Genomic DNA, 144,179 nt, shown 5'->3' with positions numbered 1-144,179 from the left:
TACCAGATCAGAGTATTTTCATTTTTTTATTTAACGTTTTTTTAACTAGGCAAGTTAATTAAGAACAATTCTTATTTACAATGACGGCCTACCGGGGAACAGTGGGTTAACTGCCTTGTTCAGGGGCAGATTTTTTTCTTGTCAGCAACCTTTTCCAGCAACCTTTCGGTTACTGGCCCAACACAATGACGGTCTACCCCGGCCAAATCTAACCCAGACAACGCTGGGACAATTGTGCGCCGCCCTATGGGACTCCGAATCACGGCCGGTTGTGATACAGCCCAATATCGAACCAGGGTCTGTAGTGACGCCTCTAGCACTGAGATGCAGTGCCTTAGACCACTGCGCCACTCGGGAGCAACGGTAGTCCTTGCTACTAAAGTTAGCAAGGCAAATTTAAATAAATTGCACTAACTCCACACAAAAATAAAGTTCTAAAACCAAGAAAACAACATATAATCTACCTCCTCTATCTCCTGTAGTTTGAAAAAACTAATTTGAATGGAATAATATCCTAAAAATGCTCAACTATTACTCTTCACTGTCAATCTCTATCCAATATGTCACCAACTCACCAAGATTCTCAACACATAGAACCCCCGTAATGCTCTGTGGCACAACCCCAATACAACACATTAGGTTCGTTCTCTGATCCTAATCCTATGATTTGATGGACAACATGTCTGTTCATATTGCAAAAGCTTTGATTGGTTGGAGGATGTCCTCCGGAAGTGGTCATAATTACCATGTAGGTCTATGGAAGGGGGTGAGGCCTTCGAGCCTCCTAGGTTTTGTATTGAAGTCAATGTTGCCAGAGGAGGATGGGGAATAGCTGTCCTCTGGCTACACCATAGTTGTCACGCCCTGACCTTAGTATTCTTTGTTTTCTTTATTATTGTTGGTTAGGTCAGGGTGTGACAAGGGTGATATATGTTTTTTGTCCTGTCTATGGTTAGTTGCCTGTGTCAGCACTATTATTTTATAGCTTCACGTTCGTTTTGTTGTTTTTGTATAGTTCGTTCTGTGTTCTTTCTTCATTAAAGAAGATGTATTCAAATCACGCTGCGCTTTGGTCTCATCGCTATAACGAACGTGACAATAGTAATAGCCTAAAGTGTGTTGCTGAGAACACTGTAGCCCTTCATTGCAAAACAGTGTGTTTTAATCAGGTATTTGGTGACGTGAATATATTTAGTATAGTTTTGTCTAAAAGGATACCTTTTTTAATGTTTCATTATTTTTTTTAAATTCTGAAATTCACTGAGTAAGATGGTCTTCCCCTTCCTCCTCTGAGGAGCCTACACTGGTACACACATACATACACACACGGACACGCATACTCACTTGTCATTAGTTTATCTTAAACGCTGCTTGTAGACCTTTATAACAACAGAAGTGCAACGAGCTGACATGAGGTGAGTGAGATTGTGAGAGTATTGCTGAGGGAGGGAGAGTGTGGCTTTCTGCCCTGTCCCCTCCCCTGCCCCCCACACTGACCACGGAAGACGAACTAGGAGCTTTGAACTCCTGTCAATACAAAGGAGCACATGGCCATGGAGCAGTATCCTTGGACTATCTGAGTAACCCTGAAGCTCACTCCCTCTTACATTACATCTGTTATACTCCCTTTAGTTACCAGTACTCAGCTCTGGAATCTACATAACGACAAATGAGGAAGCTGAGTTGTTTTGTTTTGCTGGTGGCAGACATTGCAAGTCGCAGTGCAACTAACTGAGATGTGTCTTAGGTTGCTGATCATGCAATCTACATCTCCAGTAGGCTACAACCCATCTGAAGTTCAGTCGATCTCATCTTTAGAATGTTGCAAGTCACACACCGCGGTGGTGGATAGATCTGCATTGACTGGAGAGATTTGGGAGGATGACAAATGGCATAATGAGGCAGATTCACTTAAAAGGGTTTCACTTTATCCTTTCTACAGTGAGCCAGGAGTCACATAGTTAGCTGTGGAAAAGAGAGGGTCATGGTGTGTGTGTGTGCGTGCGTGCGCGCCAGTGTTTGTGCCCCAGTGTGTATGTGGGAAGATGGGATTTAAAACTGTGAAGTGGTTCTGAGCATAATTAATTACTGGTGTGTTCTCTGTTTGGCTTGAGGGTGTCTGCTGTTGCTGATCAATGGCAGAAATGAACCATGTCTCTGAGCCTCGCCTGCCCAGGCTGACAGAGGTGAACAGCAATAATGAGTTGATCTGGAGAGCTGTTCATAAAAGCTTACGTAGGCTCTTCTATATTTTATGATGAATTTCTGGTATTACTAAAAAACCACCACACCTCATTTCAGTTTGACATGAAATGTCACAGGTTTGTCGCTAGTCCGCTACACAGTGGACTTTGAATAATCTTTAATGTAAATATGCTTTTGTTTTCCAGCTAGAAAGCGTACTGTTTGGGGCCAGAAACAGCGACTGTGGCCCAACGCTTCGAGGCCATGAATTGCTTCAAAGGGCGTTTTGGACAGGATGTGGAGAAACAGGACCAAAAGCTGTCAAAACCAAGATGGGATACCCCCAAAAACAAGGTGACGGAAGTTTTGATGGAAGTGATCAATTTAGCAATAACTTACTTTGTTAAATCACACAGTCATTAACCCTCTTCTTTCTTTATTTATTTCTTTCTTTCTCTCACACAAACAACACACAGGTGCCCACAGACCGGACCATGGTGGTGGGCGGCAGGCAAGGTGGGGGCGGTAAAAGTTCCAAACGTTCAGGAGGTACCCTGAGAAAACGGCGCCAGCGCTACGTGGAGAAGGACGGCAAGTGCAACGTGCATCACGGCAATGTGCGCGAGAAATACCGCTACATGACAGACATCTTCACTACCCTGGTGGACCTGAAGTGGCGCTTTAACCTGCTGGTGTTCACCCTGGTCTACACAACCACCTGGGTGTTCTTCGGTCTCATCTGGTGGCTCATCGCCTACATCCGCGGAGACCTGGACCACACCGATGACGGAGACTGGATCCCCTGCGTCAACAACCTCAACGGCTTCGTCTCCGCCTTTCTCTTCTCCATCGAGACAGAGACCACCATTGGCTACGGCTACCGGGTCATCACTGATAAATGCCCAGAGGGGATTCTCCTGCTTTTAGTCCAGGCCATCCTGGGCTCCATCGTCAATGCCTTCATGGTGGGATGCATGTTCGTCAAGATCTCCCAGCCCAAGAAGCGAGCCGAGACGCTCATGTTCTCCCACAAGGCGGTGATCTCTGTGAGGGACAGCAAGCTGTGTTTGATGTTCAGGGTAGGAGACCTGAGGAACTCACACATCGTGGAGGCCTCCATCCGGGCCAAGCTGATCCACTCCAAGCAGACCAAGGAAGGGGAGTTTATCCCTCTCAATCAGACGGATATCAATGTGGGCTTCGATACGGGGGACGACAGGCTCTTCCTGGTGTCGCCACTCATCATCTGTCACGAGTTCAACGAGTGCAGTCCCTTCTGGGAGATCTCACAGGAACAGCTGGAGAGAGAGGAGTTTGAGGTAGTGGTCATCCTGGAGGGCATGGTGGAAGCCACAGGTGGGTTCTTCTAATTTAAGGTCAGATTTGCATTTCCTGCCTAATGATGAAGATTCATTCTGGTGGAGGGTAAGCTGATCCTAGATCTGTGCCAACAAACTTCTACCTGGAGAGATTTTTTATGTAATCATAATGATGTAGAAAAGTATTATTAAAATAACACTATAATTACAGGTAATTTAACGTATAATATGAGAATCAAATGCAAGTTTGTGTGACCCTGTTTATAAGCATTCATTCACTTGGTGGGATAAAGAGGATGCAGTCGACAGGAATCACTTGAGACTTGCAAGGTATCACCAATTAACGTTGGCTGTGAATGCACTTGACAATGACTGCAATTATACTGTCGTAAATGGCCACAGCATTGTCCTGTATGCTAATATCCTTTATTAGGGTCCTCTGGCTCCTGTGAGAAGCAGGAGGGACTCCAGGGAAGCCCTTCTGTGTGTTTGTGAGAGAATCCCAGACCTGTCAATAGCACAGCCTCTGGGAAATTAAACGAGCAGAAGACGTTGAGGGAATTCTGGTCGGAATGGTGATTGAATTGGGTCGTTATACAAATTTGGTGCCCTTTGTGAAGTGTAACTTGGTCAAAAGAAATGTTTGATTTCACCTAATTCGGTCATAAAGAGCACATGTTCAATTTAATAAAAAACTTGTTTTTCCATCTCAAGAGGATAAAAAAATATATATATACACACTATAGTAAGTGCCTATTAAGTGCCAAATAAAGTAACAGAGTTGAACGTAGCAGGGTTGTGTCACGGATCCCTCGAACTTTCATTGCGCACACCTGGCCCCTATTCCCACTATTTGTATATATGTGCCCTTTGTTCACCATGGTGGGGTCGATTATTGTTACAATGTCCGTTGGTGCGTGTGAGTATCTGTGCTGTGTGTTTTGGGCTTTCGTGCCCTTGTGGATTGCACAGATGATTACAGGTCTCGTCCCGTGTGTTAAATCATTGTTCGAGTGTGCTATTTATTCGAGGTACTCCTCGCTCTTTTGTTTTGGGTTTCTACCCTGTGTTTTGTTACGTGTTTGTTTGGTCTTCGTCCCGGTGCCTTTACACGGCACGCCGTAATTTGGGTACAATAAAACAAACTATTACGCATTCCTGCGTCTGTCTCCTGAATCTCTTTATACCAACGTGACAGGTTGACGATTTCTTCTTAAATCAGCCATAAATCCCCCTGTGACAGGGGGAATTAAGCTTGTGTGCAACAGGGAGTGGCAATTGAATGCAAGCTTCACAAAAAAAAAATTGTTAAAACATTTCTAGCCTGTCTATCTATTTCTAGCCTGTCTATCTATGGGTAACACGGTTGACGTGTTATGTTCGATCCTTTCAGTTTTCCACCACAAAACACCAGAAAATGGCCAAGAAGATTAGAACCAGCTCACCTGCTTTTACTCTAGGATTTGACAATTAGATGTTCAATGTTTCTGTTTAAAAAGGAATAGTTTCACCATATTAAAATGAGAGTTCAGTTCAGGTAACAGGGTTGACCTTAAAATGCAGGACAGACGTAAATTAATCACTAATCATATGAAATAAATAATAATCTTTGTCAAATCAAAAATAACTAGGGCTTTATAATGATGGTGAAACTTGGAGACATTTTGGGGTTAAGTGGGTTAAAATCTTCCTAGAAGTGACAGGGTTGACAGATTTTGGATTTTGGCACTTTAGCAAGCCTTTAGTCATATTAAAATGTGGATTTATGTAATTATCCATATAGTCTATTTAAAGGGCACTTCATTTTTTTATTTTATTTTATTTAACCAGGTAGGCAAGTTGAGAACAAGTTCTCATTTACAATTGTGACCTGGCCAAGATAAAGCAAAGCAGTTTGACACGTACAACAGCACAAAGTTACACATGGAGTAAAACAAACATACAGTCAATAATACAGTAGAAAAATAAGTCTATATACAATGTAAGCAAATGAGGTAAGATAAGGGAGGTAAAGGCAAAAAAGACCATGGTGGCGAAGTAAATACAATATAGCAAGTAAAACACTGGAATGGTAGATTTGCAGTGGAAGAATGTGCAAAGTAGAAATAGAAATAATGGGGTGCAAAGGAGCAAAATAAATAAATAAATACAGTAGGGGAAGAGGTAGTTGTTTGGGCTAAATTAGATGGGCTATGTACAGGTGCAGTAATCGGTGAGCTGCTCTGACAGCTGGTGCTTAAAGCTAGTGAGGGTGATAAGTGTTTCCAGTTTCAGAGATTTTTGTAGTTCGTTCCAGTCATTGGCAGCAGAGAACTGGAAGGAGAGGCGGCCAAAGGAGGAATTGGTTTTGGGGGTGACCAGAGAAATATACCTGCTGGAGCGTGTGCTACAGGTGGGTGCTATGGTGACCAGCGAGCTGAGATAAGGGGGGACTTTACCTAGCAGGGTCTTGTAGATGACCTGGAGCCAGTGGGTTTGGCGACAAGAATGAAGCGAGGGCCAGCCAACGAGAGCGTACAGGTCGCAGTGGTGGGCAGTATATGGGGCTTTGGTGACAAAACGGATGGCACTGTGATAGACTGCATCCAATTTATTGAGTAGGGTATTGGAGGCTATTTTGTAAATGACATCGCCGAAGTCGAGGATCGGTAGGATGGTCAGTTTTACGAGGGTATGTTTGGCAGCATGAGTGAAGGATGCTTTGTTGCGAAATAGGAAGCCAATTCTAGATTTAACTTTGGATTGGAGATGTTTGATGTGAGTCTGGAAGAGAGTTTACAGTCTAACCAGACACCTAGGTATTTGTAGTTGTCCACATATTCTAAGTCAGAACCACCCAGAGTAGTGATGCTGGACGGGCGGGCAGGTGCAGGCAGCGATCGGTTGAAGAGCATGCATTTAGTTTTACTTGTATTTAAGAGCAGTTGGAGGCCACGGAAGGAGAGTTGTATGGCATTGAAGCTCATCTGGAGGGTTGTTAACACAATGTCCAAAGAAGGGCCAGAAGTATAGAGAATGGTGTCGTCTGCGTAGAGGTGGATCAGAGACTCACCAGCAGCAAGAGCGACATCATTGATGTATACAGAGAAGAGGGTCGGCCCAAGAATTGAACCCTGTGGCACCCCCATAGAGACTGCCAGAGGCCCCGACAACAGGCCCTCCGATTTGACACACTGAACTCTATCAGAGAAGTAGTTGGTGAACCAGGCGAGGCAATCATTTGAGAAACCAAGGCTATCGAGTCTGCCGATGAGGATGTGGTGATTGACAGAGTCGAAAGCCTTGGCCAGGTCAATGAATACGGCTGCACAGTATTGTTTCTTATCGATGGCGGTTAAGATATTGTTTAGGACCTTGAGCATGGCTGAGGTGCACCCATGACCAGCTCTGAAACCAGATTGCATAGCGGAGAAGGTGTGGTGGGATTCGAAATGGTCGGTAATCTGTTTGTTGACGTGGCTTTCGAAGACCTTAGAAAGGCAGGATAGGATAGATATAGGTCTGTAGCAGTTTGGGTCAAGAGTGTCCCCCCCTTTGAAGAGGGGGATGACCGCAGCTGCTTTCCAATTTAATATAACATGCTTTTAAAATTCAATATTGGTGCACAATTTCTACTTAAAATATCAAAGGGACCCAAAAGGCACTCTTCATGGAATGACCCAATTCCCTTTTCCCATCCCACCCACTGTCAATGATTCTCGGTCCAGGAGTGGGCGGTGGCAGTGAACTGAACTACTGCTCAAAGGCATACTGCAGGCAATTTAGCTTCGATTTTGTTTATGAGGATGCAGACCGTGTGGGTGTTATTGCTTCAGATTTGTTTTTGATATTCTACTCAATATATAGACTTTGGTTTAACAGAGGGATAATGTTTGATCCATCGCACAGCAAGGGCTGTTTTTTTACTCAGTATCCCATGTCAATATTGACGGTTTAGTCAAGGGACAAACTAAAAGCTGATGCTTTATTGAATTTTTTTAATCTATCGACAACAGTTTGTTGTTTTGCTCTTTTCCCTCGGGGATCAAACCCAATCAGGCCTTGAAGTGGGATTTGCCTGAAGTAGGAACGAGTTTGCTGTTAATCTCTCAGGTGCTTAAAGAATGGGAGCTTCTGCAACACAGATGCAGGGAGTCAGGAAGCAAGTGCAGTTGGTGAGTTTAATAAGGAAGAACATGACGATATACAAAACAAGAGCAGCGTACTGGGCATGAAAACCAAGACTGCCTGAAGACTGAGGGCTAAATAAAAGGGAAGTAATCAAAGTACTGAAGTCCAGGTGTACATAACGATGGGGAGCAGGTGTGCGTAATGATGGTTGTCAGGTGTGCATAATGTGGGTTGCCAGGACCGGTGGTTCGTAGACCGGCGATGTCGAGCGCCGGAGCGGCAGAAGGGGTGACAGTTGCTTTTATCTCTTATTCATACGCTGCTCAAAGGCTTTGTTTCGTTTTTCTAAATGCTTCATGAAAATACGTAGGCTAATTGGTATGTTGATTGTATATTAAAAATCATCATCAGGCACAGTATGTAGGTATCCCACTGTATACATGATACCATTGAATTGCCAGTATTTTTTTATTAATTCAGCGTGCTGTTTACATTCAAAGAATTACAGCTATATCATTATAATTTAATACATTTGCTGCAGGTGAAATGCAAATTAAGGTATATATATTTACATTATGGCTGCTGAAAAAAAGAACTGTTGATACATCACAAGGCTGTGAATCATCCAACCCGCAACCCCTAACTTCTCTTAATATCTGTGTGTGTGTGTGTGTGTGTGTGTGTGTGTGTGTGTGTGTGTGTGTGTGTGTGTGTGTGTGTGTGTGTGTGTGTGTACATTGGTCTGTCTGCTTTGATATACCCCTGGTGCTGGCTGTGCATGGTCAGTCGGTTTGTTTCAGCATTCCTGTGGATAATATGTACTGTAATTGATGTGGCTCTTCAAGGTTCATTTGAGCATCGGATGAAAATGCTCACAAGCTATTTATAGGCAATCCACGTATAAATATTCAGAAAGGTGTGTGTGTGTTTATCTGTGTGTGTTTCTGCATCTGTGTGTTTGATGTGTGTACATGTGTGTGATTGAAAGAGAAGATGCACATCTCTGTATTAGAACCACTCTTCAGCCTATTTCCAAAAATGTTTGTTCAATGAAAGTAGTACAGCTCATTTAAAGTCAAGAAGACAAAGCATAGTGAATCTTAATTAGATCCACAAATCACAACGACGCAGCTTGAGTCCAGGTCTTAGTATAGTTCCATGACAAGGGCTTTAAAAAACAAAACATTTGGATTATACCCAATCACACAGTCGTTTCAAGTTCCTATCCTCTATTTCATGTCAGTAATGTCTGTCTCCCTCCCCCCTCTCTCACCCACCAGGAATGACATGCCAGGCGCGCAGCTCCTACCTAGACTCAGAGGTCATGTGGGGGGAGCGCTTCACCCCTGTGCTCTCCCTAGAGGAGGGCTTCTACGAGGTGGACTATGAATCCTTCCACCACACCTACCCTACCCCGACCCCCACCTCCTCTGCCCGAGAGCTGGCTGAGCTGGCCAAGAAGGGAGAGGCTATCCCCCTACCTCCCCAGTCCCCACCTCCAGTCCTGGAGCCACCCCCACCACACCCAGAGAAGGAGGAAGACAGAGGGGAGGAAGAGGTGGGGGTGGAGGCGATAGGGGATGGAGAGGGGGATAACGTTAGCAATGGAGATGCTAACAGGATGGATGATGGGCATGAATGAGTGTGCATTGGTGAAAACACAGACCATGTCATCAGATGATGCTGCTCACTGGTTTAAAACAAGTTCATACATGGAACAGAGGCTACCAGAGGCAAGATTTCAAAACCTCAACATCATGAAGATAGGCAAGAAGTACTTGTGCAAGTGACTCAATGTCTCAAATTGCTTTGATATCAAACTTCATCAACTGATGAATGATATCCTTTAGTTTTTGACTGCTATTAGAGGGACCAAAAGTATGTCTTCATTCGGACTCATAATTTTTTATTACAGCATTTAGTGCCAATATTCTGATCTAAAACAACTTGGATAACTTGGTCAATCAATCAAGTTTATTTTATATAGCCCTTCGTACATCAGCTAATATCTCGAAGTGCTGTACAGAAACCCAGCCTAAAACCCCAAACAGCAAGCAATGCAGGTGTAGAAGCACGGTGGCTGGGAAAAACTCCCTAGAAAGGCCAAAACCTAGGAAGAAACCTAGAGAGGAACCAGGCTATGAGGGGTGGTCACTTGGTGAATATGATTTTAAAAGTTTCAAGTAATGGGATGTAAATTATTGAATAATTTGTACTAGACTAGATGTGTGTAAGAATGACTGTGAAAGAGGATGAATTAAAGGAGGCCTGGCCAAATGCCCTTCCATTTCAAGTATTTTGATACACACGTTTTTCTTACATGTGTTAATTTTCGTGAATGAATATTTACCTTGTATTCAAATCTTAAATGACTAAGTTTGAAAGGCCTTTGTCTTTGAATTAATTGTTTAAAGTTATGGTTTGGATTTCTTGCACCATTTTGTTGGCTTCACAAATAATCCTGTTCAAGGCATTTTGGAAGGGTTTGCTATTAGTGGGCGTTGCCAACAACCTAAAAAATAATTGAGTGCTTATCATGGAAATTGAAATGATTGAAGCCTTATTTGTTTATTTTTTCATTTTACATCGACACAGATAGGTTGATAGGTTTTTAGAGTCAGTTGTGCCATATTGAGTCTTACCTTGGTGAAGATTTCCCTCTACTGGCTGTAGAACGTCATGACAAGCACAACCTGGTCCTCTCGGGTCTCTCCAACTTCTTCCAAGCCTGATCAAGTAAGAAAAAGATGAAGGGAATGAATAATCAGTCCAATTTTGTTATGCAATCATATATAAGTCAGTCATTAATCATCAGACAAGGCGTAAAACCCCCAAACACAAGCAAATTGTGATATTGGCAAGTATGGTGAAAGGTGTGTTTATCATAATGAAGCAGCAGGGGCCCCTTAAAACTGCACCCATTCTAATTGTAAACAAGGAATACTGCACTGCCACTGAAAGCAAAACTCAAAATGACATAATACCATCAAATCGCATAGAAATCAAATTATACTTAAATCAAATCATACACAATCAAAGTCCTACATGTGATCGCTAAGGTGACAGGCATACTACATGTTATACACATTGTTGTCATGTAGTCCAGGACAGAGGTAGCTCTAGAAAACCCAAGGGACCATACCCAGCCCTCTTGGGTTCTCATTTGAACCATTGACCACATTGCGGGCAATGTGTACGAGGCGAAGCCGAGTGGCGTAGACCACCACAGCCATGATAATGCCATTTATTTGGATACATCCATAACAATGAGCTAATGATGTGCGATTTCACCTGACATAGAAAATGTGCTCTCTCATCAGGACACTGTTGTTCAGGTGAGCTAGCCAACAACACAGCTAACACAATCTCTTCAAACTGAAGCTGGACAGACTGCAAACGAGCTGCACTTAGTTTCGTTTGACCTGTTTTCTATTGATATTTATTTGTATACATCCATAAAACATTATGCTGATTCATGATTTCGACTGGCTAAGAAAAGCTGCCTGCCTGTCTGTCTCATCCCAACACGTTCATTACTGTGCATGCGACATCGAATGGAAATATTGAATTTTATTTGCAAATGTCAGACAGCAAGGTTAATACAAATCTCTGCTGTTGAAAACTAAATGTTAGTCTAAAGGAAATGTGAGATAATGTCTAGATGCTTTTTATAGTGGAGAGTTTATAAATTGCCTGGCTGGGTTGAGACAGTGGATTGCGCAGTTAGAGAGAGGAACAGAGTAAATAGCCATTTTAACGTCATAGATTTAGCTGGTGGTATTTGTGGAATAGACACCGGCTGGAATGAGGTTTTAACCAATCAGCATTCAGGATTAGACCCACCTGTTGTATAACCTTTATTATAAACTGAGTGATTCGAACCCTGAGTGATTCGATCCCCGTGGTATACCACGGTCTGACAGTGTCACGACTTCCGCCGAAGTCGGTCCCTCTCCTTGTTCACAGGCGGAGACGGAGACTATGGAAACATATGTCTCCGAATCCCTGCGTCAGGGGTACATTCGGTCCTCCACTTCACCCGCCTCCTCGAGTTTATTTTTTTGTGAAGAAGAAGGAGGGGGGGGGGGGGGGGGTCTGCACCCGTGTATTGACTATCGGGGTCTGAATCAGATCACTGTGAGGTATAGTTACCCGCTACCGCTCATAGCCACAGCAATAGAGTCAATGCACGGGGTGCGCTTCTTCACCAAACTAGATCTCAGGAGCGCTTACAACCTGGTGCGTATCCGAGAGGGAGACGAGTGGAAGACGGCTTTCAGTACCACCTCTGGGCACTATGAGTACCTCGTCATGCCGTACGGGTTGATGAATGCGCCATCAGTCTTCCAAGCCTTTGTAGATGAGATTTTCAGGGACCTGCACTGGCAGGGTGTAGTGGTGTATATTGATGACATTTTGATATACTCCGCTACACGCGCTGAGCATGTGTCCCTGGTGCGCAGAGTGCTTGGTCGCCTGTTGGAGCATGACCTGTACGTCAAGGCTGAGAAATGCCTGTTCTTCCAACAGTCCCTTCCTAGGGTATCGCATTTCCACTTCAGGGGTGGAGATGGAGAGTGACCGCATTGCAGCCGTGTGTAATTGGCCGACTCCCACTACGGTAAAGGAGGTGCAGCGGTTCTTAAGGTTTGCCAACTACTACCGGAGGTTTAACCGGGGTTTTGGTCAGGTGGCGGCTCCCATTACCTCACTGCTGAAGGGGGGCCCGGTGCGCTTGCAGTGGTCAGCTGAGGCGGACAGGGCTTTTAGTCACCTGAGGGCTCTGTTTACCTCGGCTCCCGTGTTGGCCCATCTGGATCCCTCTTTGGCGTTCATAGTGGAGGTGGACGCGTCCGAGGCTGGGATAGGAGCTGTGCTCTCTCAGCGCTTGGGTACGCCACCGAAGCTCCGCCCCTGTGCCTTTTTCTCGAAGAAGCTCAGCCCGGCGGAGCGAAACTATGATGTGGGGGACCGGGAGCTGTTGGCTGTCGTCAAGGCTTTGAAGGCGTGGAGACATTGGCTTGAGGGGGCTAAACACCCTTTTCTCATCTGGACTGACCACCGCAATCTGGAGTACATCTGGGCGGTGAGGAGACTGAACCCTCGCCAGGCAAAGTGGGCCTTGTTTTTCACCCGTTTTATATTTACTCTTTCCTACAGACCAGGCTCTCAGAACGTTAAGGCAGATGCATTGTCCCGGCTGTATGACACAGAGGAGCGGCCCATGGATCCCACTCCCATACTCCCGACCTCTTGCCTGGTGGCACCAGTAGTGTGGGAGCTGGACGCGGACATTGAGCAGGCGTTGCGTGCAGAGCCCGCTCCCCTTCAGTGTCCGGCTGGGCATCAGTACGTTCCGTCTGCTGTCCGTGACCGGCTAATCTATTGGGCCCATACGTCACCCTCCTCTGGTCATCCTGGTATCGGTCGGACGGTGCGCTGTCTTAGTGGGAAGTACTGGTGGCCCACTTTAGCTAAGGACGTGAGGGTTTATGTTTCCTCCTGCTCGGTGTGCGCCCAGTGCAAGGCTCCTAGACACCTGCCCAGAGGTAAGTTACAACCCTTACCCGTTCCACAACGGCCATGGTCGCACCTGTCGGTGGATTTCCTGACTGATCTTTTTCCTTCACAGGGTAACAGGGTCCCTACGGCCCTACAGACTGCGGAGGCTCTATTTACACACGTCTTCCGGCACTACGGGGTGCCTGAGGATATAGTGTCTGATCGGGGTCCCCAGTTCACGTCGAGGGTCTGGAGGGCGTTCATGGAACGTCTGGGGGTCTCGGTCAGCCTTACCTCGGGTTTTCACCCCGAGAGTAACGGGCAGATGGAGAGAGTTAACCAGGATGTGGGTAGGTTTCTGAGGTCTTATTGCCAGGACCGGCCGAGGGAGTGGGCAGCGTTCGTGCCCTGGGCAGAGATGGCCCAGAACTCGCTCCGCCACTGCTCCACTAACCTTTCTCCCTTCCAGTGTGTATTGGGGTATCAGCCAGTTCTGGCTCCTTGGCATCAGAGTCAGACCGAGGCTCCTGCGGTGGACGACTGGTTCCGGTGCACGGAAGAAACATGGGACGCTGCCCATGTCCATCTTCAGCGCGCCAGAAAGTTGGCGCAGACCGTCACCGCAGTGAGGCCCCGGTGTTCGCACCAGGGGACTGGGTCTGGCTCTTGACCCGAAACCTGCCCCTCCGCCTGCCCTGTCGGAAGCTGGGTCCGCGGTTTGTGGGGCCATTTAAAGTCCTGAGGAGAGTGAACGAGGTATGTTACAGCTACAGGTTACAGCTTCCCCCCAATTACCTCATTAACCCCTCGTTCCATGTGTCTCTCCTCAGGCCGGTGGTGGCTGGCCCGCTCCAGGAGTCTGAGGTGCGGGAGGTTCCTCCGCCCCCTCTGGACATTGAGGGGGCCCCGGCGTACTCCATTCGTTCCATACTGGATTCGAGACGTCGGGCGAGGGACATTCAGTACCTCGTGGACTGGGAGGGGTATGGTCCGGATGAGAGATGCTGGGTTCCGGTGGAGGACGTGTTGGATCCTTCTATGCAGCGAGTTTTCCACCGTCTCCATCCGGATCGCCCTGCGCCTCGCCCTCCGGGTCTTCCCCGAGCTCGGTTCCGACAGGGGGGGTACTGTCACGACTTCCACCGAAGTCGGTCCCTCTCATCCATTTTTCATTTTCCATTGGTTTTGTCTTGTCTTCCTTCACACCTGGTTCCAATCCCATCAATTACATGTTGTGTATTTAACCCTCTGTTTCCCCTCACATCCTTGTCAGAGATTGTTTTATTGTATGTTATGTGCAAGTCATGTGTCGGTGTGCGACGGGTTTTGTACCCACTTATATGATTCTTTGTATATTTTGGTTTTTGGAGTTTTACGAGCACTTATTAAACGACTCTGTTTATACCAAGTTCGTTTTCCTGCGCCTGACTTCCCTACCACCGACATGCACCCATTAAAGACAGCTGTGGTATACCACGGGTATGACAAAATATTTATTTTTACTGCTCTAATTACATTGGTAACCAGTTTATAATAGCAATAACGCACCTCTGGGGTTTGTGGTGTTTTACCAAAGGGCTGTATCCAGGCACGCCGTGTTGTGTCATGCGTAAGAACAGCCCTTAGCCATGGTATATTGGCCATATACCACACGCCCTCGTAATCCTTGCATGCAATATGCATTTGGAAACCTCCGAAATTATACTTTCATAGCACACCAAAATAGTTTTCAGGTGTCACATTAGTGCAGAATTCTGCCTTTTTTCAGCAAGAAATATCTTGCTAAAATGCTTATTGTAATTTCTGCTTGGCATCAGACAAATACTGTGATTGACTTGCATTTCTCCAGTCGGATGAGAATTCACTAACGTGTACCTCTGGTATATTTCCTCGGTGTAGCCTACTTTTCTCTGGTGAAATGCAAGATTAACTTCAAACAAAACATTAGGAAATGTATCTGGCTACATTCTTTCTATGATTAACATTAGAAATATAATGGCTATGCATAGTTTTTGCAACAAAAAAAACCTTGCCTTTTAATTGTAAGTTCATTTACTTGTCGCTGCTAGCCAAATAGCATTTCACTTCTGTTGTCATCTGATGAAAATTAAGCTATTTTCTGCTGAATGTGATGCACTAATGCATTTTCTGTGGAGGAGAACTATAGTTGCACACCCCTGATCACTCTATGATCAGGTGGGGGAAAAATGCAGATTTATTGATGGTCTGCGTTTTGAAAATGCAGATTTCTGACCTCTAATGTGACTCCTGGGAGCCAGGAAGCAGATGGTGAGTTTAATGATGATGATGTGTTACAAAATCAAGAGACGCGTCTAAACATGAAACCAGAACCAATGCTGCCTGATGACTGAGGTTGGTAAGGGTTATATGAAGGGAGCGTAATCAGGGTGGTGATGAAGTCCAGGTGTGCTTAACGATGGGGAGCAGGTGTGTGCAATGATGATTGCCAGGTGTGCACAATGTGGGTTGCCAGGACCAGTGGTTAGTAGACAGGCGACGTTGAGAGCCAGAGGGAGGGAGCAGGAGTAGGAGTAGGAGTGACAGATACACTTACTGTCTGCTGTTTTAACACAGAATCCCACAGAGGTATTTTGCCTTGGCTTGAAGCTGTGCTACACAAAAAACCTTGGAAATCTGTGGTAAAACATCGAACAGTAGCCAGTGTATCTTTTCCAGTCCATTTGTAAAGTTTTTTGGAGGTGATAATTAAGTTGAGTGTTCAAGGTTTCCAAAACTGTATCAGAATCAAGGATCAGTTGTTTAAGGTAGAGCGTTTCACACTTTGATCAGTTCCCCTCAGCTAAATCAAAAGAAAGATTCAATAACTCTAATGCATTGTAGTCAAAAGGGCAAAGCCTAGGATAGGCTCCTTCACACAGAGCTAAATCAGAAGCCAGTGGCCTACGTGTAGTCTAAAAATGCATATAATCTTAAAGAAAAAATTCAGTTGGATCACTAGAATTGACACTAAATGCAATTGAATATCCATGGAGAACAACTTTTCGATATCTTGTATGTCGTCACCATAGTCCCTATGGCAGGGGTCACCAACTACATTCAGCCGCGGGATGATTTGAGTGGATGGTCGGGGGGCTGGAACATTATTATAAATCATTTGTACACAGCAAATTGACCGCAAGAAGCTCAAACAATTATAGTATTTGACAAAAACATTTAAAATCTTGATTACTTATTCTTATTCTTTGGTATCATGGAGTTTGCACATTTTGTTTGTGCATGCTGCCGCCTACTGTGCAGTAGTGTGTGTTCAATCCAGTTACATTTTGTGATAGAAAAATGTAAAAGGAGGGGGAAAGGGAAAGAATTGCAACCAACTAACCCTCGACCTACAGCATATACCACTATTTCATAAATATATACAAATCACCACCCCATTCCACTACTTTGACCCTAACTGATCCTACACCAGGCCGATGGCTTGAAAGGACGGGACTCTTTCATTCAAAACACCTTGTAACTATAACATTGTATAACATTGTATAACATGTATAACATTGTACACCCAAGTACTTCTCCGCAACTGCCACCACAAAATAATGTTTCTGTGATTTACGTTCCATTTCTGAGGTACAATTGATAACCATGGCAATGAATGCTAAGAAGTTAACTTTACTGAAGCACAAATTCGTATCACTCTGTACTGGCCTAGGCCTACTACTCACCCTTAACCCATCATCCTCTACTCTCTTCACTGCCTCAGCATATGACACCTTCTGTTCTACCCTAACCCTGGCAATCTCAACCTGTCTCTCTCACACCGGTCACTTCTGAACCCCAGCAACATGGGCACCCCCATAATTGACACAGTTTTTTCCACCGATACTACACATTACTTTGTCCCATGCCCTTCTTCACACTTCTCACATCTCTGAATCTCCCTCCTACACACTGCTACAATATGACCATAAGCTTGGCATCTGAAACACCTTAGTGGATTTGGCACAAAAGCTCTCACTGGGTAACTGATATATCCTAACATGACTTTGTCAGGTGAAGACTCTGCTTCAAAACTCAAAAGGACAGACAGTGTCTTCTCAGTTTCACCACGCTTGCCACCGGGTCTGCGTCACACAAAACGGCAGGCGTCACAGCCACAGGGAATTTTCCATTTCAGTTGCTCCACCTCAACACTTTACATCACCCCAGTAATTACTTCTTTCAAAGGGGCACTGCTCCGGAGAGCAAAGCAAGTCACAGATCTTGTCCCTAATCACGTGACGCTCCCTCTGGATAGAAGAAATACAGAAAATAATCACAAATCCACTTCGAGCTACCTTCACCAATTTAACAGTACCCAACCTATTTTCTACCCAGCCTGAGACTACATATGGATCAGCCAAAAGGCAGGGATCCATTTTCTCCAAAAATGTCTCTCCCACTGGGTCCGAATCATCATTTGGATGACCATTGGGGCGAGACTCTGAGGTCTTCATCACACCTGCCACCACAGGTAATTCATCCTCACGCTCCTCACGTTCAATTTCTGAGCCATCAGAGTCAGTAGAATAGGGTTTGTACTTGGCCTAATTCTTAATAAACACACATCTTCCCACTACATTCGGCTCTTCTCCTTCTTCCTCGCTGTACATAACCCCGTCTATCTGTTCACCACGCACGCTCTTGCCACGCTTTCATTGCTTGCAGAGCATGCACTGATGGCATTTCTCCAAAGCCCAACTTCTGTTCCTTAGCCCAAATTACTAGTCTGGCTATCTCTGGCCTCTCCGTGATTCCATTTCCAAACCTTGATTACATTGGGATAAAATCAGTAGCGGGGTGTGGGTAAAATCACTGGGGAAGCCCCACAAAAAAGGCATATTACAACTTATGTGTTGTAATAATTGCATTGTTTGCTCTATAACCAGCTAATTCCTATGCCTTGCGACCTCCGATATATAGGCCTAAAGGCAGAGAAAATAAGAAGACACAGTGGCAGAATAAATTAAACCACACATTTGTTTTATTACAAAACCGGAGAGCAACCTCTGCCCGGTGAAGTCCACAAAGCACTTAACAGACAGTTACATGACCTACAGTATGGTCAAGCAAGTTAATGTTTACAACATTTTTGGACCACTAAACAACTATTGATTCAGAACCAAAGAGGGTTACTGCAAGTCGCAAAGAAAACAGGAGCTGCCTCCACTATACCAGCACCATTTAAACTTAAACATTTCAAAATCATCAAATCACCTCTGCTTAGTCTAATAAAGTGACAACTAAAAGATACCAAAAACAATTTAATCCAATCAGCACAAGCTACATATGAATTGGCTGTCAATGGTTCTGATTTCTGTGTGCGTGTGTAGGTATATGTTCATGCGCGTTAGTGCAAGTAGAAAAATCATGTTGACCCTACTTGTAGAGAAACGCCAATGCCATCCTCCTCTCTTTCATGTTGACCAAACGGTCTATCACTGTCATACAGTACACGCGTTCATTTTTTGTTGTCCTAAGCTACCTAGCTAAAATGTTTCATCGCTAGCCTAACTTTCATTCATGGGCAACGTTAGCTAGTTAACATTAGCCTTTTACATCTAGCTACATATTGAACTTCCATCCTCTCAGGCCAGGGGCACAACAATGTATGTATTAATGGTTGAATCAGAAACGCTGTTATAATCATTGGCCAGTAGGGACAATTAAGTAAAACCACAAGTCCAAATCCCTATCTCTATCCATGGCTAATTTAGGAAAGGGACAATTTTAGGCAGCTAGCTAGCCACCAAAGGACAGCAATACAATCAGCTGCAACAATTCAAGTTCTTTCTGTACAGTGCATTCGGACAGTATTTAGACACTTTGACTTTTTCCACATTATGTTGCAGCCTTATTCTAAAATGGATTAAATAGTTTTCCCCCCTCATCAGTCTACACACAATACCATATAATGACAACGCAAAAACAGCTTTTTAGAAATTTTTGCAAATGTATCAAAATAATGGAAAAATCACATTTACATAAGTTTTCAGACCCTTTACTCAGTACTTTGTGAAGTACCTTTTTGCAGCGACTACAGCCTCATGTCTTCTTGGGTATGACACTACAAGCTTAGTACCTCTGTATTTGGGGAGTTTCTCCCATTCTTCTCTGCAGTTCCTCTCAAGCTCTGTCAGGTTGGATGGGGAGCGTTGCTGCACAGCTATTTTCAGGTCTCTCCACAGATGTTAAATCAGGTTCAAGTCCGGGCTCTGACTGGGCACTCAAGGACATTCAGAGACTTGTCCCGAAGCCACACCTGCGTTGTCTTGGCTGTGTGCTTAGGCTCGTTGTCCTGTTGAAAGGTGAACCTCCCCAGTCTGAGGTCCTGAGCGCTCTGGAGCAGGTTTTCATCAAGGATCTCTCTGTACGTTGCTCCGTTGATCTTTCCCTCAATCCTGACTAGTCTCCCAGTCCCTGAAGAACTTTCCTACAGCATGGTGCTGCCACCACCATTCTTCACTGTAGCAATGGTGCCAGGTTTCCTCCAGAAGTGACGCTTGGCATTCAGGCCAAAGAGTTCAATCTTGGTTTCATCAGATCAGAGAATCTTGTTTCTCATGGTCTGAGAGTCCTTTAGGTGCCTTTTGGCAAACTCCAAGCAGGCTGTCATGTGCCTTTCTCTTAGGAGTGGCTTCCGTCTGGCCACTCTACCATAAAGGCCTGATTGGTGGAGCGCTGCAGAGATGGTTGTCCTTCTGGAAGGTTCTCCCATCTCCACAGAGGAACTCTGGGGCTCTATCAGAGTGACCAACGGGTTCTTGGTCACCTCCCTGACCAAGGCCCTTCTCCCCCGATTGCTCAGTTTGGCCGGGCGGCCAGCTCTAGGAAGAGTCTTGGTGGTTCCAAACTTCTTCTATTTAAGAATGATGGAGGCCGCTGTGTTCTTGGGGACCTTCAATGCTGCAGAAAGTTTTTGGTACCCTTCCCCAGATCTGTGCCTCGACACAAGCCTCTAAGGACAATTCCATCAACCTCATGACTTGGTTTTTGCTCTGACATGCACTGTCAACTGTGGGACCCACACAGGTGTGTGCCTTTCCAAATCAATTAAATTTACCACAGGTGGACTCCAATCAAGTTGTGGAAACATCTCAAGGATGATCAATGGAAACAGGATGCACCTGAGCTCAATTTCGAGTCTCATAGCAAAGGGTCTGAATACTTATGTAAATAAGGTATCTGTTTTTTTTTGTTTTTTTTATAAATTAGCAAAAAATTCTAAAAACCTGTTTCGTTTTGTCATTATGGGGTATGTAGATTGATGAGGAACATTTTTATGTAATCCATTTTAAAACAAGGTTGTGACGTAACAAAATTCAGGAAAGGTGAAGGGGTCTGAATACTTTCCGAATGCAATATGTGAACTTGCGGGGATAAGAGGCCACAATCCTGTCCTTCATACACCAACCTATCATTAACTAATACAATACAGTGTATTCCACAAGTGGCAAGTCATCCACAGCAGCAATGCATTCCAAGTTAACCTTCAAAGTAAATAAGTTGTGGCTCAATTCAATCAAATCTGCAATAGTGTATTTAGCCTACACATGAGCTTTTTGTAGACACATTAGCTTTTTTTGTAGATGGGAATTTCCACGGTAACGGAATTACGCTTTGACTCAGATTTTTCACTTTAAAATGTATGCCAAACAAAAACCATACAACTAAGAACTACTTTGAAGAAATAAAATACAATTTCACAAAAACACATTTAATGGAAGAACTGTGCAGATGCAAAGTTTGGTAACAGAATTTAAAAAAAATATATATTTTTTATGCGACCATGTTTTCCATAAACGCAGAATTAAGATTCAAAGATGTCTGCATTAAGAATGGGGTGTCAGCTATGACATCACACCAAAGAGTTAAACAAATATATATATTGGTTTTTGAACTACAGTAGATGAAGTGGATTTCCATCATGAGTTCCTTACCTGTAATATTCAGAAAATATGGATATGAATATCATTTTATTCATGGCAGGGGTCACGTTATAGTTCAGAAATCTGCATTTTCAAAACGCAAACCATAAAAAAAATCTGCGTTTTAAACCATTTCACCTACGTTTTATATTGAAAGTCAGTGTTTTTTTTGCTTCAATAGAGAGATCAGGGGCATGCAGCTATCGTTTTCCTTTACAGAAAATACATCAGTGCAACACATTCTGCAGAAAATAGCTTAATTTTCATCAGATGACAACAGAAGCGCAACTCTACTTGGCTAACATTAGCTTAGAATGAAAAAGCAAATTTTTTTGTTGCAAAAACTATGCATGGCCATAATATTTCTAATGCTTATCATAGAAAGAATGTAGCCAGCTACATTTCCTAATGTTTTGTTTGTAGTTAATCTAGCATTTTACTGTAGAAAAGTAGGCTACACCGAGAAAAGTACTGGGAAAAAGTTGCTACACACCAGTTAGAGCTAATAGAATGCCCTTTCCTAAATTCTCATCCAAGTGGAGAAGTGCAACTGAAGCAACAAATTAGTCTGATGCTGAGCAAAAATTACAATAAAAGCATATTAGATTTGCATTTACAAAACGCAGAAAGATATTTCTTATGCGTTTTGTATTTTTTTCAGCGTTAACGCGACCCCTGCATGGGGATGTATCCTGAATAGGTACACAAAGGTAGAAATAAGCAATATCCTACTTTTGCATATTATAGTAATGAGCTCCGCCCCTAAACAAGGCCACATATGTTTTGTCCGGACCAGACCAAATCTGAAACAATCATAGACGTCTATGCTTTGCAAGTTTGGACATTACAGTACAGCAAAGTAGAGCACACTAGAGTACAGTAGAGTACAGCACAGTATAGTTTATAGAAGTGTGCTTTACTGTACTCTACTGTATTTCTAAAAACATGTTTTTGCTTTGTCATTATGGGGTATTGTGTGTAGATTGATGAGGGAAATAATTATTTTGTCAATTTTAGAATAAGGCTGTAATGTAACCAAATGTGGAAAAAGTCAAAAGGTCTGAATACTTTCCGAATGCACTGTATGCATTTCTGTACACATCTGGCCCTTCTTTGGACACTGTGTTAACTAACCTCCAAACGAGCTTCAATGCCATACAACACTCCTTCTGTGTCCTCCAATTGCTATAAAATGCTAGTAAAACTAAATGCATGCTCTTCAACCGATTGCTGCCCGCACCCGCACCCGCACACGCCCGACTAGCATCACTACTCTGGGTGGTTCTGACTTGGAATATGTGGACAACTACAAATACGTAGGTGTCTGGTTAGACTGTAAACTCTCCTTCCAAACTCACATTAAGCATCTCCAATCCAAAATTAAATCTAGAATCGACTTCCTATTTCGCAACAAAGCCTCCTTCACTCATGCTGCCAAACATACCCTCGTAAAACTGATCATCCTACCGATCCTTGACTTTGGCGATGTCATTTACAAAATATCCTCCAACACTCTACTCAGCAAACTGTATGTAATCTTTCACAGTGCCATCCGTTTTGTCACCAAAGCCCCATATACTACCCACCACTGCGACCTGTACGCTCTCGTTGGCTGGCCCTCGCTTCATATTCGTCGCCAAACCCACTGGATCCAGGTCATCTATAAGTCTTTGCTAGGTAAAGCCCCGCCTTATCTCAGATCACTGGTCACCATAGCAACACCCGCCCGTAGCACACGCTCCAGCAGGTATCTCTCACGGGTCATCCCCAAAGCCAACATCTCCTTTGGCCGCCTTTCCTTCCAGTTCTCTGCTGTCAATGACTGGAACAAATTGCAAAAATCACTGAAGCTGGAGACCTATATCTCCCTCTCTAACTTTAAGCATCAGCTGTCAGAGCAGCAAACCGAGAATTGCACCTGTACACAGCCAATCTGTAAATAGCACACCCAACTACCTCATCCCCATATTGTTATTTATCTTTTTGCTCTTTTGCACCCCAGTATCTCTACTTGCACATCATCATCTGCACATCTATCACTCCAGTGTTAATGCTAAATTGTAATTATTTCGCCTCTATGCCTTACCTCCCTAATCTTCTATATTTGCACACACTATAAATAGATTTTTCTATTGTGTTATTGACTGTACGTTTGTTGATCCCATGTGTAACTCTGTGTTGTTTTTGTTGCACTGCTTTGCTTTATCTTGGCCAGGTTGCAGTTGTAAATGAGAACTTGCTCTCAACTAGCCTACCTGGTTAAAAAAAAAAAAAAAAATGTGATTTGATAGGTGACACCAAAATCCAAGCTGGCTTCCCTTGACACTTTTTTTTAGGTGCACCAGGACCATTCACAGTTTAGCTCAACACTGATTAGCTAATTTGTTCAACTTTATTTATCAAGGGAGGCCAAATGCTTGCTGGCTTCCCTTGCATTTAATGCTACATTCGGCAACAATGTCATACTCGTTTGGACCAGACAGCATCAGATAGGTGGGCTACACGTAGAGAGACAGAGGGGCGCTGTTTCGCTCACTCAGATGCTTTCTCCGATGAGATACATTCAGCCAGCCTCTTGCGAATTGAAGGAAAATTATGAAACACAGAGAGACGAAAGATACATTATTTTATGTGTTCTTGTTTTTTTTCTTGGTCAAAGTTATATAGAGGGGTTCGAATTTGTATATATTCATTTTTTAAATTTATTAAACAGTAACATGCAAAACACAAAAAAACAGAAGAGCCAGAGGGATTACACAAAGAAATAAGGAAAAAATATTAATAATAATAATACAAATCCACATTATACCAAATTAAATACAGACATGTAGCGAATACATTTATTTCGACATTTTGTTTTGCATTCGTTTTAATGATTCCAGATAGTTTTGCAAATCAGATTTTTTTAAATTAAAAAGACAATTTTTCTTAATACATTTTGATTCGCGCATGAAAAATGTTTCTAGTAAAATAAAGAGATTTATGACATACTGACGTTCAATTCTGGAGTCTGTGTAGTAAAATAATGTCAAACTTAGATATTTCAATGGTTGTATGCATTTTGTTCCCAAGATATAGTTTCACATCAGTCCAGAACACCTCACTATGTAAACAATTACAAAATAAGTGTTCAATAGATTCAGTTTCTAGTTCACAAAAACTGCATTCATTGGTAAAATCAGGTATATATTTAGAAATCAAGCTATTACACAGGCAGAATCTATGGACAATCTTAAAGAAGATTTTCCCCCATTCTGCCTGCTGTTCTGTACCTTGTCACACCACTCTGGATTATTGACCTCTGCCTGCCCTGACCCCGAGACTGCCTACCGTTCTGTACCTCGTGGACTCTGATCTGGATTACTGACCTCTGCCTCCCCTTGACCTGTCATTTTGCCTGTAACATGATATTAAGATCATTCACAGCCTTAAGATTTTTGGTGATCTTTACACTGAGGTAGGTTATAGTTTATTTTTCAGAGATGTTAATCTGATGGATTGACAGCTCCTTTCAGAACAAACATCTCACATTTGGAAAGATATAATACCAAACAACCTCTCTCTCTGTGAGCAAGACAAAGGAGCTGATTGTGGACGATAGGAAAAGGAGGGCCGAACAGGCTGCCATTAATATCGACGGGACTGAAGTGGAGCGGGTCGAGAGTTTCAAGTTCCTTGGCGTCCACATCACCAACAAACTATCATGCTCCAAACACACCAAGACAGTTGTGAAGAGGGCACGGCAATACCTTTTCCACCTCAGGAGACTGAAAAGATTTGGCATGGGTCCCCAGATCCACAAAAGGTTTTACAGCTGCACCATCGAGAGCATCCTGACCGGTTGCATCCCCACCTGGTATGGCAACTGCTCGGCATCTGACCATAAGGCGCTACAGAGGGTAGTATGTACGGCCCAGTACATCACTGGGGACAAGCTTCCCGACATCCACCTATATACTAGGTGGTGTCAGAGGAAGGCCCAAAAAATTGTCAGACTCCAGTCACCCAAGTCATAGACTGTTCTCTCTGCTACCGCACGGCAAGCGGAACCAGAGCACCAAGTCTAGAAAAAAAGGCTCCGTAACAGCTTCTTCCCCCAAGCCACAAAACTGCTGAACAACTAATCAAATGGCCAACCGGACTATTTACATTTTGGAGAACTGCTTCACAATATCCAGTGCTAATCTAGTTTGTGACACATTTTTCCCAAAAAAGTGAGGTGTCATGTGCCAGTTGGGAATATCTTGATCTCTGGCCTAGAATGTCATGCCTTCAAATTGACTTTGATAAACTAAAGAGCATAATGTTTGAGACACTAATGTGAGCGGACCAAGTAATTGGGCGTCACTCTAAAGCGGAAAGGTGGAACAAACGAGTCAGGAGTAGGTTTTCTTGATTGAACACAGTTCTCTATTGAGGGCATTTGGTCACCACAAACACTCCAACATAATCAAAGAAAATCTCCCAAGGAAAAAACATACATCTTCTTCTCCAGATCAAACAGGAACACAATACGATTATCTTTAAACTACAACAACAATCACGGGATTGTCACCATCTTAGTGGTTATTCATGGATAGCTCCTCTGTCTCGGTGGCCATCTTCCAGAGATAGTATTTTTCCCTTCTCTGCTGGTTCCATACTCTCTCTTATAGGGGAAGGAGAATATCTCATTACTACCATCAGCTGTGCTTGATTGCCTCTGGTTACCTTGTCTCCCATGCCTTGTTGGGCTACTATCCGTGAGCCCAGCCTGCCCTCTGGTGGTCCTTCCACACTAATGAAAAAGGTGATTGGACAACTTTGTTGTATTCCTTTGTAAATGTTAAAACCTTAAGGATCTGCCCTTTTTTTCCTTCAATTTTCACCTAAAATGACATGCACAAATCTAGCTGCCTGTAGCTCAGGCTCTGAAGCAAGGGTATGCATATTCTTGGTACCATTTGAAAGGAAACACTTTGAAGTTTGTGTAAATGTGAAAGGAATGTAGGAGAATATAAGACATTAGATCTGGTAAAAGATAATACAAAGAAAGAAACAATTTTTTTTGTACCATCTTTGAAATGCAAGAGAAAGGCCATAATGTATTATTCCAGCCCAGGTTAAATTTAGATTTTGGCCACTAGATGGCAGCAGTGTATGTGCAACGTTTCAGACTGATCCAATGAACCATTGCCATTCTGTTCACAATTTTGTATCAAGACTGCCCAAATGTCAAGGTTTTACTGCCAAACTACAAAGCATTATATGGGCTTGCTCCTACCTATCTTTCCGATTTGCTCCTGCCGTACATACCTATACGTACGCTACGGTCACAAGACGCAGGCCTCCTAATTGTCCATAAAATTTCTAAGCAAACATCTGGAGGCAGGGCTTTCTCCTATAGATCTCCATTTTTATGGAATGGTCTGCCTACCCATGTGAGAGACGCAGACTCTGTCTCAACTTTTAAGTATTTACTGAAGACTCATCTCTTCAGTGGGTCATATGATTGAGTGTAGTCTGGCCCAGGAGTGTGAAGGTGAACGGAAAGGCTCTGGAGCAACGAACCGCCCTTGCTGTCTCTGCCTGGCCGGTTCCCCTCTCTCCACTGGGATTCTCGGCCTCTAACCCTATTACAGGGGCTGAGTCACTGGCTTACTGGTGCTCTTTCATGCCGTCCCTAGGAGGGGTGCGTCACTTGAGTGGGTTGAGTCACTGACGTGATCTTCCTGTCTGGGTTGGCGCCCCCCCTTGGGTTGTGCCGTGGCGGAGATCTTTGTGGGCTATACTCGGCCTTGTCTCAGGATGGTAAGTTGGTGGTTGAAGATATCCCTCTAGTGGTGTGGGGGCTGTGCTTTGGCAAAGTGGGTGGGGTTATATCCTTCCTGTTTGGCCCTGTCCGGGGGTATCATTGGATGGGGCCACAGTGTCTCCTGACCCCTCCTGTCTCAGCCTCCAGTATTTATGCTGCAGTAGTTTGTGTCGGGGGGCTAGGGTCAGTTTGTTATATCTGGAGTGCTTCTCCTGTCTTATCCGGTGTCCTGTGTGAATTTAAGTATGCTCTCTCTAATTCTCTTTCTCTCTTTCTTTCTCTCTCTCGGAGGACCTGAGCCCTAGGACCATGCCTCAGGACTACCTGGCATGATGACTCCTTGCTGTCCCCAGTCCACTTGGCCGTGCTGCTGCTCCATTTTCAACTGTTCTGCCTGCGGCTATGGAACCCTGACCTGTTCACCGAACGTGCTACCTGTCCCAGACCTGCTGTTTTCAACTCTCTAGAGACCGCAGGAGCGGTAGAGATGCTCTTAATGATCGGCTATGAAAAGCCAACTGACATTTACTCCTGAGGTGCTGACTTGCTGCACCCTCGACAACTACTGTGATTATTATTATTTGACCATGCTGGTCATTTATGAACATTTGAACATCTTGGCCATGTTCTGTTACAATCTCCACCCGGCACAGCCAGAAGAGGACTGGCCACCCCTCATAGCCTGGTTCCTCTAGGTTTCTTCCTAGGTTTTGGCCTTTCTAGGGAGTTTTTCCTAGCCACCGTGCTTCTACACCTGCATTGCTTGCTGTTTGGGGTTTTAGGCTGGGTTTCTGTATAGCACTTTGAGATATCAGCTGATGTACGAAGGGCTATATAAATAAATTTGATTTGATGTGCATAATTTGTTTATTAATAACTTCATGTTCAAAACTGTGCACTCTCCTCAAACAATAGCATGGTATTCTTTCACTGTAATAGCTAGTTCATCATCAAATTGGACAGTGCAGTTAGATTAACAAGAATTTAAGCTTTCTGCCAATATCAGATATGTCTGTCCTGGGAAATGTTCTTGTTACTTACAACCTCATGCTTATCGCATTAGCCTACGTTAGCTCAACCGTCCCGCAGGGGACCCACCAATCCTGAAGGTTTACCTTGAGGATGTTCCATGACAGTTTGATACAGCTATTGCCACCATTATAAAGTTATAATAGCATCAACAACTAAAAAATTACCAAACTTAATGCTTAAGATAATCAAAGATAAAATTGTGACTTACAGTATCAAATGCTTTCTGACAATCCAACAGGGAAGTCATCCACTAGATCACAGTACTCAAGCAAATGTAACACCAGCCTCAGATTATTAGATATATGGTGCCCTTTCATAAACCCTGATTGACATTCAGCAATCAGATCATTCAAGCACAATTTGAACCTTTTCGCAAAGATTGAGGCTATAATTTTGTATTCGTTCTAGGAGTGTGATTGGACACGAATAATTAAGAGATCCTTGTGTGGTTTAGTTATAAGAGTAATAACCCCTTGCTTCAGAGAGGCAGGTGGTTCTCCCTTTATAACCTCAGTGTTCAAGTAAAAATTGTGCTATTTTGTCCGAGAAAGTTTTGTAAAATTCAGAGGTTAATCCATCTCAACCTGTAGATTTTTTAATTGGGCAACCCCATATTGGATGTCCATAATGGATAAATCTTGACATCAAGACCGATTGGATTCTTCACTGAGTTAACATTCTCTATAAAATCAAGGAAATCCTTAGTCACTCAAACTGTTATCGAAGGAGTAAAGATTCTCTTAACTTGGTGGTAAAGTCTGATAACTCTATCCCCATTAATCGTACATTTCCGGAGTGTGTTGAGTTCCCTCTCCTCTTTTCCAAAAGAAAGTATCTGCTGTCCTTTTCGTCTTTTCAAGCCATTGTTTTCTGGATCTTATAGAGGCTCCTCTAGCTTTTTCGATATAAAATATATCTAGTTGATTCTGTAAATCATTAAATTTAGCTTTCTAATTAAGATCAAGCTTCTTAGAGAGCTCAGCTACCTCACATCTTCTTAAACCAAGCCGTTTCCCTTAAGTAGTACAGGCTGAGCAGATTTTAAATTTCAGCAGTTCCCAATAGAGTATTTCGTATCATCATTACTGCACATTCTTAGTCAGCCATATGACTTTATGGTCCGTCAGGATGCAGGCAGTATTTTTTAACTCTACGGTCTTGGGCTCAAGACTAGAAACTCCGAAATTATTGACACCCTTGATAAAGATGAGCATTCAGACCGTGGTGCATCATGGGAAGGAGGAGTCTGATGACGCATGGCCACATTGGTAGGTAGTGTGTGCTGCGTGTGCAGAAGAAGAAGATAGAGAAGACCGAGCAAAACAAATTCGAGTTGTTTTAGATTGAGAGCACAGCAATTGACCAAATATGACACCAGGTAAGTTTATTTCACCAATTGAGTAGACGGGGATACATCATTTAAATGCCCGTAAAAGTCTTACTATTATAAAGGCCAAATATTATTGTGAAGTTTAATCTTCCGGGCTGGTTTTGCGAGCAGTAACGTTAGCCATGATTTCTCTCACACAACTTGGACAACAAGTAAATAGTGCATGTAACGTTAGCTAACTATACAGTTACACGTACGACGTGTTCAATTTCATTATTGATCATTAATATTAAAGTATTTGCACTCTGCTTCTTCTGTGATTTAAGGCACATTTTCGCAATGGTACGGCCCGCATGGCACAAACTAAACACGTGTTCATACGCACTAACGTTAGCTAATTAGCTTTCAAGCAACCTAGGTAGTTATTATTCGCACACAACACACCTATTCTTGTTATTTTGCCTGAACGTGTTTTTGATTTGAGTGCCTAGCCAAATATCGGTCTAATGTTATTGGCACATGTGCTCGCAACATGCTAGCATTGGTAACCAGGTCACTAGCTAGCTAATTGCATTAGCTATATTCATTGCCGGCCATGTCATGCTGTTTACCCATTATCTTTGGTTTACCACTAAGTCTTCTAGTTTGCTGGCAAACTTAACACCGAGACACATGGAATATCCTATTCCATTTCCAAGTTCTTTGTAGCCCTTTGAACCGCTATTAGGGTATCAATTCCATCACCGGTGGTGAAATTAACGTGTATTTAGCTTGCAGCTATCATGGCTTTAAGACAAATAAGCATGCATTAGTAGTTGGGATCTATGATTCTAGAAGTAATCTATACTATAACATGTATGATCAATCTGAAGCATCTCATTCATTTGTTTGCACCAGGCCCTGGCACCATGTCATGTGCCATACACATTTGAATGTTGATGTCCATTTTTCACCCCATAATCTTTCTTTCTTTTAGGATTCAGCCCCAGGGGTGGTGATCGAGGAGGCTTCCGGGGAAGAGGAAGCTTTGGAGACAGAGGTGGTGGACGGGGGGGTTTTGGAGATAGAGGCGGACGAGGAGGATTCAGAGGCAGAGGTGGTGGTAAGTCAAACATAGCTAGATTTTATTTGACATGTTTTTTAGGTTATAGGTACATGTCTGTTCCGTCTTGTATAAGTTTACCTGACTGACGAGCATTATCACATATTTGAAGTCACAAGACAACCTAATGTGACTTAACATGTCAAGTTTCTTGCAATTGCCATTGATGAAAGTTGTTTACTGCACGTGGTTAATTTGGGCAAGAACTGGACATTATGTGTTATTTCCCTGTTACAGGAGGTGGATTTAGGTCTCCAAGCGGCGAGGGTGGCTTCAGAGGCCGTGGAGGTGGTCGTGGCACCCCCAGGGGTAGAGGTGGACGTGGCGCCTTCGGGGCAGGCAGGAAAGTCACTGTGGAGCCTCATAGACATGAAGGTGAGTGGAAAAGTTGGAGCTGTGCAATACAAGCTGTCTCCAGCAGAGGCTTGTAGTTGCACTATTGTTTGTGTTGTTCAGCAGCACCCACTCTATGCAAAATGTTTCTTCTGAACTGTAAACGTTCCAATATATTGGAGTGTTGTAATTTCATACTTACTCCATTTTCCTGCCCACAGGAGTGTTCATCTGCCGTGGTAAGGAAGATGCCCTGGTGACAAAGAACATGGTGATTGGAGAGTCTGTGTATGGAGAAAAAAGGATGAATGTCGAGGAAGGGGAAACGAAGATTGAGTACAGAGCGTGGAACCCTTTCCGGTCAAAGCTGGCAGCAGCCATCTTGGGAGGAGTTGATCAGATCCACATCAAACCTGGCTCGAAGGTCATGTACCTGGGTGCCGCATCAGGGACGACAGTGTCCCACGTGTCAGACATCGTTGGACCTGTGAGTATATTTTTTCCCACATAATCAGAACTGTCATTGGTTTAGTTGGGCTACTCGATAATGGTCTTGTTTAGAACAATTAACTTCTATCACAATGAAGTGTGGTCCTTCATTCCTTTGACCCCTGTACATGTAATGAGACTTTTCCTCTCTGTTTTGCAGGAGGGTCTTGTGTATGCTGTAGAGTTCTCTCACAGGTCAGGACGTGATCTGCTCAATGTTGCCAAAAAGAGAACCAACATCATTCCCATCATTGAGGATGCCCGGCATCCACACAAATACCGCATGCTTGTTGGTAAGTCATCAAAATCATACACTGATGCCAAAATACTGTGGTGGTTTATGTATATTTTACAAACTCTGGCTGTACCCTCTTTGTGCAGGCATGGTAGATGTCATCTTCGCTGATGTGGCCCAGCCTGATCAGACCAGAATTGTTGCACTCAACGCTCACAATTTCCTTAAGAACGGAGGTCACTTTGTCATCTCAATCAAGGTAAAACATTGACTGTTCAAAAGGCTGCGTTATTCAGAGTATGTGGTGCCATCTTCTGGAATAGTATTCTTACTTAAGCAGGCAAACTAACATATTAGACGTTGAACATTTTGCATTTGAACTGCAAAGCTTTTGATTTTAGGAGCAACCTAGATTGCTGTTACTGGGGGCCAGTGCCTCAGTTGCAGTGGGATTAAAGTACGTTTGTCTTGTCTCCCTCCAGGCAAACTGCATTGATTCAACGGCAGCACCGGAGGCTGTGTTTGCTGCGGAGGTGAAGAAGATGGGCTCGGAAAACATGAAGCCCCAGGAGCAGCTGACGTTGGAGCCTTATGAGAGAGATCACGCCATCGTAGTAGGAATCTACAGGTGAGGAAATGCTTGTTTCTAAATATACACAGGTCATGTTAATGAAAGAATAACGCGTAACAAGTATCTTGCTGCGTTTTGTGAACATTGATCTAAAATACTGCTTATTGCAATTTTCTGCTCAGACTAATTTTGTTTCAGTTGCACTTTTCCGCTTGGATGACAAACGGGACATATTCAGACAGCGTTCTGGCTGATGTGTATCTACTTTTTTCTGGTACTTTCCTCGGCGTAACCTACCTTTCGCTGGTAAAATGCAAGATAAACGTCAAGCAAAACATTAGGAAATGTAGCTGGCTACATTATTTCTATGATAAACATTGCTAAAAATACGTCGCTTTTTCATTGAAAGCACATTTACTTGTGTGGCTGCTAGCCAAATAGCATTGCACTGCTTTTGTCTAATGAATTAAGCCGTGATGGAAAACTATAGTTACATTCCCCTGGTCACTTGAAGCAACAAACAAAACTCAATTTAAATATAAAATGCAGATGAAATGGTTTAAATGCAGATTTTTGTTTATGGTCTGCATTTTGAAAATTCTGAATTCTAACATGACCACCCTGTAGAATGTATTTTGTCTTTATAATATGAATTCATCAAATATTCCTTCCTACAGACCTGCTCCCAAGAATAAGAAGTGAACTGGCCTGTAGCAGCTGTGGCATAGTGACTTTTTCTGTGGACCCACCTCTGCCATGGGGGGTGCTCAGCACTGGGATTTAGCAAGGCACTGATTAGAGACCCCCACATTACACCCATATCCAAACTGACCATTTTAGTATTCCTGTCTCCAGAGCTTGGACGGTTTAGAAGTACGTACGTTGTTTTGTCTGGGGAGAGGGTGTCGGGGTGGAATTAACTTTGCTAATTAACTCTGCAGTGCCATGTAAAGTACTGTACAGAGGGAAAGCCTGATATATTGATTTAATTTAGTTATTTGTTTAATATTCACATTCATTTAATCTAATGCTTTTAAAGAACTGTTTCACTTTATCATTGAAGTCAAATAATTATTTTCTCCTTGATGTTAAAACAAGACTATGGCTTACACCTATGTATGTTTCACTTTGACTTAAATGTGATATTGTACCTTGACCTTTTTTATTAAAACAGTATGTGATTGTATATTTTATTTAGTCCTGCGCTTTAAGACCTGGTCATGGAAACAATATGTTGTCATGACATAAGTAATGGTCACTCAGAACTATAAGAGCAAGTTGAGGGGGAGCGTGCAATTGGCATGCTGACTGCAGGAATGTCCACCAGAGCTGTTGCCAGGGTATTGAATGGTCATTTCTCTACCATAAGCTGCCTCAATGTTTTAGAGAATTTAGAGGTATGTCCAGCCTCACAACTACAGACCACGTGTACCCAGGACCTCTACACCTGGCTTCATCTGCGGGGATCAGCTGAGGAGCATATCTGTCTGTAATAAAGCCCCTTTGTTGGGAAACATGTTCTGATTAGCTGGGCCTGGCTCCCTAATGGGTGGGCCTAAACCCACCCATGGCTGTGCCCCTGCTCAATCCTGTGAAATCCATCAATTAGGGCTGAATTAATTTCAGTTAATTTATCAACTAATTAAATTGTGATGTAGCGTTTATTTTTCTTGTAGTTTGATATGGGTAAACTGCATGTGAACGCGCTTCTGAGTAATAACGAAATTGTATTCACCGTTACCAAATGATGACGGTTTCTAACCGTGCTGGTGACTAACTGCTATAGTAGTACTAAAACAGAACCTACACGCCACGACAGTTTTCATCCCAGTGGTGACCGCCGCCATTTTAAGTGAGTGAATGACCATACAGATTGGTCAGTGGTTTTCGTCAAAACGCGCGAAAGAGGCGGGTAATTTGAACATGATTGATGGTTAGCTGATGCTATGAACTGATGTTAACTAGTTAGGTGCCGATAGTTCTTCAGAAAATTAGGGAACGTTATACAGTCATGCGAGTTAATCACATAATGTTTGAATTGGGTGCTATTTCTAATTTACCAATATTAAGAACATATGTAACAGTATGTCCGTGAATCTAAATACTCATTTAGCTAGTTTGTTCGCTAAGGTGCTAACAGTATTGGTGATAACGTCAAGGCTTACTACTGTTGAGGCAACATGCACGAGCTTGCTAGCTATGTTGGCTTGGTAACTACCTTACCCTAAAATCACATTTAAAACCCGTTTAAATGCCGAGTCAGTTTGTATAAAAATGTATTACCGCTGCGTTAGATTATGAACAGGCGTTCCATGTGATGTTTAATTTCACACCAATGGTAGTAGCTAGTTTGACTGTCGCAGGTTTGTTTTGGCGGCCATTTTGTAGGGGGAATGCAACTCAAACACGCGGGAACGAGCTTCGTGTAGAGGGCGCGCTTTTCGTGAAGACCCTCGTCTAAGCGATAGCTAGTGGTGTGATCGAGATTAACGGGCAGAGAGGGGGGGTCCCTTGCGAATGCACATCGCTAGTTATAGCGGTGCAACGGAAATACCCCACTTTTATTTTAATCGTATTTTTTTTATTTAAACACTCATCCCCTCCACCTTTCCGTTCACCACAACATGCAACACGTAGTTGGCTATTAGTAGTAACTGTTACAGTGAAAGCTAGCTAGTTAGTTAGCCTGCTAACGTTAGCTAGCCTCCCAGACTCAGCAGCTACGATAAACCCCAACGTTGCCAGTTTGCTACATGGTTTCCTGAGGGAAAACAGGCCACGAAAGAATCAACCATCAACGGCGAGATACGGTCTATTTTGGATGCCAACCTAGCCATTGCCATGCTACCCCAAGCGGTACCACATCTGTTACCTGTGAACTGCTCAATTAGCTAGCTTGCACTGCGCCGGGCGGACCGTGCCGAACCTCCGAGTTCATCCTGCGCTCTTGCTGGACTGCGCTTTGGAGACTAACCTCACTGAAGACCCGAGTTTTGACGGGGATTTATTGCAAAAACGACACTACCCTTGTTATTAGGATATCTCACCCATCAGAGGGGTGACAGTTTGGGGGTGGGGGGGATTGGTTTGCCGGTTCTTATTTTGCCCGGTACCTGTGGTGGAGGCTAGGACGGAGGGAGAGAGGGAATGCTGATAATGGCTGCTCCGGGAAGCTGGAAACGAACCTCCGCCTGAGGTAAGAGATAAGCTTGGTTTATTCACTCACTGGGTTTTAACTCATTTGTTGTGAAGATGCCGTTTTTGTCATCAGTCGTTATGTGTTTGAAGAAGACCATGATGATAAACTGACATCCATACAAACAGCACCTTCCGTACCCTCCCATGTCCTCCAACCTCAGCATCAATATGCCAATTTCAATCACATGGGTGCTAGTTAATTGTACAGGACATTCACTTGGCTTGTAACATTATTTATCGATTCGTACACGTTGTGGACAATTTAGCTAGTAGCTACATTTTCCCGGTAGTGATGCCTTGCAATGTAGATCATCAACGTTGGTTGTGATTCGCCATGATGGAAAACTGCGATAGACAGCTACAATGTATCCGAGGCTAGTTCAGACTATCCTTTAACATCTTTTAGAAATCACATTCTCAGCTGCAATGTACGAATGAAGTAGGATAATCAAAAGTCATCCTGCCCAGTAGTCTCAATATTTAGTATGGGCAGTGTTGGCCATGTAATCTGTCGATGAGCATGCCTCATCATGGACTTATTACGATTTGATGTATGACTGGGATATCCTCCCTTTTCAATGCATCACACAGCCACTGTTTCTACTTGGGGTAAAATTGAGAAATGACGGATGTCATATTCTAAATCACTCCGGCCTAATTTTATCTGCAGTGTTTCCTTTAACTAGCTAATGCAAATATTTTGAAGAGAATGCCCAAAAGCCACCGCATCGCTGCATTTTAGAATTCACAGCAAGACAGTGAGGAAGGGAATTGTAAACTCTGATGAAGGCTGTGGATGGTGATTCAAGAAAAACGATACGTTAAATAATGTCATAATTATATATGTTTTGATTTCGGTATGAAGAATGACATTACAACCCTTGGATCTTCATACGTTAACACGTGTGTCAATTGGGAGTGACATGCAGTTTCTGATGAAATTGCCACCTAAGACTATGAAAAGCAGTCTGTTATTGTTTATTTGTTGGAGTATATTTTCCATTTTGAATAACCTTTGTCGCAAAGTCATACCCTGGATAAATCTCGGTGCCTACACCCTTGATTTCCATGTAGCATTATGAGCAAGCCCTTGCTGTGGTGCTGAAGTAGAAATGCCGGTTCAAAATGGATTCACTTTCCTCTGTCCTTACCATGTTGGCTTCATTCTCTTACTGTTACCACTGCATCGAAGTGAAACCGTTATTACACGTTAATGCATATATCGTTAAGATTGCCATCAGAATTTGTGGTATTTTGATCTCAATGAATGTATCCCTCATCCACGTCCATCATGTTTGTTAACCCTAACCAGAAAAATCATTCCCTCGTTAGTTTTTAGGTGAAAGGTTGGGTGCAGTTTGACATTGTCTCTAAGTTACTGAGTCATGATTCTTTCTTGTAGTGTTGCATGTCCTCATACATTTGGAGCATTAAAATAGATGATTCTCAGTAAATGCTGTATTTCCAAGTTGCATGGATGATTTCCATTTAGCATTCTGAACCACATTATGAGCATTTGACTGCATGTCACAATGACACATTTATTTGGTCAGAAGCTTTGCTGAATACACAGTTGTGATACATTCTCTTGCCAAGATATTGAAAGACCAACTTGAGTGTGTATTACATCCCTCCATACCATAGCTTCATGTTGTAGGCCTGTACAACCTCCTCTCTAGTTCTCTTTCCCTCTCAATTTGGGGTGAGAGAAAAGCTCTGTTCGAGATTTATTTTGGTACTGGTAGCGGAGTGACACGCTGTTGTGAATGGACTGACTGACTGACTAACTTCATTGTATTGAACCTTGACATAACTGTGAAGTGCAGCAAGTTGGTGTTGACTGGTCACCAAAATACTGACTGTGTGAAGAGGTGCTGTTTTATGTGTCAGTCAAGCTGGGTGTGGGAGTGTGATTCCAGGATGATGAGATGCTCAACTGCAAGGATGACTTTCCGGTCATGTTGCAAATATGTATTAGAGCTCATGAGCACTTGGTCCAGTCAAAGGGCATGCCACTGTTTTACCGGTGAGCATGTGTGAAAAGTTTGTGCTGGCGTTTGCAGGTGAAAGTCGGCGAGTGTGTGTGCGTGTCATGAAGCCTAGTAGCGATCATGATGATGGTGGGGGTGGCTGTCTGTAATTTGGACTCTTACTTGAATCTAGTAACTTTAACCCAGGTAGCAGCTTGGACCCCCACTCCCTTCCCATGCTCTTTTTCTGGTGAAACTGGCACTGGTGAGGTAACCTATCGCTTGTTTGTCTTTGGAGAGACCACTTGAGGGGGCCTTCCCCATTCATCTATTGATTTACACCTGAGTTTGATAGCTTAGGGAGGGGAAGCAGGGGACACCCACTCGCACACAAGTTCATAGTCCCCCACCTCCCGTGCCTAGCGTTTACACGGTGGAAAACTTGATTTACAGCGTAAGCAGTGTCTTGCCTGTTACAGAGAAGGCACAGTCCATAGCCCACGGTTTTCGAGGCAGTCCCCTTTGAGCACAAGCCCTTAAAGTGTGTTAGAGAGGGACTGGAAGGAAACCGGTTCAGTGAGTTTACTCTAGAGTGAAAGTTTGCACTTGGGCTTTAGTAGGGCCTGGAACGCTACTCGGACCAATGTTGATTGAACTGCAGCCTGTCAGTTCCTTATTAAACCTGCCCAACACGCCTTTTCCCCTCCCTATTCTATTCCTGTCCAGCAGTCCCAATGTGACTTTGCCCTCAGTGTCTCCATCTCTCTCTGAGAGGACAACCCCACCCCACTTCTCAGCCCTTTAAAAGTACATTTGATTTTGATCTGGCTCTGAATGAACCCATTTCCTGATGCACAGCAACCTCACTACCTCATCAGTACTCAAGTTGCCCACGTGCAGTGTTTCCCCTAATATCACCCTCATCTCAGCCTAGAAATGCTGCCCTGTATCTTATCTTTGATTCGTTTCTATCGAAAATTTTGTTTTTAGGTGCCACTGGATACTGATTTTGGGGCCTTCAGTGTCCATCTGAAGATACAATCTGGGGGACGCACTGGTGAGTGTACCAGTACGTTCAATGATGCTCTCTTGGTTACAGACTATATGCTTGCAACCTTTGGTTCATTACCACCCCACCTTGACTGGCACGTGTCTCAGTGAAGCTTGAGTTTCAAGACTGGGCTACCTGCACAATGTAACCACGTAGTTGGCTACTAAACCTCTCCTTCAGCCAATTCAACATCTGATCAGCTTTGTGTTCTTAGAATTGTGTTTATAACTCTCAGAACCTCTAAGGTAATGTTATGGAAACTGGAAAATGTTGAATGTGAGAGAAGGCAAAGGACATTCCATATGCTAGGTCAGTCAGTAAAATCTGCATCAAGTGAATGGCTAGATCAATTTGCAATGGAGGAATGCTTGGAATGGATTCGATCAATGGCATCGTATGTACATTTGTCATCAGTCATTTAAGCGAGCGAGCATAGCGATCATAATTACATATAATGATTCAAAGAGGAATCAACTTATGTATTAAAAACTACAGTGATTAGCATACAAAAAAAAAAAAATCATCTTGTTTTGAACGATAACTATTGGGGAAAGCCCAGCATCTAAAAAACCGAAGGACACAACTGTAATCCCACAGTTCCAATTTCTCCCCTTGCTGTTGCCAGGAGCAACCAGGCAAGCTTCAAGAAACCGACAACCTTTCCTCTCTCCCCCCCTTCTCTCTTTCCATTTAACCCATATCCTCCTTTTCAGGATACCTTTTTTCTTGAACAGATGTGAATCAAAGTATATTTCATGAACTGAGGTGAGGGTTGTCATCTATAAATCAATCATGATACCCACCAAGTCAGAATTAAAGCCCAGCCTTGTGGTACAGACCAGTAACTGAAGTGGAAATGCTCAGTCTGTTTGAAAACTAGTGCGTCTCTTCTAGGTTAATTGACAGCTGCAGACAAGGCCACTGAGTAGTTGATAGGTGGTTACTATACAGTACCAGTCAAAAGTTTGGGACACATCTACCCATTCTATTTTTTACGATTTTCTACGTTGTAGAATGATAGTGAAGACATCAAAACTATGAATTAACACATATTAACACACCCTCTCTCTGTCAACTGCGTTTATTCTCAGCAAACTTAACATGTAAATATTTGTATGAACATAAGATTCAACAACTGAGACATAAACTGAACAAGTTTCACAGACATGTGACTAACAGAAATGGAATAATGTGTCCCTGAACAAAGGGGGGGTCAAAATCAAAAGTAACAGTCCGTATCTGGTGTGGCCACCAGCTGCATTAAGTAATGCAGTGCATCTCCTCATGGACTGCACCAGATTTGCCAGTTCTTTCGGTGAGATGTTACCCCACTCTTCCACCAAGGCACCTGCAAGTTCCCAGACATTTCTGGGGGGAATGGCCCTAGCCCTCACCCTGCGATCCAACAGGTCCCAGACGTGCTCAATGGGATTGAGATCCGGGCTCTTCGCTGGCCATGGCAGAACCCTGACATTCCTGTCTTGCAGGAAATCACGCACAGAACGAGCAGTATGGCTGGTGGCATTGTCACGCTGGAGGGTCATGTCAGGATGAGCCTGCAGGAAGGGTACCACATGAGGGAGGAGGATGTCTTCCCTGTAACACACAGCGTTGAGATTGCCTGCAATGACAACAAGCTCAGTCCGATGAAGCTGTGACACACCGCCCCAGACCATGATGGACTCCACCTCCAAATCGATCCCGCTCCAGAGTACAGGCCTCGGTGTAACGCTCATTCCTTCGACAATAAACGCGAATCCGACCATCACCCCTGGTGAGACAAAACCGCAAATCGTCAGTGAAGAGCACTTTTTGCCAGTCCTGACTGGTCCAGCGACGGTGGGTTTGTGCCCATAGGCGACGTTGTTGCCGGTGACGTCTGGTGAGGACCTGCCTTACAACAGGCCTACAAGCCCTCAGTCCAGCCTCTCTCAGCTTATTGTGGACAGTCTGAGCACTGATGGAGGGATTGTGCATTCCTGGTGTATCCTCTACCTGTCCCGCAAGTGTGCTGTTCGGATGTTCCGATCCTGTGCAGGTGTTGTTACACGTGGTCTGCCACTGCGAGGACGATCGGCTGTCCGTCCTGTCTCCCTGTAGCGCTGTCTTAGGCGTCTCACAGTACGGACATTGCAATTTATTGCCTTGGCCACATCTGCAGTCCTCATGCCTCCTTGCAGCATGCCTAAGGCACATTCACACAGATGGGCAGGGACCCTGGGCATCTTTCTTTTGGTGTTTTTCAGAGTCCGTAGAAAGGCCTCTTCGGTGTCCTAAGTTTTCATAACTGTGACCTTAATTGCCTACCGTCTAAGCTGTTTAGTGTCTTAATCTTATGGCTGCAATCCCATTAACGGGATGATATGACAACAGCCAGTGAAAGTGCAGGGCGCCAAATTCAAACAACAGAAATCTCATAATTAAAATTCCTCAAACATACATGTATTTTATACCATTTTAAAGGTAATCTTGTTGTTAATCCCACCAAAAGTGTCCGATTTCAAATAGGCTTTTCAGCGAAAGCACCACAAACGATTATGTTAGGTCACCACCAACTCACAGAAAAATTCAGCCATTTTTCCAGCCAAAGAGAGGAGTCACAAAAAGCACAAATAGAGATAAAATGAATCACTAACCTTTGATGATCTTCATCAGATGACACTCATAGGACTTCATGTTACAAAATACATATGTCTTGTTCGATTAAATTCATATTTATATCCAAAAACCTCAGTTTAGATTGGCGCCATGTTCAGAAATGCCTCCAAAATATCCGGAGAAATTGCAGAGCGCCACGTCAAATAACAGAAAAATACTCATCATAAACTTTGATGAAAGATACATGTTTTACATAGAATTAAAGATACACTTGTTCTTAATGTAACCGCTGTGTCAGATTTCAAAAAGCTTTACGGCAAAACACAATATTCAATAATCTGAACACAGCGTTCAGCCACAAAGCAAGCCATACAGTTACCCGCCAAATTGTGCAGTCAACAAAACTTATAAAAAGCATTATAAATCTTCACTTACCTTTGCTGATCTTCGTCGGAATGCACTCCCAGGACTCCCACTTCCACAAGAAATGTTCGTTTTGTTCGGTAATGTCCATCATTTATGTCCAAATAGCTATTTTTGTAGCGTGTTTGGTAAACAAATCCAACGTCAGGAAGCGCGTTTACTAAAAGCTGACGAAATGTCCAAAAGTTCCGTAACAGTCAGTAGAAACATGTCAAACGATGTATTGAATCAATCTTTAGAATGTTTTTAACATAAATCTTGAATAACGTTCCAACCGGAGAATTACATTGACTTCAGATGAGCGATGGAACAGAGCTCCCTCTCATGTGAACGCGCATGGTCAAAGAATGGTCAGGTCATGGCAGACCTGACTAATTCCCCTCTCATTTGGCCCCCCTTCACAGTAGAGGCATCAGACAAGGTTCTACAGACTGTTGACATCTAGTGGAAGCCGTAGGAAGTGCAAACTCACCCATATCTCGCTGTGATTTCATTTGGATCTTGGTTGAAAATCGACCAGCCTCAGAATTTCCACTTCCTGTTTAGATTTTTTCTCAGGTTTTTGCCTGCCATATGAGTTCTGTTATACTCACAGACATAATTCAAACAGTTTTAGAAACTTCAGAGTGTTTACTATCCAATACTAATAATAATATGCATATATTAGCAACTATGACTGAGGAGCAGGCCGTTTACTCTGGGCACCTCTGTGCACCTTTCATCCAAGCTACTCAATACTGCCCCTGCAGCCATAGGAAGTTAAGACCGTTCCACAGGTGCATGTTCATTAATTGTTTATGATTCGTTGAACAAGCATGGGAAACAGTGTTTAAACCCTTTACAATGAAGATCTGTGAAGTTATTTGGATTTTTACGAATTATCTTTGAAAGACAGGGTCCTGAAAAAGGTGCATTTCTTTTTTTGCTGAGTTTAGTAACCAAAATAGTGTTAAACAAATCTAAATATATTTTATTTTTGAGATTCTTCAAAGTAGCCACTCTTTGCCTTGATGACAGCTTTGCACACTCTGGTAAAATAGTTTACCATGGTCCCCAGCCATCAATCTGTACGTCTCTGCTCTCTTTGCTTTGTGATTATGTTTTAGCTGTGTTGTTCTAGCTTGCCGGCCATAACCGTGGTGGTTGGCTAGGCTAATAGCTAGCTAGCCAGCCAGCCAGCTAATGTTTAGCTAAGATTACTCCATATATCTAACCCTCTTTGATAAGAATTAGATGGTGTTATGTAGTGGTTAGATGGTGTTATGTATTTCCAAAACTTTGGTTTACTTTAATGTAGCTGTAAGCTAGGTGTTAATATCAACTGGCAGACTCATGTAGTGCTAACGTAACATTCGCAGGCATGTAGGGCTAACGTTATCAGGCTAGTAGAGCTAACGTTAGCAGGCTAGTTGGCTAGCAACCTTGCAAGTTGATTTGTAACAAATTCCTAAAGTATTTGGTTGTAAATTGGCTGAAAATGTAATTGAAACTAAAAGTCATGAGTGCAAATGATTGGTTTCATTTGAAATTACTGTATTTCTTTTGGAGTTTAAATTCTAGGGAATAGGCTGGCTTGCCGGGTCCTCCATATTACATCACCCCCCGGAAAAATCTTTTCCCGACATGACTTGGGCATTTCTTCGGAATTCTGATTGGTTTTATAGAATAAATAACTAATGCAAATCCATATGTTACATGTGGTTGCGTTTGTTACTTACACTTTTTAAAACGGAATTCAACAATATTAAAACATTTATTGAACTTAGTAGGGAATCAACTAAATGTATTAATTAGCCCAAGTTTATCAGAAGACATAAACAGAATGCAATAGTGATTCGTATTTCCTGCAACTTTCTGAGGAGGCAACAAGAATTCCCCGTTTGTGTATGTGCGGTACGCTCCACTTTGTGTAGCCATTAGCGATGATGCTAATGAAAAGTCTTCTGGTAGATAAAGGTTTTCCCAAAAACATTCTCAATTAAATGTTAACTACAAAGTAGCCTATGCTTACCTGGCAGAATAAGATCATGATTATTTGCATCAATCGAGTGGATATTTGTTTTTGCAAACTTCACCATCACGTGTGCTACAAAACACACTAAACAGCCTCATTCTAGGTGTGCACTGGAATTAAATAAACATTTCTCAAACTTTTCCTGGTGTGATTTAAGCATTTTTGTGTACATAGAAAATCCAATTTAGTAGTTTTTCTATTAAAAAAAGGTGATTTTGATAGTAAAAACCTGAAAATATTGGGGGAAATGGAAACCTGGAAAAACAAAACGGAGAAAGGGGATTTTGGGGAGAGAACCAAAATGTAATCAGGCAAAATATATAACAGATTTTATAAGGCCCTACTTTAGGCGCAGATCTAGGATCAGTTTACCCTGCCCAAGCTTAACCTTAAAATGCAGAGCTGCTTTTGTACTTCATTCATTCACTCATTTACAGATCTCCCTTCCTGTCTGTCTGCCATCCTCTTTCATTCATCTGTACCGAAGGAAAGCCACCTGTTTACTGATCAGTTTGGTAGCATCGTACCAGAGGTGTTTGTGCAGTTCGAGGAATAGGACACCTGACCCCAGATCAGTGTTTTTGATTAGTAACTTCCAGAAAGGTCCACGCCAGGCTAATTCTCACTTTCTCTTGCCCTGCCCCTGTTAGTTTCCTGTCCCCTTTAATGCACTTTTCTCTGCTCTTCGAATGGCTCATAAATTACTAATGAAAGGCAACACACTACACTGGCTCCTTCACCACTGGCTGGCAGGTAGAGGAGTGCTCAGCCCTGGCTCCTGACTAGGGGATGGAGAGGGGAGCCTTTAACCATCATCATACAGGTGACCTGCCAGCCAGGGATATAAGGTGAAATGGTTAGTGGTTGTTATCCTAAACTTGTCCCGTAATGAACAGTTTTGATTTATATTATAGCTCCTTGAGAACTGTATGTAGGCCTACTACTGTGGATTGTTGCAGATCTGTTGATTGTCTTCATGAATTCTGAATAAATTCCAAAAAGCTTACCACCCTGCCACAGGTCACTGCTTCCCTCCACAATTTCAGAAAGTTGTCTCTTGAGGAGGCGCTGGGTCATTTCCAGTATGTAGGTGTATTTACACTATATATGGGTGTACATGGGGTCATTGGGGTGGTTGATTTAGTGTTTGTGTTTTATTTATGAGTGGTTTATTAAGCATGACGCCATGTTCCCCTGCCCTTGTTTGTGTAGTGGTAGGCACAGTGGCCTTTCTGAACAGTGCTGGGCCTGTTGGAGAGCTGACGGTGTGGTGGACAGGGCCCTGGGTGTGTGCCCTCCCTGAGGTGAGTCACTGCTGGGCTAAGCCTGGCTGGTCTGGGGCTCCAGTCTGTCCATTTGCCTTTACTGGAGGTAGTGGACTGGAGAAATTAAATGTTGTTCAACCCTGGGTCTGAATACTCACAGAATGTGAAGGGCAGGCTTTTGCTTAAGCCCAGCACTAACACAACTGACTCAACTAATCAATATATCACCAAAACCTTTTTTTATTTTAATGTGTTAGTACTCATCTGGAACAAAAGCCTGCACACCTTTGGTTCCTACTAACCAGGATGGAAGAACTCTGGACTTGAGGGAGCAAATCCACTCATCACAGTCAACATCTCACTGTCACTCTGAGAGGGCCAGACTTTTATGTTGTTGCCAGAGCAGTCCATAATCACTCTAAGTGTAAGGTGGACTCTGTAATCATTGGATCTTGTGGACAACCACAGATGCTAGTTGTTCTGTAGCACAGCTCCCTCCCAACTAAACAGGTAAATTATGGCTGGTTAGTTTTTAGGTTAGTATTCACTTTGAATGTTGATCAGATTTATGGTTAGAAAACGTTTAACATCACTATGACTAGGGCCAGTACATGTGTCCGCCTGGCTAGGAAAAATGAACGTGACCTCCTGGCTAGGGCCCTAATCATGACACTTTTCAGTCCGTAACGGGTGCTTGTTTACTTATGTTATAACCAACTTTGTCAGAGGCTCTGTGGTCTACTTCCATGTTGCTGAAAAACCATCCCGTGGAAAAAGCCACGGGATTGTTTTTCAATACCGTTAACTATTTATTTATTTATACGTTTTTTAAGTAAATACCTGCAGTCAACTTGTGCAATACATTAGAGAAAGAACATTGCGTTCTTCATTTCACCTGTCATGTTATTATGAAGATTATGGTAGTCCCCAGTCACGTGTCACGTGGTGTTTGTTTACAAGCACACAATAACTAGAGACTGAAGCCTTGTGAGTCACTCACTGTTGTGCAGCATGCGCCAGGTGATCTAATTACAGTATGGAATTCACAACTAAATGTTTGCTAGCCAGATATCTTTTAACTATTAAGCTAACTGTCTAAAATGTGCTAAATGCTCTGCAGTTGTGCATTTGGTTTGCTATTTAGTAGCTAGTTAATGTCTTCCAAAATCAAGCATTCGCTTGGTAACAGCAGAGAATCCCCTTCTGGTTTAAGAGCCTTGCTGGCAAAAATTTGATTTGTGCTTTCAGCAAACGGTGACTATCATTTTTTAGTTACTTGTATAGTTTAGGTCAGAAACTGTACAAAATGTTCGCAATGCGCTCGATAGCATTCTCTATGGGATTTTACATGTTAGTCTGTAATCCGAAGGTTAGCAATGCTATCAGTGTGGTTTGAAAACAGCGGCCTTTGTGTTCAGTGCCGATATTACCGAATTACATGGCACAAGGTCAGTGTGAAGGTACACTATATATACAAAAGTATGTGGACAAACCTTCAAATTAGTGGATTTGGGCTATTTCAGCCACACCCATTACTGACAGGTCTATAAAATAGAGCACACAGCCATGCAATCTCCATAGACAAACAGTAGTAGAATGGCCAGTACTGAAGAGCTCAGTGACTTTCAATGTGGTACCGTCAAAGGATACCACATTTCCAACAAGTCAGTTGGTCAAATTTCTGCCCTGCTAAAGCTGCCCCGGTCAACTGTAAGTGCTGTTATTGTGAAGTGGAAACGTCTAGGAGCAACACCGGCTCAGCCGCGAAGTGGTAGTCCACAAAAAAACACAGAACGGGACCGCCAAGTGCTGAAGCGCATAGCTCGTAAAAATCGTCTGTCCTTGGTTGCAACACTCACTACCGAGTTCCAAACTGCCTCTGGAAGCAACGTCAGCATAATAACTGTTCGTCGGGAGCTTCAAGAAATGGTTTTCTATGGCTGTGCAGCCGCAGAGAAGCCTAAAACCACAATGTGCAATGCCAAGCGTCGGCTGGAGTGGTGTAAAGCTCGCCGCCATTGGACTCTGGAGCAGTGGAAATGTGTTCTCTGGAGGGATGAATCGCGCTTCACCATCTGGCGATTCTGGGTTTGGGGGATGCCAGGAGAACGCTACCTGCCACAATGCATAGTGCCAACTGTAAAGTTTGGTGGGTCTGAGATTTGAACCAGCAACCTTTCAGTTACAGGCCCAAAGCTCTAACCACTAGGCTAACTGCCACCCTGGGATGATTTGGAACGCCAACTGCGAGCCAGGCCTAATCGCCCAACATCTGTGCCCCACCTCACTAATACTCTTGTGGCTGAATGGAAGCAAGTCCCCGCAGCAATGTTCCAACATCTAGTGGAAAGGCTTCCCAGAAAAGTGGAGGCTGTTATAGCAGCAACTCCATATTAATGCCCATGATTTTGGAATAAGGTGTTGAACAAGCAGGTGTCCACATACTTTTGGTCATGTAGTGTATGACAATCTGGATACCGCCCAAGCCTAGTGAACATGTTATTGATGCACCAGGAAGATGCAGAACGGTGTGAGAGAGGTGGGTGGGTGTGTGAGAAATGCATGTTTCTGTGTGTGTGTTTGCAGTGAGCGGCTGCTCTCCTTGGTGCTGCTTTTTGCTCGGCAGCCTGCTGACCTGCTTAACTCAGCTGAGAGGGAGCTGATGGAGAAGGAGACAGAGAGACACTGAAAAGCAAGGTAACAGAGGAAGAAAATAAATAAGGAGATGAATCAAGTTAAGTGGAAAGGTGTTTTCAAGGAGAAAGACGACAACATTATAGCATGTCAAGATAAGAAAGTGTAGGTAGCTACTGTATGTCAGTGTGGGTGAGGGGAGGGAAGAGGGACAGCAGCTCTTAAAATAGACCTTACTACTTCATCACTTAAGCAAGCCTTGATCCGTGCCTGTACTGTACTAGATTATCCTCCTATGAATAAAAACATCTCTTCATTATGCATATTTTATATATGATGAGCTTTATAGATTTGTCTTATGACGGGGAGGGGAGAGCGTACAGAGACACAAAACTTGACTGATGGATTGGTTAATGACTGTTCTGCTGTAACTTTTGTACATTTCCATGTGACCCAAGGCTTGGAATTCAATCAAACCCACCAAAGCAATGTTTACATTGTTTGTTTACAAACTACTATCCCTGTAAAACTGAAAGCATATGGTCATTTCCATATAAAAGGACCCGTGAGCATTAACATGTGAAGTTCATAGGAGCATTTCAAATGAAAGCTGAGTCTACTTTTTAGAAAGTAAGGCATATATACATTTTTCAACCATATTCCACCCTAAAAATTAGGGATACGCAAAGGCTTTGATTTCTGGTCAAATAGACGGAAAATGGGTCTTCAACAATATCTATCAGAAAGTCTTAAAAGGTATTGGAAATGCATCAAAACACAATGTGAAAGTAAAGACCCCTGCCAACTTATATTTTATTTAACCATTATTTAACTAATTAATATCAGCACTTATATTTTGTTTTGGAGAAATTATTTACCTTCTGTGAATTTAAGAAACCTTGCCTTGTGCCTTGTGCGTTTTTGGTAACGGAATTACATCTGTGTAAGATATTTTCAAATTTCTCTCCCTCTTGAGGAAGGATAATTAAAGTTCACGGCACCAAACCACAGTTGGGTCACCTGCTACTGTTCTCCCTTCCACTGGCATACTGTTATTCAGCTCAGCTCAGCTCAGAACAGTTATTTTATCTTTCTGTCGTCTGGTGATCAAAGCAAGACTGTGAAAACAGTCTGGACAACCCTTCCCTTGCACTCTCTCTCTCTGTCTCTTCTCGCTGTCTCTCCAGATGTCACCTCTCCCAGCCCTTACTGACACCTACCATGTTTCCATCTACTGTAACAAGCATCCTCGCCCACTCATCACCGACAAATACCGGATGTCCATGGACGTTGAAAGTAGTTGAAATTTGGTCAGTCCTCCCTGGCCAGACCAAATCTGAGTTTGGACAGTACAGCACAGTAGAAAGCAGGAAAGAAAAGTACACTACTGTACAGTATAGTACAGTAGCGCACACTACTATAAACTCTACTGTACTCTAGTGCGCTCTACTTTGCTGTACTGTAATGTCCAAACTTGCGAAGCATAGAAATCTATGATTGTTTCAGATTTGGTCTGGTCCGGACAAAACATATGTGGCCTTGTTTAGGGCCGGAACTCATTACAATAATATGCAAAAAAGGGATATTGCATATTTCTACCTTTGTGTACCTATTCAGGATACATCCCCATGCAGGGGTTCAGCGTTAACGCTCAATTCTGATTTTTCACGCAGAACATTTTTTATATATTTTTTTCTTGCTGTGTTTTATAAACACAGATCTAATATGCTTATTGTCATTTCTGCTCAGCATCAGACTAATTTTGTGCTTCAGTTGCACTTTTCCACTCGGATGTGAAGTCACGAACAGGCTTTCAATCAGCAGACGGCGCTCTAGCTGGTGTGTAGCAATTTTTCTCCGGTACTTTTCTCGGTGTAGCCTACTTTTCTCCAGTAAAATGCAAGATTAACTTCAAACAAAACATTAGAATGTTTCTGGCTACATTATTTCTATGATTAACATTAGAAATATTATGGCCATGCATAGTTTTTGCAAAAGAAACCTTGCTTTTTCATTGTACGCTCATTTACTTGTGTGGCTGCTATCCTAACACCGTACCAAACCGGCCGGCGCACCAAACGCGATTACGACACGCAGGTTAAAATATCAAAACAAACTCTGAACCAATTGGATTAATTTGTGGACAGGTCTAAAAACATTAAACATTTATGGCAATTTAGCTAGCTAGCTTGCCGTTACTAGCTAATCTGACCTATTTAGCTAGCTTGCTGTTGCTAGCTAATTTGTCCTGGGATATAAACGTTGAGTTGTTACTTTACCTGAAATGCACAAGGTCCTCTACGCCGACAATTAATCCACACAAAATGTTCAACCGAATCGTTTCTAGTCATCTCTCCTCCTTCCAGGTCTTTTCTTCTTTGGACTTTATATAGCGATTGGTATCTAACGTTCATTGTTACCATGACGACCGACCGAACTCAGATCTTTCAATCACCCACGTGGGTATAACCAATGAGGAGATGGCACGTGGGTATCTGCTTCTATAAACCAATGAGGAGATGGGAGAGGCAGGACTTGCACCGCTTTGAGAGTCACAAATAGAACTTTCTTCTATTTTAGCGCTTGGCAACGCAGACGCTCGTTGGCGCACCCGAGCAGTGTGGGTGCAATAATTTAATAACGCATGTTTTAAATTTATTTTGCAGTGCACGCGACGCGAGCGGTGTGGTCAGAATGTAATAGCGTTGCACTTCTGTCATCTGAAGAAAAGAGCTTAATTTTCAGCAGAATGTTTTGAACTAATGTATTTCTGTGAAGAAAAACTATAGGAAAACACGCCCCTGATCACTCTGTTGAAGCAAAAAAAACACTGACTTTCGATATAAAACGTAGGTGAAATGGTTTAAAACACAGATTGTTTTTATGGTCTGTGTTTTGAAAATGCTTATTTCTGAACTATAACGTGACCCCTGCCATGAATAGAATGATATTCATATCCATAATTATGCACTTCTGAATATTACAGGTCAAGGACACATGATGTAAATCCACTTTACCCACTGTATTTCAATAACCAAAATGTATATTTTTTTCAAACTCAAGGGGTCATGTCATAGCTGACACCCATTCTTTCTGCAGACATCATTGGTTCTTAATTCTGAGTTTTTGGAAAACATAGTCACACAAAAACAGAAAGGTAAAAAAAAGAAAATTTGAAAATTGCATCTGCACGGTTCTTCCAGTAAATGCGTTTTAGTGAAATTTTATTTTAAATTGTTCAAAGTAGTCCTTATGCATAGTTGTATGGTTTGTTAAACTTTGAAATGTTTTTTTTGGTTAGCATACATTTTAGAATTAAACATCTGAGTCAAAGTGTAATTCCTTTACCGTGGTAATTCCCATCTACAAAAAAGCTGTGTCTACAAAACAGCTAATGTGTAGGCTAAATACACCATTGCAGATTTGATTGAATTGAGCCATAACTTCTTTACTTTGATGGTTTACCTGGAATGTATTGCTGCTGTGGATGACTGGGCACTTGTGGAATGCACTGTACTGTATTAGTTAATGATAGGTTGGTCTATGAAGGACAGGATTGTGACCTCTTATCCCGGCAGGTTCACATATTGCTCTTGTACTCTTACAGTGCATACAAGTATTCAGACCCCTTCACCTTTCCCAAATTTTGTTACGTTACAGCCTTGTTCTAAAATGGATTACATAAAAAAATATATATATATATGATTGGAGTCCACCTGTGGTAAATTCGATTGAACATGATTTGGAAAGGCACACACCTGTCTATATAAGGTCCCACAGTTGACAGTGCATGTCAGAGCAAAAACCAAGCCATGAGTTTGATGGAATTGTCTGTAGAGGCTTGTGTCGAGGCATAGATCTGGGGAAGGGTACCAAAAACTTTCTGCAGCATTGAAGGTCCCCAAGAACACAGCGGCCTCCATCATTCTTAAATGGAAGGAGTTTGGAACCACCAAGACTCTTCCTAGAGCTGGCTGCCCGGCCAAACTGAGCAATCGGGGGAGAAGGGCTTTGGTCAGGGAGGTGACCAAGAACCTGATGGTCACTCTGACAGAGCCCCATGGTCACTCTGACAGAGCCCCAGAGTTCCTCTGTGGAGATGGGAGAACCTTCCAGAAGGACAACCATCTCTGTAGCACTCCACCAATCAGGCCTTTATGGTAGAGTGGCCAGACGAAAGCCAAAAGGCACCTAAAGAACTCTCGGATCATCAGAAACAAGATTCTCTGGTCTGATGAAACCAAGATTGAACTCTTTGTCCTGAATGTCAAGTGTCAAGTCTGGAGGAAATCAGGCATTGCTCATCACCTGGTCAATACCATCCCTACGGTGAGGCATGGTGGTGGTAGCACCATGCTGTGGGGATGTTTTTCAGTGGCAGGGAGACTAGTCAGGATCGAGGGAAAGATGAACAGAGCAAAGTACAGAGAGATCCTTGATGAAAACCTGCTCCAGAGCACTCAGGACCTCAGACTGGGGCAACGGTTCACCTTCCAACAAGACAATGATCCTAAGCACACAGCCAATGCAGGAGTGGCTTTGGGACAAGTCTCTGAATGTCCTTGAGTGGCCCAACCAGAGCCCAAACTTGAACCTGATCGAACATCTCTGGAGAGACCTGAAAATGGCTCCCACCTCCCTCCACCTTTCTACCTCTTCCTTTCTTATTCCACCCTCAGCTCTGTTTCTCTACCCCTCTCTCTTTGTTTTCATTCAGCCTCAAATTTTGAGAATAAATTTGGCCCACTGGGTTTCGGGCTTGCCGTGCTGTGTAAAATAAAACATTTAAATAATAATTCTGTGTGTCTGCATACCTTTTACTACTGCGCTCTCTCAGCAGCTGCAGCCACTAGCGGCACCAGGATTCCAATATTGTCTGGGCTAGAGAACTTTGGCCATGATGAAACAAATTTTTCTGGGGATTTCAATGTTTCAAATTGCATTACGAATATGCTGGAGTGTACTCGGGAGAATGATGATCCACAAGACCATGACTGGCAGCGCATCTCAGAATTAGGAGAAACCCATATTCCAATGGCATCTGTTAACACCGATACATCCTAAGAAATTACACCCTATGACTGCCCTGCTACTGTGCCTTGCTGGACCTTGTAAACTATCGAAAGTAGACCCAAAACTGATAAATGTTTTCCGAATCAGGCATAGGCTTCATGCAGTTATTTTGGAATAAAACATGCATTCATGTTTGGCAGAAAATCCATTTATTGTTTAATTATTAAAAGCTCACGTTTTATTTTATTTTCAAAAGAAAATGGTTAATACACTTGATTTATGCTACATAATTGAATACTAAATGTTTCTGATCAGTGATAGATGAACAAATGAAAAAATGAGCTACCACCTCCACTTGTTTGCCCAGCCATGTAGAGATCAATTAGTTAAACCAAATCACATAGATTGATTGTCAGACAAGTCACAGGCTTTTGTTTGGGAGTAGGACAGGCTGCTACTATGCGAGTGAAGAACAAAATCTACTTGTTAAGCTACATAAAATGAGGGATGCACGATATATCGGTGAGCATATCGTAATCGGCCGATATTAGCTAAAAATGCCAACATCGGCATCGGCTCGATGTCTGTCTCGTTTAACGCTGATGTGCAAAACCGATGTCAAAGCTGACGTGGATACCTATATAACATAAGTAGATGACGTAATAACGCCACAAAAAATACAGCGCTACACAGAACAAAATCATAAAAATACTAAGTGCACTTCCACTAACTAAACAAGTTCAAGTCGAGCAGTCGTATGAAAGAGTTATAAAATTTCAGCGAGACAACTCAAAGGCGAAATCCATTAACGCCAAGATTATGGAATTCATTGCCCTTGACAATCAACCGTCCTCTGTCGTGGATGATGTTGGCTTTCGCCAACTGGTCGAGCCCCGGTACACACTATTTTTCAGATGTTGCCCTACCGGAGTTACACAGTATTGTTGAAACGTACATCTATGAGCTACTTGCTATGGGCGTCACTGCTATTAGCTTCACGACTGACATTTGGACCAGCGATGTCAGCCCGATGAGCATGCTGAGTCTGACAGCACAGTGGGTCGATGAAGATTTCGTACTGAGGAAAGCTGTATTGCATGCTCAAGAATGTGCTGGTTCTCATACTGCTGCTGCTGCCATTTCAATGGCATTTGAGAACATGTTTGTAACTTGGAAACATGAACACACTCCTAGCGCCATTTGAACAATTGACTCAAGAAATAAGCTAATCAACTGCGTCTGCATCAGACGTGATACCCTCTGTCATGGCATTGAAACGCCTACTCAACAAAAACTCCCGACACAGACCGGGGGTTAAAACCGTTCAAAAGTACTCCAGGCTGTGAACAAGCGATTAGGTGGCATTCTCGCTGAGCCTCTTTACTGTGTCGCCACCATGCTCGATGCTAGGTACAAGGACCGCTACTTCGATGCAGACCAGAAGCACGGTTTACGTGAAATGTTACACACAGCTGGACAAGATGGAAACGGACACAGTGACAGTGCACACCGAGGAAGAGGCCACGGACAGACGGAGCTGAAACTTCACTGCTTGACATGTATGATGAAATCCTGGTTGAGAATGAACAAATGAACAATGAAACAGCACAGCAAGTAAGTGAAATAAATAGGTTTTGAATATGTTTTACTGGTAATGGGGACATGCGTAAATGCCAACAAAATAACTGTGTGTGTGGTGTGTGTGTGTGTAACCTTTTAACTAGGCAAGTCAGTTAAGAACAAATTCTTATTTACAATGACGGCCTACCCCGGCCAGACCCGGATGACGCTGGCCAATTGTGCGCCTCCCTATGGGACTCCCAATCACGGTCAGATGTGATACAGCCTGGATTCGAACCAGGGACTGTAGTGACGCCTCTTGCACTGAGATGCAAATCAAAGTGTATTTGTCACGTGTGCCGAATACAACAGTGAATTGCTAACTTACAGGCTGTAACCAATAGTGCAAAAAAGGTATTAGGTGAACAATAGGTAAGTAAAGAAATAAAAACAACAGTCAAAAGACAGTGAAAAATAACAGTAGCGAGGCTATAAAAGTAGCGAGACTACATACAGACACCAGTTAGTCGGGCTGATTGAGGTAGTATGTACATGTAGATATGGTTAAAGTGACTATGCATATATGATGAACAGAGAGTAGCAGTAGCGTAAAAGAGGGTTTGGTGGGTGGCGGGACACAATTCAGAGCCCGGTTAGCCAATGTGCGGGAGCACTGGTTGGTCGGGCCAATTTAGGTAGTATGTACATGAATGTATAGTTAAAGTGACTATGCATATATGAAAAACAGAGAGTAGCAGCAGCGTAGAAGAGGGGTTTGGGGGGGGCACACAGTGCAAATAGTCTTGGTAGCCATTTGATTACCTGTTCAGGAGTCTTATGGCTTGGGGGTAAAACTGTTGAGAAGCCTTTTTGTCCTAGACTTGGCACTCTGGTACCACTTGCCATGCGGTAGTAGAGAGAACAGTCTATGGCTGGGGTCTTTGACCATTTGTAGGGCCTTCGTCAGAGGAATCGATGCATCCCTACGTAAAATGCTATCAAAATGTTCTGATCAGTGATAGGCCTATATGAGCAAACTAGAATAAAGATGATCATGAGCACACCTCAATTTAGCTAACATTTTCCCAGCCTAATTGTAACCAGATATCCAAAGATTCAGTGAAAAGAAAAAAGTCTGACATGGATTGATTTATCGAGACGAGTCCCCACGCTTGTCTCAAAGCAGCGCGATGGCACTGTCCCAATCAAAACAGTGTAGAAATTATAATCTTGTTGGCCACACACAGCTATTACTTTAAAATGTGTGTAATGGTTGGATATGACTTTGGGAGTTTCTGTATAAGCAACAGTTTGATACATGCATTGTCTTCAATTGCATTAGCCTACTTTATTCCAATATTTTCCATCATTCAGTTGCTCATAACTACAGTGAGTTTTCCTCCTCGCTTTTCTAAGATGAGGGCCATTTCATCTCCTCACTCAGCCGCCTCCGCTGCATTGTTCTCAACACCAGTTTTAAATCAATATACAGTTCTATAAATCAGGCTTTTTCCCCCGGGTTCGGGCTTAATACATTTCTGTGATGTAGGACCGGGCCTAGGTTCAGGTTTCAGTTCACCAGGCTGGGGTAAGACCGGGCTCTACTCTCTATACCCCTCACTCTGTCTTTTACCCATCCCCCTAACAGCCCCACTCACGCTTCCCCATGTTTGTGACTTATGCAACTCATCCCTCTCCCCCTCCAGTCTGCAGATCCCTGCCTGCATGATGTTGGGACACTAATGCTACGGGTGGTGGACAGCAGGGGGGGTTGTGCTGTTGCTAGGGCTCCCTCCCAGCCCTCTTGTGGAGAGAAGAGAAAAAAGTAGAATGGATTGATTTCTGTGGACACACTGTACCCTTCTGTGTATCAGGAAAAATGTCAGTGTTAGGACTCAGGAAAAGCAAGCATCTCATTTAACTTGGCACAAGGGGGTTTGAAAGAATTGAATGGTGTAACTGGATGTAATGAGTCTTCTCTTAGCAGGACATTTACAGAGCGGTTGTGCATGGTGCCACTGACAGGTGTGGCATTGTGACCTTTCTGAGATGAACTGATTCCTGCACTGAGGGGTCTTACGTCACTATCAAGGTAAATCATTGAGGCCATCCCCTCGCATGTAAAGTAGCATTGCTCATTTCCCCCCAAAAGAGGACTGTATTGTCAGCAGAAGTATCGTAATCTACATAGTAAAAATGGTGCGTCTCCCTGGCCACGCAATAGTTGTAAGAGGGGGGGGAGCTATTTAGTGTGACACCTGCTTATTCCTCAATAGCTCTAAATGGGATGTCGCTGATGGTGACTGTGGTTCCTGGCGCTTCACTTTAGCTCTAGTGAGTGGTGGTGGGGATGTATCAGTGACCATTGACAAGTCTGCAGTCTCTCTCTGTCTTTCTCTCTCTCTTTGCCTCGCCCTCTCTCTGTCTCGCTCTCTCTCTCTGTTTCTCCCTCTCACAGCCTGGCTCTTCAGGCGCTGAAGACATCACTGTGATGTAATTTGACTTATGGAACAGGGTGGCAATGTGTTTAGTGTCTATAAGGGCTGTTTGCTGTGGCGTAGGATGACTATAGGATAGGATGTGCACTGTGAGCAGTCCGGAGAGTGTATAGGATCTGTATCAGGGACGATGCTGGCTGGGTCACTCTCCTCACAGGGAGCAGAAAGTGGGTCAGCACTGGGGGAAGAGAAGAGAAGCTTTACACTGAAAACATGCCACACTGAGACAGCCACGGATGGAGTGGGCCTCTATTATTTCATCATGATGCTCTCAAACACAGACGTGACCAGCGTGGCCACCTTTCCACACCCAGGTTGACACATGTGAGAAGACCCAGAAGACCCAGTCGAGGAACAGAAAGATACCCTGATCCCTTTCAGGCCAACCCAGGGTCTGTGTCCCCAAACTGGTAAATAGTCTGTTTGCCTCACAGCCTTTGTGATCCCTGAAATAAAAGCATCAGGCTACAGTAATTTTAAAAGGGTTCGATAGAACGGATACGAGGAGAGGATACCAACTTTTTTCAGGGACAAAGTAATAGGGGCTTAGGAGAGGGTAGAAGAGCCTATGATGTGTGTGAACCTGTGTGACATATGGCCTATTCAAACATTTGACCAATGACGTATATAAACCCTGGATAGTTGACGGTATGTCTTGGCCAATAAGAGCCTTTGAAGCCACCAGGCCGCCATATTCATACTCCTCCTTTCGAGGCTTTGCGTAATGGGAGTGAATCGGGGAAAACGATATCTCCACATTAAAATACCCATATGGATATTGGCTGCATATGGATGCAGCCAGCCCCAATTCTAGGGATGTGGGAAGACCTTTCATATGTAAGTATTGAAATTATTAGTGTAGAAAATGTAATTGTTTGTCTACTTTGAGAGACTACTCCTGACAGCTTGTGGTCCTGTGTAACCATAGTAACGCATGTGTTCGTGGTTTAGCTAAATTACATTAGCTAGCTAGTTAACGGCTAATGGTGTGCTAGCTAGCTTACAAAGCAATAACCCATTGTTGATGTTATTAAGCATTGATAAAGTGGTGATACATGTGTACAATTTAACTGCTGTTATTGAACAAAAATTGTGACAATGGATGTAGTTAATGTTAGCAGCCAGCCTAGTAAGGCCACCAGTGAACCAGTTCCTAGGTTTATTGCACTGAGTAATTCATTGATCTTGACTCTATTGCGATTTCTTTTTACTGCCTTCGTGGGGGAGTAAATTTACATCAGATTGATCTTAAATTGGTCAACAATATTTAAAACATTATGGGATCCTGCATTAACTTCTCCAGCTTTACATTCTAGTAATTAACATTGTGTTGCTTTGTAGGGTAGAGGGGTGAGCTACATGTATTCATTTCAATCAACTTTTTCCCCCATTACAAACACTGTAATGCATACTTTTTTAAACGATACATAATATTGTATTAACTGAACAGAAGTCAATAATTTCTCAATAAATATTTTTTGAGTTTGTATGTTGCCGTCCCCACTACAACAAATAAATACTTAAATTCATGTATTTCTGTCCTTGAAACATTGCATTGAAGTACGGTAAATTCCCATTCCTACGGAGTCTTTGCCTTATGAGGAGTATCAATATGGCGGAACAACCTCTAAGTCATCAGAACAACCTCTAAGTCATCTAGTGAATACATATAGAGTACCAGAAGTTTGGACACACCTACTCATTCAAGGATTTTTCTTTAATTTTACTATTTTCTACATTGTAGAACTATGAAATAACACATATGGAATCATGTAGTAACCGAAAAAGTGTTAAACAAATAAAAATATTATTTCGATTCTTCAAAGTAGCCACCCTTTGCCTTGATGACAGCTTTGCACATTCTTGGCGTTCTCTCAACCAGCTTCACCTGTAATGCTTTTCCAACAGTCTTGAAGGAGTTCCCACATGCTGAGCACTTGTTGGCTGCTTTTCCTTCACTCTGCGGTCCAACTCATCCCAAACAATCTCAATTTGGTTGAGGTCAGGTAATTGTGGAGGCCAGGTCATCTGATGCAGCACTCCGTCACTCTCCTTCTTGGTCAAATAGCCCTTATACAGCCTGGAGGTGTGTGTTGAGTCATTTTCTTGTTGAAAAACAAATGATAGTCCCCCTAAGTGCAAACCAGATGGGATGGCGTATCGCTGTATAATGTTATGGTAGCCATGCTTGTTAAGTGTGCCTTGAATTCTAAATAAATCACTGACAGTGAACACCAGCAAAGCACCATCACACCTCCTCCATGCTTCACGGTGGGAGCCACACATGCGGAGATCATCCGTTCACCTATTCTGCGTTTAACAAAGAAAATCTCCAATTTGTACTCCAGACCAAAGGACAGATTTCCACCGGTCTAATGTCCATTGCTCGTGTTTCTTGGCCCAAGCAAATCTCTTCTTATTATTTGTGTCCTTTAGTAGTGGTTTCTTTGCAGCAATTCGACCATGAAGGCCTGATTCACGCAGTCTCCTCTGAACAGTTGATGTTGTCTGTTACTTTTACTCTGAAGCATTTATTTCGGCTGCAATCTGAGGTACAGTTAACGCAAATGAACTTATCCTCTACAGCAGAGGTAACTCTGGGTCTTCCTTTCCTGTGGCGGTCTTCATGATAGCCAGTTTCATCATAGCGCTTGATGGTTTTTGCGACTTCATTTGAAGAAACTTTCAAAGTTCTTGAAATTTTCCGTATTGACTGACCTTCATGTCTTAAACTAATGATGGACTGTCGTTTCTGTTTGCTTATTTGAGCTGTTCTTGCCATAATATGGACTTGGTCTTTTACCAAATAGGGCTATTTTTTCGTATACCACCCTTGCCTTGTCACAACACAACTGATTGGCTCAAATGCATTTAGAAGGAAAGAAATTCCACAAATGAACTTTAAACAAGGCACACCTGTTAATTGAAATGCATTCCAGGTGACTACCTCATGATGCTGGTTGAGAGAATGCCAAGAGTGTGCAAAGCTGTCATCAAGGCAAAGGGTGGCTACTTTGAAGAATCTCAAATCTAAAATATATTTTGATTTGTTGAACACGTTTTTTGGTTACTACATGATTCCATATGTGTTATTTCATAGTTCTGATGTCTTCACCATTATTCTACAATAGTAGAAATAAAGAAAAACCCTTGAATGAGTAGGTGTATCCAAACTTTTGACTGGTAATGTATATCATTGCATTTGACCATGTTTGACTCAAAAAATGTGCAGGAAAGACATGTATTTTTTCCATGTCATTTCAGCAAGCCATGACACCCACCATCCCAGATTGTTCTGGAATTGTGGAGAACTAGTTGTTGGGGTGGATTTGGTGTGTGTGTGGGGGGGGGGGCCCCGGTAGCTTTTGATCATTTTATTGGATTCCTCATGTCTTACTCATTATTAGGAAGAATTATGGTCCAAATCAAAGTTTCTGTACTATATTTATTGAAGATATTAATCCTATGAATTAAAATGGCCAATTTGGATGCAATCTATACATTTAATTTCTCAAATCAAATTATATTTCAACAAAATGTTTCAGGAATGCTAATTTTATCTGTTTCTAATTACAGAAACAATTTCAGCACAATCTGAGATGGTGGGTGTCAAAATTCTCTTTCTTGTGCTTTTTGAGGTGGAACGACCCTTTTACAATTCATAAATTGGCCAACATCAATGCGGAGTAGAGTAGTGTTGTTAAGATACTAGAATTTTGACTTCGATACCAGGTTTAGTATCACAATACTCAATACCAAAATGATACCACAGAATAGCACTTGATCCAGACAAAAACTCAGCTACTGCTTTATTCAATCGTTGGGCATCTTTTGATTTCAATATCAGTACATTTGCATTTTTTTTACATCAAAATTCTTTCAGAGATAGCCATGTATGTATTAATGAATCAATTGTACAATCATAACATTTTACTTTGTTTTCACCAATCTCATTACATAATGGTAATCACTTATTTGAATGCTACATCTCTATTGATAAACTGGGTAAATCAATATGTAGCCTAGGCCTATCCACAATACAGGTGAATGCATATTCAATAGTAGTGTGTGCATGCATTGAATTATTCATTAGGCTACAAAATAAACTTTCCAGTGACACACCCAAAGATTAAGTGTAGGCAACTCACCGGAGATGGCCGATGCACTCGTGCCAATATCTCAAGATAAGCTACTTTGAAAAACTGCTGTTCGCTCTGACTCGCTCAAAAGTTGTTGAGAAAAAAATGGTTAGCTTCCACAGACAGATTAGTCTTCTCTTTTCAGCAGTAGGCATTTGCTTTACTAACGGTAGGCCTATGTTTTTCTCGCAATTGTATTTTGAAATTTGTGAAAGGCAAACTGACAGCTGCAACCATCCATAAAAATATGTTCCCATTCAAGTCAGGTGCACGCAGTCCGACACACAAAGTGCCAGGGTTAGAGCTTTCTAAATCCTTCTATGGATTATCTCTATGACCACAATGCAACAAGCTGTTCTACACTGAGTTTACAAAACATTAAGGACACGTGCTCTTTCCATGACAGACTGACCAGGTGAATCTAGCTGAAAGCTATGATCCCTTATTGATGTCACTTGTTTAATCCACTTCATTCTGTGTAGATGAAGGGGAGGAGACAGGCTAAAGAAATATTTTTTTTGACAATCGAGACATGGATTGTGTATGTGTGCCATTCAGAGGGTGAATGAGCAAGACAAAATATGTAAGTGCCTTTTGAACGGGGTATGGTAGTAGGTGCCAGGTGCACCTGTGTCAAGAACTGCAACCCTGATGGGTTTTTCCACATTCAACAGTTTTGCTGTGTGTATCAAGAATGGTCCACCACCCAAAGGACATCTAGCCAACTTGATACAACTGGGGGAAGCATTGGCGTCAACAATGGGCCAGCAAATCTTTGGAACGCTTTTGACACTTTTGTGGAGTCCATGCCCCGATGAATTGAGACTGATCTGAGGGCAAAGGGGGGTGCATGCAAATCAATATTAGGAAGGTGTTCCTAATGTTTGGTATACTCAGTGAATATTTGGCACGCGTGCTGCCCAAATTGTGGCCTTTCCCTACTGTAGTAAAATATTTTTGGGGGAAATTGTTTATAGCTTAATTTTGGCAAAATTATTTCAATTTATCAGGAGTGCTGCAGCACCACTACTTCACTCGGCTATGGTTGCAGCTCAGACTCCCAGTGCAGGCTAGCTATGAGTAAGTGGAGCAGGCACAGTGTCGGCTGCGCTCATAGACAGGCTTAGTCCATCAGACACATTTGACAGAAGTACCGAAAGTAACACAAATTCTAGTACCGACCTGTTTTTCATTTTCTAGTATCAAAAAAGTACAGAAGTTTCAGTATACCGTTCGTGCAACACAAAGACCCAAGTCATATATTCATAATTGCGTCCCTTCAAACACTAAGGCTGCATTTATACAGGCAGACTAATTCTGATATTTTTCCCACTAATTGGTCTTTCGACCAACCAAATCAAATCTTTTCACCTCAGCTCTTTTTCAGAGCTGATTTGATTGGTCAAAAGACCAATTAGTGAAAAAAGATCAGCTCGATGTGGCTCGATGTGTGAACACAGCCATAGAGATCCACTCACAAAGAATTATCCATACCAAAAAGATGTTCAGACACCTGAGGAGCCACATTACCCTCGAGCATACTGAGCCCATGTCCATGCATGCGCTGAGCCCATGACAAGCAGACACATGCCAACCTGCCTTGACATATGTCCACCCCCCGCACACACCTCCATGTGCCCACATACCCGAATGCATCCATATGACACTGGCAAACAGTGGCAGGGTCCAAAACTTGCCGCCAGTCCGAGCCGCCCATCCCACCCACCTGCCACAAAGATCCCTTGTTTGGACACAGGAGTGACCAGTAGATCAGCCAGACCACTCAGATCCAGTTTGACTACGGACATAGAGCACCATTCCTTAATCTCTTCCTTGAAGTAAACACAGATCTGCGATGGTATGGAGTGGTGAAAGCTCTCTCTTATCCAATCACATATAGATCTGTGATTTACCTCTAGGAATAAGGGGGCTGCATCTCAATAACCTTAATAGAGCTCCCTTTAATTACTCAGCTCATCTGCAGAGACCCGATACCTGCAGCTGAGCCGATACCTGCAGCTGAACTATTGGAACAGGGCCCTAAGAGGTAGCATTATGTGGGAGTGTCAGGAAGCAGTGTTTGGAATTTCCAGGTGCGGGGTAGGCTGGGGAAAGGGGGTGGTGGATGTGCCCCCTCCGGTTGGTCTGCCCCAAGGCAACACCCAGCACTTTACCCGGATTGTCCTAGAGATAAACTCCTACTACAGAAATGGGTTCCACAAAATGTAAGTGGCTTTGGATTAAAAGTGTCATCCAAATAAATTAATTTGTTAGCTCGTCGGTCTGCCCAGTAGACTCTAGGCAATGGCTATCCGTCTGTGTTAATGATTGTGAATATTTATATATTTTGTCCCTTTTGCCGTCCTGCGCTTGTACACCTTTGCGTGTGCTCCCATGACAAGGCCATTTGTGCTCGCATACGTGTGTTTGTGTGTGCGTGTGTATGCTTGTAAGTGAAAGGCCCTGTTGTCTCTGTGGGAGTGTGAGACTGCTCCCAGCTTCAACAATGACAGCCAAAGTGACTGTCTGTGTGCCTGCATGCCTGCACATACCCTTTGCCAGCCACCATGCCAGCTCTAAACTGGCACAGCAAGAATTAAATAGCCAGAGCTTCTAGAGATTATAGCTGGCTTAACAGAAGCTTAATCACATCATATGTGCAGTATATGGTGAATAGGAAAGGAACAGTGACCAAGAGGGGGAGGGATATATATATTTACAGTGAAGACTGGGAGGGGACTTTAAAAGGAGATGGGAAATTGTTATTTTAGGTACTTTGCAGGCTACAGCTCTACCACTGTGGATTTGAATAGAATGAATGGTAGGTGCAGGTTCCCCTAATAAAAGCCTGTTTAACCCTTAAGCCAACATCAGCTACCTTCTGTTTTTAGGGTTTTCAACTCTGGTGCTCTTTGTGCTGTAACACATCTCACAAAGTTTTTTTCACTGCTGCTAGCTGAGTCACTGAAGTCAGAACTCTTCAGATAAACTTGATGACAGCACTCTTCACTCATAACGCAAAGCCAAACGTGCTTTTGTGAGGCAAACCAGTAACCACAGGAGCGACGCGGTCCTTGTTATCGACGGACTGTCAAGCATGATCCTTTAAATTACAGTCAGATTTTCTCTTGGGGACTTTCCTTTATTCCTAAGGTGTCAGTTGGAATTAAATTGTGCAGCTATTTATAAACCGTGATCCATCTTTACCCATTTTGTCTGTGTAAGTAGTCTCATGTCCGGTGCTGTGTCAGTTACAGGGCAACCTGGTATCCTAGTGCCGACGCAGCGCTGGGCTGGATCCTTCTAAGTGAGGCAATTATTACCCAACGAATGTGATAAGTAGTTAGTATTGATTGTATTTGTATTTGACTACATCCCCCACAACCGCTCCCTCTGCAGGAAGAGGCCACATCTGTGAAAGATCCATGTCAATTAACCCACACTGGCCTGTTAACCCGTGTGCCTGAAGTTAATGAAACGTTATTCAATACTCAGATGTGCCTGGTGTGAAACACTGGACATGAGAGGAAGACCCTAATGAAATGCTCCTGCACAGGGTTGGGCTCCTGTGAGGAAAAGACCACCACATTTGAGACTGTACTTCTAGGGCCTTAAGAGGGCCTCTGCCCTCCAGTGCATTTTTGTCATCGGTTTAAAGGTGCAATGTGCAGAAATCGCTCTGCTATTTCCTGGTCGCTAAAATTCTAATAGTTTGTCTAAATTCAGTTTGTGACCCAAACAAGTGTAGAGAATCATTGTACCATCTAAACTAGTGATGCACCGATATTACATTTTTGGCCGATACTGATATCCGATATTTAACATTTTTGCGGCCTTTTTAAGCTTTCTATTATAGTTAAATAGTTAACACACACATATGGACACAGCGGTCTAAGGCACTGCATCTCAGTGCAAGAGGCGTCACTACAGTCCCTGGTTCGAATCCAGGCTGTATCACATCTGGCCGTGATTGTGAGTCCCATAGGGCGGCGCACAATTGGCCCAGCGTCGTCTGGGTTTGGAAGGGGTAGGCCGTCATTGTAAATAAGAATTTGTTCATAACTGACTTGCCTAGTTAAATAAAGGTTACACACACACACACCACACTGACCAAAAAGTTATTTTGTTGGCATTTACGCATGTCCCCATTACCAGTAAAACATAATCAAAACCTATTTCTTTCACTTACTTGCTGTGCTGTTTCGTTGTTCAGTCGTTTCATTCTCAACCAGGATTTCTATGGAACGCCGTTTGGGTCTTTGCATGTCTTAAAAGATACACGGCAAATAACAATAAGCTTGTTCACCAATCAGGACCTGAATATGACTGCACGTCACATACTAATTTAATGCGTTCCTACATTTTTTTACATAGTGTAATCAATGTGTAATAACTATCACTCGTATTTCATATGTCATGATTCATCGATACGTATGCTATGATGTTGGTAAACTTGTCTCGCGCACCTACAGTGCTGGTCATAAAAAAAGCTAGCTAGCTCATGGATGCAAACAATGTTCGTTCCCAAAAACATAGCAAAACAACATCTGTTTCAATAGCTATAGTTAGCTAGCTAACTATATAGATAGGTGTCATCATCTAAAATAACCTTAATTTATAAGACAGTTCTTATTATTTCGTTTTTTAAATTTCACCTTTATTTAACCAGGCAGGCCAGTTGAGAACAAGTTCTCATTTACAACTGCAACCTGGCCAAGATAAAGCAAAGCAGTGAGACAAAAACAACAACACAGAGTTACACATGGGATAAACAAACGTACAGTCAATAACACAATAGAAAAATCTGTATACAGGGTGAGCAAATGTAGTAAGGAGGTAAGGCAATAAATAGGCCAATAGTGGCGAAGTAATTACAATTTAGCAATTTACACTGGAGTGATATATGTGCAGATGAAGATGTGTAAGTAGAAATACTGCTGTGCAAAAGAGCACAAAAACAAATATGGGGATGAGGTAGGTAGTTGGTTGGATGGGCTATTTACAGATGGACTGTGTACAGTTGCAGCGATTGGTAAGCTGCTCTGACAGCTGACGCTTAAAGTTAGGGAGGGAGATATAAGTCTCCAACTTCAGTGATTTTTGCAATTCGTTCCAGTCATTGGCAGCAGAGAAGTGGAAGGAAAGGCGGCCAAAGGAGGTGTTGGCTTTGGGTATGACCAGTGAGATATAATTGCTGTAGCATGTGCTACGGGTGGGTGTTGCTATTGTGACCAGTGACCTGAGATAAGGCGGAGTTTTACCTAGCAAAGACTTATAGATGACCTGAAGCCAGTGGGTTTGGCGACAAATATGTAGCGAGGACCAGCTAACGAGAGCATACAGGTCGCAGTGGTGGGTAGTATATGGGGCTTTGGTGACAAAACGGATGGCACTGTGATCGACTACATCCAATTTGCTGAGTAGAGTGTTGGAGGCTATTTTGTAAATGGCATCGCCAAAGTCAAGGATCGGTAGGATAGTCAGATTTACGAGGGTATGTTTGGCATCACGAGTGAAGGAGGCTTTGTTGTGAAATAGGAAGCCGATTCAAGATTTAATTATGGATTGGAGATGCTTAATGCGAGTCTGGTAGGAGAGTTTACAGTCTAGCCAGACACCTAGGTATTTATATTTGTCCGCATATTCTAAGTCAGAACCGTCCAGAGTAGTGATGCTAGTCGAACGGGTGCAGGCAGCAACCGGTTGAAGAGCATGCATTTCGTTTACTAGCATTTAAGAGCAGTTGGAGGCCACGGAAGGATTAATGGTGGTTGGACTCATCTATGTGAAGCTAGCCACAATAAGGATTAGCCACAATAGTGTACTTTGCGGTTAGCCTTCAAAATAAAAGTGTGTCATTGACAGTGATGCAAATGAATACAAATAGTAGAATTATGCCATAATTGAATAGATCATGCTAAATGACGTTGGAATGTTGTTATATAAAATCAACAAAAGACAATAATTTGTTAATACAAGGATTCCTACATCATTGCTAAGAATAGTGAAAATGACTGCAGTTTCTACTGGTCATTTATTTTAGGCTGGTTGTATTGGTGCTAGCTAGGTACCGAGCTAAAACTAGCTAGCTACCCCAGAAGTTGCGGTCAAACGTAATGCTTTATTACCAACGAGGTATTTTAAACACATCGTTCGTGGCCGGTGTTTGCTTGTTTGCAGACTTTTTTTTATACAGCTTTGACAGTGATACTGATAGTGGTGGTGCTTGGCTTGCAAGTGCAAATTCAGAACAGACAACATTCTATAATAGAACGGTGTTATTTGATGTGTCAAATGAAAAGCTTATTTAACTTCTTACGGCTGAAATCCCGTTAACGGGATCGATTTGACAACAGCCAGTGAAAGTGCAGGGCGCCAAATTCAAACAACAGAAATCTCATAATTAAAATTCCCCATTTTAAAGATAAACTTGTTGTTAATCCCACCACGGTGTCCGATTTCAAAAAGGCTTTACGACGAAAGCACACCATCTGATTATGTTAGGTCAGCGCCTAGTTACAGAAAAACACAGCCATTTTTCTAGCCAAAGAGAGGAGACACAAAAAGCAGAAATAGAGATAAAATTAATCACTAACCTTTGATGATCTTCATCAGATGGCACTCATAGGACTTCATGTTACACAATATATGTATGTTTTGTTCGATAAAGTTCATATTTATATCCAAAAATCTCAGTTTACACTGGCGCGTTATGTTCAGTAATGTTTTGCCTCCAAAACATCCGGTGATTTTGCAGAGAGCCACATCAATTTACAGGAATACTCATCATAAATGTTGATAAAATATACAAGTGTGATGCATAGAATTAAAGATATACTTCTCCTTAATGCAACCGCTGTGTCAGATTTCAAAAAAGCTTTATGGCAAAAGCACACCATGCAATAATCTGAGTACAGCGCTCAGGCACCAAAACAAGCCATACAGATACCCGCCATGTTGTGGAGTCAACAAAAGTCAGAAATAGCATTATAAATATTCACTTTGATGATCTTCATCGGAATGCACTCCCAGGAATCCCAGTTCCACAATAAATGTTTGTTTTGTTCGATAAAGTCCATAATTTATGTCCAAATACCTCCTTTTCGTTCGCGCGTTTAGTCCAGTAATCCAAATGCACAACGTGCGAGCACTATGTCCAGACAAAGTCAAAAAAGTTCTGTTACAATTCGTAGAAACATGTCAAACGATGTATAGAATCTATCTTTAGGATGTTTTTATCATAAATCTTCAATAATGTTTCAACCGGACAATTCCTTTGTCTTTAGAAATGAAAAGGAACAGAGCTCGCTCTCACGGCCGCGCACCTGACTTAGCTCATGGCATTCTGCCAGACACCTGGTTCAAACAGCTCTTATTCGCTCCCCCCTTCCCAGTAGAAGCCTGAAACAAGGTTCTAAAGACTGTTGACATCTAGTGGAAGCCTTAGGAAGTGCAATCGGACCAAATTTACACTGTATCTTGGATAGGCAAAGACTTGAAAACCTACAAATCTCAGATTTCCCACTTCCTGGTTGGATTTTTTCTCAGATTTTTGCCTGCCATATGAGTTCTGTTATACTCACAGACATCATTCAAACAGTTTTAGAAACTTCAGAGTGTTTTCTATCCAAATATCTATCCAATAATATGCATATGTTAACTTCTGGGCCTGAGTAGCAGGCAGTTTACTCTGGGCACGCTTTTCATCCGAACGTGAAAATAGCGCCCCCCAGCCATAAGAAGTTAACGTGTCAAATAGTGTTATTTGATGTCTATCTTTTTTGACACGCAAAGACCCAAATGGCGTTCCATAGTATGTCGTGAAACTAATAGCAGTGACGCTATTACTGTGTAACTTCGGTAGGTCAACATCTGAACAATAGCGCACTTGGTAACGTTAGTGTGTACCGGTGCTCGATCGGTCAAGAAAGCCAACATCACCCACGCCAGAGAACGGTTGATTGTCAAGGGCAATGAATTCCATTATCTTGGCGTTAATGGATTTCGCCTTTGAGTTGTCTCGCTGAAATGGTCTTACTCTTTCAAATGACTGCTCGACTTGTTGACTGCTCGATCCACACAGCAGACATTGTGGGCTAGGTTAGGAATGCTGTGTACTGCAAAGCTTTACGTGGCGTCATTACGTCATGTACCTACATTATATAGGTATGCACGTCAGTTTTTCACATCGGCGTTAAACTATGTTTAACCGATACCGATGTTGGCATTTTTAGCTAATATCGGACGATTCCGATATGTTCACAGATATATCGTGCATCCCTAATCTAAACCACTGTTAGATATATTTTCAATAACCAAAAATATTGTATTTTCAGCTGTTTGAAGCTGGTGTACAAAACTGAAAGTAAAAGACGCAAAAAAATACTTTAGAACTGTAGGCTTAGAAATAGCCCACATAGAAAAGATATACCACTTCTTAGATCTGTCATTCTCCATTGAAAGCAAGTCTATCTCACATTTCAAATAAAATGTTATTTGTCACATGCGCCGAATACAACAGGTGTAGACCTTACAGTGAAATGCTTACTTACAAGCCCTTATTAACCAACAATGCTTTAAGAAGTTAAGAAGAAAAACGTGTTAAGTAAAAAAAAAAAAAAAAAATGTAAGTAACAAATAATGAAACAAGCACAATTTCTATGTCAATTTAGTCAGGTCGCCCGAAAAGTTGTATATTGCAGCTTTAAACTGGATCGGTTGCTTGCTGGATGGAAAATTGAGTTTCTTATTGTTTTTATGTCTCAGTTTAGATATTTGAATAGATGCTGCAGCTGTCCTTGTCTGTCTGTCCATCCTTCCTGTACTTTTTTTTGTAGCAATGCTACCGTACCTGTAGACTTCCGGTAATTGCGCTAACGCTAGTTAGCAATGGCTTGCGAAACTAACGCTAACTTCCTTCTTATTGCACGCAGAGACATAAAAAGGGTATAATGCCAGAATCTCTCAGTATCCCTTTAAGGCAGATGTTTACATTTATATAAAGAAAACTTCCACTGCTGTTCATTGATAACAGCTAATCTTGTGGTGTTCAGCTGGGGGTTTTGGGAGAGACCACCGCCTACAATATATAATGCCCTCCTCACTCCCCTATCAGAATTGAGTCACTGTCTACGACCGGTACTTAGGCTACAATTTATTAATTTCAGTCAATGTTATGTCACTGTTTCTTCATCATTATGCATAGATATTGTAATGGATCTAGGATGGAGAGAAGGTAGATTTGACTCTCCAAACTGGGCTAAAAATAACTAAAGCTTGTTTCAGAAAATCTGCTAATTATTGTTATGCTATTTCAGTTAGATAGTCAGTACAAGGTCTAGTCCTGGCTGTGGTGGTATGTGTTCTGTGTTCCAATAGATTTTGTAATGGGTTTGTCTTCTGGCAAGTCATACTGCCGGAGCCGTTTCTAATAATGTTAATGATGACTGTGAAATGTGTCTGCCTGCCTATCCCTCTCCAAATCCATCCTGACAGTATAAACTGCAGCTATTTTAGGGGTTATAAATTAATATTGAAGCCGGAGCTGATGGTAAAAAGGAGTTTCTCTATACTTGACACTGAATCTAGAAAATGTTGCCCTACATTTAAAAAAGCATTGTGTGATGTGATCCTAGCAACATCCATGTAGTATTTAATTGCACTTTGCACTGGAGTGAGTTGCTCCCCTATAACACAGTGCAGTTGCTTGGTTGGTGCTAGTTCCTCCTCTGGCAGTACCCAGCCAGTGGTTTGTTGTAATAGTTAAGGTTGGCCACTGGGGGCAGCAAAGGAGGGACCACCAGACCCTCCTCAATTATCACAACGTTTGGCCTGCATCACACCCCTTAATCTACTTCTGGGTGTTTATCCTGGTCCTAGAGTCAGCCCGGTGCTGTCACAAAGCCTAAGTTCCAATTCCTCTTACTACCATCAGTTGATTAAAAAATATTTTGTTTTATGTCTGTATTTGAATGCGAAATGTATGCTGTTAATTTAAATGGAAGAGCAGGAGGGTATTTTTTTGCACACAGACAGACTGTCACAACTGGAACTGTGCCATTGCCTCTTATGGGTATATCCCAAACAGAAACCTGATCTCAAAATAAACTCTCCCTGACCGCTTAAGAAAAAAATTACCTTTAATCTTGGCATTGTAAACCATGACATAGTGCAACATTGGAAATGTCCACACGCATGCAGAGACAACATTGTGTTATGTACAATAGATGTGCATCCTGTCTAACGCTTTTGGGTCTCTGTGTAACACAGTTTGGTGGTATGTGCGATTAGCCCCGTCTGTCTGTCTGTCCGTGCTGGAATGAATGTGTGCTTTTCAGGTGAAAGGTCGAGCAGGGGGAGGGGGAGCCTCATCAGGGATTAACAGTGGGGATTCTCTACTGTCTCTCTCCAGAAAAGGGTCGGCATAAGCGCAAAGACACGTGCATAGTGATGCCGCGTAAGACCTCTCTCTTTGCCATTATCCCTCCCCCTTTAATACAGACACAGTAATGCACACAAATGACGGTGGACCTGCTCCTGCATGAGAACAGGTTACAAGTTTCTGGCAAAACATTTTTTTCTCAATAAATAGGGAGCCAAAATAAATTTGGGAATTAAAATAGCGTAAAATTAAATTATAGAGAAGTATTATTAATGAAATTGGGATAAAAATTAGAATTTGCTTTCCTGAATTTATTTATTAGAATTGACATGGAATTGATGGTAACTCTGAGCAGAACACATTTATACCTCAGTCATGTTCAGCGGTTTCATACAGGAAAATGGGGACCTCTAGGTGTCATTAGCAGACATTGAAGGAGATGTTTTCTATTCAACAGTTATCATTTATAAGCATCACATAACAAAAACATAACATACCCGCCTGGTATGGAAAATGCTCGGCATCTGACCGTAAGGCGCTACAGAGGGTAGTGCGTACGGCCCAGTACATCACTGGAGCCAAACTTCCTGCCATCCAGAACCTATATAATGGGCAGTGTCAGAGGAAGCCCATAAAATTGTCAGACTCCAGTCACCCAAGTTATAGACTGTTTTCTCTGCTACTGCACGGCAAGCGGTAGCGGAGCGCCAAGTCTAGGACCAAAAGGCTCCTCAACAGCTTCTACCCCCAAGCCACAAGACTGCTGAACAATTAATAAGATCGGCACTGGACTATTTACATTTGCCCCCTCCCCCCTTTTGTACACTGCTGCTACTCGTTGTTTATTATCTATGCATAGTCACGTCACCTACCTACATGTACAAATTACCTCATCTAATCTTTACCCCCCGCACACTTGACTCGGTACCGGTACCACCTGTATATAGCCTTGTTATTCTTATTGTGTTATTTTTTATTATTATTTTTTACTTTTAGTCTATTTGGTAAATATTTTCTAAACTCTTCTTGAACTGCACTGTTGGTTAAGGGCTTGTAAGTAAGCTTTTCACAGTAAAGTCTACACTTGTTGTATTCGGTGCATGTGACAAATAAAATTTGATTTGATGAGATTATTGGACTTCCTGAAATTCTTTCTGTATTGAATTTCATTTGTAACTCTGCATGGTTACTCGCAAGGGGAAAAATGTCATAACTTTATGACACTAATATTGTCTAGATTGCTCAATCTGTTTGTCCAGTATTCCCGGCATGGCCCGAGTATTTGCCTCCCCTTTGTACAATCCTACACCTGTCCTTGCAGGAAACCACCTGTCCTTGCAGGGACCTGCCGGGTCCTATTTATGGAGGAAGCGCCTCAAACTTCTTTCAGTGTTCAACTTGACTCTCTGCTTGCTCTTGGGTTTCTTGGCAGAACTCTCGTGGCAGTAGCAACATTAGGCCATTTTTGTCACATGTAACTCCAACCTTTCCTGTACACTATATAGCCCACTGGGAAACATAACACATGCTCATGCTCATCACCTATGACATGCCTTGCGTCTGTTTTGTAAACGCCTGTAGTTGCCGGGTGGAATTATGGGTCATGGCTAGAAAGGATCCAGCTTTTGTCAAATTAATGTAAGTATATATTTTTTTGCATTTTAGTTAACCCTAAATCTTTTCCTAACCTTAACCTAATTCTCCTAACCTGCTATGAAAAGTCAAATCTGATGTTAATTTGACAAAAGCTGGATCCCTTCTAGCCATGAACAGAAATCCATGAACAGAAATTCTGCCACATTTCCCAATCCTCCCAGAGGTCCTTGAGCTGTTGTGATGATCAGAGGGGCATGTTGTAACAGGATGATGCATAGATGTATATTTGGATTTACTTTGTTTCACTCACGTCAAAGTTTGATATTTGAAACTGTTTGTCAGTGTGTTACTTTTAGCAGTTGCAGCTTGATGTAACAACTGTAACATACTGCAAGTTCTAGATAACTTTAATAAATCAAGCATTTTACATCACTTTCTGTTGCATAATTTTCAATGTTTTTACAAAGTAAATTGTATTATTGGTTAATTTTATTCCATTTCAAAGGTTAGTAAAAAGGTTGGTGCCTTTTTTTTTTAAAGGTGGAGACCTTGGCGTCACAAGGCGCCATGTAACCTTATTTAGTTGTTAGGATTTCACTGGTCGGCCATGAGAGCTATGATATATATTTGGATATTCTGTCTGTAGATATGGAGGTTGAAAATACAGCAGAGAAGCATGTGATTCGTTGTTGGTAAGGATTCCATCCATCCCTTCGCTAGGTGAGAATGGGTAATGATTATGATGGGTGAAATCAGTGCTTGTCTCTGGGTCTACTTATCGCTGAAATTAAAGGACATTTAGTTCTACAGTATACACACACCTTATAAAACATCTTCCCAAGCTTTAGCTGAGCTGAAACGCAACCCCGGCAACCTCCCCGCAGTGTAATTGTAATTCGCTGCTGTGTTACCCCTCCGTTCCTCTGGCGCTCGTAGCTTCTTCTGTAGAGTTCGCCTACCGTATCTTCCCACTGCATCATGTTTACCTAGCAACACGCATCACCCGCTGCCGGTCCTCCCATTGGTCATTTCAAAACGCACCCGGGACCAATGGCAGGGCTGTTACCATGGTACAGTGTGTAGTTGCCGGGTGGAATTTTGCTGCAAGGCACGTGAGTCCCGGAGTCTTCGCCTTGCGTTTTTAATCTCGGGTGTCTGGGTGCTTTGCAAACGTGATTTATTGGAACGGAGTCACACTCCCTCCTGAGAATCAGATCACATAATACACGTACACATTTATCTATACATTTGTGCGTATACAATCAAAATAGTGTTAATGACACAAGGAGGCTGCACCAGTTCGGTTTGGACTGTATGTGCCTTGCTGTGCCTCTGTTCGGCGCTAAGGAGAAAGGGGACTGAATTTGCTGGCTAATTGCTCAACCAAGTTTAGTATAACGTTGCTATTCATATTTGTTGTGTCATATTTTGGAACAAAGATGGAGAAGCTGTTGTGTCTCCAGATCAGATTAGACTGTCAAAGTCCCTGGCATTTTGGAATTAAGTTGTATTGCAGTTTACACACATTTGGGGACATAATTGTTATTTATTCTAATATATATTACATGTTTTGTTAAGGCTACCTATTGTTATTTTTCTCATCATTTGTATGTTTCTGGTAACACCGTTTTTTTTTTTTTAAATGTTCAGAACATTGAATAATTGTTGTTGGTGACTGTTTACATCCTAATTTGTGGTCTAGAGAACATTCATAATTGAGAAATATAGCAATACCCTGCGACTTTTTAAATTGCCAGTCAGCCCCAGAACATAGCACATGCATACACAGTGCAACTGCAGAGCAACCCCAGGTGCTATTGCAAAAGTCATTCTAATGTCCTTGTCCTGCATGCAAATTGTACATTTATTTTGGGTGTGAGCACCCACAACCCCACTCCCATGTCACCCACCACCTCAGTAATGTCGCTAACCTATAACCTGTAATTGGGGTTTAGTTTTTGCATCAACAGTGCTCTCTAATGGAAGTGACATGTGCTGCATAGCTATTTCAAATATCTCCAGCTCGCAGTTTGATAAAGTTGTGTGCTGAAATCTATCCCAATCCTTGCATGACGACAGTAGCTGTCTGCAGTGAAGTTCACGTTTTTCTGAAGGGGGAACACGCACATTCACTGGCTACCGTGGAGGATGAATGACGGCATGGTTAACCTCGTTTTGTACATCCCCTCCCATCTCTCCAGTTGCTGTTCTTTTGGGGGAGAATAGAGAAACGAATACCCAACATGAACACGCAGGGATTCACAACATGCAATCTCCTTGAGAACAGACAATGCTGTTTCGGTTCCACATGTCACAGGGAATTATTTTCAGAGCTTTCAAAAATACCAAGGCTAAATTATCACAACATTACTTATTATCATATAGATAATAATTTACCCCATTGCCATTTATTGGTGTCACAGGGGTTTATTTTCTTCCTGTATTTGATCTGAAGAAGAAACAAAGTATATTTAGTTGATGTTCCAAAAAAGTTACTCAGTTTGATCAGATTGCCAGTGTTTTCAGATATCCTAAATCATGTTATTGCCTGTTTTGCTTACATTATCCTAGTTTGTGTGACTTGCAGGCAAGTATTGGACAGAATATTTTAATTAGATGTGAACGGTCACCTGGCAGATGTCCCTGTGCTGGCATTAGACATTCTCGTTTTGTGTTTTTTTGTGCCCTATTCCAGTTATGCATGCTATTTATGGGAAGTTTAAAGTATTGTTTGAACTTTTCTATAGGAAACTGTTCTGTAGGAAACTGTTCTAGCTTCCTTTTTTGCATGACTTCATGAGCTACACCTTTGGTCGCATTTCTAGTGGTCTTACCCCCTTCCCCTGTCTGTCTACCTGAGGTCTTTAACTGTTTCAGCGGGCACGTCTTTCTGCCTCCGCGATGCGTTTGGCGACGACGAGGAGGCAAGAGGACAGGGCAGCCTCATTTTCTATCTCCGCCCAGATATCCAAGTTGACCAATTCATGCAGCTGAAGGGACGTCGTCTGACCAATCACGCTCGAGCTGCCGTGGAGTCGGATAGCAACAGAGCCTGCGAACGCGCACACTGGGGGTGGGGAGTGTGGTGCTCACGATCGGGGAAGGCGCGTCAGGAAGAGCGGAGAGTAGTGGCAGTGGAAAGCAATAAGAGAAGGGGAAGGGTTTTGCCAGTGTGCGTGCTTTAGCACAGAAAAGGTGAAATCATTCTCAAGGACTGGTAGAACGAAATGAAGCTTGCAGAAATAGACATGGTGAAGGACAGCAAACAAATAGCTGTCTTAGTAATTCTTTTCTGAATAAACCTGAGGAACAGGAAGCAACTTTTGTCATTATCATGACTTGTAATAAACTTCTGAAAGATAAAGTCATAAATAGGCTACAGATTCAAGTTGACTCAAATATAGTGTCACAAAATGCTTGCTTTACTTAACTGATTACATTACTGATTCTAAGGTAACTTGTTTGACTTTATCCAATACCTTAATAATTAGTTATAAATCACTTGTATATTTTCCTTATGCTCCATCAGACTCATTATTTTGTTATAGATTGAGATGAGCTGGCAAGTTTTTGCCACAGCATGTATACTAGTATCTCGTTCAGGAATATTGTTGCGGTTGTCATTTTCAGATATTGTGTGAATAGTGGTAAGGGCTTTTATTTGGGCATGCCCCATCGATGTAGTCCTTTTCTCTCTCTCTCGCTCTTTCTCTCTGTGTGTGTGTGTGTGTAGATCAATATATATATATATATATATACTGACTTGCCTAGTTAAATAAAGTTTAAATAACTGTGTGTAGATCAATATATATTGATCTACACACAGTTATTTAAACTTTATTTAACTAGGCAAGTCAGTTAAGAACAAATTCATATTTACAATGACGGCCTAGGAACAGTGGGTTAACTGCCTTGTTCAGGGGCAGAACGACAGATTATTTCCTTGTCAACTCAGAGATTTGATCTAGGAACCTTTCGGTTACTGGCCCAACGATCTAACCACTAGGCTACCTGCCACCCCGAAATATTGTAACACACACAGCTACATGATGTCAACCCTGAGACATTGCATCCCCCCTTTTGCTCCTCTCCATTTATAGTAACAGGCAGATATATATACACTGTATGTGTGTGTGTGTATATATTTATTTATGTGTATATATGTATGTATATGTATGTATATATGTGTGTGTATATATATACGTGTATATGTGTGTGTGTGTATATATATATGTATATATATATGTATGTGTGTATGTGTGTATATATATATAATGTGTATGTGTATATATGTGTGTGTGTGTATATATATATATATATGTATGTATATGTAAAGTGTGTATATATATCTGCCTGTTACTATAAATGGAGAGGAGCAACTTGGTGGCGCAACTACTCTCGAAAAGGGGGATGCGAAAAGTCTCAGGGTTGACATCATGTAGCTGTGTGTGTTACAATATTTCAAGTACCCCGCGTGTAATTTCACATAAACAGGCAAATAAAACCATGCGTAATGTCTCCTTGCTGTACTGTGATTCTAGGTAGCCCCGATAATTTAAGAGTTTTAAACATTAATGTGCATGGAGCTGCGTCAACTCCGCTGCTATCGGAGTGTATCTCCACAGCCCCCCTGCGCTCGAATAGCTGTTGGAACAATCCGCATCGCAGGGTGTGGAGCCGGCCAGAAAGGGTAGCCAGCACAGGGAGTAATAACGGGAGAGGGGCGAATATGAGTTAATGCTACCCGGGAAGAACACCACCTCGGAGGTGAATATCCTGCGAGAAAAATCAGAGGATTGAATGAAAATACAGTTAATTGTTTGACCTGGAGGTATCAAAGGCGACAGGAGCGTGAGGAGAGAGCATCGAGACACATACAGAAGCTCCGAACTGACTGGCAGCGAACGACTGCGTAGAAGACAGTGTGAGAGGGAGGTGACAGTGTTGAAAAGTCTATTGCTTTTGATAATTTGGATCTACGGAGTATTGGGGTTTGTTTTAAAGGCACGTTTTTATTTTACTTTCGCGGGGATCAAGACTCACTTCCGGAAACCCACTTTATTTTTTGTTGAGCAGTCGCTACAGTTTTTGAATCAAAACTGACGAACAGACTCCAAAACCGGAATATTGTACTGTCGTCACTCCAAAACCGGAATATTGTACCGTCGTCAATGTCTTGTCAGACGAGAGACGTCAATTAAAAGAAACATATTATCTGTGAGAGTGCGGACCGGATCTATTGCTATAAATATTATATTCAAGTATTTGACATTCTGTAGTTAACGAACAGCCTTTCGGAACTGGCGAGAGAGAAGGATACATTGTTGCTGCGTATGAGGACGCGTCTCTGGCACATCAATTAAAAATTGAATATTCACTTTTTTTTATCATCAAGAGATTCGCATTGACTCCCTAGATCAGAGGCTTTGGAATAGAGAGCAAGAAACTGACACTGAATACGGTTTACTTTTGTTGTGCCTTGGAATACACTTACTTGCACATGAGGACTTTGCTTTGTTATATTTATTTTTGCATGCACGTGTTTATTTCTTCTTCCTGCACATAATAACATTTTTCACAAGCTAAAGGTTGTTGTCACTCGTGTTTTTAGTTCCGTGTCCCTCTCCTCCCACCCTTTCGACCTGGCAGCGCTTAAGGTCACCAGTTAACTGCGGACTTCGCTAGTTCCTTTAAGGGGGAAGGGTAGATTTTCATGTTTATGCATCTGGTGAAGGAGACAAAGACAAAAAGCTTTTACTGTGGATGATTTATCTCTCTGAACTGTACTTTTTGTGTCACTGGATTAAACCACCAGGTTGAAGTCTGGGAAAGAAAACAGCACAGATGTTTTCGATTGCTTTCACCTGCTTATTTTTTGACTGATTAGTTCACAATAGGATACTTACACGGAATCTAAGAGGCAAAGGCTATTTTTAGAGTGATGGGGTAAATGGTGGTAGTTGGAAATTGAGACCCCCACCCTCAGCTCAGCAACACTTCCAGCTTTAGCTCTGGTTCCATTGTCAGCTGCTGAATTATCAAAACTGGAAATTCGAGTGGGGGTCCTGTCTCAGTCAAGCTCCAAGATATACATCTCACCCTGCTCAACTTTCTGACTGTATCTTCTTTGTATCTTTGACTGGAATTAAACATTTTTTTCAGCACGGAACATGGAACAATGCATGAGAAACTGCACTTATAAGAAGCAAACTTGAGTAACCAAATATTTTCTTCCCCATATACACAGAGAAGCATATATATATATATTAAATAAGAAATAGCTATGAATTATATAAGAATATGTAGTTTAAATAATTATATTATATTTTTATGTCAGAAATAAATAAGCATTGTTGCCTGAAACCCAGTTCATTGCCTTAGAGAAACATAGTAATAAAGAATACAGAGGAAAGACGACGTGAAACTTTTTTGGAAACAAGTTAATGGTGCCTTTTTAGTTTCGTTGGTTCCTAATGTCTCCACCACTTCAGGATTGAATTGTTGACAAAGAAATATTTTTGTGTGAAACCCTTATATACCTGCCTTTCCGGTTCAAACCTGAGTTTTATTGTTGTTGGATGTATATTGCTGGATTGCAGAGATTTCTGAAGAGTCCTAAGGCGGGGATTACCCCTTCACTCTACACTTGATGCATCCTCATAGTTTTCCAAAGTAATATTTGGAATCCCCAAATTATAAACTTTGACTTGATTTCTGGGATACAGCGGCCCAACACACAAGAGTTTCAGATGGTGATCACTTCGTCAGTGGAGGAGAAGTCGCAGCCTTCTAACAGAATGGTCGCAAACTTGCCGACCGAATCCTGGATCAACAACCCAGAGCAAAGTCGCTACTTACCAACTCAGTCACACCTACTACGGAAACCGACAAAAAGTTAGTACAAATATTGTTGGTTTGTGAATGAGTATACACACTCACAGTTGAACAAACAGACACAAACTCTCACTCACTCTCTCACTAAGCACATGTTGTAATCTTTTAGTGGATCAATCTAAGCAAAGATAGTTATTTGTCATACTTGAATAATGAGTGTGGAATTATAAGTGGTAAAGTACGTTGTTATTGCATCACCTGTGTAGTTCTCTGTGAGACCCCCTCCTCTCTTCCAAAAGGTTCACCACCTCTGTGGGATGTTGTCATGGAACTTTTGTAGCATGTGATATCCTCAATTCTCTTAGTTGAGATATGAGTATTGTGTATCCTTACATGTTCATCCTGTATGACACAAACTGATAAGACCGATGTTCGTTATAGCATGAGTTGGATCAAGATGTGTCTGCCTATGGCACCAGCTTCCTGGTTTCTCTTGGTTGGTTCAATGCTTGTAAATGTTCGGTGTTGTGAGCTGAAGCAGTTTGTGGTCTCTGACTTGACGATTGTTCATGCATAGTTTTGAGTTGAGCGTTGTTTTTGCGTAGTTGTCACTTGAGCGTTGTTCATGCATAGTTTCTGCGATCTGTGGTGTTGATGACACTGTGGCACTTATCATCCTCCTCAAAGTCATGAACAATCACAAAACTGTGTGCCATTGTAATTGTAAAAAACAAAAAAGAAGCAAGCATTATAGTGATGACGTAATGAGAGGAGTGCGAGAGAATCGGGGAAAGACCTATCAATTCTTTCCATAAGAGTCGGAGGATTAAACTTGAAGCTGCAGAGCTCCATTGGTCGGTGTCCTACTACTGTTCTCATGGATGCATCAAGTACAGTTTTCATCATTGTAGAGCACTTCGGTGGAATAGCATACACATGTTTTAACGTAGTAGAATGGAACTAATACAAATATTGTAATGTTTTGTTACTGGCATAACAATGATGTAATTACAGAATCAACCTGTTCATTTTTGAACTCAGGTTGGATAAAACCATTTTTTAACACCTACCTCAACAATAGCGGTGTTACATACACCTTTATGCTCCATCATTTTAAGTTGTTTTAGGTTTATTTTAATAGGGCCGGGGATTCCCAGAAATGCTCATCACAAAAACTCAAGCAAACCCCACCTAGAGGAGTTCCATCTCGGAGACCCCAACCCCCTTTCCCCTTCTCCTTTCCCACAATTGTCTCCAGCCACTTGTTCAAACAATTGTGGGAATAAATTCATTCCCTTTCAAGGGTACTGTTGCCCAGGTGTTACTACTGCAGTCCATTGATCTTTTGGTCCTAGTGTTTCCATGGATGGACACATGCCTTTTATGTTCTGCACAGCTGTGCTCTACTTGTAAGAGTCATGTGGTTCACACTTCAGTGTGTTTTACCATGGCAGCTGGGAAATACTAGCGAAGCTGGGAGTTCCACTGTGTGTGTGTGTGTGTGTGTGTGTGTGTGTGTGTGTGTGTGTGTGTGTGTGTGGGTGAGGTTGCAAAACAACTTTATTGATCTGAGTGTTAAACCTCAAAGCCTATGATGGGGCCCCTCCACCTCCATGTGTCCTATCCTTTTCTAGGGGCCTGATGCATATTATTTTTAATTCTCAGGTTATGTTTGTATCACCTCTGTTGTAGAGATTCTCTTAAAGTTTCACAGGGTTACATAATATTTGACATTTGGGCAATTCACAGTTTATTTTACGAGTAGCATGACAGATTTATGTTGTTGCTGTATAAGTCAAGTGCTTCACGGAATCCCTGCCCCTGGGGAATTGCACATCGTATGTTCTGTCACGTTTCACAGTATCTGCCTGTTATAGATAGATTATCACTGTCTGGACCTGCTGGATCAATACAGGTCAATCAAAAGCAACACCTGGACCTACAGGTGCAGGGGTTCGAACTACTTTTGAACACCAGGCTTATTGTTGTGTTATTACAGAGGATGTAGCCTGTTTTATTAATGACAAAGATACCTTAGTGTGGTGATATTCAGGCAGTGAACAGCCAGGTCTGTGTTAGTACAGGAAGCAGCTTGTGGAGATGGTGATGCCTATTCAATGGACGGAAGAATAAATGTGGAAGTGGAGGGAGAGTTGGGATGGGGTAGATGAAGGCATGAATGAATACTGAGTTAGGGAGACCATTTTCCAGTTTTTGTAATGCTCTTCTGTTTATACTTTCATTTTATTATTTATTTGTGTAAGGGTTTCCCATTCTTGCCCAGTTCCGGCATTGGCTCAAGAAGGGAATTCAATTATCCGTCAATCGTTTATCCACTTAATGCTCTTTAGATATAAATGACTTAATTGGCCCATTTTTAAAAATGTTATCAAACAAGCAATCTAAAGCTTTTATGAGGACGACCACACCAGCCACCACCCCCCACTGATCCCAGTCTGACCAGCTGGTCCAGCATGGTAGCAGGGAGGCACTGACACCTCCATTGTTCAGACAGTCAATCAGTCAGTCATGCACGTTGTCCATGGCTGTGCCCTTGAAGCTTGACATTGTAGCGCTTATTTTAAGGTCACAGCTTTCCATGGTGCCGTTTATCTCAGGAGTTTCCCATCAAACTTAAGCGAGTTATCGGCATGTGGGTGAGAGGCCACGAGAAAGGTTGCATTGAAAAGTGAAGCGCGAGGAGGACACTTGTTGAATAGCTGACGGGATTCACCTTGTAGACTGCTTAGTGTACAGTAGATTAATGCAGATTCGCCCCCATAAGCCTTAAATTGGATTGCAGCTTGGCTCAGGAAAGGACTGTCTGTGTCCCTCGCTGGCCTGTCGTCCCATCCCCCTGCTGAGAGACTCCCTCTCATGACACAGTGAGCCGCCACTGAAGTGGGCACGGTGTCTGGGGGTTACATTGATACTTAGGTCACCTACTGTTGTCTGTCATAGCATGGTTGGTAGAAGTCTAGTAGATATTAAACAAGGCTTCTGCTTGAGCAGAAATAAAACTTATCATGCACTGAAATAACTTGACTTGGTGATTACCTAAGTTGGTGGCCAGAACATTTTGGCAGTTGGAAAGTTATTTAGTCACCCCGCCTCCCCTCAACCATAAGTATTTCTCACTGGCCAGACCTCACTCCTAATACTGCTATCTCTATTGGAGTGAGATGGTGACACTTCGAGTCCACGTTTACAGCTGAGTGCATAACTTTTAATGTTGCCATTATCACTTCCTAGTAACAGCGATTTAGCAGGCTAATTGTAAATCAACGCACAGCTGTAGTTGTCAATTGTAACTCGAAGCTCCTCTCTGGACTTTAAGAGGTATCAGACTCTGTGAAACATGAGGGGAAAATGCAGTCTTTATACCCACATCTGGGTGACTTTTCAGCTATATCCCCCTTTTTAATTTAAGTTATTTTTATCTGAGTATCCAACTGACTCGTTCTCTGCTGCCTATTTCTGTCCTCACAGTGTGGTGCGGGCTGAGCGGACGCGTGTAGGTTACTGACTTAGTTTTAGGGCCCTGAGTAACTGGGTAAGCATTTCACTGTTAGTCTACACCTGTTGTTTACGAAGCATGTGACAAATAACATTTGATTTAACTGTCTGAAAGATGCTGGAGAGAAATGTAACATGCTTGAGAAAGAGTGTGACTTTCTGTCTGGTTCATTTATTTTCTGTCTGGAAATGTTGAAGATATGATAATAGTTAGGCCTAAGGCCAAAGGTAAAGGCATGGTGGGAGCTTCTTTTCCTGAAGTAGAAGAACAAGAGGGAGAAGACGAGGACCATATTAGAGCTGGGGAAAGAAAACAAATCTCAGGTTAGGCCCTCTGTTAGTTGAGTTTGGACTGTGAGACTGAAAGCAGAGGTATCTGAAGCAGTCACACAAACACCACGACCTCACCGCTGCCCTTTGCTCCTTTCCCTCCCTTCATCATGTTTGTTTCCTGCACTAATTTATGGTCTAAAGGTGAAACGTCTCGTCCCTTTGCTTACTGTGGTTGAGTCATGTTTATCCTTCTGACTTTCCAGTAAACAAGATACTGAAGTTATCATTCATTCCCCCCTCCAAGAATGTGACTGAAGTGATGCAATCAATGCTCTTGATTGCTGTGTTTTTAACAAGATCCCCAGACAGTATTGCCTGTTGGACTGTGTTGTGTTTGGTGTGGTTACAGTTAGTGGCAGGTGCCTGTTACAATGAGCCTCTCCTCCTATAGCTCCTCCCACCAGCCTCCTCTGGTGTAGAGGAGATGGTGGTGGAGTGGTGCTCTATAAGCTGCTGTCCCTTGAGATTGTCCCCCTCTGGAATGTGATTCATGTGGAAGTTGGTGTCATGTGGAGGTAAACAAATGCACCATCCAATAAATCAGTCTGGATTGAGTATCCTTGTTGTTGTAGCTTAGCTGGGAGGAGCTGGTATACAGGGTTAGGGGGGACCTCTGCAACGCTCCCAAGTCTGTCAAAATGGCCCTTTAGGCTTCACCCCTCCATCTCCCTCAGACTGTAGCTAAGAGGGAAAGTAAGTTTGTCCTTTTCTGTGGCTGTGACTTTTAGACTGTGGTGATGAAGCAATAGGGATGTGTGGACTAGAGATTGTTAGGGAGGCGAGTACGTAGGCTAAGTGTTTGTGTGTGTGTGTGTGGGGGGGGGGGGGTTGAGGTGATTTGTGTTGTGGTGGTGTTTCGCTTCACACTAGTTAAATACGTTAAAGGGTAGGAAGCATGAGTTTTTACTCACCAATGTAACACAGTGTGGTCAAAGACATAGTAACTTAGTTGGAGTCATGGTTACCTACAAGTACAAACATAGTTATGTTTTTGGGTTATTACGTATTTATTACCTTATTCCTGGATAGCTTCTAAACTACCCAGAATGCACTATTTCTCAGTCATTTTGAGGATCTATGCTGTGCTACTGAGTTGGTATGCTTGCGCAGTAGCTATCTTAAACTGGCTAATGTTAGCCAGTAGACATGCTAGCACTTAATTCAATTCCAGACCATGTGTTGGCGGTGGTGACCTACAATCCACCAATCACAGGAAGTATGATGTAAACAAGAAGTAGATGGGGCATGTACGGCAATGGACACGGCAGGCTCTAGTGCCTTCGTGCAGTGGGCTTGTCTGTTCTCCTTTTTGTTTTTGTCAACTTTAAGGCATGTTCTCTAACGTTAGCTGTCTAGTTAGCTTGCTGGATAAGATAACTGCAAATAGCTAACATTCTTTGATAACTGGTTAGATGGCGTTATGTGTTTATAAAACTTTGGTTTACTTTAATGTAGCTATAAGCCAGTTGTTAATAGCAACTGGCTGACTCGTAGTGCTAAGATAACGTTAGCAGCCTGGTAGGGCTAACTTTAGCAGGCTAGTAGGGCTAACGTTAGCAGGCTAGTTGGTTAGCAACCTTGCAGGTTGATTTGTAACAATACAATACATTCATGAAGTATTTGCTTTGCTTCTAAGTTGTCTGAAAATGTAATTGAATGCAATAGTCATGAGTGCAAACAATTTGGTTTAATTTTAAGTTATACATTGTGTTAGTTTACCACCCCTTCGACCTCCTCTCAACCTCCCCAACACCCCCTTTGACGATGCAAGCTTGAAAGGAAAACATGTTATTGTGCAGCAGAAGCAGAGCTCAGTGTGCTTGTAGCCTGTACCTGCAGCCCCAGCCATCCCACATCTCCTGGCAGACAACCCCCACCACACTCTGCACCCCTCCTCCCCCGGCCTCTCCCCTGCTGCGCATCACTCACAGTATCCACGCTGACACAGCCACTTCCATCACGGAAAGCACATAAAACATTTAGCAAGCAAACTCTCCCCTGCTTCTCTCGCTCTCTCTCTGACTCTCTCCTCCTCCTCTCTCTGTCTTTCTCTTGTTCTTTCATAAGTAAAATAGGCAGTTTGCGAGGCTGTATGTAAGTTCACACCTCAGTGGTGAGTTGTGACTCTTCCCTCTCTGCTTCCTCCACCTGAAGAATCAGACTGACCTCCTGTTGGCAGGCAGGACTAGATGGATAGCTGCTGCCTCTACAGGAGCTGACATGCCCAGGCTGCTGCCCACCAAAGGAGCTTGGTCACACTGAGATCGATTAGAGCTGGTCAGTCTAATGAGTTAGTCCAGAGCTGAGGAGAACCTGCAGCCGTCCTAAGATGTGAACAAGCCCTTCTCAAAGGGGGATGAGAACCTAAGGTCCTTTGGGTCACATTTGAAACTTGTTGGTTAAGGGAGTGGTTTAGATGCTGTAAGTTGCTACGTTTTTGGCAACGATGCCAAACATGCCCACCTGACCCGAGAGGCATGGGAAAGCTTGCACAACTTTGTGTGTGTTTGATACCTCCTGTTGTGCCATCAGGGGTTTCAGGCAGCAGATTAGCTTCAGTCGTTGCTGACAAGATGGGCATTTGGATTGGCCAGCAGGAAGAGAAACATAATATAAAAAACAATACATCAAGCGTTGGGTACTAAGCTCATCCTCATCCATACCAGCTCTCTCTCTCTGTAGTAGAAGTTGTCGAGCCAGAGCCCAGAAAGTACCACGGCCACAAATCGTCCTGTACCAGGGCTGTCGTCGGCCCTCCTCTCCCATTACATTTGGGAGAGGATTTAGTTATATTTGTATGTACTGTGTGAGCGCTCAATTTAACAGTGTCACTGTTTGATGAAAGAGGTCGACCCAGATGGTTGTTATTTATAGCTTTCAGTCTGACTCAGCTTTGGGGGGCTGACTGTCTAAAGTTCATTGGGGGCATAGCGGGGGTGTTGGGGTAGAGGGGTCGGTACGAGGGGGTGACCAGGTATGGGGAAGCTGGCATGGAAACTCTAGTTTGATGACACTGAGAAATTACACCTCATGGGGACTTTTGAGTCATGTACCTGTTACTTGAAGCAGTAGAGGATTTATCATTGTCTTTTATGTAGTGTTCTGTTTGACACTGTGGCTGGTCTTCAGAGACCTTTTGGGTGGCTGCATGTTGGACCCCTCCTCCCTCTCAACTGGCCTCCACTGCTATACCCAAACACAGACGCCTCCACTCGAGGGACGCACTTAGGTTTCTGTGGATCACTGGGGCGTGTGGGGTGGGACATCACTCCCGCTCCTGTTCTGATGAATAATCTTGTTTCCTCCTCCTCCACTTTGACTCACACTGCCAGACACAGGGATGACATCTCTCACTTCCTGAGAATCCTACCAGCCCCCCTTCCCCCCAGCAGCTCCTTGCTGCTAGACGTGTTATGCACAGTCAGTGTGTGGGTGGTCAAGAGGAAATGAGGAAGAGTATTGGCTGCTCTCAAATAAATAAAGCACTCTGTTGCTGCCCGCCAGCCGGCGCTGTGAGCAGGCCAGTGATATGAGGAGGTTTAGCTGGTGTCTGGGCATTGGCAGGTGGAGATTGTCACCAGGAGAACAAGGAGTTTTTCCTGACCTGGACTCAGTTTATAAGACCCAATCGTCAGTCAGTTCACTTCATAGGATGGCTCACACTTCCAGTCAATGCCCAGAACTTCCTCCTTTATCAAACTACTGTGATCGGTCATATGATGTTAGGTACTTCCCTCCGGCCTGTCTTCATCCTGTTGGATTGTATCCGAAGCCAAGGTGGTTGTATTTTCAGTCCAGTGATTGACAATGACCAGATGTACAAGCCAGTCATGTCATGACAATGATCTGATGCACCAATCATGTTGGGCAGTGCAGGCTGGAAGCGGACATTACCGCTGTGTCCTGATTGGATTGTTGCCCGGCATGTGGAAGCAAGAGTATGACATTTGACTTTTGAGAAGTAGCTAATGGTCAGGGTCAGTACAGTGAAGGTCCAGAGCCTTTACACTGAGGGACATACTGAGATTCTGGACAACTAAAGAGGTTTCATGTGGAGGGACACACAGGTACATTATGACATAGAACTTGACAGATGGAATGTCATATTCATGATGTACAAGCAGCCAGTCTTGCATACACACATTCTATCTCTCCCTCGCTCTCACACCCCCTCTTTAACAGTCTGGGCCTGAAAGCGCAGTGTCAGAGTGCGCAGTATTTGTGTCTCAGCTGTGCCTGTCCCTCAGTGCCAGCGAGCCGGCTGTGCCGGGAGAGAGGAGCATGAGTGTCCGCAGTGACCTGACCTGGCCCAGACACAGTGGGCGCCACGAGGGCATGAGCTTAGCTTCCCCTGCCACACTCCCTTGCCCTCGCTGGGTCTGCACCCTGCATGAGTTCAGCTCAGAGACAGTTCTAGAAGAAGATTTAGCTTTTGAAACTTTCTATTGACCTTTACCTACACTCTATCCCTTCCTTCCATCATTCCCTATTCCCCCCCCCCCCCCGCCTTTTGCCCTGTGTCCAACTTTGGCTTGGTGGCACCACTACTCCCGTTACCCTAACAGGGTATAAGAGGGGCCGACACGGACAGGGGCGGGGGGAGGGACGGTGAATTCAGCTGTTGGCCTTACACCCCCCCCACACCATTTCCTTCCTGTTCCTTAGAGACAGATAGTGGGCTGGTCTGTTGCTATGGTGACACACTGATTGGCAGCTGTTTTGGTCAGCTGTAGAGGGGTGTGGTGGGATACCTCATGGTCCATGCACGGTTAATTGCTGCAAATGATTACTTCAGACACCCCTGTCTGTGTATATTTAACCCAGTCTGATTTGACACTTGCATAAGTGAGGATGAATTCTACCCTGTGCAGTACACCTGTGTGTCTGTCTATAGATGGCTGTGTGCCCTTACCTACTATATTTTATTAATATCCAGCCCCATTAGAGACAACATTTGTGTGAGTGCTTTGGCCGGTTGGGTGAGAGAGACTGGGGGAGAGAGAAAGAGGTAACAGGCAGAGAGAAATAGAGGAGGAAGAGGGAGGGTGAGAGCGGCATTGTGGGAAGGGTTGCTGATACAGCACAAGCTACCAGGTTTATTTATAGAGACCTCTCTGCCCAGCCCTTGGATACTAGCAGCCAATGAGCAGCCAGAGAGGAAGGGGGTGTCACACTCAGGAAGTTCTCAATGTGTTCACTTCAGCATTTAAAGGCACAGTGTGACATTTCTCAGTGCTTGGCAGATAGCCCTCATAACTATCGTCATATCCCTCCCAACTGAGGCCAGGGCAGAACAAGGCCTCTCATAACAACAGCAGTTTCCGTGCGTTGTGAAATTTCTCTTCTGTTTTTTGTAGACCAGTTTCTGTTTTCTACAGTTTTCTTCGCAATTCTGATCCCAGTGCATCTACAGTCATTACTGTAGCATAAAACCACAACATTGCAGGTGCAGCTGTCCTATTTAGTTTGACCATTTAAACTGTGTTGTATTGTTAACCTCTCACAATGCATGGCCAATGCTGATGGAGATTTATTAAACAGTCTTTGCTGTAGAACATTGTCGTATTGATCTGAAAGGCTGATTAACTGTAACACTGTAAGCTCTGGATACAGGTCTGGTGTGAGTGCGGTTACATGCACACAATAATGCGATTATTGTGGATAGTCAGATTAATATAATAGTTTGATTAAACTGTTTACATGCTTTGCAAGAAGAAGGATTTCCATAATAATCCTGTTTACATGGACACATCTGAGATCAGGCTTCCTGGAAATAAATGTTCTACCACAGCGAGCATATTTCATTTCGAGTTTGGACAAAGTTTGTATGTGAAAACGACTTCTAAAATGCATATTGTTGTTTCAAACACACTTCACTCAGGCTACAGAGGGAGGCTCGCCCTGCTGGTGCTAGCACATGCGCAGATCAAAGACACCGCTGGAATGTCGGTGTTCACATGTCCTAATAATTAAAAAGATTGGTCAGAAAACCAGGTGTTTTAAGATGAGCAGAGTAAGGTGTTTACATGACAATTGCATTATCCACCTACTGCCATAATCAGTTTAATATTGAATTATTAGTGTACCGGAGACATACTGTGTGTGTTTTCAAGTTTTATTAGTCGTATGTACAGGATACACATGACGTACATTGTTCAATAAGGTGCTTACTTGCAGGTTCCTTCTCGACAATGCAACAGCAATAAGAAATATTATAAATATTTGTGTCCGAGTGTTTCTCTCTGTATCTGTGCTGAGACAGAAAGCAGTTTGAGATGAGTCACGAATGTAATGTTTCCTCCTTCCCTCTCAGCCCACTCCTGATGCCGGTGTTGGGACTCATCCTATCATAGGAGAGAATGCGTGCAGTCACCCCTCAGGATTGATGGTGCTCAGACGTGCTGTTTTGCACTTTGTTTAAACTACGGCCATTGATCAGCGGGCTATTTCAAGTTGTAATGTGTCGTTGATAAATTCACCCACGTTACTCCTCACTTTAAAAGCCAGTGATAAAAGCATTGGCTGTGAAATATCTCATCAATTTTATATACCCCCTTTTTTCATATTCTTCTTTCTGCACTTTACCGGAGACATGCAATTAATCTGTTGGTTTTGCAGGACACTAGCACGGTGGTCAAGGTTTTCATCAGCAATTTAGGACATTGCACTGTAAGATGTATTGAAAGGGTTTGCACTAAAAGTAACCAAACCGTTGAACAGGACATGCTGTTGGTACTGTTCAGTAGTGTAAGGTCATTGGAGAGCCCCATGTTCTCTGTTTAATCTTCCTCGCATCTGGAGGGAAGAACAGAGTTGGGGACGGACAGACTGTATAAGTTAAGGGACATTATTTCCCTGTCTTTTGACATTTGACCGGCAGCATTTTTTATTTACTGGACATTTGAGAGATTTACCGGACCCATATGTATTGGATGCATAACCTGATTAGGGCGTCCACCCACAGTGGTCAGAATGACAGAAATCACATTTTACATTATGGTAATTCATATTAACAGAACATGCAAGTTGAGGATACAACGATGTGCGTCCTTACTGAATTCTGACGTGCACTTTGAAGATGTTAGAATAACTGCACGTTTACTTTTCCTCAGCCAACAAGAAGAGTAACGAACAGCAACATCACTAGCCTGTCAATCTACTATCCCCATACTGGAAAAGTTTACATGTTCTATTGGTCAGCTTGTCGAGAAAGAAATAGCCCATTCCAAACAGACTCTGGGACAGTTGTGGAACGATAGATCCCAAATTCATACAACCAGTAGGTCTAGTCTACATGAAAATGAGTGATGCAACCGATCAAAACGCTTAGCTTCAAATGTTGATAAAATATTAGTTCACATTATAAGCCCAGCAATGCGCACAAGGTAGTAGGCTACGCGCGAATGTTCGTTCCATAATGCAATTCGTGGGAAAACACCGTTAGCAAACCATACTGCGAGTGGTTTCATGTGACAGAGATGGAAATATCTGTTAGAAATTTAGAAAGAGGGAGATCTAATGTGCAACAACTAGCGCAGGTTGCTAATAGGACTAGTATTGTGCTTTGGCTACTGGACAATGAAAGAAAAGTTGCTGTAAATAATTATCTCGAATATGGTCTGATTTTGGCTAGGCTACTTTGAGGCAAGGTAAGACATGCCTCATATGTAGTAAAATGTTCATGTTTCAAACAATTAAGTATATGTTTTCAAAATGCGTACTTTCTCCAGCTCATTGCAAAATGGTGTGTGACACACTGATGAAGCTTGCTTTTCGTTTCCTATGCATTTGCTGTTTGAGATGTCTGACAGATTTTCCATTCTGTATCTGTACGCTGTACGTGTATGATAAATATGATACATAACGAATATACTGTATATGCGCCAATTTAATTCCACGAAATTATGCAAATTAACCTATAGACCGATAAGCATGACCAGTCAAGTGTATTTCCATCGACTGGTATTTCCATCAATGAATAGGCTAAAAATCATTATTTTGCGTTGTTTTGGCCGGCGCCAATTTTATTCACCGGCTTTTCAAAAAAAATATCTGCCAAAAGCCGTCTATCACAGGTTAACGGAAACCCTGGTCTAAACTTAAACTTTTATTCAAACTTTAACCTAGAACAACCAGGATGAATGTCTTGTTGTAAACATTCTACCATCCACAACTAGGTCAAAGTGTAGTCTGACTCCGTATGTGTTTAATGCCAGTGGAATGAGTTTCCAGGCCGGTTTGCTGAGCCACTGGCGGATGTTTTTTGTTTTGTGCAAGCGACCAGCCCCCCTCTAGCTAAGTGAGTGAGAGAGGTCAAAATTCTGCGGAGGCCAGGGTTTACCCAGGAGCCAGCGGTCCAAACTGCTGTGTCTTGGCATTGGTGGAAATCAGGCTTGAGCGTGCGGCGCTGTCAACACCACACCGGACTGATCTTACCAAGCCTGTTGTGTTCCAGCCATTTTAGCTCGACTGCAGGCAAAGCAACGTCTCAAAACTGCAGAGAATCTCAGTCAAGTTGAACCTGGGATTCTGACAGAAAAACAAGTCTGGTGGAACTTAATGACAACGCAAAGCAGCACACTAAACAATGACTCGTCATTTTTTGGGGGAAGGATGATGCAACAGTCTTGTCACACAGTGGTTTGTCCCATTGAAGTTCTAACCCACATTGTCCATCTTTGCTAGCTACCTTGATACAATCAAAAGATTTTAGTGCTCACAACATTCAGCAACAAAAATGGTTTGGTTAAGTTCCATCTTCTATATCTTGTGAGAAGCCACCTCTCCTTTTGTCTTTTCATATAAAAGCAGGAGTTGGAGAGAAAGTTCTGCTTGGAAATGTCCTCCTGGTTTTGAGGCGTGACAATGTGGACTACTGACCTCCACAAAGGTCTCATATCTTTCTCTCCGTCACACACACACACACACACACACACACACTCTCACTTACAGACACACTCACAGACACACCGGCTTTGTCAGGTTGACCTGTGCTAATGCTGATTCTGCTGAAACGGGACACCCTCTTGCATAGAGATATTTCACTCCACCATTATTTGTGTGGTCTTTCTGGCAGGGAGCTAAATGGCCCTGTGGAGTGGTACCTTACTAAGTAGCCACCCCACCCTCTTGCTCTACATCCTTGATAGGGTGTATGTGTGTGACTTCAAAGAACAGCCAAGAAGGGTGTGAGAGAGCACATGTGTGCTTTTCCTCTGCAGTGCAGTGCTCGTGCCCACACCCACGGCAGTGCCAGTGTATGTATGATGAGTTAGGAAGCTTCATGTCGATGTATTGTTTCTAAAAACCTTTCTCTCGTCCTTCTCCCCCTTCCCTCCATCTCTCCGTCTATCCTGCGAAGGTGGAAGCAGCTCAGGATGCAAGCCCCCCTCCTCTACCCTCTGCCAGCCTGCCGCCTTGGGCTTCTCCCCCGCTGAGCCAACCATGTCGAGCCAGCACAGCCACCCCTCCTTCAGCAACATCCACTCCATGGCTGAACAGCAGCAGGTACCCAGCGGCTAACGCCCTCACAGGACACTCCTCTAATGCTCTGTTTAGAATAATACTCTGTTTAGGAACAGACCTTATACTGACGCTATATATACACGCACACACACACACACCCTGATGCTATACACACACACCCTTATACTGACGCTATACACACCCACAACTCATCACGTGCACGTAGGTATTAGCATCACATACTGAATGGACATAATGAGAATGTCCTACCTGTCGGATTGTAATATACATCCACAACCTCAAACACGTCAGCATCACGTACAGTACCAGTCAAAAGTTTGGACACACACTCATTCAAAGGTTTTTCTTTATTTTTACTATTTTCAACATTGTAGAACAATAGTGAAAATATTAAATTATGAAATAACACATATGGAATCATGTAGTAACCAAAAATGTGTTAAACAAATCAAAATATGTTTGAGATGCTTCAAAGTAGCCACCCTTTGCTTTAATGACCGCTTTGCACACTCTTAGCATTCATTCTCTCAACCAGCTTCATGAGGAATGCTTTTCCAACAGTCTTGAAGGAGTTCCCACATATGCTGAGCAGTTGTTGGCTGCTTTTCCTTCACTCTGCGGTCCAACCCATCTCAAATCATTTCAACTGGGTTGAGGTTGGGTGATTGTGGAGGCCAGGTCATCTGATGCAGCACTCCATCACTCTCCTTCTTGGTCAAATAGCCCTTAAACAGCCAGGAGGTGTGTTTTGGGTCATTGTCCTGTTGAAAAACAAATGATAGTCCCCCTAAGTGCAAACCAGATGGGATGGCGTATCGCTGCAGAATGCTGTGGTAGACATGCTGGTTAATGGTGCCTTGAATTCTAAATAAATCATCAACAGTGTTACCAGCAAAGCACCATCACACTACCTCCTCCATGCTTCATGGTGGGAACCACACATGTGGAGATCATCCTTTCACCTACTCTGCGTCTCACAAAGACACGGCGGTTGGAACCAAAAATCTCAAATTTGGACTCATCAGACCAAATTTGACCTTCATGTCTTAACCTCTCTTGGATACGTGAGACGTTAGCGTCCCACCTCTTCAACAGCCAGTGAAACTGCTGTGCGCCAAATTCAAATACAGAAATACTCATTATAAAAATTCAGAAAACAAAACATATTTCACATAGGTTTAAAGATTAACTTCTTGTGAATCCAACCACGGTGTCAGATTTAAAAAATGCTTTACGGTGAAAGCATAAAAATAAAGGAGAGCCGCACACTCTAGGAGCTCAGATGCAAAAATATTTAATTTACCAACGTTTCGACAGGCAAGCTGTCTTCATCAGGGTACATCACCCTTCATCAGGGTAGATCATTGTACCCTGATGAAGACAGCTTGCCTGTCGAAACGTTGGTAAATTAAATATTTTTGCATCTGAGCTCCTAGAGTGTGCGGCTCTCCTTTATTTTTAAGTTTTCTACTCCGCTAGCCAGCACCTCGCCTAAATAGGTGTGCGTTTCTTTTTCTTCTAGATTACGGTGAAAGCATACCTTACGATTATTTGAGAACATAGCGCACTAGACGAATCATTACAAACAGTAACCAGCCAAGTAGAACAGTTACACAAGTCAGAAATAGAGAAAATGAATCCCTTACCTTTGATCTTCATATGGTTGCACTCAGCAGACATTCATTTACTCAATAAATGTTCCTTTTGTTCGATAAATTCTCTTTATATCCAAAAACCTCAGTTTTGTTTGCGGGTTTTCTTCAGTAATCCACAGGCTCAAACGCAGTCAAAACAGGAAGACAAAAAAATCCAAATTGTATCCGTAAAGTTCATAGAAACATGTCAAACGATGTTTATATTCCATCCTCAGGTTGTTTGTAGCCTAAATAATCCATAATATTTCAACCGGACAATAACGTCGTCAATTTAAAAGGTAAACAAGAAACGCACTCTCTCGGTCTCGCGCATGAAAAAGCTCTGTGACACTTACTTCTTCATTTTTCAGAATACAAGCCTGAAACAATTTCTAAAGACTGTTGACATCTAGTGGAAGGCATAGAAACTGCAATTTGAGTCCTAAGTCAATGGATACTGTAATAACATTGAATAGAAAACCAACAAAAAAAAAGACTTCCTGAATGGATTTTTCTCAGGTTTTCGCCTGCCAAATCAGTTCTGTTATACTCACAGACACTGTTTTAACAGTTTTGGAAACTTTAGAGTGTTTTCTATCCAAATCTACCAGTTATATGCATATCATATCTTCTGGGCCCGAGAAGCAGGCAGTTTAATTTGGGCATGCATTTCATCCAAAATTCCGAATGCTGCCCCCTACCCTAGAGAAGTTAAAGTAATGATGGACTGTCGTTTCTCTTTGCTTATTTGAGCTGTTCTTGCCATTTTATGGTCTTGATCTTTTACCAAATAGGGCTATCTTCTGTATACCACCCCTACCTTGTCACAACACAAAAAAAATATATATATGGCTCAAACGCATAATGAAGGAAAGAAATTCCACAAATGAACTTTTAACAGGGTACACCTGTTAATTGAAATGCATTCCAGGTGAGTACCTCATGAAGCTGGTTGAGAGAATGCCAATAGTGTGCAAAGCTGTCATCAAGGCAAAGTGTGGCTACTTTGAAGAATCTCAAATATAAAATATATTTTGATTTGTTGAACACTTTTTTGGTTACTATATGATTCCATATGTGTTATTTCATAGTTTGGATGTCTTCACTATTATTCTACAATGTAGAAAATAGTAAAAAATAAAGAAAACACCTTGAATGAGATGGTGTGTCCAAACTTTTGACTGGTGCTGTACTCTATTGACAAGCAACTACAACCACCATCACTGATAGACTGTTCTGTAGCTAGGCAACAGTGTTGCCGGGATACATAGGTTAACTCAAACATGCACAGTTATGTCATTGGAAGTTACTCCTTCCACTCACATTGTATAGTGACCTTTATTTACTTTAGTTCTAATATCCGCTAGTTAGTATACTGCAGGGATGTCTTGGCAAGTTTTGGGGCTCCCCTCACCATCTGTCCCTTCCAGGTGCTGTCTGATGCGACCATACTGCAGAGGAGGATCCCTCCAAGTTTTAGAGATCCCGCCAGCGCACCGCTGAGAAAACTCTCTGTCGATCTGATCAAGACTTACAAGCACATCAATGAGGTGAGTGGAGTGGGTGTGTCAGCCAGCCATCAGGTCCTACAGGACTCTGCTGCTGCAGTTAGGTGATGTTTCCTAGCGATCATGACTCCTGCAGGAAACATCACTTCACAGCTTATCCGGTTTGCGGGTGGTTTGAGTAAAATAGATATGTTTTTATTTGTATTTATTTTTTCAATATTTTTGTGGGGGGGGACTCAATATACTTTCAAATGAAAAAAACAACAAATCAAAACTGTGTAGAAATGATATGACCTACATTCATATCGTTTCTTGACTGTCCAGCTCGCTTATCGCTTAAATGAAAGCTAGCAAGTCAGGGAACATCAGAAATTACCAAAACTATTGATAGAGGAAATTGTTTTGCAAAATGGACGGCGAGGAAGTATAACCAATTTTCAGTGCGGCCCTCTGGACCTCGTTGAAGACCGAATGAGGCCTCCAGGGCAATTTTCTTTTTACACCCCTTGTATAAACAAATCAAATCAAAGTTTATTTGTCACGTGCGCCGAATACAACAGGTGTAGACCTTACAGTGAAATGCTTACTTACAGGCTCTAACCAATAGTGCGGAGAAGAAAAAAAAGTATGTGTGTAGGTAAGTAAAGAAATAAAACAATAGTAAAAAGACATTTGAAAATAAGAGTAGCAAGGCTATATACAGACACCGGTTAGTCAGGCTTATTGAGGTAGTATGTACATGTAGATATGGTTAAAGTGACTATGCATATATGATGAACAGAGAGTAGCAGTAGCGTAAAAAGAGGGGTTGGCGGGTAGTGGGACACAATGCAGATAGCCCGGTTAGCCAATGTGCGGGAGCACTGGTTGGTCAGGCCAGTTGAGGTAGTATGTACATGAATGTATAGTTAAAGTGACTATGCATATAAGATAAACAGAGAGTAGAGGCAGCGTAAAAGAGGGGTTGGGGGGGGCACACAATGCAAATAGTCCGGGTAACCATTTGGTTACCTGTTCAGGAGTCTTATGGCTTGGGGGTAAAAACTGTTGAGAAGCCTTTTTGTCCGAGACTTGGCACTCCGGTACCGCTTGCCATGCGGTAGTAGAGAGAACAGTCTATGACTGGGGTGGCTGGGGTCTTTGACAATTTTCAGGGCCTTCCTCTGACACCGCCTGGTGTAGAGGTCCTGGATGGCAGGCAGCTTTGCCCCAGTGATGTACTGGGCCGTACACAACACCCTCTGAAGTGCCTTGCGGTCGGAGGCCGAACAATTGCCGTACCAGGCAGTGATGCAACCGGTCAGGATGCTCTCGATGTTGCAGCTGTAGAACCTTTTGAGGATCTCAGGACCCATGCCAAATCTTTTTAGTTTCCTGAGGGGGAATAGGCTTTGTCGTGCCCTCTTCATTAGATGTAGGGTTGCACATTTCTGGTTGCTTTCCCAAATGTCGCTGGTTTTCCAGAAATCCCGGTTGGAAAGTTACCAGAGTTTTGCAACCCTAGGTATATGTAACCGCATTAGCATAAACTGATGTACTAGTGAAGGATATCAGTTGTATCATTGGTTTGGTCCTCCGAGATCTATCCAAACAGTAGTGTGGCAAAATGAGAAACATTGGTGACTTACCCCCTCTTTCTCTTTTCCCGCCCTTCCCTTCCTCTCTTCATCTCCTTTCCTCCGTGTCCAGGTGTACTACACGAAGAAGAAGCGGCGTGCCCAGCAGGTACCCCCGGAGGACTCGAGCACTAAGAAGGAGCGGAAGGTGTACAACGATGGCTACGACGACGACAACTACGACTACATCGTCAAGAACGGGGAGAAGTGGCTGGACCGCTACGAGATTGACTCGCTCATCGGCAAGGGCTCCTTCGGGCAGGTCAGTGGACATGGGGAACAGAAGGTATAGAGAGGGCAGGTCAGTGGAAAGAGGGTATAGGGGAGGATAGGTCAGGGGAGGGGGTAGGTGGAGGATAGGTCAGGGTGGAGGATAGGTCAGGGGTTGGGGGGAGGATAGGTCAGGGTGAAGGATAGGTCAGGGGGTGTGGGGAGGATAGGTCAGGGGGGAGGGGGAGGATAGGTCAGGGTGGAGGATAGGTCAGGGGGTAGGGGGAGGATAGGTCAGGGTGAAGGATCGGTAAGGGGGTGTGGGGAGGATAGGTCAGGGGGGAGGATAGGTCAGGAGGTGTGGGGAGGATAGGTCAGGTGGTGGGGGGAGGATAGGTCAGGGGGTGTGGGGAGGATAGGTCAGGGTGGAGGATAGGTCAGGTGGTGGGGGGAGGATAGGTCAGGGGGTGTGGGGAGGATAGGTCAGGGTGGAGGATAGGTCAGGGGGGAGGATAGATCAGGGGGTAGGATAGATCAGGGGGTGTGGGGAAGATAGGTCAGGGGGGAGGATAGGTCAGGGGGTGGGGGGAGGATGGTCAGGGGAGGAGGGAGAAAGAAGAGGATGGAAGAAAAGAGAGGAGAAACACTTCCAAAGTTTAAGGTGAAGAGTTGCATGGGGTGAATGAAGTATGTCTACAGACGTGAGAAGAATAAACGGGTCAGAGGAGAGGGATAATGACTGTATTTTGTGTTTGGTGAAGGAGCTTTGCCGTGGCCCCTACCACCTGCAAATGCTACAATCAACATGGCTGCCTGTCTGACCTGTGACCTTTGCCATCCCGCAGGTGGTGAAAGCATATGACCACCACGAGCAGGAGTGGGTGGCCATCAAGATCATCAAGAACAAGAAAGCCTTCCTGAACCAGGCCCAGATAGAGCTGCGACTGCTGGAGCTCATGAACAAACATGACACCGAGATGAAGTACTACATAGGTGAGGACACACACGCACGCACGCACACACACACACACACACACACACTGCTTTAAGCCCCACTTACGATCTAACACTTTTGCATTGTATACCATCTACTAAAATTAATTGATACTGTGCCTCTTTGACGTCACATGCAACCTGCTCCACATTTAACGTCTCAATTGAAATATAGACCAATGCCCTACTTCTCATATATCCCTATGTATAAGTATCATGCTACATACAGTCGGGAGAAATAGTATTTGATACACTGCCGATTTTGCAGGTTTTCCTACTTACAAAGCATGTAGAGGTCTGTAATTTTTATCATAGGTACACTTCAACTGTGAGAGACGGAATCTAAAACAAAAATCCAGAAAATCACATTGTATGATTTTTAAGTAATTAATTTGCATTTTATTGCATGACATAAGTATTTGATACATCAGAAAAGCAGAAGTTAATATTTGGTACAGACACCTTTGTTTGCAATTACAGAGATCATACGTTTCCTGTAGTTCTTGACCAGGTTTGCACACACTGCAGCAGGGATTTTGGCCCACTCCTCCATACAGACCTTCTCCAGATCCTTCAGGTTTCGGGGCTGTCGCTAGGCAATACGGACTTTCAGCTCCCTCCAAAGATGTTCTATTGGGTTCAGGTCTGGAGACTGGCTAGGCCACTCCAGGACCTTGAGATGCTTCTTACGGAGCCACTCCTTAGTTACCCTGGCTGTGTGGTCATGCTGGAAGACCCAGCCACGACCCATCTTCAATGCTCTTACTGAGGGAAGGAGGTTGTTGGCCAAGATCTCGCGATACATGGCCCCATCCATCCTCCCCTCAATACGGTGCAGTCGTCCTGTCCCCTTTGCAGAAAAGCATCCCCAAAGAATGATGCTTCACGATTGGGATGGTGTTCTTGGGGTTGTACTCATCCTTCTTCTTCCTCCAAACACGGCGAGTGGAGTTTAGACCAAAAAGCTCTATTTTTGTCTCATCAGACCACATGACCTTCTCCCATTCCTCCTCTGGATCATCCAGATGGTCATTGGCAAACTTCAGATGGGGCTGGACATGCGCTGGCTTGAGCACGGGGACCTTGCGTGCGCTGCGGGATTTTAATCCATGACGGCGTAGTGTGTTACTAATGGTTTTCTTTGAGACTGTGGTCCCAGCTCTCTTCAGGTCATTGACCAGGTCCTGCCGTGTAGTTCTGGGCTGATCCCTCACTTTCCTCATGATCATTGATGCCCCACGAGGTGAGATCTTGCATGGAGCCCCAGACCGAGAGGGTGATTGACCGTCATCTTGAACTTCTTCCATTTTCTAATAATTGCGCCAACAGTTGTTGCCTTCTCACCAAGCTGCTTGCCTATTGTCCTGTAGCCCATCCCAGCCTTGTGCAGGTCTACAATTTTATCCCTGATGTCCTTACACAGCTCTCTGGTCTTGGCCATTGTGGAGAGGTTGGAGTCTGTTTGATTGAGCTTGTGGACAGGTGTCTTTTATACAGGTAACGAGTTCAAACAGGTGCAGTTAATACAGGTAATGAGTGGAGAACAGGAGGGCTTCTTAAAGAAAAACTAACAGGTCTGTGAGAGCTGGAATTCTTACTGGTTGGTAGGTGATCAAATACTTATGTCATGCAATAAAATGCTAATTAATTACTTAAAAATCATACAATGTGATTTTCTGGATTTTTGTTTTAGATTCCGTCTCTCACAGTTGAAGTGTACCTATGATAAAAATTACAGACCTCTACATGCTTTGTAAGTAGGAAAACCTGCAAAATCAGCAGTGTATCAAATACTTGTTCTCCCCACTGTATATATCAATCCAAATAGCCTTTGCAATGATAAACCTGTCACAGAATCACCTCTACCTCACTAAGCTCCTATAGCGCTGAGCGAGGTGATTGACACACAATAGTATAATAATAGATGACATTTATATGGCCGAGCTGTTTTCCATGTGGTCAAAGCACCTTGCTCTCCACTCCAAGGGCACACTGTCACTCTGGAAGTCACCTCAACCACTACCCATGTAGAGCAGTGCACCCAGATAGGTTACTGCAGTATACCGCTTCCCCTACTAACCTCCCTCCTCTTCCCTCCTCTTCCCTCCTCTCCGCCTCTAGTCCACCTGAAGAGGCACTTCATGTTCCGGAACCACCTGTGCCTGGTGTTCGAGCTACTCTCCTACAACCTGTACGACCTCCTGCGCAACACCAACTTCCGCGGCGTCTCTCTCAACCTGACCAGGAAGTTTGCCCAGCAGCTGTGCACGGCGCTGCTGTTCCTGGCCACGCCCGAGCTCAGCATCATCCACTGCGACCTCAAGCCCGAGAACATCCTGCTGTGCAACCCCAAGCGCAGCGCCATCAAGATCGTGGACTTCGGCAGCTCCTGTCAACTAGGCCAGAGGGTGAGGAGACTAGCTGACTAACCAAGCACAGAGATATAGAAGACCCTAATGAACCCAATGCATGTGCTGGGTGGGGGTCGGGGGGGGGGTGTTGAGGAGAGAACACCATTGGGTTAGGAGAGAGGGAGAAGCAAGGGGAGGAAGGACTACACCTTACCAAGCACATCAATATACACAGTCCACTCCTGAAATCAGTGCATTGCAGTTCACCACTCCCAATGGATCCTATGTGAATTGTTCTGGGTATCTGCATGCTCCTGTGTATTATATTTAAGATCGACCTAAACCAATGCATACATCAGCAGTCGAATGTGGTTTATATAGTAGGCCCTTAATGCATGCTATATCCCCTTTAGATGCTAGCGGGGGGGTTGTTGGGTAGAGAAGAACATTGGAGCAGGGAGGGAGGAGGGAGCTATTGGGGGGGATAGAGAGCGATAGAGACGCAGGGGAAGGGAGGGAATGGTAGAGGTAGAATGAATGAGACAGCTTTTTGTAAACCAGATAAACGTTCAATGTATACTAACCTTTTCTAAAACATTGTATTATTTGTCTGCTAATGCCTCTGGATATCTCAGGAAGAGGGAGAAGAGAAGGGTGGGGTAGACGGATGGATGGATGGATGAGGGAGAGAATAGCCCACAGATGATTCCGTCTCTGCCGTTTCAAAAGAGAATGAGCTAAGTTTTCTGCAGAGGGTAAATAGACATGGAGAGGGAAGCTATGGAGGGAGGCCGTTGCCAGGTTGAATAGGAACTGGCATTCACAGCACGTCTTTGAGGACTCTTGGGAAGATGAGGAAATGGGCCTCACTACAGTGCTCAAGTATAGAATCCCAGCGGCGATGCTGCACCCAGTTTAGATATTTCTACTCAGCTTGGCCTGCCCCGTGTGGATAAATGGTGTCACTGCACCACTTCCACCACCATCCTGTCTCCCTCCACCAGTGAGTGTGCTCTAATTTAGATTAGAAATGTTACTAAAGGGCCACAGCTCCTTTCTGCTGTAACCAACATACTGGAGCTAATACCTCTATCTTTTGTCATCACATTTTCTCCCCTTGTCTCTCTTCTTCTTTTTTCTACCTATTTGTATTTCTTATATCACCCCAATCTGTCCCTCCACCACAGATCTACCAGTACATCCAGAGTCGGTTCTACAGATCTCCGGAGGTGTTGCTGGGCATGCCCTACGACCTGGCCATTGACATGTGGTCCCTGGGCTGCATCCTGGTGGAGATGCACACGGGAGAACCCCTCTTCAGCGGCTCCAACGAGGTAGGCTGTGAGAACACACACAGTATTGGGTGTCGATGCCGAATTTGCCCCTGACCTGTCCTGTTGTTTCTCTCTCTCCAGGTGGATCAGATGAATAAGATAGTGGAGGTACTGGGGGTCCCTCCCAACCACATGCTGGATCAGGCTCCCAAAGCACGGAAGTACTTTGACAAGCTGTCCGACGGCCTGTGGACCGTCAAGAAGAACAAGGACATAAAGAAGGTACTTTACCCTTCGGCCTCTGTGAGTAAAACTCTGCTCTTACTTAATCTTCTCATCTCATCTCCGAACCACATCCCTCCTGTCACTCACAACGCAGTAGGTTCAAGTTCCCCTGTCACCCCACAGATCTTGAATCAGATTACCTTGCTCTTACCCCCAAACCTAAACTTAACTGCTAGGGGGATTGAAAGATATTTGGCCCAAGTGTCAGTGGTTAGAGGCAACTTCTCAACAAACCTCTTACTTGTATTAACCATTCACCCGTAGATGGAGAAAGAGAGATGGGTAGAAAACCGAGGTGGAGAAGGAAGGGGTGGAGGGTTAGCTTGATATTGGAAAGTAGTTTGTGCAAAAGAGGTATTTTCTCATTTCTAACCTAAACTCCCACTCTTAGGAAGGAGATCTGAGTCCTCAGCATCTTCCTCCAGTCATCATCATCTAAACCGTAAACTCCTCGTCATATAGCTTTCTCTAATTGTCTAAAAAGGTCCTTATCGTTCCATTATTCTGTGTGTATCAGAAGCATTACATAGCCCTTAATAAGATAGAGGGATGAGATGAAGGAGCAGTGGAGGCAGGTGAAAGGTTGAACAAAGGGAGATGCCTGGGTTACGTTGGAGGTGAGAGAAAGAGGGGGAGAAAGGTTTGGATCAGATGTTAATTAACTTTGTCCAAAAGGGATTGGAGATGGTGGGGGATCAGCCATCTCACCCCAGAGGCAGGCACACCTGGGTGGGTGTGTGAGCACGGGTGTACACCTATGGGTGTTGGCATGTATTTTCACTAGACGATTAGGGGTTAAGTGAATGATATAGTGCAGGATAAGACAACTTATTGTTAGTTTTAGGACTAGGAGCTGATGGTCTTTAGAAGGGAGACCATGTAAGGATACATGTTGGAGGTCTCATTCATTCCAGCTTCTCATCACTGGCTTGGTGTTATGTAAATAAAGTAGACCGAATAGTAAGTCTATCCATTCATAATATGCATTCTACTGACCATCAACCATTTCACCGTCATAACATCATGCATGCTTGCATGTGTGAAATTCAACCATAATAATAACTAAAAGTCACTAAAACTGCCTCGAAGAAAATGAGAATTCAACAGTGTTTCTCTGCACCTCCCCACATCCATAATCTCCGTTCTCCCCCTTCTCTCACTCCCTCTATCTCCCTATTCAGGAGTACAAGCCTCCTGCGACGCGGCGGCTCCATGAGATCTTGGGGGTGGAGACCGGGGGTCCTGGCGGGAGGCGGGGCGGAGAGCAGGGGCACGCTCCCTGCGACTACCTGAAGTTCAAGGACCTGATCCTGCGCATGCTGGACTACGACCCAAAGACGCGCATCACGCCCTTCTACGCGCTGCAGCACAACTTCTTCAAGAAGACGACGGACGAGGGCACCAACACCAGCAGCTCCACCTCCACCAGCCCGGCCATGGACCACAGCCACTCCACCTCCACCACCAGCTCCGTCTCCAGCTCCGGTACGGGACACAGCAGTTAGTATACAGTATAACCTTACCATAAGTCACAGTCCACTGCATCGGGAAACATCTGCAGAGGTCAAACCTCAAAAGAGCAAACTAAACATTGGCAGCTTGTTTGATCCCATATTCCCACTGCAGTGTTTCCCCCAGATAATTCTCCCCTATGTTTGTAAAAAACACCAAGATTCCTTAGATTGAGAGCCCGTTGAAGCCATGTTGGTTAGTACTGTAAAGGATCTTGTCTGGGAGATCCCTCCCACCTACATAGTCTTCGGGGGAACACTGCAGTCTACTGCGTCATAGTGATGGTGGTTCAATGTTACATCTCGGCCAGCCCCTACAGCCCCTCGCTCTCTGCAACAGCCACACAGTCTCCATAGAAACAAGCTCCTAGTCACTTCAGCCGCAGCTCAGTCCCTACAGCCTGCAGCACACCGTCACCATAGCAACAGCTCAGCCTCAGCGGCCTCTCCTCTGCCACAGCTACAGCTCCCATTCACCATGGCAACAGCTTCTCACCTTAGCTACAGCACCATGTTCAGCAGCTCAGCAACAGGTTATGGTCCCAGCAGTGATGGACTGTCAGTATGTTGACGTAACACAACTATTGTGTATTCTGACTGACCGAGTGTCTTTTCCCCCTCTCCTCCCCTACTCTCCCTCTCCTCCCCTACTCTCCCTCTCCTCCCCTACTCCCCTACTCTCCCTCTACTCCCCCTCTACTCCCCTACTCTCCCTCTACTCCCCTACTCTCCCTCTCCTCTCCCTCTCCTCCTCTACTCTCCCTCTACTCTCCTACTCTCCCTCTACTCCCTCTCTCTTCCCCTACTCCCTCTCTCTTCCCCTACTCCCTCTCTCTTCCCCTACTCCCTCTGTCCAGGTGGATCTAGCGGTTCTTCCAATGACAACCGGAATTACCGGTACAGTAACCGGTACTACAACAGTGCAGTTACTCACTCAGACTACGAGATGCAGAGTCCACAGGTGAGCAGAGGTTTAAATCTGACCTCACTCTGATGTCTCAGATCTCATCACATGGAACAACATGTTCTTCCTCTATACCAGCTGGAACTGACATTTGTATGATGTACTGTAGATTCTGCATTCTCTGTTTCTAACGATGACCTCTCTTCCTCCCCCCCACTGCCAAGGCTCCATCTCAGCAGCAGCTACGCCTCTGGCCGGGTGGAGAGGGGGGCATGGGTCCCCTGTCCAACAGCGGCAGTAGCGTCGGCGACCCCCCATACCCCCAGCTGCTGCTGCACAAGCCGGCGGCCACGCAGCACTCGCGCCACTTCCTGGGAGGCGGCGGCGTCGGGGGCATGATGGAACCACACCACCCGCACCCCATCTATGGCGGTCACCACGGCAACGGGCGGGGCCTGCGGCAGACTGGACAGGGGAACCAGCCCCAGGGCCAGGCTTCACAGGGCCAGCAGGGCCAGCCCCTGATGCCCATCTCCTCCCCACAGATGCCGGATAGCATCGAGCTCAGCCTCACACACCACCACCATCTGGGTCAGTCTTCCATCATGCCGCCCCCATCCAGCTTGGACTCCAGCCAGTACGGCTCCTCCAACCTCCACCTGGGCCTCTCTGCCTTTCGGACTAGGACGGTCATGGCCCCCCAGCCGCCCCCCGCCGGCTCCCAGCAACAGTTGGCCCAGCCCCCAGCCTCTCAGGACAGCTTGGTCGCTGCCTCCGGGCTTGGATACATCCCCCCATGCTACCCGGGCAGTAACAACAATAACAACCCTCCCCAGGGTAGCGTGGTCGGGGGCGGGATGCTCACCGGGGGGCCCCCACCCAGGGGAGTAGGGGGCAGCGGGGGGAGGCCGGACTCTGAGGAGTCCACCATGATGGGTGTGTGCGGCAGTGGAGGCGGTGGTGGTCAGAATGCGGCCAACTCTTGATAAATCTTGAACAAATTCCAAAAGCCATACAATTTTAACAACGACAACATTACAATTTCAACACGCATACACATTATACACACTTGAGTTTGAAACAAATACGGCCACACATACAGTTACAGAGATAAACTTGTGAAATATCAAAGGAATTTAGTTTTGTTTTGCATGGGAGAAGGTCGAGGGAGAGTAAGAGAGGCTTTGAAACCATTTTTATCCTTTTTTCAGTTTCTTTGTTTTTCTTTTGTTGAAGGTAAGAAACGGGGCTCAGTAGTTGGAATGGAAAGTTTCAGATAAGTTTGTTTTTATTGTTATTATTATATTATTTGATTTTATGTGATTTAAGGAAAGGTTTGCAGCGAGATTTTTGTTGTTTGGGTTGTTTTTTGGAATGAAGACCGCAAAGGTAAATGAATGGTTTGAAAAGTGGTAATTGTTGGTTAAGAAGAGGGAGGCACGAGAGAATACCCTTATGCTATTTTTAAAATCTATTTTTTGAAGTCTAGGTTTAATTGTACATGTTTTATTTATTAAACATCACTACACGAGGAGGAGGGTAAGTGGGGAGATCGGAAGAGCGCTAAATTGAGAGGTGGTTTATTTATTCATTTTTATTTGAATTTATACAGGTTTAGTTTTATTTGCTGATGGACAGAAAACACTTGCGCATACACAGAAAAACAAACAAACTAGGGTCTTTTTAGTTTGTTTTTTAGTTCAGTATATCTCACCCCCGAAACACACACACACACACACTTTTGTTAAAAAAAAAATCTTCTCTCGCTTGACACTGGCTTATATATCTGAAACTATGAAACAGATCATAGAAATAAAATGACAAAAACCGTAGTCACCACACAGTGAGAAACTATACGATGAGGAGGCTGAAACATTTGACGAAGTGAGACGCTTTCAAGAGGAGAGGGGTAACAGAACTTCTACACAAAAGGAGGAAGTGATTCAAGAAGAACAAAAAACAACTAAACATTTTGCCACAAGGAAAACCAAAATGCTTCCCTGTTGTTTAAAAAGAAAATAGTCTGCCTTCTACTTCAACATCTAACCAGAATCTTTCACCCTCTTTCTCTCTCTCTTTTCTTACTCACTTTTGTTTTGGACCGTAAACTACAGAAACGTAACACACATTTTGGGTTGGATTAACTCTGGATATGCTAAGCCAAATCTTGCTCACTCTGTCTCGATCTCTCGCTCTTTTCTTTCTCCTCTCTGCCCCATTTTTCTGTTGGAAGGGAGGGGGACAATATATAGCAGGAGGGAGGAGTACATACTTATGAGGGGACACTTTCATGCCCTCCTTACCCCTACAGCCCCCATGACTCTGACTTCTCTGGCCTCTTTTTTCTTTCTCCTGTCTTTTTTCTCCCCTTCCCTCCCTCCTTCACGGCACTCTGTGAGTGCTGTTTGCCATCAAGTAAAAAAAAAAAAAAAAAGTGAACTACTCTCTCGGCTGCTATCTCCACTTTCAACCATGTTCGGATTGCTGCTAAAGAAAACAAACAGACAGATAAATAAAAATAAACTTTTTAACCCTCCTGCTTCAGAAAAAATGGAAAAATAAACCACTGCATCTCATGTATTTATTACTATTTAACAAGAAAAAGAAAAGGTAAAAATTAACCTGTTTTCTTCTGTTTTTTGTTTGGTTGCCTTCTTCCTGCTGGTGAAAGTTGGGCATTGACTAAATGTAACAGTTAAAGGTGGTATTAAAACACTCTTAGTTTAAGTCAGCCACTGGGCGGGGCCTGAATGGGGAACCTGGGTAAGAATAAAGTTGGATATATAAGAATAAAGAGTATACTTTTGCACACAAAGGTCAAATGCAAATCACAGCTTTCAGTCGACAGACCCTCATCTGAGCAATGTGCATACAGTAGCAGGCCTACCACAAAGACAAACTGTTGATGTGGCAAGCAAAGTGATCACTGACATGGCATAATAAATCTGAGATTTGCGTTTGACCTCAAGTTATTTCATTCTTTTTTGTTGTTGTACCTGAGTGTAACTGGTGTTGGTTGGGTGTGGTGGGGATGATGTCCATGAAGAACCACAAAGTTGGTGTTGCTACTAATGAACTTATTAGGAATCAGTCTCATTGTTTGGATAGTCTTGCACTCTTGTGACAATATTTTATTGTTGCCCATGTACAGTAGCAGGCAGCTCTGAGTAAAGTGTAAACATAGCATTACAGCTATATACATCGATTGGTGGTTTACTATCAAACGGTTACACTGAATACACATAGTTTCTCCACTGTATTTGAACCAGTTTCTTCCTGGCGGTAACGATTGATGAAAAGGTGCTACTGAAAGTGTTAAAGACAGGTTCTTGTTACCCTGATGGCCTACTCTATGCCCTTAGCTGTATCTTTGGTCGCAGCTTACGTTGGCACAATCCTCCGTGTGTGTGGTGGTGGTGGTGGGTGGGTGGGGGGGGGGGGGACAGTATGGTTACCTATACCATAAAACTACATGCAATTAGAACCAATTTAGGACCGTTTGACTCATGTTCATCATCACATTTGCGGTCTTCCTAGTTGAGAGTTATTGAATATGAATATAACAGGTGAAGGTCAAGTGTTGTATTCACCCAAGTCACTGAGTAAAATTGAGAGCACGGTTTATACTGGCATCTGGTGGATAGATAAGTGAATTACATACTCAAAGCTTACATTGTAACATAGTTGGCAATGCAAAATACGTTTTTATATATCATTGCAAATATAATGACGCGAATCATTAATTGATCATCTACGCCCAGTAGCCTACATGCAACGAACGTCGCCGTGTGTGCCAAGTGCGTAGTTGTTGCGCCAAAACCAGGTGAGCGCAATTATCAAGCGCCTACAAGATTAATATTTAAATGGTCACTAGTTTGCTAACAACAGTGTGTCCACGAGGCGCTCTTGACTACAGAGTTTTATTATTTATTTCTGCGGCTTTGGTCACGTTGAACATGGCGCAAGTTGCGTGGATGTTTTGTCTGTTTGCATCGATTTTTTTCTGCCTTTCCATTCACACAAGTATCAGCGGAAGCTTATTTTAATGTTGACAGATGGGAGGGTCAAGTGCATCAAGACTACCAATTTGCGGAGCCGCACCTCCCGGGCAATGTGATCAGGCCTCGGATAGGGGAAGACGATGCCATCGGTGCCCAGCGGTCAGAACCACCATACTACTTCCTTCCCATGTTCCAGCACTCTGCGGTTCCCGTCGTCGATAGGGACTTGTTCAGACCAGTCGCCGAGAAAATACGTTTCCCCAGTATCTTGACCAACCTTTTGTTTCCGCCACAAAATAGCCCAGAGCGTAACCACTTCTCTCCCGTGCGTAATCCGCGTGGAGTGGAGGTGTGGTGCGGGTACAACAAGATATCCGTGCGCATCAACAGAGGTCAGTTTAGGTTTAGCTGTCTGGCCTCCATGCTCTTCCTGGGCACTTGCCCTGTCACCCGGGTCACCCCACTTTTCTTTTACTTCCATTATGATTGAATGACTGTGGCAGTACTCAAACGGTAAGATGTGTTGGGATACATTTTGTCCTCACTATCCAATAGGAGCACACTCTTAAACTGACCCTGAAATATGTACTCTTTATTCTGTTAATGACTTCCAGACCATGAATGGCCAGCTGGTGTACTCCAGCTCACTTCGCTTTTCTCCAGAACCACAAGGGCCAGTGAAAAGAGCCATACCTCTCAACCTCCCCATTCAGTGCATATACTGTATAACCGGTGTAGTGCCCACTAGACTAGCCTACAGTAGGCATTTATACTTCAGTCTTACTATTGTGTGATGAGTGTTTTTTGCTGTTTACCATCCATTTCCTTAAGAGATTCCACTACTCCGACAAAGTTGGCAATGTACCTGAGATGCATGACCGCAATCTCTTGAAGAGTATGAATGGCAAACACATCTTTAGGCTCACTGCATGCAATGGTAAGTAAACATGTCCCATTACAAGAGTTTGCAAGTTGATTTAAGGGGCAGAGAATGAGGGGCAAATCGTTCTCTCCAAATGCAGAGCAATGGGAACAATTGTCGTCAGAAGAGGGCTACATGCTTGAGGAGCCAATGTACTTCAAAGCCTACGCTGCTTTTGTCCCCAAAGATGAGAGTGTGTTTGTTGATTCCTGCTTTGTTACAACATCCAAGGACCCAAATGCCACACCTCGCCTTGAAGTCATTCACAACTTTGGGTAATCAAACACTTAAATTCTCACACACTGATGTAGATATAGCATTTGTATCAATCAATTCTAGTGGTGGGTATATCCACGTGTATGTGTTTTTAGATGTATGGTGGACAGCAAGCGGAAAGGTAGTCAGTCCCAGTTCTTCTCCAGAGAGTCAAATGTTCTGCGCGTCACTGTGGATGCTTTCCTGTTTCCCCCAAATCACTGCCAAGGTTGGGCTATATCCTTTTATGGCACACAAATGTTTCCACAACACCAGTGAATAGGGGGATATACACTGCTCAAAAAAATAAAGGGAACACTTAAACAACACAATGTAACTCCAAGTCAATCACACTTCTGTGAAATCAAACTGTCCACTTAGGAAGCAACACTGATTGACAATAAATTTCACATGCTGTTGTGCAAATGGAATAGACAACAGGTGGAAATTATAGGCAATTAGCAAGACACCCCCAATAAAGGAGTGGTTCTGCAGGTGGTGACCACAGACCACTTCTCAGTTCCTATGCTTCCTGGCTGATGTTTTGGTCACTTTTGAATGCTGGCGGTGCTTTCACTCTAGTGGTAGCATGAGACGGAGTCTACAACCCACACAAGTGGCTCAGGTAGTGTAGCTCATCCAGGATGGCACATTAATGCGAGTTGTGGCAAGAAGGTTTGCTGTGTCTGTCAGCGTAGTGTCCAGAGCATGGAGGCGCTACCAGGAGACAGGCCAGTACATCAGGAGACGTGGAGGAGGCCGTAGGAGGGCAACAACCCAGCAGCAGGACCGCTACCTCCGCCTTTGTGCAAGGAGGAGCACTGCCAGAGCCCTGCAAAATGACCTCCAGCAGGCCACAAATGTGCATGTGTCTGCTCAAACGGTCAGAAACAGACTCCATGAGGGTGGTATGAGGGCCCGACGTCCACAGGTGGGGGTTGTGCTTACAGCCCAACACCGTGCAGGACGTTTGGCATTTGCCAGAGAACACCAAGATTGGCAAATTCGCCACTGGCGCCCTGTGCTCTTCACAGATGAAAGCAGGTTCACACTGAGCACATGTGACAGACGTGGCAGTCTGGAGACGCCGTGGAGAACGTTCTGCTGCCTGCAACATCCTCCAGCATGACCGGTTTGGCGGTGGGTCAGTCATGGTGTGGGGTGGCATTTCTTTGGGGGGCCGCACAGCCCTCCATGGGCTCGCCAGAGGTTTGTTTTAGATTCCGTCTCTCACAGTTGAAGTGTACCTATGATAAAAAATTACAGACCTCTACATGCTTTGTAAGTAGGAAAACCTGCAAAATCGGCAATGTATCAAATACTTGTTCTCCCCACTGTATCATACTCTGTTCCACAGCGTCTCTACCTGCACTGTACTATGACTGTCATGAAATTCACTTCAAAGCGGAGCGCCAAGTCCTGCACGTACAATAGAGCAGTGGGAAGGTAAACTGTCTTTTTGAGATTCCAACAGTAACCTCGACCAATCTCATCTATTTCTATATCCGGTGGTGGGAAAAGTACCCAATTGTCATACTTGATTAAAAGTAAAGATACCTTTAATACTCAAGTAAAAGTAAGCCACCCAGTAAAATACTACTTGAGTAAAAATCTAAAAGTATTTTATTTGAAATCTACTTAAATATCAAAAGTAAATGCTATAAATCTTCTCAAATTCCTTGTATATGCAAACCAGACAGCACTATTTTCTTATTTATTTATAGGTAGCCAGGGGCACACCAATACTCAGACATTTACAAACAAAGCATGTGTTTAGTAAGTCTGCAAGATCAGACAGTAGTGATGACCCGTGAGTTCTCTTGATAAGTCTGTGAATTGGAAAATTTTCTGTCCTGCTAAGCATTCGAAATGTAACCAGTACTTTTGGGTGTCAGGGAACATATATGGGATTAAAAAGTGCATTTTCTTTAGGAATAACTAGTAAAATAAAAAGTCAATATAAATAGTAAAGTACAGATCTCCCTAAAAGGGTTGTACTTCAAAGTATTTTTACTTTACACCACTGTCGATCACAATAATTTGCTCAAGAATTACATCACAAGTTACATAGACTGGTCATGATCAATGTGTAGGACACTGATGATAATAATGAAAACATTAAGTAATTCAGTTATTTCATGCTACATTGTTTTTTGCACTGGTTAACCAGGGGTTTATTCACTAGAAACCAAACAAAAGCTAATGAAACAGTGAGTGACCTACCTGAATTTGTCCAATAGAAACTCTTGTTTGTTGCAAAATGTTTTCCGTTTGTTTACTCCAATCTCCGTTGCAAAACGTTTTGGACTAATGATTACACCCCTGGTTGTTATTTCTTGTTAGGTGGGAGGAGCTGTATGGCCCTCCCTCTGTGTGCTCCTGCTGTGATTCTGTCTGTGAAGTGTCAGAGTTTTGTAAGTATACAACACAGTTAATGCTGGACCACCTCTTTTCTCTAATTCATCTTAGATGATGCTGATCTGTAACCTGTGGTTCTTCCTGATGTAACCAGGGCCAGCCTTGAAGTATCCTTCAGTGAAAAGCCTGATCACCAGTAAACCCTGGAGAGTGTTGGAGGACAGGGAGAAGAGTTTGCCCATTCAGGCTGAGGAGAGACAGCCAGACAGTGAGAAAAGGGTGGAGGAGACCTTGGCAGTCACTTATAGAGTGGAGAAGGTGAAGTTTAAAAGCTTGGCAGTCGCTCCTTGGGAGGAGGAGAAAAACATGTCAGTTGCTGTTATGAATAAGGTAGAGGAGGTGCAGGAAGGGACAGTTATAGGAGAGGGGGTGGTAGCCAGAAAAGAAGAGGGTGTGGAGGAGCCGATTGAGGACAAACAGGCTGAGAAGGAGATGATTGAGGTGGCAGCTCTAGAGCTGGTCCTTGGTAATCTTCTCTCCACTCGGCAGGCTCCATGTACCCCTGCAGAAACGCTGCCGCTTCGTCCACCAAAGGCATCTGTCCAACCCCCACTCTCTCAACCTTTGACCCTTCTATCCCAGCAACCTGCTCCTTAGCTTTCTTTGACACCTTAGCATTCATGGTGACAACTCAACTCACTTGACATGTTCCACTGAGCTACCTCCTTAACCGTCACAGTATTCCCAGCTCTAGAGGAAGAGCTGGGGAGGTTTTGGAAACCATCCAAGGTTAGTTTTCATAGTCTAGTGAATGTTTCAATGCTGCCTACTTTAGAGTTTTAATGTCAGTTTAAGTTGCAATCATTTCAAGTGTTTGTCATACCAGCCATTTTTAAAATGTATCTATTTCTTTTCAGGACAAGCTTGCTGTGCTGGAAACTTCTGTTCCTATTGGAACATTGACATGAATTAACTTTAAATAAAATATTTCATAAGAATTACACCTAAGTGTCCTTGTATTATTGAATATTAAATTACCCTTGTTATAAGCAATGAACAATGCTCTGAATGTTTATGGTAGCTGGGCATTTGAAGGATGTATTTTTGTGGGGATGTATATTGAAGATGTAAACATGTACCTTTCAGAGAATGCCATAACTATTTTACACACAAAAATGGCATTGGGTCGATGAGTTTCTAGTGAATAGACCATATGGTTAATTAGAAAATAACCTAATTAATGAAACAATCTAAAAGATGGCATTATTTTCAATAAACTCTGCAACTCTTCCAACTTGACTTTTCACAACTGCCACCAGTTTGGTGCGAAAACTTTAACAAAGATAAGTTTGTAAAAAATAAAGTATATTTAATGCTGAAATCCTCATATTAAAACAAATGGTATTCCCTAAGTTGATGGTTCATATTTAGGATCATGTTATCTGATTAATTCATATATTTTACATGTGATAAATAAGGCCATGCAAAGGGACAGAGATAATTAGACACCTGTGATAATCTGAAGTACCACAAAATACCACCAGATGTCCTGTGATTAGAAATTCAAAAGAAACTTGAAATTACCCAAATGCTGGTTGGTAAACTTCGAAAGTTACCAGTAATATACCCCTCCCGTTCAAATTGTATTGGTTGCATACACATATTTAGCATTAGGAGCTAGAAACAAAGCTGCCATGTCTATCGGAGCCACTTTGGTCACTACCCTAGGCAGGACTGATGTAAAACTCTGTTTTCAAGCTATTTTGTGGGGATGGCAACAAGTGGTGCATGAACAGTGTCTTTCAGATGCAAATGATGCAAATGATGAACATATGTAAATTGCATAGTGCTGTTTGGTTCAAAAGAGTATGACATTGATGCCGCCAGTAGCATTGAATGCAAGGCAAGCCAGTGAGCCTTTTGTATAAAATAATAGCCAATCAGTGTAGATCAACTGTGAATGGTCCTGGCGCACACAAAAAAAGTGTCAAGGGAAGTCAGTTTGGATTTGGCTTCACTCCAATCACATTGCATCGAGAGCAAACATTGACAGAAGCTGGTTGTGCATCTCATTGTATTGTCCTCTGGTGGTTAGCTAGTTATCTAAAATTGTCCCTTTCCTAAATTAGCTATGGATGATAGGGATTTGGACTTGTGGTTTTAATTCATTCTCTGTACTGGCCAATGATTATAATGGCGATTCTGATCCAACCATAAATTCATACATTGTGCCCCTGGCCAGAGAGGATGGAAGTTCAATATGTAGCTAGATGTAGAAGGCTAATGTTAACTAGCTAACATTGCCCATGAAATGAAATTAGGCGAGCAAGCATTTTAGCCAGGTAGCCTAGGACAAAAAATGAAAGTGTACTGTATGACAGAGTGATAGACCGTTTTATAAATGTGAAAGAGAGAATGGCATTGGCATTCTCTACAAGTATGGTGAGTCTACATGTTTTTTCTATTTGCACAAACGCGCATGACTACATCATATTTATCTTATGTTTATTGTACTAAATTGTTTTTGGTATCTTTTAGTTGTCACTGTATTAGACTAAGCAGAGGTGATTTGATGATGTTAAAGGTGAAATGGTGCTGGAATAGTGGAGGCAGCTCCTGTTTTCTTTGGGACCTGCAGTAACTCTCAGTGGTTCTAAATCAATAGTTCTTTAGTGGTCCTAAAATGTCGGAAACATTCAATTGCTTGACCATGCTGTAGGTCATGTAACTGATTGGTACATGCAATATGCTTTGTGGACTTCACCAGACAGGTTGCTCTCTGGTTTTGTGAAGAAACAAAGGCGTGGTTGAATTTATTCTGCCACTGTGTCTTCTTATTGTCTCAGCCTTAGGCCTATGTATCACGGTTTCAAGGCATATGAACTATGAATTATCACAACACATAGGTTGTAATATGGCTATTTATTCTGGCTTGGCTTCCCCAGCGATTTTACCCACACACCGCATTCCATCCATTAATGCGCCCGTCCTCCTATAGCTCCTCCCACCAGCCTCCTCTGGTGGAAATGTCAAATTATTTTGTATAAAGGGATATGTGAAAGACCTGACAGATATGACAGATATTTTCATAAACCTCAAGACATGTTTCCATAATAGCCTGACCATGGAAAGGTGGATGTGGTTATCCAGGTATCAGAAGCACGGAACAAAAACAAGGAAGTAACGCAACATGTAAAACAGAGTGAAAGATGATTGATATCAGTCACCTCAGTAGATGGAGAGCATTTCAGCCTCTGCTCTAACAACTCACTCTTACTTAGAAACCTACAATGTTGTTTCTTGTGGTGATGGCGTCATTTCACCTGATGAAACAAAGTGACACATGCTCCTCTTTACCACAACTCAGCCTGGATGGAGACTACATTTTGGGAGGACTATTCCAGCTGCATGAGAAGTATGGAGTGACTGGTACAGCGACTGACACTGAAAACAGAAAACCTGAGGTGCTTCAATGTCACAGGTAAGGCAAAGTCTGCTTTCACCCCTGGGGGGAAAAAACAATACTGTAAAGGTCAAACTTTTTTTGTTGCACACATTGACAGTAAAACTATGCAACCTTCTACATTCCAGGTTTAAATTTTCCTCAGCAAGCTACCAGCAGATTCAAGTCATGAGGTTTGCTATTGAAGAGATAAACAACTCCACATTGCTGTTGCCTGGCATCAGCCTGGGCTATGAGATTTTTGACTACTGCTCAGACTTGCTCAGTTATGGGGCTGCTCTGGACTTTCTGACCCAAAAGAGAAGAGGAGCCATCCCCGTGTGGAACGGTACAAACTACAGACCTAAAGTCATCTCAGTCACTGGCCCGTTTGGAAGCAGCCAAACCATCAGTGTCGCCCCTCTGTACATGTCTGAGATGATTCCAATGGTAAGTAGTATTTTATGGCACAATATAACCTCATGATGGTGCTATTTATACAGTAGCTGCCTTGTGTTTGTACTCTTCAGGAATGGGTCTGTAGAACACTGCAATATAAATATATACCTCTACTGTAACAATCCTTGTTCTCAAAAAGCATTATCGTTTTGTGTTTTACTTCAACAGGTGACTCATGGGGCATCAAGTGTCAAACTGAGCTCCAAAAACAGATTTCCCTCCTTTTTCCGAACCATTCCCAGTGACAAATATCAGGTGGAGTCTATAGTCCGTATACTCCAACAGTTTAACTGGAACTGGGTGGCTTTCATCGGTGGTGACAATGACTACAGCAGAGACGCCTTGGCAGTTTTTCAGGATGAGATTAGACCAGCTAACATCTGTTTGGCATACCAAGACACCATTCCCCAAAACCAATCCTTAATAGGGCGTCTATTCAACAACATAGCCATGTTCAATGTCCAGGTTATTGTAGTCTTTGCCAATGTGGAGTTTGTCATTCCTTTCATCCAAAAGGCCATAGATCTCAGAGTGAAGGAGAAGATATGGATCGCTAGTGAGACATGGTCCATGAACCAAGAGTTGATCAAGAAGAGTCAGATTGAGAGGATAGGGACGGTCTTAGGTGTCACTGTACAGAGGCACAAGGACCTGAGAGGATTTGATGAGTTCATTAACAACACAGTAAAATCCAGACATGAGAATGCATGCACTGACATGGACTTGAAGGAAAGATGTGGTCAGATTTGCTCTGACTGCAACTCCACCAGTGCCCAGACAATTATTGGAGAGGACCCGACATACAGCTTTGTCATCTACTCTGCAGTGTATGCTGTGGCTCATGCACTCCACAATGCTTTGCGGTGTGGGACACGGAACTGTGCCAACTCAGAAATCATTGCTTATCCTTACATGGTAACTGAGCTGCATCTCCTTCAACATGAAGCCTTATGGTCAACCACATCACCAAAAATATGGTTAATAATATGGTTAATAATTGACGCCATCTTTTATTTGACCATTTTGTCTTGCATTCCCAGGTCACGGAGGCACTAAAACAGGTCAAATTCAAATTGGACAATCAAAGTATAGAGTTTGATGAGAACGGGGACCCACCGGCTCATTACGACATTGTACACTGGGACTGCAAAAATAAAACATGTTCTAATGTGGACATTGGCTCATACCTTACCAACCCCACACCAAGCTTCCATATTAATGAAACTCTCATACATTGGTTTGAGGGCACAAAGGTTAGTACTACATTCTTCAAAAGCATGCAAGTATACATTACACACCATCAAAACACTGCGTGGTATTCAAATTAGTGATCACTGATGCTGGTCTTTTCCACAGTGATATTTTAAGCTGTTCCTACTTCTTGCAGGCTCCCGTTCTGCAGTGTTCTAGTGAGTGTAAATCTGGCTCCAGAAGAGTTCAAACTGGCTTCCACACCTGCTGTTTTGACTGTGAGATCTGCTCTGATGGAAAGTACATCAACCACACAGGTACTGAGCAACATGACTTTGTTTTTGCCTGGAGTTTTTCCTTGACAGGTCAATCGGTCAGAAAGAACACCTGGCACCATTTATTACCTATGAATCACATGACAAAAATTGTTATCTGTACACATATTAGAATCTGTCACCCAGACTTTCTCTTCCCTTCCTCTCCCAACAGCCGATCCCTACAGCTGCATAGCATGCCAAAAGGATGAGTGGGCCAGGATTGGCAGTACCTCATGCACTAAGCGCTCTATAGAGTATCTGCATTCTGATGCTCCGTTGGCCATTTTTCTGATGTTCCAGGCCAGCTCCATCATCCTCATCTCAATGGCCATCTTGGTTCTGTTCCTATATAAGAATGACACCCCTGTAGTAAAGTCAGCCGGTGGGAGGCTCTGCTTCTTCATGTTGTGTTGCTTGTCCATGTCCTCCTCCAGCGTCTTCCTCTACATTGGCAAACCCACAGAGGCCATCTGCACCTTACGCAATTCTGTGTTTATAGTCTTCTATGTGGCATGCCTGTCCTGTCTCGCTGTTCGCTCCTTCCAGATTGTCTGTATCTTCAAAATGGCCGCCAAACTGCCCAAAGCTTATGATTTCTGGGTCAAGCATGGTGGTCAGTGGATCACTATTATCACAACCACTGTCATAATGCTGTTTCTGTGCATTTTGTGGATAGCCATTGAAGGACCCAGGCCCAATCAGATAACATTGTATAGCGAGGTAATTTTGGATTGCACATATGGAGTCATCCCCATCTTTTATGTGATAGTACTGTTCGCCGCTTTGCTGGGTATTGCATGCTTTAGTTTTGCCTACATGGGAACTGACCTGCCCAAAAACTACAACGAGGGTAAATCTATCACTTTCAGCTTGCTTATCTTCTTCATCTCTTGGGTCATCTCTCTGACGGTGCACCTGTCTACCAAAGGAAAGCACACACTCTCCGTCAATCCTTTCTCTGTGCTGTGCAGTCTGTATGGTATACTCTTTGGTTACTTCTTCCCTAAATGCTATATCATTATCGTTACACCTGAACATAATACAGCAGCCTATTTTCAAACTGCAATCCAGAGTTACACACGTCAACCTAGATAATGTACAGATGTTGAGACATATGACTTGTGTGGCACTAGAACTGCCACTACTGTGTTTTGTGATTTGTTTCTTTTCAGTCTATATCAATATTTTGTAATCCCATACCGTTTTCCTCCTTAAAAGCATTTTAATTGTTTGCCTATTAATAAAACACTTTTGCAATTAATGTTTGTCCAATCAGATGACAGTAAGTTCAAAGCAAGTAATAGCGTGTATCAAGTGCATTTATTATCCAAAATCCTTTCAAAGTTCACACTTTCACTCTACAAGAGTACAAAACTACTCTGCATTGTAGCAGGGATTCAGCATATTAAAACAGGATGAACATAATGACTGAAATAAGTCTTATGAAATATTATGGCATGGTCTATGAAATGCTTAAAATAAGCTGTTGAAGTTTGACAAGGCTGTACAAGCTGGTTGTAAACAAGGCTGTACAAGCTGGTTGTAAACAAGGCTGTACAAGCTGGTTGTAAACAGTACCATGTCTGTAATTGTTTTCTCATCTTGTTTGGAAATTCTTTGCATGAAGTTAGAGATAAGTACAGAGGCTAAGTAACACTGAAGTCCAACTGAATAACTGAGGACTGTGATAAACAAAATAAAGGCTGATTTAGTCCCATAGAGCCTTACTATGGTCAGTTAGTTTCCTTGATTGGAGGCAGAGTTCAGACGTCTTTATGAGTTTTTCTGAGGGACCTTGATTGTTACCTGAGGTAAAGAATAAAATATGTTTTGAAACTTTGACATTAACACATTTTGTGAACATACATACAGCTGCTTGTGAGATGTTGCTGTTTATTACGTATGTAACGTGGCAACAGCGTTCATACATTTACGTATTGGGGCCTGAAAATTTTATCCTACAGTATTGTGGTGGTTATGGGGTCTTTACCGTTTTCACTTCAGTGTAGTTGTCCAGGCCATACTCTCCCAGCTCACGACCGTTACCAGAATATTTGTAGCCACCGAAGGGGGCTTGTGCTCCAAACACATCATAGCAATTAATCCTTAGGAGAAAGAAATGGACAAACCACATACACAATTAGCGGATTATAAATGGGTCAACTTCAACCAACCTCTGGACCTTAATACTACGGAAAGAAATGGACAATTTGATGGACATATTGTAAAATAAAGTAAGCTAGAAATCAGCGTACCAGACAGTGCCGGCGCGAAGTCCGCTAGAGATGTAGTGGGCCTTGTCGATGTCTTTGGTGAAGACAGCAGCTGCCAGGCCGTACTTTGTGTCGTTGGCTCTCTCAACCACCTCCTCCAGAGTCTTAAACTTCAGGATCTGCATCACCGGCCCAAAGATCTGAACACAGACAAAGTGTTATAGAGGAGAAATTCATTTAAAGAATCTAACCTAAAGAGATCTGTTCTCTGAAGAGACACATGTATGATCTTGTCTGGCTACTTTCCTTTGAGCTAGAATACTTAATTGAAACAAGTGTTCTCCTCGCCACAGTTTCGCTAAAAAGCTAAGGGATGGAAAAATGTAACCACTCAAATTCATAGACGGTACATAGACATCAAGGACTGACCATCCGTGATATCCAATGTATAGTTTTAACCATGTTTTGAAGCTATACATTGTTTGTTTACATTTGTTGTTTACAAACACTGGGGTAAAACAAGCTTATATTGTAGGTTCTGATGGGGTATGACAGGGTATGAACTAAGCTCATGAGGCATTTATACATTCTATTCTTTAAGAATCAATGGGTATATATCATTAATTTACAAGTTCAAAAATGAATGTAGCAACTAAGGATTCTAGCTTCAGAATAGCCACACAAATATACTTTAGACAACCAAAATATACAGGCTTTTCATTTTCATGGTATAGCCAGTAGGGGGATGCTGTCAAGGCAGCCCCAAGAGCCAAAATGGTGAATCTTGACAGCCAGTTTCATGAAGAGTGAGTTGTTAATAATAAATGCCATGCTGTACCTCCTCACGGGCGATGGTCATGCCGTCCTGGACATCTCCAAAAATGGTTGGTTGGATGAAGTAGCCACGGTCTGCAGCCACCCCTCCCCCGCACATCAGCTTGGCCCCCTCACGCTTCCCACTGCTGATGTAGCCCAGAATCTTCTTGAACTGTTCCTCATCCACCTAGATAGGGAACCGTTTTACAGTGCTCGTAAGTGGGTGTCTTATTAATGTGTTAGGAAGAGAGCTATAAACCAAACCAGACTACATGTGCTTGTGTATATGTGTGCGTTCTTGTAGTTGTTTTCTGATAAAGGCTCTGCATTTGGAAATGCTGGTACCACAGTTATTTCAGTACAATAGAGTGTGCAGCTCTTCTATTTTTATCCAGTGTCTTATGTTTGGGTGTGTGTCTTCAACTCCTACTCTACTCGTCTGGGTGTGCGTCTTCAACTCCTACTCCACTCGTTTGGGTGTGTGTCTTCAACTCCTACTCTACTCGTCTAGGTGTGTGTTTGTGCACCATGCAGTATTTCTAACCTGCGGTCCCTGCTCAGTCTTCAAGTTGAAGGGGTCTCCCACCACCCTGCTCTTGGCCCGCTCCACACTGCGCTCCATAAACTCATCATAGATGGTGTCCTGCACGTATGTACGGGAGCCGGCACAGCAGCACTGGCCCTGGTTAAAGAACAGGGCAAAGTGGGACTGTTCCACTGCCTCCGCCACTGCAGAAAGAGAGAGAGAACACAGTCATACATAGCCGATGTGTTTCCACTTGACGTTTTGCAGCATTGGACTCCATGAAATTGACACCTGGCCTTGGGGTGAGTAGCTGCCGGAAGAGTTGTGGAATCCAATGGGCTGCTTTAGCATTAGCTAGCCTAGCATGCTAATGAAAAAGGCAGTTTAAAAAACTAGCAGTATTTCAATCTTCTTGATTTTCCATGTCGAATAATGGAATAATTAGGAGTACAGTGACATCTTCCATCCCTGGATTGAGGTACGCTTTCTGGCCATATCCTGCATTTGTCACTGCGGTGCAAACATTATAGCTGAGCAAGGTTTTGACTTGAAGCGGAAGGTGTATTTACTGCTGAACCTCAAGTCGAAACATATCGGCCAAGTCAGACACAGCAATCACAATCAAACAAATAAAGACACACAGGCAAACATGCACACGCCTTAGTAGATTTCAGAGGAGGTACTATAGGAGGACGGGCTCATTGTAATGCTGGAATGAAATAAACAGAACGGTATCAAACATGTCAAACATATGGAAAACATTTTTGACACCGTTCCATTGATTCCATTCCAGTCATTACAATGAGCCCGTCCTCCTATAGCTCATCCCATCAGCCTCCTCTGGTAGATGTCCGTTGTAAAAGTAGCAGATGCCTGCTGCAATTGATATTTCATAAATAAAAACGGACACCACGCTTTGCTTAAGATATTGCTAAATAATCTGTAGCAGACTGTCCAAATTAAGTGTTCCCATTTTTTACATATTTCTAACTGGATGTCCATCCCAAAAGTAAAGTTGCCTTGAGCCATACTCACTGTTGGCATCAGACATGATTATGTTGGGGCTCTTTCCTCCCAGCTCCAGAGTGACCTTCTTCAGGTTGCTGGAGCCAGATGCCTGCTGGATCAGGTGACCTACCTGGACACAGAGCATGGAGCTGCTTAGACAGCACAAGGCTCATTCTCATACACACACTAATACACATTGGCCATTTGAAAGCAGTGACTCAGTTCTTTGAGATGCCTAAAGTATGGGCGGTCTGTCTTACCTCAGTAGATCCTGTGAAAGCCACCTTATCCACATCCATGTGGGAGGCGATGGCAGAACCAGCAGATGGACCCATACCAGGCAGGATGTTCACCACACCTGGAGGGAAACCAACCTGAGAGAGAGAGAGAGAAGGGGGGGGGGGGGGGGGGGGCTTAAGAAGTGTGGTAAGGAGGGTGTGTTTGTGTGTTATGTGTGTATTAGTGTACCAACCTCCTTGATGAGACTGGCCACATACAGGGCAGTGAGGGGGGTCTGCTCAGCCACCTTCATCACCACAGTGTTGCCTGTAGCCAGAGCTGGCCCCAGCTTCCATGCCTGCATCAGCAGAGGGAAGTTCCACTGAGGGAAGATAGAGAGAGGAAGAGAGTGAACGGTAGAGTGAAGACAGCCCATGTCAAACGTGTGCATAAACACGTGCAAAGTACACAGACATAAATCCATGCATGCACTCAACACATTAAAGTCCAGGCTGCCACTATATTTACACAACACAGCCTTGCAGCCCTACCAGGTTTTGGAGGCAGGGTGTCGCATTAAATTACCCCTCTCCCTCCTCCCAGTCTCTTTCACCATGAGACTGGTGGGACTGAAGCCAGCTCACTGAAACAGCTCTGCCTGCTCTTAATTCCTCTCCACTCCCAGTCTCTTTCACCATGACAGACAGAGCAAACACACCTGCTCTCACAGGCAAGAGGAAAGGGGCCACAAATTGGCAACGCTGGTCATTTACAAAATAGCCTCCAACACTCTACTCAGCAAATTGGATGTAGTCGATCACAGTGCCATCCGTTTTGTCACCAAAGCCCCATATACTACCCACCACTGCGACCTGTATGCTCTCGTTGGCTGGCCCTCGCTTCATATTCGTCGCCAAACCCACTGGCTCCAGGTCATCTATAAGACTTTGCTAGGTAAAGCCCCGCCTTATCTCAGCTCACTGGTCACCATAGCAGCACCCACCCGTAGCACCCGCTCCAGCAGGTATATTTCACTGGTCATCCCCAAAGCCAACTCCTCCTTTGGCCACCTTTCCTTCCAGTTCTCTGCTGTCAGTGACTGGAACGAATTGCAAAAATCACTGAAGCTGGAGTCTTATATCTCCCTCACTAACTTTAAGCATCAGCTGTCAGAGCAGCTTACCGAGAATTGCACCAGTACACAGCCCATCTGTAAAAAGCCCACCCAACTACCTCATCCCCATATTGTTATTTATTTTTTTGCTCCTTTGCACCCCAGTATCTCTACTTGCACATTCATCTTCTGCACATATATCACTCCAGTGTTAATGCTAAATTGTAATTATTTCACCACTATGGCCTATTTATTGCCTTACCTTCCTAATCTTACTACATTTGCACAAACTGTATATAGATTTTTCTATTGTGTTATTGACTGTACGTTTGTTGATCCCATGTGTAACTCTGTGTTTGTGTCGCAGTGCTTTGCTTTATCTTGGCCAGGTCGCAGTTGTAAATAAGAACTTGTTCTCAACTGCATCAGCAGAGGGAAGTTCCACTAGTCAAATAAAGGTGAAATTCTTTTTAAATTTAAAAAAAAAATACACTAGTGACAGGTTAGCTGGTTAAAAATACCAAATCTGAATATGAACTTTTGAGGAAGCATATTGAGAATGTTGTTTAAGATTCATCAAGGAGTTCCATTCCTAACCCCTAAACGGTTTAAGATTCATCAAGGAGTTCCATTCCTAACCCCTAAATGGTTTAAGATTCATCAAGGAGGTCCATTCCTAACCACTGAACAGCTCCTTCACTCACTCACCGGGATGATCTGGCCACACACACCGATGGGCTCATGGCGGGTGTAGCAGAAGAAGTCTCCATCAATGGGAATGGTCTTCCCCTCCCACTTATCTGCCCAGCCTGCATAGTACCTGTGCACACACATGCACACACAGACAGACAGTAAACACTTGGACTCAAGAATCCTCCAAAATATTACACCTTTCAAATACATCAAAAGGGATATGGGGAGTGTCAATATTTCTCAACTGCTTTAAGTACTCACTACATTCCATATTCAGTAAATACCAGGAGGACACTAGACTCCGTAGGGCTACCATGTATAAATGTTTATTATGAAATAGAACTGCAGAAACTATAGTTTCAGATATCAAGAGTAGAGGGAAATTCATTTTTATTTATTTTTTCAAAGAAAGAAACTGTAAATGAGTCTATTTCCAATCTATTAAAAGGTAAACAAGCAGACTTGCAGTAGATTGAGATAGTGATTAGATCCACAGTGAGTATACAGTAAGCAGTCTAGGTCATGGTGATGGGTGCCAGCCAATCAAATAAGGGAGGTTTGGCAGTCTGCAGTCACATTCTTCTAAGAACTAATTCACAGTAAGTCAGTCTCACCCTCTTTTCCCCCCTCTCTTTCCCACCATTCTGTCTCTGCCTCACCCTACAACTTCACACACACACTTGAAATGTAACAAACATTCAACCATATAGCATAATGCCACATCTGGCACTTAAGATTTATGACAACTCATACATGTTGGTTTGCAGAAACTAATAATAATAATAAATTACATTTGTAAGGCACTTTTCATTATACAGAATAATATCAAAGTGCATAAAATAAAAACCAAATAGAACGTTAGAAGGCAACTGACATGCCTCCTAGCTGTGCCACCAGAGTCTCTGGGTTCGCGCCCAGGCTCTGTCGCAGCCGGCCGCGACCGGGAGGTCCGTGGGGCGACGCACAATTGGCCTAGCGTCGTCCGGGTTAGGGAGGGTTTGGCCGGTAGGGATATCCTTGTCTCATCGCGCTCCAGCGACTCCTGTGGCGTGCCGGGCGCAGTGCGCTCTAACCAAGGGGGCCCGGTGCACGGTGTTTCCTACGACACATTGGTGCGGCTGGCTTCCGGGTTGGAGGCGCGCTGTGTTAAGAAGCAGTGCAGCTTGGTTGGGTTGTGCTTCGGAGGACGCATGGCTTTCGACCTTCGTCTCTCCCGAGCCCGTACGGGAGTTGTAGCGATGAGACAAGATAGTAATTACTAGCGATTGGATACCACGAAAATTGGGGAGAAAAGGGGAGAAAATTGAAAGGCAACTGACACAAAGAACACAGCTGACACAACAAAGGACAAGGTCACCAAGGAGCACAGCTATCAACAGAAAGCCTTCCTAAAGAGAAAGGTTTTTAGGCCCGTTTTAAAGGAGCCCAGAGTCTGTGGTGCCTTCAGGTGATCCCGGGGGGCATTCCAAAGGCTGTCGGCAGTCGAGCTGAAAGCCTGATCCCCCCCCCCCCCCCAAGGATTTAATGCATGCGTTCATTTCACCGCTCACACATACACCCTGCAATTTTTATTACTGTGACTGACCTGAGGCACTTGACCACCATGGGCACGTCCACGCTGTAGGACACGGCATAGGGCTTCCCATTGTCCAGGGTCTCCAGTTCCTATGGCAAAATAAGGTCAAAGTGTCAGAGTTCCGCCATGGCCTAATTAATGAAGTTTGAATGAGACAGATAGTAGCAAGGCTGTATTCTGTAATACGTAACACTGTCAGACAAAAGGTGTCGTTGTACGCTGATGATTCATGTTTTCTTTTAAAACCACAATTTGGATCCCTCCACAGCCTCAGAGGATCTAGATACTTTTGCTAACCTCTCTGGATTAAAACCAAATGATGATAATTGTACTATATTACGTATTGGATCACTAAAAAAAAATACAACTTTTACATTACCGTATAGTTTACCAATAAAATTGTCTGACGGTGATGTGGACATATTCCGAAAGAAAAAAATTCTCACTACAATACATTTTAACAGAAAGTTTGCAAAAATAGATAAGATCTTGCTACCATGGAGAGGAAAATACCTGTCTATTTGTGGAAAAATCAACCTGATAAACTCTTGAATCATATCCCAGTTTACCTACAGTTGAAGTCGGAAGTTTACATACACCTGAGCCAAATATATTTAAAGTCAGTATTTCACAATTCCTGACATTTAATCCGAGTAAAAAGTCCGTCTTTGGTCAATTTGGGTCACCACTTTATTTTAAGAATGTGAAATGTCAGAATAATAGTAGAGAGAATGATTTATATCAGCTTTTATTTCTTTCATCACATTCCCAGTGGGTCAGAAGTTTACATACACTCAATTAGTATTTGGTAGCATTGCCTTTAAATTGTTTACCTTGGGTCAAACATTTCGGGTAGCCTTCCACAAGCTTCCCACAATAAGTTGGGTGAATTTTGGCCCATTCCTCCTGACAGAGCTGGTGTAACTAAGTCAGGTTTGTAAGCCTCCTTGCTCGCACACGCTTTTTCAGTTCTGCCCACAAATTTTCTATAGGATTGAGGTCAGGGCTTTGTGATGGCCACTCCAATACCTTGACTTTGTTGTCCTTAAGCCATTTTGCCACAACTTTGGAAGTATGCTTGGGATCATTGTCCATTTGGAAGACCCAATTCCGACCAAGCTTTAACTTCCTGACTGATGTCTTGAGATGCTTCAATATATCCACATAATTTTCCTGCCTCATGATGACATCTATTTTGTGAAGTGCACCAGTCCCTCCCACAGCAAAGCACCACCACAACATGATGCTGCCACCCCCGTACTTCACGGTTGGGATGGTGTTCTTCGGTTTGCAAGCCTCCCCCTTTTTCCTCCAAACATAACGACGGTCATTATGGCCAAACAGTTCTATTTTTGTTTCATCAGACCAGAGGACATTTCTCCAAAAAGTACGATCTTTGTCCCCATGTGCAGTTGCAAACCGTAGTCTGTCTTTTTTAATGGTGGTTTTGGAGCAGTAGCTTCTTCCTTGCTGAGCGGCCTTTCAGGTTATGTCGATATAGGCCTTGTTTTACTGTGGATATAGATACTTTTGTATCTGTTTCCTCCAGCATATTCACAAGGTCCTTTGCTGTTGTTCTGGGATTGATTTGCACTTTTTGCACCAAAGTACGTTCATCTCTAGGGGACAGAACGTGTCTCTTTCCTGAGCTGTATGACGGCTGCATGGTCCCATGGTGTTTATACTGGCATACTATTGTTTGTACAGATGAACGTGGTACCTTCAGGTGTTTGGAAATTGCTCCCAAGGATGAACCAGACTTGTGGAGGTCTACCATTTTTTTTCAGAGGTCTTGGCTGATTTCTTTAGATTTTCCCATGATGTCAAGCAAAGAGGCACTGAGTTTGAAGGTAGTCCTTGAAATACATCCACAGATACACCTCCAATTGACTCAAATGATGTCAATTAGCCTATCAGAAGCTTCTAAAGCCATGACATCATTTTCTGGAATTTTCCAAGCTGTTTAAAGGCACAGTCAACTTAGTGTATATAAACTTCTGACCCACTGGAATTGTGATACAGTGAATTATAAGTGAAATAATCTGTCTGTAAACAATTGTTAGAAAAATTACCTGTGTCATGCACAAAGTAGATGTCCTAACCAACTTGCCAAAACTATAGTTTGTTAACAAGAAATTTGTGGAATGGTTGAAAGAAATAGTTTTAATGACTCCAACCAAAGTGTATGTAAACTTCTGACTTCAACTGTATATGCTTATGGGATTACCTACACCTAGCTACTTGTTTTTTAAATTACATGAGCAAAGAATATTCAATTTTATTTGGAACGGCAAGCCAGACAAAATTAAAAGGGCCTATTTATATAGTGAATATGAATTCGAAGGGCAGAAATTATTAAATATCAAAGCATTAGACCTCTCACTAAAGACTACATTCATACAAGAGTTAAACTGAATACAAACTGGTTCTCTAGCAGATTAGTAAGAATGTCTCACCCCATGTTCAAGAATGGCCTTTTCCCCTTTATTCAGATTACAACCTCTCTTTCGGTTATTTGAAAATGAAATAATCTCCAAAATATCGCTTTTTTAAAAACAAGCCATAGAAACTTGGTTGCAATTTCAGTTGAATCCACCAGAAAATACAGGGGAAAAAAATACAAATAATATTATGGTTAAACTAAAATATACTAATTGATAATATATAAATATATTGACTATATAAAAAAAAATAGGAATAATCTTTGTAAATTATATCATAAATAGGACTGGTGGAGTTGTCACACATGCAGTTAACAAAAATATATAGAAATGTCTGCTCTACACAAAATTACAACCAACTAATTGCAGCATTACTGCAAAAATGGAAGAGGCAAGTGGGGAAAAATAAGGAACTTGTCTGTCGGCATATGACAGCTCGCTTGGAGTTTTCCAAAAGGCACCTAAAGAACTCTCAGACCATTACAAATAAGATTATCTGGTCTGATGAAACCAAGATTGAACTCTTTGGCCTGAATCCCAAGCATCACATCTGGAGGAAACCTGACACCATCCCTACGGTGAAGCATGGTGGTGGCAGCATCATGCTGTGGGGATGTTTTTCACTGGGAGACTAATCAGGATCGAGGGAAAGATGAACAGAGCAAAGTACAGAGAGATCCTTGATGAAAACCTGCTCCAGAGCGCTCAGGACCTGAGACTGGGGTGAAGGTTCACCTTCCAACAGGACAATGACCTGGCACAAGTCTCTGAATTTCCTTGAGTGGCCCAGCCAGAGCCCGAACTTGAACCCAATCTAACAAATAACCTGAAAATAACTGTGCAGTGACGCACCCTATCCAACCTGACAGAGCTTGAGATGATTGCAGGGAAGAATGGGAGAAACTCCCCAAATACAGGTGTGCCAAGCTTGTAGCGTCATACACAAAAAGACTTGAGGCTGTAATCGCTGCCGAAGGTGCTTCAACAAAGTACTGAGTAAAGGGTCTGAATACTTATGTGAATGTGATATTTCAGCTCTTTTTATTTGAACTACATTTGCAACCCAAAAAAATGGACCTGTTTTTGCTTTGTCATTATGAGGTATTGTGTGTAGATTGACAAGTGAAAAAAACATTAATCAATTTTAGACGTAACAAAATGTTACAAAAACGTAACAAAATGTTACAAAAACTTAACAAAATGTTGAAGAATTAAAGAGGTCTGAATACATTCTGAATGCACAGTACCTTCAGAATGTATTCATACCCCTTGACTTATTCCACATGTTATTGTATTACAGCCTGAATTCAAAATGGATTAAATATGTTTTTTTTCACCCCTCGACACAAACTACCCCTTAATGACAAAGTGAAAACATGTTTTTAGAAATGTTTGCAAATTGATTGCAAATTAAATATTTTTTAAATTTGATATTTCATTTTTTTATTGTTAATATATTTGCAAACATTTCTAAAAACCTGTTTTTGCTTTTTCATTATGGAGTACTGTGTGTAGATTGAAGAGATCAGTTTTTAAAATCCATTTTAGAATAAGTCTGTAACGTAACAAAATGTGAAAAAAGTCAATGGGTCTGAAAACTTTCTGAATATATGGGGGATTGGAAACAATGCAGACAATTACATTGCTGGAAGCCATCTGCAATGTTAAAGCTGATCTACCCCATAAAAAATTTTGAATTAAAGAAAAATGCCAGATTGCTATACCTTCCTAGAAAAAGCTAATGGAAAATCAGTGTTGTACACAGAAGCATACAGTATGTATTTAGAGATAGGCTCTGTAACATGCTGCTAATGGGCTAAACAGATGTTATACTATAACAATGTCATATCAAATTACAGGGACTATTTTCTGCTACAGGGTATTAATCAGTTCAGAGTCCAGTTAAACACCAGTATATTTTGAAAAACAGAGACCGTTGCACAAGCAAGACAAACCCCAGGGAATTAATTGGCTCATCGTCAAGAGTGAATCAAAGATTATCGTCGTCCACGCACCATTTATTTGGCTTGGCAAATGGGAACACAAGAGTATATGTGGTCAACATAACACACACTGCAAAATGTATCTATATACAACATTTACAGGCACATACAGTTCATGTTGAGCACATTGGACTGTACATACTTGAACAGATTAGCCAGTCTTACAAGTACTAACGAGTCACTGGTGTTGGCTCTGGACAGACTCCCTCTCACATACACCCCATATCCATATTTAACATGTAGGTGGAGCCGGTTCAGTGGACAGAATCAGTGCTATTTCCAGACCTGATGGACCTTGCACCCTTGATAAGCAAATCTGACAGTAGTTAATCAAGTCCAACCTAAATACTGTACTAACAATCCTACTCTCTTATAATACACTCTGTGACTCTGCAAAATATGGTGCTGCTGTTTACAAGCCAAATAAATCTATATGAACATACATTTTTTGAAGATAATATTTCTGGGTAAAATGTTTCCACCACTGGAAGGTAACATTTGTGCCAGTGCCACACAAGTAAACTCTAATACAACCCCAACAACTTTGCTTTCTTTGGCATGAGTGCCAGACCAGGAATGTTGTGCATCTAATTAGCCACTCATAACACCACTTCAGGTTAATCATTTCCATTGACCAGCAGTAATGGGACGGCGTCACTGACCGCTAGGTAGGCTGTGTCCCTCTCGATTGCGTCTGCCAGTCGGCTCAGGAGCAGCCCGCGGTCCGACGCGTCCATGCGTCGCCATGGTGACCCAAACCTGAAGGCCTCCCTGGCAGCCTTCACAGCCTTGTCCACATCTGCCTGGAAAGAGGGAGAAGGAGGCCAGGGGGAAAACAGAGGGAGATTAAAATAAATATTAGATCATATCATTTAAAAAATGGAAAATAGAAATGACAACGCCGCACACTGCTGCTCATGCTCGTAGGTGATATTAATTTACAACAACGTTTCACCCATAGATCATCAGACATCATTTAAAAAAATTACTTATCAAGTAATTAAATTACGACAGTGTAATAACACAAAAAAGATGGTCACACACCTGGCCCCTGCAAGATTGTGCTCTAATTACACCTGTTGTTACGGTTAACTTTTCCCCATGGTTATTTTACCCTCTCGTCCTCCGACCACACCTAATTGTCATGTTTCTGCTTCAGGCAACTTCGTTGTCTTAGCACGCCAAGGATGTAGTGTTGTTGAATACAGAAACAGTGAGGGGCCTGTTCAAATGCTTTGAAAATGCCATCTTCCTTCCTCCCTTCCTTGAGACAGTCATTACGACTGCATAGGTCCAAGCTATGTAGGCTAGTGGAACCCCTGCGTTCACCAATCCAACTATATTGGATCAGTGATTACTCCAAGGAACCGAGGATGTAAGTCTTGTAATTAGACAGAACAGGGCCAGGTTTCAAGGCAGTTCCAGCCACTGACCTTGTCTGCCTCAGCCACCTGACAGATGACCTCTCCTGTGGCTGGGTTGATGGTGGGGAAGGACCTCTTGCTGACGGCATCCTGCCACTCGTTATTGATGAACAGCTGTAATGAGACAGAGGGGATTTGATTAGGCTCTATGTTTAGATTACAGATGTTATCACAACTCTTTTTTTTATTTTTTTTAATCTTTTTTTAAAATAATTTTTATCCCATTTTCGTGGTATCCAATCGCTAGTAATTACTATCTTGTCTCATCGCTACAACTCCCGTACGGGCTCGGGAGAGACGAAGGTCGAAAGCCATGCGTCCTCCGAAGCACAACCCAACCAAGCCGCACTGCTTCTTAACACAGCGCTCCAACCCGGAAGCCAGCCGCACCAACGTGTCGGAGGAAACACCGTGTACCTGGCCCCCTTGGTTAGCGCGCACTGCGCCCGGCCCGCCACAGGAGTCGCTGGAGCGCGATGAGACAAGGATATCCCTACCGGCCAAACCCTCCCTAACCCGGACGACGCTATGCCAATTGTGCGTCGCCCCACGGACCTCCCGGTCGCGGCCGGCTGCGACAGAGCCTGGGCGCGAACCCAGAGACTCTGGTGGCGCAGTTAGCACTGCGATGCAGTGCCCTAGACCACTGCGCCACCCGGGAGGCCGTTATCACAACTCTTTGATCCAATAGACCGAAAATAAATTGGGAGCCAGTATAAACACTGTATTGTCCAGTTACATCCCATTAATTCCCTTCAGTTTTTATTTGTGCAGTATTGTAAGATACTGTCTCTGACATAATATTGCAGTGGTATAGAAGTCTCTTTATAAATTCCCCCAAAACAATTGAACAGAAACACATGCATGTACATGTGTTGTGGCTGTCTATGTACAAGCTGGTCTTTCAACTCTAGCAAACGTTGTATTAATGCAACCCAGGATGGTTTCTGGCTGTCTGTCACATTACAGTTTTGCATAACACCATCATACCCAACAATTATCTAGTGTATATGTAATTCAGTTGACCTAATGTATCGGATAAGTACGTTCTCACAAGGTTCAATCAGGTCAAGTGTTTTAATGTCAACAAGAGTTATCAACAAGTAGACTAGCTAGTCAAGCAACAATAAAAAAAAAAAATGCATCTAGGCCAAAAGATATTGCAATTCTCACGTAAGCCTAGTTGCCTTGCAATGAATTGCACATGGCAGAAATACACTAAACCGATCATTTCAGTCGTGTGCAACAAAGATAATAGCTACTCAACATGTAATTTACATGTTGTGAATGCTTATCGCTTACCTTGTTGTAATGGACTTCGGGCTGTGCGCTTGGTACCGGGATGGCGGCCGCAGAATACTGACAATTCGAAATGCCAGAGATTCGAGGCAAAGTTCGGGATAACACAATTCGGAGCATCGTGCTTCTTCAACACAAACGTGTATGTCAACCAGGAAAGCGGGCTTTCACAAAGTATTGTACAGTGAAGTCGATCGTCATCTGTCACCCGCCCCCAAGAGCATGCGCAGTAGAGCCTTCCTTAGATTATGTTTACAAAGTGAAATGTAGGCTATAGCGCCTGCATCGGTAACTCTCAAATTCGCAAAGAGGAAAACATTGGTGGAAAACATTAGATAAATAAAATAAAAAATGTCAAACAGACCTCAAAAACACATTTTGTTACAATACTTCAGATCATCTTTGCAACAGCCTCCCCAACACCCCAAAAAATTGAGAATAAACTTTTCAACCAAGGTAAGGGAAACATTTACAAAGCAATATTGTAAATTAAGGCACATTTTCAACACAAGAAATCATGACCAAAAACAAGCAGACAGGTTATGCACGTCCTCATTTCCAGTGGTGTAAAGTACCTAAGTAAAAATACTTTAAAGTGCTACTTAAGTATAGTTATATATTTTTGTTGCAGTTGGGGGGGCTGTACTTTACTGTTTGTCTTTTTGACAATTTTACTTTTACTTCAATACATTCCTAAAGAAAATAATGTACTTTTTACTCCATACATTTTAGCTGACACCCAAAAGTACTCGTTACATTTTGAATGCTTAGCAGGACATGAAAATGGTCCATTTTACACACTTATCAAGAGAACATCCCTCGTCATCTCCTGCCTCTGATCTGGTGGACTCACTAAACACAAATTCATCATTTGTAAATGATGCCTGAGTGTAGGAGTGTGCCCTTGGCTATCAATAAATAAAATTTAAAAAAAACGAATATTGTGCCATCTGGTTTGCTTAATATAAGGAATTTGAAATTATTTATACTTTTTCTTTTACTTTTGATACTTAAGTATATTTTAGCAATTACATTTACTTTTGTATACTTAAGTACTGTATATTTAAAACAAAATACTTTTATACTTTTACTCAAGTAGAATTTTACTGGGTGACTCACTTTTACTTGAGTCATTTTCTATTCATGTATCTTTACTTTTACTAAAGTATGACAATATGGTACTTTTCCACCACTGCTCATTCCACAGAAAAGTAGCCTATCGCCTACATCGGCCATAGTGCAAAGGCCGGTGATATTGAATTGTTTAATTTTACCGTCCTCCACCACACTAGAGTGGCTATAATTCCTAGGAATGCTAGTCCCAGATGTTGCATATGGCGTTTAGCTAATCAGGTTGCAGCGGTCTGTTGTTTACCCCTGACTGAAGGCTGGCGCAACATCATGAAGAAGCATTAGCCGCTCTATAGCATAGTGGTGGAAAATGGTGTTTCATCAAGAAAGTATGCTTATTTTCCCTGTTTTTTTCCACCTTCTCGCCATTAAATCGAGTTAAGGAGGAAATTGACAACTTTGCAGCCTGAATGATGAATGTTTAATGTATGAAGCGGTCCACGGGGGATACAAGTGTTTTACCGGCTGCATGCATTCCCTTTGGATGGTAAGATGAAACGACTCAATATCGCCACCTGCCGGCCTTTGGGCTACAGCTGGGTTAGCTGACAATGTCACGAAAACAATGGGCAGGTTAGGGATGGATCAGAATTTACAGAATGTTTACTTATAGGAAAATAGGGGAGGGTCATGCTTTTTCAATTTCAGTCAAGGGGAGGGTTTAGTATTTTTAAATCTAGTCCAGGGGAGGGTCATGTCATTTGAAATCGATTACATTTCAATATTTCTCAGTGTTTTAGAATTAGTTGCTTATTAGGTTATATGTAGCCTTTCAATGTGTGCCAAGTGCAGCCCCTCACCTCTGATTCTTAGCTGGTCATGCAATATCAAGGACGCATGCGCAACTATAGGGCAAAACAGGGTTGGCTTAGATTGGTGACAACATGTAAACTATATATAGTCTCCAATGTTGATTGAAAACAAATACATTTGCACAATGAGCACTTGTTGTCTCTCAAATACATCATTACAGTTGTTGGTTAGCTAGCTAGCGAATTATAGCCATATTAGCATTGACAGGAAATCAGTCAAAACACCTCAAAACAAGATATGGTATCAAGAACAAGATGAAACTAGCTGAAACGAGCCACTTACGATTCCCCACATGGCAGTTTTTTTTCATTGTTGCTAGCTGTCTGGCCATCGAGGAACCACAACAACTCACAAACTTCTGCCTCATTAAGGGACATTGTTTTTGTGAAGTTGTCAGCTAACCAATCTATAAGCTATTTAGTGTGGTCTCAATCAAATTATCCATAGTCTATAGCCTATTGGCTACGAAGTGCAGTTATATTTCTAAGACAGCTGCTGGGATGGTGTAAATACAACTAGGCTGTATTACACACTGCAATGGATATTCCAACCCTGAGTCCCGGCCTGCTCTGCTTTTGCTGATCAAAAACATTTTTGTGTCCTGCCTAACCAATGGCTGTGCTGTGTAGGCCTAAGGTGGCAGTTCAGAAGGAGATTAAAATGCTTCTTCAGAAAATACATTTTTGATTAGGCCTAGTCTAAAAAGTGCACTATCTTGCTCGTGGACTAGCCTATAGACTATGTTCTGTTCAGTTTGAGGAGAACACAAAGATGAGAAGGAAGACCAGAGGTCAACTTTGATAGCTTGCTACTACTATAATTTATTTAATTTAAAACAAATGTCTCTTGCTGTTATGATTTTTATGAATAATGACTAAATGATGTATACATTTAACGTAGAACTATAACTAACAGAATTCTACCCTGTCACTGTATGATTGTATGAAATTTATTAGAATCATAAATCTATAAATCTGATGTGTGTAGTTTTAGTCAGAATTAGAACAATAACTTTTTGTTCCTTTTTAGTATGTAAGCAGGGTGCAAGTGTGAAACAAATGATAAGAGGAGCTATCGACAGACAATATGTACTGCTGTGTTCCTTTCAGGACATTCTGTCCCCACCCAAGGAGGGGAGAGACCTTGGGCTTGAAGTAGATTGTATAACAGGTGGCAGACAATGTATGAGAAGGAGAAGACTTGTGAACTATATTGTCATTGTCTTAGAGGAGGAGGGACAGTTATGATGAAATGAGAGGTATATAAACCAATGTACATGTAAGGATGGGCAGAACTCTCGTAAATAAACATGCTGACTATGGTAGACTGGCCTCTGTCTGTTTCATTTTAATAAGAACCTTACAAATTCTTAGTAACAGACAGAGTATGTTAATTGAAGTTCAGTTTATGAACATTGAGAACAAAATTCTCGTAACACTTGCCCATGATGTATTTATCAGAGTTATTGACGTCACAATAAGCCAGATTTGAGTAATTTACATTGTGGTGCTGAAACTTGAAGCAGAAGCCGCGGCACAATTGGAAATGGATAGCTCATGGTGCTGAAAGTAGGCAAATTCGAGTAGGTACAGTCTTCATTTTAGACTTTACTGACAACAAGAGGGCTTTGTGTTGGAGCATATTTATTCCTATTTAAGAAATAAGAGATAGGTCTACCTGTTTGACAGACGAAATTAGGCTGTAGGCTGCTATATCCATAGATTGTGTAGGCCTGTCAATTCCTCCACCCACCATGCACTCTTTAAACAGCCTACCTCCGTGTCAGTGAAGGGCTGTTAAGTTAAAACCAAGACTCGAATTGAGTGGGTATGAGAGGGTATGCCATAAGCCTACCTTTTATTAAAGAAAATGGCAAAAAGCACAGGCCCACCCCTTGTTAGCTGATGATTTTGAAGAAAATAAAACAAGGGTTTAGGTAAATATATTTTGCTGAAGGGAGGGCCATCCATTTTCATTTCAGAGAGGTAAGATTTTCTCCATGTAACCCTTATTATAGGAGGCAGGCCGGGACTCAGGGTTGGAATATCCATTGCAGTGTGTAATACAGCCTAGTTGTATTTACACCATTCCAGCAGCTATCTTAGAAATATAACTGCTCTTTGTAGCCTATAGGCTATAGACTATGGACCATTTGATTGAGACCACACTAAATAGCCTATAGATTGGTTAGCTGACAACTTCACAAAAACAATGTACATGTTCACTCCCTTAATGGTGCAGAAGTCCATGAGTTGTTGTGATTATGGATGGCCAGATGGTTAGCAACAATGACTAGAAACTGCCCTGTGGGAATTGTAATTGGGTCATTTCAGCTAGTTTCATTTTGATACCATATCTTGTTTTGAGGTGGTTTGACTGGCTTCATGTCAATGCTAATATGGCTAAAATGAGCTAGCTAGCTAACAACTGTAACTACACTACCGTTCAAAAGTTTGGAATCACTTAGAAATGTCCTTGCCCATTAAAATAACATCAAATTGATCAGAAATACAGTGTAGGCATTGTTGATGTTGTAAATGACTATTGTAGCTGGAAACGGCAGATTTTTTATGGAATATCTACATAGGCGTACAGAGGCCCATTATCAGCAACCATCACTCCTGTGTTCCAATGGCACGTTGTGTTAGCTAATCCAAGTTTATCATTTTAAAAGGTTAATTGATCACTAGAAAACCCTTCTGCAATTATGTCAGCACAGCTGAAAACTGTAAGTCCTGATTAAAGAAGCAATAAAACTGTCCTTCTTTAGACTAGTTGAGTATCTGGAGCATCAGCATTTCTGGGTTTGATTACAGGCTCAAAATGGCTAGAAACAAAGATCTTTCTCCTGAAACTCGTCAGTCTATTCTTGTTCTGAGAAATGAAGGCTATTCCATGCGAGAAATTGCCAAGAAATTGAAGATCTCGTACAACGCTGTGTACTACTCCCTTCACAGAACAGCGCAAACTGGCACTAACCAGAATAGAAAGAGGAGTGGGAGGCCCCGGTGCACAACTGAGCAAGAGGACAAGTACATTAGAGTGTCTACTGATGCTGATGCTCTACTGTATTTCTGATCAATTTGATGTTATTTTAATGGACATTTCTTAGTGACCCCAAACTTTTGAACATTAGTGTATGTTTTGAGAGACAAATAGTGCTCATTGTGCAAATGTATGCCTATTTGTTTTCAATAAAAATTGGAGACTAAAATGTGTTTACATGCTGTGAAAATTCTAAGCCAATCCCATCTTTTTTTGTCCCATAGTTGAGCACACGTCAGTTTTGTTGCTAAACAACCAACCCATCGATTAGTGAATATGAACCATGTGAACCATGACTAGAGAACTGTGCAGCCATATTTCAGAGGCAGTGCCTTTTTAATAGTGGGGTATAACGTCAGAAGAGAGAGAGACAAATGTTTACCCATGAAACAGGATCTGGCCTGCCAGCCCAATAAAGTGAGTTAGATAAGGATAGATAAGACAGGTGTGTCTGCCCATGCTTTATCCGCTTCCTGAAAAAAACCTGCAAAGCTCTGTTGAGACTCATTTTGTGGCTGTGTGATCAGCAAGGCCTTAGTAGACAATGATGTGTATAAACCCTGAATTGCTAATCAAATCAAATCACATTTATTTATATAGCCCTTCGTACATGATATATCATAGTGCTGTACAGAAACCCAGCCTAAAACCCCAAACAGTGCAGGTGTAGAAGCATGGTGGCTAGGAAAAACTCCCTAGAAAGGTCAAAACCTAGGAAGAAACCTAGAGAGGAACCAGGCTATGAGGGGTGGCCAGTCCTCTTCTGGCTGTGCCGGGTGGAGATTATAACAGAACATGGCCAAGATGTTCAAATGTTCATAAATGACCAGCATGGTCAAATAATAATAATCACAGTAGTTGTCGAAGGTGCAGCAAGTCAGCACCTCAGGAGTAAATGTCAGTTGGCTTTTCATAACCGATCATTAAGAGTATCTCTACCGCTCCTGCGGTCTCTAGAGAGTTGAAAACAGCAGGTCTGGGACAGGTAGCATGTCCGGTGAACAGGTCAGGGTTCCATAGCCACAGGCAGAACAGTTGAAACTGGAGCAGCAGCATGGCCAGGTGGACTGGGGACAGCAAGGAGTCATCATGCCAGGTCGTCCTGAGGCATGGTCCTAGGGCTCAGGTCCTCCGAGAGAGAGAAAGAGAGAATTAGAGAGAGCATACTTAAATTCACACAGGACACCGGATAAGACAGGAGAAGTACTCCAGATATAACAAACTGACCCCAGCCCCCCGACACATAAACTACTGCAGCATAAATACTGGAGGCTGAGACAGGAGGGGTCAGGAGACACTGTGACCCCATCCGATGATACCCCCGGACAGGGCCAAACAGGAAGGATATAACCCCACCCACGAGTCTGCGTCTCTCACATGGGTAGGCAGACCATTCACGTCCTAATGCTATGTAGTGGCCAATGAGAGGCTTTGAAGCTATTGGCTGCCATATTGGTACTCCCCAGAAGGAGCAGTACTCCATAGGAATGAATGGAATTGTACTATATATTTAAAAAAAAATTGAAGGTCAAAATTACATGTATTTAAGTATTTATTTGTTGTAGTGGGGACAGTAACATTTGTAAAAAAAAATAAAAAAAATAAAAAAAATGCTTTCAGGAATATTTTTTAATATTTTGATTTAGAATTTTCTGGTTCAGTTCACTTAATATAATTTAAAAGTATGCATTATGGTGTCTGTAATAGAATATACTTGTCAAAAACAAATGTAGACATTAATAAATACATTTTATAACATTAAAATGGCTCCGCGGTAGCTTCAAAACAGCGCCCCCTGCCAATATTTAATAAACCTTAGTACTACATTCGGCTAGGTATGGTAATCCTTGAGGCATAGTAATCCTCTATCTGCTGTATCTACGGCCAGGAACATGTTGTTTCACCCCATCCCAGACAAGGGTGCTGGTTCTAGGCTGAAGCAGTAGCCCGGGGTGCCCAATGTTCCTATGTGGGAAGGTGGGACAGAGGTGTGGAACTGTAACTGAACTTGAACTAGGAGGACCGTGGACGGGACCTCTAGAGATCATTCAGCTTCTGCTACTGTGATGCCTAGTCACTCTACCCCTGCCTTTATGTACATACATGCAAATACCTCGTACCCACGCACAGTGTAATGTTTCTGGTACTCCCTGTATATAGCTTCATTATTTTGTATTTTATTCCTCTTGTGACATGTATTAGATTTGATTGATTTGACCTGATTTTGACAGCAGTGCTCTGCATAGTGGGGCAACTACACTGAGTGTACAAACATTAGGAACACCTTTCTAATATTGAGTTACACCCCCTTTTGCCCTCAGAACAGCCTCAATTCGTCAAGGCATGGACTCTACAAGGTGTTGAAAGTGTTCCACAGGGATGCTGGCCCATGTTGACTCCAATGCTTCCCAAAGTTGTGTCAAGCTGGCTGGATGTCCTTTGGGTGGTGGACCATTCTTGATACACACAGGAAACTGTTGAGCGTGAAAAACCCAGCAGTGTACTACCATACCCAGTTCAAAGGCACTTAAATATTTTGTCTTGCCCTTTCACCCTCTGAATGACACACATACACAATCCATGTCTCAATTGTCTTAAGGCTTAAAAATTCTTGTTTAATTAACCTGTTTCCTCACTTTCATCTAAATGGATTGAAGTTGATTTATCAACTGACATCAATAAGCGATCATAGCTGTCACCTCGATTCACCTGGTCAGCCTGTCATGGAAGGACAGGTGTTCCTACTGTTTTGTACACTCAGTGTATACTATGTGACACCAAGCTGTTTTTCTGTAGTAACTGTATGTTCATGATGCCACCTTGTGGCATAGATGTTTAACTGCATTATCAAATACAACATTACCACAGAAATTAATTAGTATAGAGTACCACATTATGAGTCATACTACCCATAAAACCTAGTGGTCAAAAAACGAAAATGGTTCCAATTGTTTTTCAACCATTCATTTTTCCCGTAGGGGATTTAGAAACACTTAAAATAAGGGCTGTGTTTTGTGTAGGCATACGTGACGTTTTGACAACCATGTAAAGGTGACTTTTATCAATATATTTGCCCGTATATACTTCCCCCCCAAAAAAGGAACGCTAATTAGCTGCTAATGTGGCTACCATAAAGAACTACAAATACCATGATAATTTGGACGAGCCCCATTTGAGGCAAAGGTAATAATCTCTGGATTAACTATCTAATGTTAGCTAAATGTAGTAATTAATAAATTGGCTACATTTCTTTAAATTGACAATTCTGTCAACTGTCTTGTGCAAGTTTTAAATTGGCACAATACCTGTTAGAAAAGGTGTCAGCTAGATATGACCTGCAGGAGCTTGCAGGGATTTGCAGTCTTGCATGATGTCTACTTTTGATGATGATTAGTATTTTCGAAACTGAGAGTAAATAATGCCGAATATATTGATAAAAGTAAACTTGTCCAAGAGATATTTACATGGTTTTCAAAACGTCTTGCCAGGGTAAGCCTACATGAAACACAGCCCATATTTCCCTATGGGAAAAATGGTGGGAAAACGATTGGAACCATTTCCCTGTTTGACCGCTATGTTTTATGGGTATTATAACACCTCCACCGTGGGGCTCTATTACACAGAACCTTTAGAATTTTGTTATTGATGTCAACTATAGTTAAGTCTGTCTGTGAATGAAATTAAATAAACACACCTGTGAAAATACATACTGAATGGGTGGGGGATGAGATCCCATAAATAAATCCTTTGTTTGGATTCATTTGTATTATTTGATGTATTTATTACATTACAGATCACATCACAGTACACCAGTCAAAATGTTACATGTAGGTATAGGAAAGGCATATTCATTTCCATCTTGATGCTTCACCACTAGATGGAGACATGAGCTTCTGTTTCCTTGTATCGCAGCACCAGCTAATGTCCATGACAATACCTTAGAGGTCCTACATGAGGTTTGCCAATAAAAAACTTTCCTAGGTTGAATATACTGACCATGATGTCTATGATACTGATCCAGAAAATGTTGTCAATTCACTTTATCCTTTCCACATGTTAACAGCTCCCTCAACATAACTTTCACAGCCAGAATGATGTTAAAATTAAAAGTCTCTTTTATAAAGAAATTAATAATTCCGTTCACCTTTCCCTTTGCCCATTTACACATTGCTGATATCATTTCCTCTGATTTTACCTCCAACGTCCTACATTCATTCTTCCCTTTCAACCCCTGAAGGAGTGTGAAAAGTCACGTGTTGGGGATATAAGACTAGATGCCCTGAAGTTAACACGGATAGGTTGGGAGACTTTAGGCAAGTCCTTAGTGATTTCAAAAATCTCCTGTTTATCTGAACATACGCCTTTGGCGATCGTCTCAAACTCCATGATAGACTTGTACTCTGATGGAGAGGGAGATCTGTACAGGTCTTTGGGCGAGGCGGCTTTGTTGGGAGTGAAGATGGGCACACGGAGGGCGTTCTTGTATGGCAGCTGGTACTCCTTCAGCATTCCACCCCTTGTGCCCATCTTGATCCTCTGACTGGGGTTTCTCTGGACCAAGAAACGAGCCACCTGTTTCTGCTTGTAGGTCTCCTTTCTCGAGGAGTCGTTCTCAAACAATGTGGTCCTGGAATCAAGCAATAGCATTTTTTAAAGAGCAGTTTGAAAGTCTCCTGCTGTTCTTAGACACGTGATTAGTAAGACCAATATAATCTTTGTGAAAATGTGTTAATTTAGTGAATGATGATAATGAATTTGTGGCACACATTGAACATGAACAACAGCACTCGGCTGGAACAGTGATTAAAAGCTAAATTTGATTAAACTATCTATCATGCTAATATACATACTGTTGTTCTGGTCTCGTTTCCATCACCAAGTCCAGCCAAGTGGCCTGGTAGGACTCCTTCTTCTCCTGGTCCTTCTCCTTTACATCGCAGTGGACATTTACCAGATTCACATCCCCACTGTTTAGACTGTTAATCTTGTGTGTGTAGAGCATAGTGGAGACAGAGATGAGAGAGTTGACTGACTACCTGTTAGATGTGCTAATCTATAGGCTTCTCTGGGACTTGCTTTTGGCTGGAGATGAAGGATAGTTGGTCTGTGTGTGAGGTTGTGTGTTGTACTGTTGTTCTCCAGAGCCTCTTATAATGTTAAGGTTCTATTTTTACCCTACTACATCATAACATTGCCAATGCTGTCACCGTGGTTGGCTCAGGTTGGTTGGCGTTTCAGGTTGGTTCACAGCTGTCCTGTGAGGAAGGCGACCAGTTGAAAGAGTGACAAACACCAATTTAATTTCATTGAGTTGTATTAGCATTGTATTAACCACACAAAGAGGTTAAAGGTCAGTCATGCGCCTCAGACTTCTCAGATACCTCATAGGCTAAATGCTTCAGGATATTTCTCAAGGTAATATGACCTCTGGTACCAGAGTTGAGCACATAGTTTACATTGTATTTAATCTTTCACCCAAATGTCAGAGCCAAAGTACAGGGAACATTTTGATCTTCATCTGAATGTATAGAGTAATGTTCGGAGTCCATTGTTCTTGTATCATGCATCAAAGTTTTCATCATCAGTGCATGTATTAGTGGACAGATTACCCAGGTATTCCTCAGTAAGGGTTGCCCTGTAGTTATATCTGTACAATAATTCCATGTGATGATGTAGAGGTATGGATCCTGGAAATGCTAGCACGCCATCTGGAAGTTTTGCAATAGATGGACCTCTCTTTACATTGTCCTTTAACAATACTGATTTTGTCACTGAACAGATTGACCAGATTTGAGTAGTAAAGAATATATTTAAGATATTTTCAACATCAAGGCCTTTTTAGCGATGCCATACATGCTATCTAGATAATTTTCTAAAGAAAACAGAGAATTGTACAAGTTTATGTGTGTCTTCACTGATCACCAATCATCACTTTGGACAAACAATATGTTATGCCACATTTGTCATAGACCAACTGTGGGTCTCACAAGCAAGTTGTTGTGTATATAGTTCCTTTCTGTTAAATGTGATCTTTGCTTAACACCATTTTAATAACAACACGGTAGATTAATCATCGAAACTAAGAACTGACTATTTAGATGTGATCATTTTCTTCTGATCATAGTTTTAGGGAGGAATACAAACACCAATCAAACTACACTGAACAAAAAT

At 42.9% G+C, this 144,179-nt stretch overlaps 6 protein-coding genes across 8 annotated transcripts; 4 read left to right on the top strand and 2 right to left on the bottom strand.

Moving 5' to 3' along the window:
• The first annotated feature begins 2,448 nt into the window (after window positions 1–2,448).
• On the top strand, window positions 2,449–15,487 carry LOC120030907 (G protein-activated inward rectifier potassium channel 4-like). Its single transcript, XM_038976416.1, has 4 exons — window positions 2,449–2,538; window positions 2,661–3,540; window positions 8,894–9,114; window positions 15,395–15,487. The coding sequence occupies exons 1-4, from the start codon at window positions 2,449–2,451 to the stop codon at window positions 15,485–15,487; spliced, it is 1,284 nt and encodes a 427-aa protein (XP_038832344.1).
• Window positions 15,488–29,137: 13,650 nt separating this feature from the next.
• Window positions 29,138–33,133, top strand: LOC120031370 (rRNA 2'-O-methyltransferase fibrillarin-like). The gene is made up of 8 exons (XM_038977089.1): window positions 29,138–29,265; window positions 30,194–30,319; window positions 30,557–30,694; window positions 30,874–31,139; window positions 31,302–31,434; window positions 31,523–31,635; window positions 31,859–32,004; window positions 32,625–33,133. The coding sequence occupies exons 1-8, from the start codon at window positions 29,256–29,258 to the stop codon at window positions 32,647–32,649; spliced, it is 957 nt and encodes a 318-aa protein (XP_038833017.1). The 5' UTR covers window positions 29,138–29,255; the 3' UTR covers window positions 32,650–33,133.
• A 1,281-nt stretch (window positions 33,134–34,414) lies between these two features.
• Window positions 34,415–107,710, top strand: LOC120031160 (dual specificity tyrosine-phosphorylation-regulated kinase 1B-like). Of its 3 annotated transcripts, none has more exons than XM_038976764.1 (11): window positions 34,415–35,143; window positions 92,332–92,477; window positions 95,521–95,640; window positions 97,288–97,476; window positions 98,270–98,417; window positions 100,539–100,825; window positions 101,956–102,102; window positions 102,184–102,324; window positions 103,509–103,812; window positions 104,696–104,799; window positions 104,967–107,710. In XM_038976764.1, exons 2-11 carry the CDS (start codon window positions 92,415–92,417, stop codon window positions 105,726–105,728), a joined length of 2,265 nt encoding a protein of 754 aa, XP_038832692.1. In that variant the 5' UTR covers window positions 34,415–35,143; window positions 92,332–92,414; the 3' UTR covers window positions 105,729–107,710. The 3 variants fall into 3 exon arrangements, with proteins under 3 accessions (XP_038832692.1, XP_038832691.1, XP_038832690.1); XM_038976763.1 differs by having other exon boundaries at window positions 103,509–103,827; XM_038976762.1 differs by having other exon boundaries at window positions 102,184–102,345.
• A 7,876-nt stretch (window positions 107,711–115,586) lies between these two features.
• On the top strand, window positions 115,587–118,879 carry LOC120030906 (taste receptor type 1 member 1-like). The gene is made up of 7 exons (XM_038976415.1): window positions 115,587–115,759; window positions 115,870–116,170; window positions 116,348–117,094; window positions 117,220–117,312; window positions 117,567–117,687; window positions 117,860–118,537; window positions 118,860–118,879. Exons 1-7 carry the CDS (start codon window positions 115,587–115,589, stop codon window positions 118,877–118,879), a joined length of 2,133 nt encoding a protein of 710 aa, XP_038832343.1.
• Window positions 118,880–118,988: 109 nt separating this feature from the next.
• Window positions 118,989–133,211, bottom strand: LOC120031080 (aldehyde dehydrogenase, mitochondrial-like). Its single transcript, XM_038976645.1, has 13 exons — window positions 133,023–133,211; window positions 131,730–131,834; window positions 130,959–131,099; window positions 125,862–125,941; window positions 124,292–124,403; window positions 122,723–122,851; window positions 122,511–122,624; window positions 122,278–122,380; window positions 121,261–121,445; window positions 120,739–120,903; window positions 119,943–120,100; window positions 119,678–119,792; window positions 118,989–119,493 (listed from the first exon to the last, which is right to left on the bottom strand). Exons 1-13 carry the CDS (start codon window positions 133,137–133,139, stop codon window positions 119,461–119,463), a joined length of 1,557 nt encoding a protein of 518 aa, XP_038832573.1. The 5' UTR covers window positions 133,140–133,211; the 3' UTR covers window positions 118,989–119,460.
• A 9,021-nt stretch (window positions 133,212–142,232) lies between these two features.
• Window positions 142,233–143,010, bottom strand: LOC120031104 (telethonin-like). The gene is made up of 2 exons (XM_038976682.1): window positions 142,859–143,010; window positions 142,233–142,635 (listed from the first exon to the last, which is right to left on the bottom strand). Exons 1-2 carry the CDS (start codon window positions 143,008–143,010, stop codon window positions 142,233–142,235), a joined length of 555 nt encoding a protein of 184 aa, XP_038832610.1.
• Between the last annotated feature and the right edge of the window lie 1,169 nt (window positions 143,011–144,179).

The sequence above is a fragment of the Salvelinus namaycush genome, chromosome 37 (genome assembly GCF_016432855.1).
Source record: "Salvelinus namaycush isolate Seneca chromosome 37, SaNama_1.0, whole genome shotgun sequence".
In the NCBI taxonomy this organism is placed as follows: domain Eukaryota; kingdom Metazoa; phylum Chordata; class Actinopteri; order Salmoniformes; family Salmonidae; genus Salvelinus; species Salvelinus namaycush.
This window is presented reverse-complemented; position numbering and strand designations above follow the sequence as displayed.

Bases quoted from the DNA above. Each gene is read 5' to 3' on its own strand.
- LOC120030907 (XM_038976416.1), top strand. From the start codon at position 2,449: ATGAATTGCTTCAAAGGGCGTTTTGGACAGGATGTGGAGAAACAGGAC. The intron at 3,541-8,893 runs GTGGGTTCTTCT...CTCACCCACCAG, and splicing joins GGGCATGGTGGAAGCCACAG to GAATGACATGCCAGGCGCGC. The intron at 9,115-15,394 runs GTCCTGGAGCCA...CCTGGGAGCCAG, and splicing joins CTCCCCAGTCCCCACCTCCA to GAAGCAGATGGTGAGTTTAA.
- LOC120031370 (XM_038977089.1), top strand. The intron at 30,695-30,873 runs GTGAGTGGAAAA...TCCTGCCCACAG, and splicing joins GGAGCCTCATAGACATGAAG to GAGTGTTCATCTGCCGTGGT. The intron at 31,435-31,522 runs GTAAGTCATCAA...CTCTTTGTGCAG, and splicing joins CAAATACCGCATGCTTGTTG to GCATGGTAGATGTCATCTTC.
- LOC120031160 (XM_038976762.1), top strand. From the start codon at position 92,415: ATGTCGAGCCAGCACAGCCACCCCTCCTTCAGCAACATCCACTCCATG. The intron at 92,478-95,520 runs GTACCCAGCGGC...TGTCCCTTCCAG, and splicing joins CCATGGCTGAACAGCAGCAG to GTGCTGTCTGATGCGACCAT. The intron at 103,813-104,695 runs GTACGGGACACA...CCCTCTGTCCAG, and splicing joins CAGCTCCGTCTCCAGCTCCG to GTGGATCTAGCGGTTCTTCC.
- LOC120030906 (XM_038976415.1), top strand. From the start codon at position 115,587: ATGGCGTCATTTCACCTGATGAAACAAAGTGACACATGCTCCTCTTTA. The intron at 115,760-115,869 runs GTAAGGCAAAGT...TCTACATTCCAG, and splicing joins GAGGTGCTTCAATGTCACAG to GTTTAAATTTTCCTCAGCAA. The intron at 118,538-118,859 runs GTAAATCTATCA...GTTTCTTTTCAG, and splicing joins GCCCAAAAACTACAACGAGG to TCTATATCAATATTTTGTAA.
- LOC120031080 (XM_038976645.1), bottom strand. From the start codon at position 133,139: ATGCTCCGAATTGTGTTATCCCGAACTTTGCCTCGAATCTCTGGCATT. The intron at 131,100-131,729 runs GTCAGTGGCTGG...CCCTCTTTCCAG, and splicing joins AGGTGGCTGAGGCAGACAAG to GCAGATGTGGACAAGGCTGT. The intron at 120,904-121,260 runs GTTAGAAATACT...TTCCCTATCTAG, and splicing joins AGACTGAGCAGGGACCGCAG to GTGGATGAGGAACAGTTCAA.
- LOC120031104 (XM_038976682.1), bottom strand. From the start codon at position 143,010: ATGCTCTACACACACAAGATTAACAGTCTAAACAGTGGGGATGTGAAT. The intron at 142,636-142,858 runs GTATGTATATTA...GCTTGATTCCAG, and splicing joins GAAACGAGACCAGAACAACA to GACCACATTGTTTGAGAACG.